At 41.6% G+C, this 144,179-nt stretch overlaps 4 protein-coding genes across 7 annotated transcripts in view; 1 reads left to right on the plus strand and 3 right to left on the minus strand.

The window, feature by feature from the left end:
* Positions 1-2,318: 2,318 nt before the first annotated feature.
* On the minus strand, positions 2,319-29,558 carry dedd1 (death effector domain-containing 1). Of its 3 annotated transcripts, none has more exons than XM_061674339.1 (6): positions 29,501-29,558; positions 23,295-23,792; positions 21,834-21,962; positions 19,021-19,146; positions 6,290-6,379; positions 2,319-4,467 (listed from the first exon to the last, which is right to left on the minus strand). In XM_061674339.1, the coding sequence occupies exons 2-6, from the start codon at positions 23,755-23,757 to the stop codon at positions 4,070-4,072; spliced, it is 1,206 nt and encodes a 401-aa protein (XP_061530323.1). In that variant the 5' UTR covers positions 23,758-23,792; positions 29,501-29,558; the 3' UTR covers positions 2,319-4,069. The 3 variants fall into 3 exon arrangements, with proteins under 3 accessions (XP_061530323.1, XP_061530322.1, XP_061530324.1); XM_061674338.1 differs by having other exon boundaries at positions 29,305-29,545; XM_061674340.1 differs by lacking the exon at positions 6,290-6,379 and having other exon boundaries at positions 29,305-29,545.
* A 476-nt stretch (positions 29,559-30,034) lies between these two features.
* On the plus strand, positions 30,035-34,275 carry rabac1 (Rab acceptor 1 (prenylated)). The gene is made up of 6 exons (XM_061674341.1): positions 30,035-30,143; positions 30,593-30,732; positions 31,071-31,283; positions 31,577-31,674; positions 32,812-32,913; positions 32,997-34,275. Exons 2-6 carry the CDS (start codon positions 30,614-30,616, stop codon positions 33,083-33,085), a joined length of 621 nt encoding a protein of 206 aa, XP_061530325.1. The 5' UTR covers positions 30,035-30,143; positions 30,593-30,613; the 3' UTR covers positions 33,086-34,275.
* Positions 34,276-38,315: 4,040 nt separating this feature from the next.
* atp1a3b (ATPase Na+/K+ transporting subunit alpha 3b) lies at positions 38,316-87,569 on the minus strand. Of its 2 annotated transcripts, none has more exons than XM_061674343.1 (22): positions 87,074-87,569; positions 56,062-56,148; positions 55,510-55,569; positions 54,385-54,588; positions 54,197-54,310; positions 53,977-54,111; positions 53,770-53,887; positions 51,157-51,425; positions 49,733-49,931; positions 48,273-48,517; positions 47,998-48,190; positions 45,858-46,033; positions 45,638-45,774; positions 45,413-45,563; positions 43,990-44,158; positions 43,767-43,921; positions 41,896-42,019; positions 41,661-41,806; positions 40,746-40,876; positions 40,560-40,661; positions 40,235-40,326; positions 38,316-39,434 (listed from the first exon to the last, which is right to left on the minus strand). In XM_061674343.1, exons 1-22 carry the CDS (start codon positions 87,077-87,079, stop codon positions 39,406-39,408), a joined length of 3,042 nt encoding a protein of 1,013 aa, XP_061530327.1. In that variant the 5' UTR covers positions 87,080-87,569; the 3' UTR covers positions 38,316-39,405. The 2 variants fall into 2 exon arrangements, with proteins under 2 accessions (XP_061530327.1, XP_061530326.1); XM_061674342.1 differs by having other exon boundaries at positions 56,062-56,187.
* Positions 87,570-113,418: 25,849 nt separating this feature from the next.
* si:ch73-22o12.1 (nectin-2) overlaps positions 113,419-144,179 on the minus strand; it is a 151,981-nt gene continuing 121,220 nt past the window's right edge. Inside the window, exons 7-10 of the mRNA XM_061675635.1 lie at positions 115,202-115,337; positions 115,064-115,121; positions 114,850-114,930; positions 113,419-114,172 (exon numbers count right to left, since the gene is read on the minus strand). Coding sequence (XP_061531619.1) covers positions 113,960-114,172; positions 114,850-114,930; positions 115,064-115,121; positions 115,202-115,337 — 488 coding nt within the window. The 3' untranslated portion in view covers positions 113,419-113,959. The remainder of the gene's footprint in view (positions 114,173-114,849; positions 114,931-115,063; positions 115,122-115,201; positions 115,338-144,179) is intronic.

Below are 144,179 nucleotides of genomic sequence, written 5' to 3' on the forward strand. Positions count from 1 at the left end.
TGGCAGGGTCTGCACCCGAAACTGTAACGTGGGTCCCCGTCCTACGGGCTCACCATCTATGGAAGGGGCCAAAGGGGTCTGGTGCAGTGTGAACTGGGCGGTGGCCGAAGGCAGGGAACTTAGCAGTATGATCCCAAGGTACAGAAGGTGGCTCTAGGGATCTGGAACGTCACCTCTCTGACAGGGAAGAAGGCAGTGTGTGTGTGTGTGTGTGTGTGTGTGTGTGTGTGTGTGTGTGCGCGCGCGTGTGTGTGTGTGTGTGTGAGGTCGAGATGTTCTGACGAGACATAGTCGGGCTCGCCTCCATACACAGCTTGGGCTCTGGTACCAGTCCTCTCATTGGATTCACTTCCACTCTGGAGGCGCCGAGCAGGTGTCCATCCATCAATCCTTCCATTTTCTGAGCCGCTTATCCTCACAAGGGTCGCGGGCGTGCCGGAGCCTATCCCAGCTATCATCGGGCAGGAGGCGGGGTACACCCTGAACTGGTTGCCTGTCAATCGCAGGGCACACATTAACAAACAACCATTCGCACTTACATTCACATCTCAGGGCAATTTAGAGACTTCAATTAACCTACCATGCATGTTTTTGGGATGTGGGAGGAAACCGGAGTGCCCCAAGAAAACTCACGCAGGTACGGTGAGAACATGCAAACTCCACACAGGCGGGGCTGGGGATTGAACCCCAGTCCTCATAACTGTGAGGCAGACGCTCGAACCAGTCACTCACCGTGCCGCCCCGAGCAGCTGTGTGTATTATTATTGCCCCGTGGCTTGGCGCCTGTTCACGTCGGTGGACGAGAGGGTAGCCTCCATCCGCCTTCGGGTGGGGGAGGGTGTGTCCTGATTGTTGTTTTGTGCTTATGCACCAAACAGCAGTTCAGATTACCCACCGGCGGTGCTAGAGTATTTTCTAGAGTATTTATGTTAAGAAGAAATTGTACTTTTACTCCTTTAAAATAATCAACATGTTCGCTACTTTCATTTATCAATAATTGCGTGCGCAATCTATTTTTAGACTTTCATTTCCGACTTTAGCATCGGGCGTCGTTGCTCCAATCCACCATTAGCACTGCGATGTTTGACTCAAACTCCCCAATCAAATGACACAAAAAAGTCACATGTCCGAACACAGTCTTCTATTGGGCTGAGCAGGCCAATCAAAGTGAGTCGTGATAGCTGCGCGCAACTCGTGTTTACATTACTGCCTATGAAAAACAACAGCTTTAACATGCAGGGTAGTTTTGTCACTGCCCACCGTTGGTTGTTTCAGCCCACTTCTAACTTGAGAAAGCACCTTGCAGTAAGTTGCAAATGTTTTGGCTGTGCATATGGCTACATTAACACTATTTTATGGCCACAAGTAACTGTAAAACATGCCTCTTGTTCTCCCTCTCGCACAAACACACACACTACAAATGAATCTTGTCAGGAAACAGCTTTTTCATTCAGTTATTTGAGTGGATAAAGCAAATGTTTCTGTAAGGCCCTATGCATGTTGTTTTTTTTCCACTTAAAACAACCAGATTTGTTTTAATTTAAACTTTATTTAACTAGGTAAAGGGCCAGTTAAAACAGGACATCCCTTTTGCAATGGCGAGCTGACCAGAAACCAGCAAGTTAAACGTCAAGTCCAAGTCAATCAAATTAAAGTTTATTGCAGTTGTTTATTTTCACCTCCCCTCTCAATAAATCATTCGAGTTGTACAAATTCTAGGTCACAATGGTGGAAAAAGTTTTCAAATGATTTCTCTTGGTCAAAATTCTTTTACAACTCAAAAACCTGGCATTTGAAAAGGCGTGTGTATACTTTTTATATCCTGAGCAGCCTTGTTCCTGTTTTTGTAATCTGCCTGGTAAGCCTACAGTATTGTGCTGTTTAAACAAGTGGAAACAATAGTATAAGACAATTTCTTGGAGCCAAATTTGCCTTAATTTGTTATTTAAGTTTATGTCTTCGATTAAGTGATATTGTTCAGCAATATCTGCATTTGCACATTCATATATTACTTAGTTATTTTATTTGACATTCATGCTCTGATTAAAAAAAATCAAATTACTCAGTGCTTGAGTACCGTAGTTTCCCCCCCTCAAGAGTAGTTTCTTACTCGTAAGTAATTTGGAGGATTACTTTTACTTGTCATACAGTATTATTCTTAAGCAACAGTACTCTTACTTGAGTACAATATTACTACTCAATTACTCTCTTTGGTATTCGCAGAATCGCAGCAGGACCCTGTCCCTATTCCCCCTGCGCTATAGCTGGGGATTACTCTATGGCTTTTTAAACTTTTAATAAGACCACACGTAAACAGCTTTAGGGCAATCACACCTTTATTTTATTTTCTTTAGTATTCACCCATAATATATTGGTTTCCTAATATAGTTAACCACAAAATGATGACATTACTTTTTTTTTTTTTTTTTTTTTAAACACAAAGTTCAAAGTTTTTTTTTATCATTTACTAAAGAAACAAACCAAAAGCTCTTTTTTTCGGGGCCTGCAGAGTACAGCCCTTCAGACCAGCCCAGTGTACTTTTTGTAGTGGTTTTTTATATAAGAGCATGGGGGCTTATTGATCGTCTTTTTCGAGTGAAGTCCTGGCATTAGTTCCAGCAGGGTGACCAGACAGCACTCCGTCAAAGACACTCAATTGGGGATGATTGCAGCCCGGATGTGCGCGCTTTGGATTTTGATCTCCCGAACATCCCTTGTATTGACCGACACTGTTATGTCCTGTACCTGTTTTACTTGCTGAGGGAAGCACTAGAAGCCCCACACACATCCACGCATCTTGAATTATCATCCCGGCTGCTGTGATGACTTGTCCACAGTCTGCTGAAGCTGGAAGCTAATCACTGATGTCATCTACTGCTGACCACTGACCAGAGCAATCACAAACTGCAAGGTTATCTTCTTGGGACAATCCGGGATTCGTCTGCTTATCTTAAGAGGGCACTTTGTGTGGGAGAGGTTCACCAAAGACGCAAAGATCACTTTTTGCCTTCTCTACTTGCCTCGGTTTTCCACTTCGAACATATTATAGTACACGTTGACAAAGTTTCACCTGCAAGGAAACTGAGGACAGCATGCAAACAGAGCGCTACAGCAAATTAGAGACTATGGATAGTTACGCTGAGCAGAGCTAAGGACGAGCTTCTCAAGTGTCAAAAAGCAAAGAAAAAAAAATTCCTTATATTTATCTCGATTTTCCACAGTAGGCAGACAAACCTCAGCCGTAAGGAGACTTTGGGTAACAAGAAAGCAAAGTGGAGACTGGAGTATGACACCGCAATGTCCAGAGATAAATAAAGTCCAACAGTTAAGATGCAAAAATAACTTTTTCCCCATTATAGTGGCCTTGGTTTTTCTGCTTCTAATTCGACAAATTTTATCCGAAAGGTGACTGTAGACCGTACGAAAACTGAGTGCTATAGCATAATAGAGACTGTGATGTAGGCAACCTGAGCTAAGGGCAAAGTTCTCCAGAGTTGGGTCCCAAAGATTTCTTGTACTAGCATCAGTTTTCCACTTCAAAAGTATTACAATTAAAAAGACAAATTGAGAAATGAAATGAGACTGCGATGCAAGGAAACAGAGCGCCGAAGCAGAGCGAAATTCTCCAGAGACAGGGCAATCAATATTTTTCTTTGTCACAAACGTGAATAACAAAAATGTCTTGCTTATGAATTTGTTAGGACTTACACCCTCTTGACAAACATTTTGAATGAATCATTTGAGAATTTCAAGTAGCACATGTGAAACACTAACTGAATTTGTTTCAATTATGACATATATTATGTGGGGCTTACCACCGTGTTCTCTGTTGGTCCTGCTCTGCCTCGTCCCAACATGTCCTCTTTCATTCTGCTGTCCCATAAAGTAGCACCTTGACGTGAATTCAAACATAACTCAAAAGTATTCATTGTCTCAACTAAAAATCCAAGGTTCAAGGCTTGCCATAAACGAGTGGTGCTTGCTGCCATTCTGTGGCCACTTGAGGTATTAAATGAAAGAAAAAAACCTGCCAAGTGCAATCTCATAGCATTAAGTCCACCTACATCCCTCAATGATTGTTTTTGTGCCCACCAGTAGATGACAACAGCATTCTTCCGGCCCTCAAGACCCGCCGGCCTTCCTCGTAGTCGTCCTGGTCCACACTGATGAGTAGCCGGACGCCCTCGGAGCCGGCCGCCACCCTCAGAGATTCGGTGATGAAGACCCCCTTGAGGGCCTCCAGCAGCGCCCCGCTCAGGTAGTCTACCCAGAAGGCTTCCAAGTTAGCCAGCTCGGTGAACTTGATGTCGCACATGATGGCGCCCAGGTCTCGGGCGTGCAGCAGCGAGTCGGCCTGGCTGAAGAGCTCAAACTGGCGCTCCAGAGGCTGCCGTTTGTCTGATGACACGCCGTTACGCAGCGCAGACTCGTGCTCCAGGTATTCGGCCCGGACCCTCAGGCGGACATCTGAGAGTGGGTGATGGTGGGAGAGTACACATCCAGTGATAGGGATAGCATAGGGAAGGGAATAGGGGGAGGGGGGGGAAAAAAACATGGAAAACAGTCAAAAATGTCATACTAATGGAGATTTTACACTGCACGGTACCAGCTTGGCTTGGCTCAGCTTTTCTCACTATGTATGAAGACCAGACCCTGCGAAAAACACACCGTATCACTTCGAACAAGACATGCTACCAAACAACAACTATGGAGAATTATGTGACTGGGCAAAGGAGACATTTGAGCCAGAGTCCTTCGGTTGCAACATGCTGGTCTTTTGGTGACTCGGAGAGCTTGAGAGAAGTCTGCAGGCTCGAGGCCATTTTGTATTTGGGCTCCACTATTCTGGAAGGCCCTACACGCGTATATTAGAGCTGCTACCTCAGAAGAAATTTTCAAATCGCGACTTAAAACTTATTTTTACACTTTGACCTTTAGTCAAAGTACACGTAGGCCTGTTTTACTGCCGCTTCTCCTGCTCGCAGATGGGGTTAAGTGGCGATGACAAGAGTCTGAGACAAGATCTGTCGTGGACCACTTCTCCCAAGATGTTGGTGAGGAGGATTCTGCTTTGACCGACCAAGCTAGGTCTTGAGGTGGAACCACTTCCATCTCTTTAAATTCTCTTATGCGGTCCTCACATTGTACAGCACTTGCTCGATTGGGGGGTTTAGATCAGGTGATGTTGTCCATCTTTGTCAACCGTGGGCCTATGAAGCCATTTGAGACTCTTTTGTGGTTAAGGGGTATACAAATAAACCTGACTTGACTTTAGCCACAAGGACACCTATGGCAGAAAAACAAAACAAAAAACAGGCTGCTGCAGAAAAATAGTTACTGTGGCACAAGACACAGCCACCGTGTTTATTTTGGGCATTTCCATAGACTCTTTCACAGACGTCATTAAACTGGCACATCTCAGTCATAAAGAGACAGGACCCAGAATTTTTCCGGTTGTGCATTCACTCAAAACACAGAAAAGCTCCCATTGGAGTTTGGACAATAAAATCTAGGAATTGCTTTCAACAGAACAGGATGGGTGAAGTGAGCATTCTAAATTGTAAATTGAATAGTTTATTTCAGACTAAAATGAGTAGTTTAACCGCATAAATTTCAATTTAAAAAAAGCTGTAAAAATTGGAGCGTTCTAAAGCCTTTGAACAGCAGTGTACAATATAATGTACAGTACTTGTGGGGCAGGGAACAATTGATTTCAACACAACAGGGTGGGAGAAGTGAGTGTTAAATTTAACATCCTGTGGTTCGCATCCCCAGCTGGCTACCACAAATTGTACCTGATTTTCAAAGTGGGTAAGCGTCAAGAGAGAGCAGAGCCAAGTAGGTAACGTGCAGTGAAAAACGGATGCCTTAATTGATGAATCACACACCACCAATCACATAAAAGGGACTGAAGAGCAGTTTCTCAAAAAGGAGCTTGTGGCCGAGTAAGACGAGCACTAACTGGACTGGAACGTACACATTGTCATTCTTTATTGAGCTTTTGCTAAAAGCAGCACAAACGTTGCCAAGAACCCCAAAAAAATGATGGTCAGGTAGAGAAAAGTGGCCATTTTAGTGAATTGGGAATGATAAATACTGCTGCCATGGAACCGGTTGACTTGTACATTGTGTCAGCTGCACATTCAGCAAAATTCCCAATGGAAGCTGTGACGCCCAGGAAGTCTGTGCTTTATTTTTTGGTTCCGGCTCAAGTGTTAAGCGATGAATTTGCTGTAACAGGATTGGCGGTCATGCAACAGCACAGCGAGGAAGATCAGAGGATACATACTGTACTGAGCACGAGCACCGCTGAGAGAGCGTCCCCCCGTGTCACTATTCCAGAACTGGGAAGTGGAAACCGGCTGCTTGACGACTTTGGCTGCAACAGAAACTCATCTAGCCCCCTCAAAAGCTCTCTTTAGTGTGGAACAACAGTACTGATGGAATCTTTTTCCACCAGAAACATAACTCATGAATATGCCATCCTCTACACTTATTACAGTGAAAAATTTTACAACATATTCAAATGCTTGGGAGGAGAAACATCTTTAATTGAGTCCAGTTAATCATTCTTCTCCTATTGAAAGTTCAAAGTCAACACAAGTGGTATTTGTCTGCATTGGGCTGCAGAGAGCTGTAGTGGGGCCAAGTTTGCAAAATGCCAACATTAGAAAGGCAAAATGTTCAATTAAGGCATTGATTCTCGCATCTCATAACATTTGCTAAAGAGCAACGTGTTTTAACGAGAGCTTTAACTCGGCTGACGGGAAAAAAAAACAAATTCAGTGCGCTCACAGTGTAATTAATCAGAATGAGGGTGGGATGTTTCCTACAAAACATGACAGGAACTTTGCATTGAGATACATTCAGTTACATAGTTTTCATACTGCATTTTCAGTATTCATTACCATTTGATCTGGTCAAGGTTTACCATTGTGATGGATTGGAGGCACAGGTAGCAACAAATGTTAAAACTACCTACGAGCGATTTTAAATGAGTTGTTACACAAAATAAACATCACGTTTACAGGTAAAATAGTCATAAAAACAATGAGAAGGAAGTGTTTTACCGTACGTGCCACCCCTAAGGATGTGAGGTTTTTAGGAAGACCTGGATAAAATGTTGTTAGGGCAAAAGAATGTTATAAAAGAGTGCACCCACTTTCAAAGTGATTCATTTAATGGCTACTTGAACACACCATCGAAGACAACATCATGAAAACCTATGGATGCATTATGAGGGTAACACTAAAATGCACAGTACAATGGAACCTCTAAAGTCAAACACAATCCATTCCAGGATGGTGTTGACCACTTTTCCCATTGGAATTAAGGGCCATTCCAACGAATCGGTGCCATTTGCTTGTTGTAACTCTAAATCTGGTAATACATACACATATTGAAATGATATCAAATATAAATATATATATATAATTGTCTATATCTCTGGCAACTTCCAACAAATACAAGAAATATAGCCACATTGCATTTATGCTAATGTTGACACAAAGCACATTAAAGTGATTCAACAAGAACTTGTACCTATAAAAAAAAAAATAATAATTTACATAACAGAACTGCTGAGATTAACATTCCCAGTAATAGCTGCAAATATAAACAAAGAAAAATAAACGAGTGAACTCACTTTTGGCCTTCCGATGGCCAGCAGAGGATCTGTATGATGTAGCTTCCTGAGGACCATGTGAATTGTGGAATATTCAAAGTTTTTCAGAGGGTAAAAGACTGAGTAAAAACCCACAGACATGACGGGTCAAAGTGTGAATTTAAGCAAAATTGTTTTATTTAAAGAAAATAAAAGTAAAGTCACGAATGGTGTGGTGGTGCAGTCCCCTGACTTCGGTGCAGGCAGTGTGGGTTCAGTTACCACTAAGAGACTGTGTGAATGTGATTGCGAGTGGTTGTCTGTGTCTATATATGCCCTGTGACTGACTGGCGACCAATTCAGGGTGTAGTCTGCCTTTCGTCCGAAGTCAGCTTGGATAGGCTCCAGCATCCCATGACCCTGAACAGGATAAGCGGTATAGAGAATGGACGGATGGTAAAATTGGGATAAGGATTAACACAAATATGTATTTAAAAATAAATTAACAAAAATAATAATTCTAAAGGATTTCAATTATTACATTTCATGGTAAATTCTCATTTTTGGAAGCATGGATGGACAAATGCCATTTTCCAGTGTTCAAGGTAGTTTTACCTTATCTTTTAAATTGTATTTATGAAATATGCAACCAGATTTATGGGCAGGACACCGCTTAATTTATATATATATAAAAAAGGTATTTTTACAGTTTATCATGCAATTATACATTTTATTTCCTGGGAACACAGATGGCACCGATTTGGTTTGATGACCCATAATCAATTGTAGAGTCAAACTGTCATTAAACAAAACCAAATGTTTTAAGTAACGTTTTAAAAATGTAATTCAAGTGTTGATTAATTGCTGGGTCAACTTTATCGATGTCACATTTAAGTGTAAAAATAACTCAATCACTGTCAATAGCAAAACATGGGGGAAAAAAAATCTTTGACACTTAACGCACGTCAACACAGGCGTACTTCACAGAAGTTCCATTCTAACAGCTGCTCTTATAAATAAGCAAAATACAAAAAGAACAAAAACAAAGAAAAAGCAGAATGTACGCAGATTTAAAGATCTTTGAAATTTAAAGAGCTGCCCCCCAAATTTTGAAATTTGCGCAACGGCAGGGAAATTGACTTTAAAGGTTCCTCTGAATATTTAACAGAATGATTTACTTGGACACTACATCAGTGTTGCTTTTGATATTTTAAACACCATAGTCCTATCTAGCAGATCTGACACACACATTTGTGAATGCCATTTGGTAAAAAGAGGTTTTTATGTTATTGGCACATAAGATATCTTCCACCCTTCACTTCTTGGGAGCATATGCAGAGAAAGCCTAGTTTACTGATTCACAGTGACAAGATGGCGACCATGTGGACATCAAAGAAAAATTATGAATAAAGAAATGTTAAGGGTTCCACTTTTGGCTCGTTACACTAGATCGCTTTATTCTTCATACATAGACATTTTCTCACTTGAAAACACCACTTGACTAACTCAATATCTTGGCTATGGGGGGGGAAAAAAAAAAGTTCAAGTACCCATTTACAAGGAGTCGCTTGGCCGGCAGAACATCAACTTAATCGATCCTCATTTCTGCTCAATGACTGACCAAGAGAGTCAAAAGACAAAAAGAAACATTAAGCGTTCTCCCTCTGACTGTGTGTGAGGATACAGTTTTGTTGGTCTGTTTAGAACTGCGAACACAGAAAGGAGAGAAAGACAGAGACAAGTGGGTTGGACATGTGTCGACTGGGTGGTTTTGTAGCACAATAATCAGGCGTTAAACATTAATGCTCTTATGTTGGATGGCATTGGACAGGCGTACCTAAGGTTGGCACCTAAGACAGTAGGTGATGTTAGAGACAACGTCCATTTCAAGGAGTCATGGCAGTCACAAGCACAATTTAGCATCACAAAAACATACAATGGGAGGAAAAAGTATGTGAACCCTTAGTAATTTCTTACATTTCTGCATAAATTGGTTGTGGTCTGATCCTCATCTAAATCACAAGAATTAACAAGCAGTCTGATTAAACCATTACCACACAAACAGTTGTGTTTTCATATTTTTATTGAAAATAAGCATTCACAGGATAGGGAGAAAAAAGTAACTGAACCTCTCTGCTGCAGATTCTCCACAACCTAATTCAGAGTCAGGTGTGAGCCAACCTGGAGTCCAATCAACAAAATTTGTGGCATCAAGCTGCTAAAGACACACCAGTTTACAATTGTCTCGTCAAGCATTGCCTGATGTATACCATGCCTTGCTCAAAAGAGCTCTTAGAAGACCTACGGTTAAGAATTTTTTTACTAAGCTGGAAAAGGTAAAAGTATCCCTCGTATCCCTCAAGGTTTTGAGGTTCATCAGTCCATGGTTAGACAAATTGTCTATAAATGGAAAGTTCAGGACTGTTGCTCCTGAAAAGATGACCCCAAGAGCACAGCGCACAATGAGGTTACAAAAAACACTGTCAGCTGAAGACTTCCAGATATCACTGGCACATGCCAACATCTCTGTTGACATGAAAAACATTGAATATTAATGGGTTGATGGGAAAACACAAAGGAGGAAGTCATTACAGTCTAAAACAAACATTGTTGCATGTTTGAAGTTTGCTAAAGAGCACTGGGATGTTCCACAGTGCTGCAATATTTTGTGGACTGGTGAAACTAAAGTTGAATTTTCTGGGAGGAGCTCACAATGCCACCTGTGGAAGAAAATTGCCACAGCACACCGACATCAAAACCTTATCCCAACTGTGACAATTGGTGGAGGGGACATCATGGCATGGTGCTTTGCTACCTCAAGGCATGGGCGGCTTGCTATCATCACTGGTCCAACAGTTAAAACTCAAGACGGATTGGTATCGCAACAAGACCATGATCCAAAAACACAGGCAAACCAAGAATAGAATGGCTAAAGAAAATACATGTTCTGCATTGGCCCAGTCAGAGTCCTGACCTCTACCTGATTGAGATGCTGTGGCATGACCTCAAGAGAGCTATTCACACCAGACATCCCAGGAATCTTGCTTAACAACAGCAGTTCCGTAAAGACTAATGGTCCAAAATCCATCCTGATCTGCAACTATAAAAATGTTTACTTCCTGCCAAGGGAAGGGTCAACCAGTTATTAAAGCCAAGGGCTCACTTAATCTAGTCACTGATGATGTGTAGTGGTACAGTCGCCTGACTTAGGTGCAGGCAGCGCTGTGTACAGTTCACACTCCGTGACGGTGTGAATGTGAGTCTGAGTCAACCCTGAACAGAATAAGCGGTGCAGAGAACAGGATGGATGGCTCACTTACTTTTTCCTCCCTGTGCTGTGAATGTGTACATGTTATGAAAACGATTGTTTGTGTGGCGTTAGTTTAAGCAGATTTTTTATTATTGTGATTGAGATGAAGATCAGACTACATTTTATGATCAATTATGCAGACATTTTTAAAATTCCAAAGGGTTCACATACTTTATCCTTCGAGTGTACAATCGAGCACGAGAAGTCTTTTCCGAGACCAGCGAACTTAAGGCCAGATAGTTGGATAATTTTCCGAACTTCCTGCTGGCGTAAAGGTTAAACAGTTTAATTGACATTCTTTGATATTACAGTCCTCACTAAATAGCACCTATCAAAAGAATAACTGCAGCTTAATTAGAAGATTGAACTTCTAATTAAGATGTACTTCAGGTCAGAAAGCAACACAATAGAGGTACCTTGTAATTGAACATTGATGGCTTGTTTTATCCAATTAAAAAAAACAATTTTTTTCACGACATCCCTAATCTATATCCTTGTTTGTCGTCTTGTCTGCATCAATTTAGAAGATAGAGACTGCGGTGAGTGTTATTCAGATTTACAAAACTATATACTTTGACTTGCCATTTGGATATCAGATGCAGCCTTTGTAGGCAGCAAATTGACCCAAACTACTTACTGGTTTCCGCCCTGTAGTATCAAGTCTATTACACTTTCATTCAATAGCTTGAATTCAAAACATTACTTTGGTTAGCTGAAAGGAAATGAGTTTCTTTCAAATAGTGTATTCCCTAAAATAGTGACCGCCACTCTAATAAAACCCATGTCTAAATGAAACGCTCTCAAAACGGACAAATATTTTTAACTCGTCACGAAATGAAAAAGCTGGTAATTACCTTAGTTCCCAGACACAATCGTTCAGCACATTTTAACGCAGTTGCTCATGAAAACAGCAGCACATACCAAGGCACGCCAAACAGTCTCTAAGATTGTGTTCCTGGCAGCTATTACTATTTAAAGATGCTGTAAAGTGAAAATAAATTTGACACACCAGAGAGAAGTGGTATTAACAACCGTGCCCAATTTGAATGATTAAAAAAATAAATAGTCAAGTATATAAAATGAGGCTTCAAAATGTTATCGTCACTCAAATGCTGTGAGCGTGTCCGCTCAATGCGCTGAAACAATACCCTGTTCAACTACTAATTCAAGAACCATTTCTACTATTTGAAAAATGGAGGATATTTTATCTTTTTTCTTATGCCTAAACATCCCTACATGTTTAAGCCGTAAAGATATGCGTCCGCATAAAGCTTCCGGTGGCTGGAATGTACCCCAACCAAGTCGTCGCAGGGCTTTCCACGGCGCAACGATAGGCCCTAGCCACCAGCTAGCTTGTAAGCTAACTGCGGTTTCTCTTGGCTGGCGGCCAAGCAGTAGGCTTGTCCGCGGAGGAGATCTCTTCCTCGCTTAGGAATATAAAGAAATACACAGAGCTGTTCTGTTGTAGCATCCAGGGTAGATGCATTTTATGGGTGTAGGCATCACTAGGTAGCTAACTGCACGCTGCAGTGGTAGAAATTGGCCAACAATAACCAGGTAACTCACAAACTGATGCAAACGAAGGTTCTTATGTACCCCTTTGATAGAGTGGAGTCATGCCAGATGCTCAAGTGTGTCACTTGGCGCTGTTTCAGCCACACCAAATATATACATATATATATATATATACATACATATACATACATACATATACACACATATATATATATATATATATACACACACACATATATATAAATAAATATACACACATATATATATACACATATATATACACACACACACATATATATATATACACATATATATACACATATATATATACACACACATATATATATTATATATATATATATATATATATATATATAAAGAACATTGGAAAACTGAAACAGTTTAATGCTCTATCTTCACAGATGAGTACTACAAAATTCTTAGTCTTTGTATGTTTTCAGCAATTATCTTCAAAGACAAGATTTTTATTTAGAAACAAATCTCTGAATTCACTTTACAGGGTCTTTAATGAAAAAAGCATTACAATTAAAGGCTCAGCCCTCATAAACATCTTAAGGCTTCTTTATACTCGCACGGGCAGTGACCACGCTGACGCCACTGCGGCTGTCCCGCACGCAGTTTGCCTTTATACTCGAGCGCAACCCACGCACGTAGTTTTGAAAATGTACTGTAGTTCACCTCCAAGTTGGGTGGTGGCGCTACGGCTGGTAGTGGCTAGGACTCCACAGGGTGGAGTTTCCTCAGCATTTTATGGCCAATTCCGGTGGACGTTTTTACTTTCCTTTCAGTAACAAGGAACAAAGCAACAATGGCGACCCTGGAATAGTGTCTGCTAGAACAAATGGACCTAGATGACCAGTTGATATGTTTAATTATGGTGCAAAATCGATCGAGAAGGCGGCGGCGTAGATGGTATGTAGAACCAAGGCGCATACTGAGTATGTCCTCACAGCATGTGACTAAAATGGACCAATCACGAGAGATGATCTGAACAATTTTTGCCGTGTGCGCGTCAAGCTGCGCAGAGGGGCCGCGCGGGCCAATTCGTCGGTCACGTGATGCAATGCGGGTGTTGTCAGCCGCGTGAGCGAGGGAGTATAAAGAGGCCTTTAGTAGATAGTAGATTCCTGGTGTCTTCTGCAGTTGAGTAAATACAGTGGGTATGGAAAGCATTTTAAATGTTTCACTCTTTGTTATATTGAAGCCATTTGCTAAAATCATTCAATGTTTCCCCCCTCCCCCTCAATGTACACACAGCACCCCATATTGACAGAAAAAAACCGAATTGTTGAAATTTTTGCAGATTAAAAAAGAGAAACTGAAATATCACGCAGCAATAAGTATTCAGACCCTTTGCTCAGTATTTAGTAGAAGCAGCCTTTTGAGCTAATACAGCCATGAGTCATTTTGGGAATGATTCAACAAGTTTTTCACACCTGGATTTGGGGATCCTCTGCCATTCCTCCTTGCAGATCCTCTCCAGTTCTGTCAGGTTGGATGGTGAAAGTTGGTGGGCAGCCATTTTCAGGTCTTTCCAGAGATGCTCAATTGGGTTTTAGTCAGGGCTCTTGCTGGGCCATTCAAGAACAGTCCATTATTTTAGCTGTGTGCTCTTGTTGGAAGGTGAACCTTCGGCCCAGTCTGAGTTCCTGAGCACTCTGGAGAAGGAAGAAACCAGATTTTTTTTTTGTAACCTTTGCCAGATCTGTGCCTTGCCACAATTCTGTCTCTGAGCTCTTCAGGCAGTTCCTTTGACCTCATGATTCTCATTTGGTCTGACACGCACTGTTAGCTGTAAGGTCTTATATAGACAGGTGTGAGACTTTACTAATCAAGTCCAATCAGTATAATCAAACACAGCCGGACTCCAACTAAGGTGTCGAACCCTCTCAAGCATGATCAGAAGAAATGGAAAGCACCAGTTAAATATATGAGTGTCATAGCAAAGGGTCTGAATACTTATGGCTGTGTGATATCAGTTTATTTTTTAATAAATCTGCTAAAATTTCAACAATTCCATTTCTTTCTGTCAATATGGGTTGCTGTGTGACCATTGAGGGGAGAAAATGTGTTTCTAGCAAATGGCTGCAATACAACAGTGAACTATTTAAGGAGGTGTGAATACTTTCCTTCTCCACTGTAAATACCTCTAGCCACGATGCGAGGAAATACTGTGCGTGTACAAGGTGTGTTGACTACTCAGTTTAATAAGAAACCTACTAGTAGGAAGGAATTCCACAATCTACTAATTACATTTGAATAATAAAATGATTTTCAGAGTTTCCCTGAAAACTGGCTTTATGGATTTATTCAAGGCTTATTGTGGACAAGCTGAAACCAACAATCAGCAGGATATGTTGCGTACAGGACATTCCAAAGCAAAAGGGGTTGGGGAATGAGCAGCTATGTCATGACAAACAAGCGTCCACACCCCTTGTGTTACCACAGAGGGAGACCCTCTTTTACCTTCGGCATGGGCCCACACTTGAGAGAGCGCGCATGACTGCCATGCACATGGACTGTTTTTTGTTTTGTTTTGTTTTGTTCCTCAGTCTGCCTCCCTGAGTCCATCATCCTTTGTGCCTCAGCACTAATGAGCCACAATCTTGAGCAAACCTGCTGGAATCAAATGGGCAGTCAAGACAGCAGCAGCAACATGTTCACAGTCATAGGATTATCACTCATGCCCTGGCTTGTACCAAAACGCATCAGGCTTTTGTCAAAAGATGAATATCGAGATGGGAAATGGTGGAAATTGACAAAGCAAACTTTCAGACACAGTTCAAGTCTGTGAGGTTAACGAGGAGTTAAATTCTGGTTATAGAGCAGCTTTGCAGAAAAAGGATGTTGATCATACCAGTGCTCCTTTATTTTTCTTTGAAAATATTTGGGCTATTGCAGTCAGCTTGCGTGCGGATGAAGCTGAAGGAAGGTTGCATCACGAGACGAATGAAAGAGTTGGAAGAGATTTTAACAGGAAGCTTTTTTCGTTGCGCTGAATTTTCTATTACAAAACAAAGCAGGGTACACACACAAAGATTATCTGGCCAACTTTGAGCCAGATTCCCTAGCAGTCAGCAAATGTCCAATTATGTGATGTCGCTAAAGATTATCCTGTATGTTAAGTCGATGGGTGTAAAGGTAAGCACAAAAGTGCAGTATGGTACATACCTTGGTTTTAAGGAGACTATTCATTTCACAATTGGTACAGTAAGGGGAAGCCTTCACTATGGCTCCACTTCACATTGAGAGGTCCGTGATTATTTGCAAAAAATGCAAATGCCCACCAAGCAAAACCCGCTGCTGTGGTGGGCCCACAACGAGAACAAGTTTCCCCCATTTGGCCAAGCTGTGCAAACGTTACCTGGCTGTTCCAAGGGCAAGCACACCTGAGCGAGAGAAGTTCTCTTTCTGGCTGGAAATACCATGACATGAAAGCGTGCGAGCCATGTCCATGCTCCTGTGTTCTAACGTGGATGTTCTCTGTGTAAGAGCTGTCCATTGTCAGAGAATACAGATTATTGCAACACATTTCCTCCTCATACTGAAAAAATATCAATGACGTCATCAGTGACTAGTCGACATCAAGTCATTGACTCTACTGTCATTGCATTAGTGTTGACTTGAAACAAATCTGAAGTCATGCAACACCAAATATTGACTAATGACTGTTTACCATACACTAAAATAAGGTGAACATACTGTTGTGTGGGGCAGAGGGTCTCTCACAATTTAAAACATCTTTTTGTGTGTACCATACTTAAGGGAGTCACTAGAGCCTTTAACACACACTCTGATGATTGGAATGATTGTGCTGGTCCTTGTTTGGTAATGCCCCCGTTTTTTTACCCTGTCTGTCTACAACAAATATTGACGAGCTGCTTGTCAGGTTGGTAGGAATCCATTTGGAAGCTCTTGTTGAAAGCTTCCAACAGAAACATTAATAAGTCAGCCATGACTTACATTTATTAAAAGGCCACGTTTTTAGCTTTGCAGCTTGTTGACTCCAAAATGAAAAATCTGTCCAAAGAGTGTGGCACGAGCTCCATATCTTTACTTTTTTGATGGTGACAAAAGTGAGCAGCAGGCAACCTACCGCTATGATCGACTACGGCGGCTGAACATGGAAGAAAAGGTGAAGGGGGAAAGAGTGGGATGAAGAGCAGACATTAAATACAGTGCTGTGAAAAAGTATTGGCCCCCTTCTTAAATTCTTATATTTTTGCATAGTTTCCCCACTTTAATGTTTAAGATCATCAAACAGACGTAAATATCAGACAAATGTAACCCGAGTGAACTTAAAATGCTATTTTTAAATGATTATTTCATTTATTAAGAAAATAAAAAAACAATTATTTAAGGTTACCTGGCCCTGTGTGAAAAAGTAATGGCCCCCCTAAACCGAATAACTGGTTGGGCCAGCCTCTGCAGCAACAACTGAAATCAAGCGTTTTCTATAACTTGCAATTATTCTGTCACATCTCTGTGGAGATATTTTGGCTCACTCTTCCTTGTAGAATTGTTTAAATTCAGAAAAAAAATGGAGTGCTTTCGAGAATGAACAGCCTTTTTAAGGACATGCCACTGCATTTCAATCGGAGTCAAGTCTGGACTTTGACTAGGCCACGCCAAAACCTTCATTTTGTTCTTTAAAAGCCATTCAGAAGTTGTCTTGCTGGTGTGTTTTGTTTTCTTCCTTATTGTTGTGTCATGAACACTGACCTTAACTGAGGCAAGGGAAGCCTTCAGTTCTTTAGAAGTTGTCCTGTGTTCCTTTGTGGCCTCCTGGATGAGTCAATTGCTATTCTCTTGGGGTAATCCTTGTAGGCCATACACTCCTGGGAAGGTTCACCACTGTTCCATATTTTCTCCATGTGAGGATAATGGCTCTCACAGTGGTTCGCTGGAATCCTAACGCTTTAGAAATGGCTTTTGTAACCCTTTCCAGACTGATACATGTCAATTACTTTATTTCTTGACTTTTCTGGAATGTCTTAGGATCATGTCATTTTATTGCAGCTTTTTTAGATCTTTTGTTTGACTTGATTTTGTTGGGACAGATTTTGTTTCAGCGATTTCTTGATTCAGCAGGTCTGGAGGTAATCAGGCTTGGGTATGATCAGTGAAAATTAACCAACAACTGTGATTAGCCACAATTCGTTCATGATTTCACAAGGTGGTAATTACTTTTTAACACAGGGACAGGTAACGGAATATTTTTTTTCCCAATAAATGAAATATTTAAAAACAGCATTTTAAGTTCAATTGGGTTATATTTTGCTATTTAAATTTTTCTTGATGATCTTAAACAAAGTGGGGAAAATATGGAAAAATATAGGCATTTGAGACAGGGGCCAATACTTTTTCACGGCACTGTACACATTTAGATGAAGCCGGATAGATTCAAACTAGGGATGGGCATTGGGTTACATTTTCTTCATCGTCATGGGGAACACTCAGAATCCATTAATAGTTTTTTTTTTTTAATATATGACACTCTTTAAATTTTCTGAACTCCTATTTCCATGTCAGTATTGTATTACGAGGAATGAAGTAGCCCAAAAGAATTGTGCCATATTGTGGAACTGAAATGAAACAGTATGAAATTTCATATCCCAATTAGTATGACCAAACTTATCACTGTTACTCTGTATTGTCACGATGACAAAAATCACAGATAGCATACCTTCAATTTTATCACGGTTTATCTGGAAACCGTTTCATCCCTTGTGTGGAGTCCTGGTTGCACTCAACCATTGCACTACATTATCCCTCCTTTATGCTTCAACACATGATTAATCATCAACTGTTTGACGGCATCCTTAACAATCAATTAGTATGCCCATCCCTAATCCAAGTAGATTTTTGTGGAGTTAAATGACATGCAGAACAGATGATTATACTGAACTACAGGGTAAATTAACATGATAATTCAATTTTAAAATAGTATTAGTATTTCCAGTGTAGCACATTTGAGAGTTAGATTAGATTTGTTCAAGATGTAAACGTGGATTTAAGTGCAGAGAGCTCAACTGGAAAACATACTGGAAAGGGCCCCAGGGTTTTCCTGCAGATTTTAAAGCTGGTCTTTTAGACTGGACTGGGAGCTCAAAATGGACCCTCTAGCACTGTCAAACTCTGAATTTCATTGCAGTTTTGAGAATATTGACAGTTGGCTGGAAGAATCCCTCAACTAACATTCAAATAATGGGTTCCATTTGAATGTTAAATCATAGTGTACATCCAAGTTTCAACCTGCTTTGGACGCATGCCAAATCATGAAGGGTTAAAAAGCAACACTTAACGATTGTGTTTAAACGTCCTGTACCTTACAAGCATTGTGTGTTAAAGAAATTTTGTTTACTTGTTATGCAAAAGTTTGATATGCTTCATCATAGCAGCAGCAAAACAAAGTGAGGACAGAGCATGGAAAAAGCAAAAAATTAAAAATAAGTAAATAAATAAAGCAGGGAATTTTGTTTCCGAGAAAGTGGGTGGCATAATTTTAGGAAGCAACACATGATCGTCTAGAAGAGGGGCTATTATTTGTGAAGGAACATGCTGTTCTTACTGCAGGATGCTTTCTGTGGCAGTGCTAGTGGCAGCCTTTTGGCCTTCTTAGGCTTGCGACTCCAGCCATTCCCCCTCTTCCTTCTTCGCTTCCTCATGGACGGTCCACGCACAATTGGATCAGACCCTGAGAGAGAGTACAAATTAAATCAGTTAACATAGTGTCACGATGAGGACAAAGGTATTGGGACCCTTAGCGACATGACTTATTAGTTTTCGAGATACAAGCCGCCATTCAGATGGTTTTATGCTTTGACTTGCAAGCAAAAATTTGAGATACGTACGCTCTATTGTGGCAGTGAACTAACTCACTTCACAACAAGCAGCAGTTTGGCAGATTGCGCACAATTCTTCAAAGAAGAGGATTCAAGCTGTTTAATCACTGCCAACCTTCCCAGTTAACCTGGATATTTGACTTCTAAAGCCGTCAATGGCAATGAATATGTTAATAACACTCCTAGTTGAACTTTACTGTCAAATTAAACAATTAAAAAAAATTACACGTTGTGTATTTTAAAAAAACAACAACCTTGCCTTAAATCCGCTGGCTTAATGTTAACACAATGGGAAATGCTATAAAAGGACAAATAGCGGTGTATTGCGGTTATAATCTTTAAGCAACAGATATTTCAATGCAAACAGTAGAGTAACATGACAACAGAAAATATACCAACACTCAGGATCATATATTCTTTATATTCTGCGAATAATGACTAATACTACTGCGGATTACTGAGGAGCCGAGAAATCTCTATGTACAGTGTATTTGCATGTGTGGATTACACTGGCCCCAGGTGGCCAGGGCACACATCAGAAGGTGCGGCCCACTAAATTTAAGCAAAAAACATGAATAACCATTACATTTTTTTAGATTCTATTTAATTACATCATTTAATTACACTATACGTTTTTATAAATTACAATATAGTGCCTTACTTTGCTAGTTAAAAAATACATTACATTTATGTTGTGTTTTTTGGGACGCTGGAATGAAGTAAGGACACTTCCATTTATTTCAATGGAGAACGATGATTTGAGATACGAGTGTTTTGAGTTACAAGCGTGGTCATAGAATTAATTAAACTTTTATCTCAAGGCACCACTTTAGACCAAAATGCAATATGAGCTGTAATTTTAGATGTACTTGAAAACATGTCAATGTACCTGGGCTTTAACTAATGTAAGTTGCACACCTTTTTGTGTTTATTTTGCAAGTTGCCTTTGCATGCTGTTCAATTCACTTTGTTTTACTACTTACTTAAATGTGACTATGCCATAAAGCCCATATTAATGCAACTTGTCTAATGCAAGTTACAATTGTTTTACATTTTCTTTAAAGAGCAACTTGGATTTTGTGTAATATACCTGGGCTTGAACTGGAAGCAAAATTTAAATTATTGCAATTTGCACTACTTTGTTCTATTGGTTTTGTAAAAGATGTTTGTGAAATGTATCCAGTAAAAGTTCCGTACATTGACTGCAATGACCTTTGCGTTCTGATTCCTCGCTAGCATCACTGTCTTTATTATTCTATAATATTCACTGAGCAAAATCAATATTAAAATGGCAAAAAAGTAGTATTGTATTACACTGAAGGGCCATCTTCTTCTTGCTGTTAATTAGGCTGCATCTCTTCCAGTAGACCTCAGTGCTGCCCAGCATGTTGCAGTACAATGTGGTACTACACTGAAGGCGTGCAACTCTATATTTGGCCTCACCTGTACACAGGTTTCAGGGTATATGACTTGTTTTTCATGCATTATCAGGTGCTTACAACATTTTCTACTGGTTGAGAGAGGAATCAGTCACTACAGTAGATTGATTTAGGATGGACTATTTTACTGTTGGAAGGTTTTTAATTACCGTAACATCTATGCTCATTTCTGTTAGGCTGTCTTTGGCATCTGGCCTTACTGTATGTGTTAGTACCAGGCTAGCAGACTTTTGATAGGTTAAATTATATGGTTTGGTTGAACATTTTAGTGTTTGAACAATTTAAATTTTAAATTTTTGATTCCCTGTAGTTGCACAGTAAACTACAGAAGTGGCAAACGAATGAACAGCTTGAGGCGACATGGTGGACGACTGGTTAGCACATCCGCATCACAGTTCTGAGGACCGGGGTTCAAATCCTGTGTGGAGTTTGTATCTTCTCCTCGTGCCTGTGTGTGTTTTCTCCGGGTTCTCCGGTTTCCTCCCACATCCCCAAAACATGCAGGGTAGGTTACTTGAAGACATCTAAATTACCCGTAGGTGTGAATGTGAGTACGAATGGTTGTTCGTTTCTATGTGCCCTTGCGATTGTCTGGCGACCAGTTCAGGGTGTACCCCGCCTCTCGCCCGAAGATAGCTGGGATAGGCTCCAGCACCCTAGTGCACCCGCGACCCTAGTGAGGATAAGCGGAATGGAAGAGGAATGAATTAACAGCTTGAAGCAAGCACACATCGCCACTTATTTGGAGAATTGTGAGTGAGGAAATACTTTACAATTCGTGTTTTAATGAGTTTAAGTGTTTAAAGTGTGTAGGAGGGGGGAAAACTATCAAAAAAAGTTTTTTTATATGGTCTCTCTACATTGTGGATGTTCACCTATCACAGGTGGGTCTAGAACATATCCCTCGTGATAAACTGGGGTTCATTGTACACACTGAATTAATGTTTGGTGTGGAGTGTTGTTGCTCCTCACTTCCCCACAGAACAGTCACATAATTGCGGCATAATAACAGGTTACGATGACAATGTACTGTAAATATGCGTAGGTCAGCCTATTGGGTTCCTGGAAGGTTAATTCTACCCTTGCGGGAGAAGTCATACCTGTTCTCACACGGTACGTGAGGGAAGGAAGAGGCATTTCTGCTTGTGTATAGGAGGTCCTCAGGCCAGATGTGTATGACAACTGGCTGTGTTCTACCCCGTATTTCTTGCCAGTCCTTTCTGGAGACACTGCAATGTCATGAACATAAATGAGGATTACTACAACAGGTGGGAAAACACAGTCTGAGACAATAAATCAACACCTCCCTCAAATAAATCCATTTGACAGAATTGTTCACACACAGACATTATCTAGTTAACTAGTGAGTCCATTTGGACTCTGTTGCTAATCAAAACAACAGCACCTACCCAGATGCATCTCTCAGGTAAATAGAAGTGTGGAGTTTTACCAAATGTTGACAACAATTTCCCTGTGCAGTATTAAAGATAATCTCATGCCACGTGGTGAAGGTATTTTTAATCACAACTGTGCTGTCCTTGAGAATGTCTGTCCATGTTTATGATTCACGGTGCGATGCGACTCATTTGTTTCGCCCTGTGCAAACGATTTTTTGACTTAATAGTCCTTTTTATGTTTTAAATGCCCCTATTTTCACTTTCTAAAACTGTAATATACCCAACATTGTTTAATATTAGTTAGGGCTGGGTAGTGTCAAGAACCTCAGGATTCGATTCGGTATTGATTGACTCAGTGAGTAGAAATACAAATAGAGTACTTGTTGAAACGTTAACATTTAATTCTTAAGCAATACTGTAAAAAAAAAATCTGAAAATAAAAATATGCACAATAATAATAAAAAAAATTGTGCATATGGATTACAAAAGTAAAAAAACATGACAGTTCTGTATGAACACTGAAAAAGTAAAGTGCATATTAATTGAATGTAAATATCTGGTTTAAACTATGTGGAAGTGTACTCGACTTAGAGATGGCTTTGCGAGTCTTCCCCACATGCGCATGTACACAAGCACTCCAGTTGCATTTTTCTTAAATCAAATCATCTGTAAGCCACCCCCCCCCCCCCCCCCCGACCCCCCACAACCCTCTCGCTATGACTCTTTAGGGTCCGCTCGCTTGTTATTTAGGCAGCTTAACCTTAACCACACGTTCACCCCCTGGCGGTTAGCTGACTACTGCTTGAGAAAGTGCTTTATTAGATATGCAGCAGAACCTACATTTTAAATATGGTCGACGATCAGGTTAATTGAATTATGGCAGCCAAATCGTGATCATGATTAAAATTCGACTAATCATACAGCCCGAGCTGATTAATACCGCCTCGCTGTAGGCCATGAGTGCGGAGGACACACACAGCATGTGAGACGGGGAATGGCTTGATTTTTCACGATTTTGAAGCGTCATTTTATATTCATGACAAGGTTTTCAATCATTTAAATTGGCAGGATTGTTACCAGGGCAGAATTTTTTGTTATTCGCAGAAGAGCTCACTCCCCATCCTTACTGTATTTTTGGTGGTGCTATTAGAATTAAGCACTCACCCGTTCTCCTCTTCTTGTGGGACACAAGAGGCAGAAGGTCGTGTCGGGTGAGGACTCTGAGGAGCTTCAGAAGCGGATCCAGGTTGCCTTCACTGATGTACCCTCGTCTCTCCAGTTCCAGCAGCAACTCCAGGCCATTCCTGGGCTTGCACCAGGCAACCGTGGGCTGTGGGGAGCCTTGTGACTGCAAGCGCCTCCATGCCGCCAGTAGCTTAGGACTCGGGGCCTCACCAGTGTCGGGCGGGTCTTCCTCGTTGGGTTGCACCGTCCAGCTGGCTGGGTCCAAGGGGTGAACAGAGGCGCAGGTTTCACTCACGAGGAAGGAGAGCACGTCGACGTCAGTGTCCGTCAGCTGAGAGCCGACGACTTCAAAGACCTCATGGAGGGACAGCATCCCATAAAAACCGAGGCACTCTGTTTCATCCCAGTAAAGTGACTGTTTCAGCACAGAGCCGGCGGCCATGGCGACGTCACCCAGCCCCCTTTATACTTTATAACCTGTGTTAAGAGAATTAGGGCGGAAAATATAACGACAACAAAAACCCAACTTTATATCGACAATGCCCAGTTTGGAGCATTTGACACCAGTAGCTTGTGGTTTATGGTAAAAACGCAGTGCACAAGCCTGCCAATGGACTCAAGTAATGCATCCATTCATTTTCTACATTACCACTTACACTAGTATTTGTGGGAAATAGGGACCAAGCCCGACAGCGAATAATGAAAAACTATTAATAATTGACACCTCCCACCCCCACTAATTTTTTAATAGTTAAATCATAAATATACCAGAAACGACAATCCCAAAACAGTTTGACATAATTTTGAAACCCCGTTTACAATATTACCCTTAAAAATAAACGGCTTACAGATGATTTTATTTGGGAAAAAAGCACCAGGAGTGCAATTGAAGACTTTCAGTAATTACCACGAACAACCCAGGCTAAAAATAGCTCCTCCCTGACGTACAGAGCTTGTTTCTCAGGCGAGATGTATATCACTTCAACATACTTCCTTGACACCAAATCCTGTTTAGACGCCTTAGGCAGCATCTTGTGGTAATCATCCGCGACACTGCGGTTCTTGCTTCACGGTCCCGCGACAGTGGGGCAAAATAAGTATTTAGTCAGTCACCAATTGTGCAAGTTCTCCCACTTAAAAAGATGAGACATGCCTGTAATTTTCATCTTTGGTATACCACACCTGAGAAACAAAATGCAGAGAAAAAGAAAGAAAATGCAGAAAATCACTGTCTGGTTTTTAAAGAATATTAGCAAATGATGGTGGAAAATAAGTATTTGGTCACTAACAAAAGTTCATCTCAATACTTTGTTATATACCCTTTGTTGGCAATGACAGCGGTCAAACGTTTTCTGTAAGTCTTCACAAGGTGAAGACTTACAATACCAGCAACAGTGTCACACACTGTTGCTGGTATTTTGGCCCAGTGATGTTTTGGGGCTGTCGTTGGGCAACTCAGACTTTCAACTCCCTCCCAACATTTTCTACAGGGTTGAGATCTTGAGACTGGCAAGGCCACTCCAGGAACCTGAAATGCTTCTTACGAAGCCACTCCTTCGTTGCCCAGGCGGTGTGTTTGGGATCATTGTCATGCTGAAAGACCCAGCCACGTTTCATCTTCAATGCCCTTGCTGATGGAAGGAGGTTTTCACTCAAAATCTCACGATACATGGCCCCATTCATTCTTTCCGTTACACGGATCAGTCGTCCTGGTCCCTTTGCAGAAAAACAGCCCCAGAGCATGATGTTTCCACCCCCATGCTTCACAGTAGGTATGGTGTTCTTTGGATGCAACTCAGCATTCTTTTTTCTCCAGACACAAGTTGAGTTTTTACCAAAAAGTTCTATTTTAGTTTAATCTGACCATATGAGATTCTCCCAATCCTCTTCTGGATCATCCAAATGCTCTCTAGCAAACTTCAGATGGGCCTGGACATGTACTAGCTTAAGCAGGGAGACGCATCTGGCACTGCAGGATTTGAGTGCCTGGCAGCGTAGTGTGTTACCGATGGTAGCCTTTGTTACTTTCGTCCCAGCTCTCTGCAGGTCATTCACAAGGTCCCCCCCTGTGTGGTTCTGGGATTTTTGCTCACTGTTCCTTTTCTTTTTTTTTTTTTCTTTCGTGGCGCCCCAGGTCTACAATTTTGTTTCTGGTGTCCTTTGACAGCTCTTTGGTCTTGGCCATAGTGGAGTTTGGAGTGTGACAGTTTGAGGTTGTGGACAGGTATTTTTTGTACTGATAACGAGTTCAAACAGGTGCCATTAATAGAGGTAACGAATGGAGGACAGAGGAGCCTCTTGAAGAAGTTACAGGTCTGTGAGAGCCAGAAATCTTGCTTGTTTGTAGGTCACCAAATTCTTATTTTCCACCATAATTTGCTAATAAATTATTTAAAAATTAGAATGTGATTTTCTGGATTTTTTTCCCCCTCATTTTGTCTCTCCTCAGTGAGGTATACCTATGATGAAAATTACGGGCCTTATCTTTTTAAGTTGGAGAACTTTCACAATTGGTGGCTGACTAAATACTTTTTTGCCCCACTATACATTACAAAAATGGATTACAGATGTTACACGTATCTTTAATCTTTTATACTGTTTGTACAATATTTTTGTGTTATCCATTGCTCTTGCTCAATATATTATGAGTTTACAGTGGGTACGGAAGGTTTTCAGACCCCCTTAAATTTTTCACTGTTATATTGCAGCCATTTGTTAAAATCATTTAAGTTAATTTTTTCCTTCATTAATGTACACTCAGCACTCCATATTGACTGAAAAACAAACTTAACGGTTGAAATTTTTGCTGATTTTATATATCACACAGCCATAAGTATTCAGACCCTTTGCTGTGACACTCATATTTAACTCGGCTGCTGTCCATTTCTTCTGATCATCCTTGAGATGGTTCTACACCTTCATTGGAGTCCAGCTGTGTTTGATTATACTGATTAGGAAAGCCACACACCAGTCTATACAAGACCTTTCAGTTCACAGTGCATGTCAGAGCAAATGAGAATTATGACATCGAAGGAACTGCCTGGAGACCTCAGAGACAGACTTGTGGCAAGGCACAGCTCTGGCCAAGGTTACAAAAACATTTCTGCTGCACTTAAGGTTCCTACGAGCACAGTGGCCTCCATAATCCTGGGATGTAAGACGTTTGGGACGATCAGAACCCTTCCTAGAGCTGGCCATTAGGCCAGACTGAGCAATTGGTGGAGAAGACACTTGGTGAGAGAGGTAAAGAAGAACCCAAAGATCACTGTGGCTGAGCTCCAGAGATGCAGTCGGGAGATTGGAGAAAGTTCTAGAAAGTCAACCATCACTGAAGCCCTCCACCAGTCGGGGCTTTATGGCAGATTAGCTCGACGGAAGAGTCTCCTCAGGGCAAGACACATGAAAGCCCGCATGGAGTTTGCTAAAAAAAACAAAACCTGAAGGACTCCAAGATGGTGGAAAATATGATTCGCTGGTCCGATGAGACCAAGATAGAAATTAAATGTTAAAGTTTCAACTCCATGACTGTTCTTGAATGGCCCAGCAAGAGCCCCAACTAAAACCCAATTGAGCATCTCTGGAAAGACCTGAAAATGGCTGCCCACCAACGTTCACCATGCAACCTGACAGAAATGGAGAGGATCTGCAAGGAGGAATGACAGATGATCCCAAAATCCAGGTGTGAAAAACTTGTTGCATCATTCCCAAAAAGACTCATGGCTGTATTATAGCTCAAAAGCTTCTACTCAATACTGAGCAAAGGGTCTGAATACTTATGGCTAGTTAACTTTCCCTAAAATGTCCCAGTTGTTGAATCTACAAAGAAAAAGCTGTTCGGCCACCGGCTCGCTGTGTCGTGAGCGGTGCGTCGGGTGTTACTGCAACAATGAAAATTTATCAAGTACGGGAAAAAAAGTCTTGTGTCCATTGTATTTATGAAACGATAAATCTCCCCTACTGTTCTTCATGTTTTACTAGACTTTACACCGATCTGATCGGCTTGATCGGTATCGGCCAATAATTAGCATTTTATGCTGATTGGCTTTAATGTCATAATTCGTCGATCCGATCATCGGCGCCGCAAAAGACATTTACTCCGCATCACCGTTGTATAGAGTATATTTGAATGCAAAAGCTAGTTTATTTTTAGCCTCGTCACGTGTCTTTTGAAGTTATTTACGATCACTGGGCTTTGTCAAATCAAACTCGACTGGATACATTCGTTACCACGGCTACGACAACAACAATGGATTGCGTGTGTGTATTGTGTTGGTCAAAAAAGAACAAAATGGGGGAAAATGTGTGGTGGTGGTGGTCACCGGTGCGTGGGAGAAGACGTTCGTTCAAGGACTGCTTGAGGTATGTTCACGTACTCTTAATACGATACGGCTCACAAGCAGCCAACAAAACGTTATGTAGCCTCGCAAGCACTAATGGTTGTACGTAAACATGCCAGCGTTCTGTCGAACCAGGTTCGAAGGTTTCGGTGTGTGTGAAGTAATTTAATTACAATAAAGTAATTTAATTAGAGTAAGTTAGCACCCATTATTTCTGTCACGTTGTAATGTTGGTTTGACCTGACTGATTAGTATACATGACCTGACGAGAGAATATTTTTTAAGATACTCAGTATAGAGTACACAAGTATATACAGTAAATGAAGCCATCAGACATGCAAACACCAAAGGTTTGAAAAAGGTGACAGACCAAAGAAAAAAAAAAGCCACACTTTCGTTAGTACTCATAATTAAAAGAGACACTCCGCATCCCGCAGCATTATTGATATGTTAGTAAAGTAGACTAACGTTAAGCTCATTTATTTGCGTTATGTTAACTTCTGTCTCCTGGGTCACGCCGTCATAATGGGCAGAGAGAAAGGTCTGTGTTACAACGAATGGGTGCTCGCCTTGCCTTTTTCCTCTCTTTTCTCAATTCAGCGTCACATTTTACAACCACTCTCTGCCCGCTCATCAATCGAATGCTTCAATTCCGTGTACACGCGTCGGTGACATAAGCACATTGTGTCACATACGCCACTGCCTGCTTCCGTCTTCGCAAACCTCTCCGCAGTAAACTTGATTTGCAGTTTTGCTTTAATATGTTTTATTCATGCGCAAAATGCAAATTCTGACCTGCAAACTGCGATGCGAGACCGCTTAGTTGGAGCCTTGCACATACATAGATAAGCAATGTTGTGTGTCAGCGGACGCTCATTCGCAAAACTTTTTGCGTCGCTCATCATTTTTGTGCATCAGGGATGCGGGATGCACATCAAACGAGATCCCTGAGCTAGTAAAAGATTCCACAGAGAAGAAAAAAAACATCAATAAGGGAATTTGTGAATATTGAACTGCGAATACGCATGGAATTACTGTATATCGCAAAAAGCTTATCAATCTCTAGCTGGGGATTTAGCTGTACCTTAGGTTGAGCAGCTAGCCACCACCATCTGATCAGCTGTTTAACTTCCTAAAAGAATAAACTGTACAACTCAATTGAAAAAAATTAATATTTTTTGAGGGGGAAGCTAAAATAAACAACTGAGATAATGCTTACAACTATAGATGCGGCTGAGTTCAGAATTAACCAATCACATTCGAACTCATGTTCAAAGGTAGTCAGTGCACACCTGCCACCGTTTAAAGTGTCTGATTAACCCCAAATATAGCGAAGCTGTTTCCTGATATTTTTTTGTCGTCGTATCTTGCAGCACAAGTCATGGTCCGCAGAGAAGCGGTAGTAAACCGACTAGCAAAAACTGCGACATCAGCCAATCCTTTAAAAAATAAAAATCAATCAATCAATCATAAAATAAAATGTTAAAAAAGTAACAAAAATTCCCAGCGCTGACAAATGACACCAAACCTGTGAGTGACACAAAAACATTCCCATGAATACATTTTTGACTGTCGTACGTTTTCTCACTCGTACACCAGAAATGACTAACAACTCAACATTTATCGAGTACATATCTCAATGTTATGCTTACAGAGCGTAGCTTGAGTTCCACTTGCACGGGATAATGAAACTGGTGAAAGCTAGCGTCGCGCTGAACGGGACTTCGTTAGAAGGCGCTTGATTCAATAAGTTCAAAGTTTATGGCTCACGAAGCTGTATACATTAAACTGCCATTACGTTTAAAAGGCGATATTTACGGAGACAGTGGAGCAAAATAACTAACCAACCTGGTTATATGCCTGTCAACTTCCTGGACGAACACTAACGTTAAGAAACTGGCCAATCACAGCTCGAGTTATCGTGAGACCCGTCGCCTCTATTCGCTGGTTTAGTGTCAGCTTTTTTTTCACTGTCTCCCAACAGTTAAGGCGGGGAGAGGAAGCGGCAGCTGACCTCGGGTCGGTTATTGAAATAGGTTTTTTTCCGCCGGAGAGGCGTGCTCAGAGACCTCGCAACAATGTTGCTGATCTGGTATCAGATTTTTATTCATCGTCTTGTCAAAGTACAAAAATGAGGGTCGAACAAACAGCTGATCTCAAGTCGGTTATGTGAACTATGCTTAAGATGAGACGAAGATGAGTTTTATTTCATGTCTCCTTTGCAGTAAATCCAAAGAAAAACGCCATAACTGATTTCAGGTCGGTGATTTAAAAATCATTGTTTCAGCTATTCTATATTGCCGGTCTGGTGTCATATTTTATTATCGCCGCATTATCACAATTAAGCGGAAGTAACACCATACTAGCTGATCTCAGATCTGGTATTAGCGGTGGTTGTGTTGGGAGGTTTGCCAACTTGCATGTGGAAAAAAACAACAACCACGCGTCACTTCCGTCAACAGCCGGAGGCAGCACGGACCACTTCGATTGTGTAAGTGTTTTTGTGATAATAACTCCTTTAAAGCACGCTTTAGGTCTATTTTTTAGGGTGAAACTCTAGCGAAATTGACGCGTGTCGCGCTGTCGTCTCATGAGCCATAGCCGTATTTAAACCAACGGAGCTAGCTTAGTAATGCTACAAGTGTTCGAAACGCGCACCGTGCCGTCATTTGACGACTGCATTGTGACTTTAAATGTTGATTTGTGACGTGTCAGTGTTGCCTCGCCCGTGGTTGACTCATATTGGAGAGGGGGGGGGGGAATCCGCTTTTGCCACTCTTCGCCAACTACAAGCACAATTTGACAATATGCTGACCCTATACTTACATTTTCAGACAGCGTCAAACTGAGCATTACCATCTTTGCAAAGTCACTTATTTTTTTTTTTGGGGGGGGGGGGGTATGCAGATATTGTCAATTGTTACTCATTCCTCCTTTTAGGCCTTAAATAAGACTTGTTAGATGCAAGTTCCAAAGGGTGAGAACTGTCAGGTGGACATGGAGAGCAAAGCTGGGGATGTTTTCGGTGCTGAGGATGCTCATCCGACGGGCACGGGCGGTACAGCTGCAATCCTCGCCAAGTAAGACATACATTATCATCACCTTAAATGCTTGATTATTAATTGTACTGCATAAGCGTCAATCTCAAAGAATCCACATTTGGCCTTGCGTGATCTTTTTTCTTTTTTTTTTTCTTTTTTTTTGCGGCTCGCAAAAGTGTGCCACATTTTTTGTCATGACTTCCACTCCAAAGTAACCCTAAAAATGATAAGATTTTATACAATACAGTGCTAATTTTCTTTATTAAAAATGGTATATTGACTCACGAGGTTCGTCGTGGAACGAATTCAATTCGAAAGACAAGGTATCACAGTATTTGTATACCAAAATACATTTTCCATAATGTCCCCCGTTCCAGGCTGGGCTTCCCCAAAGGCTTTTCAGCCAGCGTGGCCAAAGAGTGGCTGGACCGGCGCCGCGCGTCCATCCGGCCGTGGGCCAGTTTCGCCGACCAGCGCAAGTTCTCCAAACCGCGCAACTTCGGCGAGATGTGCCAGCGTGTGGTGAAGAACATGGACACGTACAACAGCAACTACACTTTCATCTTCCTCGGACTCATCCTCTACTGCATGTAAGCGCCGTAATAACGGCACATGAAATTTTCTCGGCCTGCCTTTTATTTCTATTGTGCAAACAGGTGACGGAAATCATGAATAACAAGGAGGAACAATCTCATTCATTTCAGTAGGCCTATTCATGCCATGTACAATTTTGGACTCTGGGTCGTTTCCAGACGTTCAGTTTATTTCTATTATCCCATCTGCGACTGAGCTTGGTCTGAAAATTTTTAATTACATTTTGTTGTGATTATTTCTGTTGTGCAAGGTGGTGGTGGTTATCATATATTCTTTCATTTGCCTTTAGAATCAGCTCGCCGATGTTACTGATTGCTTTGGCTGTGTTCGTCGGTGCCTTCTACATCATCCGCCTTAAATCACTGGAGTCCAAGCTGATGATCCTTGGTAAGTACACATTGCATCTGCTTATGATGTACTGTGGTACCTCGGCTGATGTTATTTTTATTTTTTTTTTGTCTTGAGTTGCGAACAATAATGTGATTTATGAGCGCGAGATGGCGGCAGCTAATTTCACCACAAGCAGCAGTTAGGCACATTCTTCAAAAATTGCCACTGCCACTTGAAGTTTAGTGTAAAATAAAACATACAACAAAGAGCATAACATGTTGTGTATTTAGCCAAAAAACAACTTTGTCTACCAAAAGTCCATTAGCTAAATGCTAACACACGATGCAAACCCCTATAAATGGGCTAACAAAATTAGCATCGATGTCACAGTGTTTTAACTCTTTTGAACACAAACGTTGCAGCAACACACCATTACCCGAAAAGCATAATAATAGAAAGGTAATTTGAAATCGTTTTTGGACAACAAGAAAAAAAAACTACAACAAATGAAATAATCAGGAAGAGTCCAATTGCCTTGACTCAATCTTAAGAATTCATCAATTGTTGTGACCTGGATGACTGAAAATATATATAAAGAAAAAAAAGAAGATTTTTAGCAAGCAGATAGTTTTTTTTTCTTCAACTGATATTGTGGTAGTAAATTAAAAATGACTTGCATAATCGACAGTCAAAAATTACTTTGGCTATTATGCAAAAAAAATGTAGACAGACAATATAACAACACTCACAGGCATACAGTTATTCATCCTCTGCGAAGACGAACTAATAGTACTGCAGTTTACTAAGCTTCAGTCTTTTTTGGTTTATACCTATGCATGTATTATATTGCCACCAGAAGGATCAGCACAATGCCCACTGAATTATCATGATGCACAAACTAGTTTATTCTTTACATTCTTTTTAATTATGTTATTACTGCAAAGTACAATACTGTAGGTTGCCATTTTCATTATTATTAAACACGTTGCAAAAAAATGTGGTTGGTGTTTTTGGGGGGCTGGAACAGATTAATGCCATTTGCATTAATTTCAGTAGGGGAAGAGCATTTGTAATAATTTTGAGTTTCGAGAGTGGTCACAGAACGCATTCAACTCATAAATCAAGGCACCACTGTACATGCATATTTTCTTTGTACTATTCTGCGTTGAATCTTTAGTATTTTATTTTTTACAGGCAAGGAGTTGACTGTGCCACACCAGATGAGTCTGGCTGGAGCCATCTCCTTACCCATCTTCTGGTTGGCTGGAGCAGGAGCCGCCGTCTTTTGGGTTCTGGGTGAGTCAACCTATATTGACAAATAAATATAGTACGGTAATATGGCAAATATAATCTATCCGTTTTCTTTCTCCCCCACTTAGGAGCGACTTTGTTCGTGATTGGCAGTCACGCCGCATTCCGAGAACTGGAAACCTCTGACATGGAGGAGCTGCTCATGGAGCCTGTGTGATACACACTAACTTGCTTGCAATACGTACCTGTTATTGATGTATAATTGAAATAATGTGGTGTATTCAAGCACATGATCACGGAATGGCAAATTTGACTTATTTTATACACTGACGCCTCTTATGTTATTGTATTGTATTGATTCAACTCTGAAACCTACAAAAGTGCAATTTAAAAGCTTTGACCACATTCAATTCTATATTGATCCTGCACAATAATTTTTTTGCTATTCTTGTTGAGCTTGTCCAATTCTAAACCATTTGGGCTATATGCTGTCATGTTATCAGTGTTGGGTAATGAATAACTTGCAACAAAGTGACATCATTTAATGACAAAATGTATCTCATTGTAATGCATTACATTACTGGCAGAAAATGTGTCAATTATAATTGCTTTTTGAAATTTCTGTTATAACAATTTTAGTTACATTTGCTGCAAAAGCTTGGATTTAACTTCCTCTTTCTAAAGCTGCCGCTTGTGATGGGCCCCGTTCTGGTCATGTGCCATTGCTGTAGTCTCAAACACAACATTGTTTATGAAATATGACCTCGACGCACTACCTTGTGGTGCAATCTATTAGTTTATCTGAAATTTTGAAAAGGTTACATCAGATTAGACTCACAATATATAGTTAAAAGACCAAAGTCAATGTTTTGACTTTTATGTGGAACAGTAATGCCATCGCTTTTTTTGGTTGTCATATGAAGCACTATCTTAATTGCGCACATTTGTCATTAGATCAACATGGTATCATGTTTTCCACATGCTGTGCAGATAGTGCAACAAACATATTTTATCATTTATTTGCTTTTCATCATGTTTTCTTATCAGTTTATTATTTGTATAAAGAACAAATATATGACTAATTTGAAAATAAGGATCTTTGGTTTTAATCCACTTTTTTAGAGGAAAAATCCAAGAGTCCTCTTTCTGCATTCATTCAAAATTAAGAAAAGTAATCATTGTAATCGAGTGTAATTCGTTATTACTTTGAGAAAGTCATTGAAATTGTTACACTGCTATCACATTTTCAACAGGATAACGTGTAATTGTAACCAACTACATTTCCAAAGTAATCTGTGTTACATATTCAACATTTGATATTTTTATTGGGTCAATTCAGCTTTGTCATAAAGTTCTGGCAATGTGACCAAAAAAAACCAAAAAACAATAAAACATTTTTTCTTCTCAGATTATTGTGGATTTTCCTGTTCTCTTCCTGAACCACGACGTACAGTAGTGATGGGATGATTATAGCTCAAGGAGTGTGTCGGCACTGTATTGACACTGTGTTGGTCACTGAATAGTGACCCCTGCAGTAGTTCTAAAATCATTGCAGGTAAAATAAATGAAAATAAGATGGAAAAGTTTACATGCTGCAAACCCAACATCAGCCTGTGAAATATTTATTCGCTAGTCCTTTACTTAACATATAATCTCATCATTGTATAATTACTCATTTACTTACAATACTACTGCTGAGTTGTTTTTGAGAAGAGTTTAAAATTTGCTTAAAACCTTGTGTAAATGCTAAAATGAGTTGGTTTGTAAAATACAGCAAATTTGTCAAATACAATTCAGTTAACATTTTTAACGTATGGAATTTTGTTAATTTAAGTGATCAATCATACAAAATAAAAGACTCAAAATTGATTCATTTATGCATTTTTATTGAGGAACAAAAGTCTTCGAAGTGTCTTTGCTCCAAGGCGATTGGTTACCTCCTCTTCGACACCAGTTCCCCCTGCCTTAGAAAAAACCCTTTCACAGGGTACAGACGAAGATGGTGAGCATAGAAATTTAAGTGCGGGTTGCTAAGTTTCAGGAGCTCCCTGAATCCCTCATTTTTAACAATGGTGAGTGGCTGACAGTCTTTGATGACCATGGCCTCATCCACTGCTTGCTTGTTAGGAACTGCAAGCCAACAGGAAATGTTTTTTTTTTTTTTAAGGACTAATTTTTACAAACAATATTACAGAGGCACACAAAGCCTTTTGTGTGTAATAAACTATTTTCGAAAGGTAAATTTTTGTGTGATAATTTCAACATACCTGGGGTACTCACATGAGCATCTGCCAATTCTTCATTGCCTTGCCGAGCTCTAGAATGCCTCAGCATTGATGAAGTGTAAGTGTAAGATAGCTTTGTGGAGCAGAGCTGACACGTCGCCTACAATAAAATAAAAAGTGAATTTATCTGAAAACAATTCAAACCTCTTACTAGAAAAGAGTACAAACATATTTCATTAAAAAACTAACAGTAAGCAATGCCCAAAGGGGAAAATGATTTACCTTATTTGGCGTCAAAAGATGAACATTTCTTCATGGACTGATCCATGAGGTGAGGGCAAGCAAAACTCCATCCAACAAATCAGCAACGTGTCGACACAGTTTGTTTCCTTACAAACACAGTTTGGCGCGGCACTTCCAACCGACACACTTCTTGTATTGGTCACATGATTTGTTGCATTTTTTCTTAAAGCGATACACGCACCAATACGGGGTTTCACTCTTGTGCACTCGGCACAGTGCTGACGCACCAGTTTTGTTCAAACCATCACTAACATACAGTACATAAACACGAAAATTGAGTGAAACTTTAACCCTGATGACATGGAGTGTGCTATTACTTTTCTAAGCAATCTGGCATATAGGGGCATATTAAGGGCCAAAGTTTGACATCCCATTTCCAAAGTCTGATGGACATGAAATTTCTCACACAGGTTCGCCTTTAAAAAGAAACGCAGTTCAACCATGCTTAGCTGCCTGATGTTTTAAAAAAAGAAAGAAAACAAATCTTAATTTATTTTCCATGACAAGAATGATGGCAAACATTCACGATTTCTCCAGAATGTTGTAGTTATCCTAGCAACTAGGACCTCGTGTTTTCTTCTGTCATTTATTTTCTACCCACTCCCCCGTCCAACCCACAACACACACACGTGAGGTCACGCCAGTCTATGTGCTGTACAAAAAAATATCTCGCATCCATAGATGTCCACCTAGAACCACTGACTACCAAAGCACAGTAATGTGTGATTAACTTGAAATTTTACACAAACACGCGCCTAATAAATGTCCAAAACAGCCTCCGGATAACGCGCCACATCACAATAATGACGTGGAATTTTCTATAGCAAAAATGATGTGTTGCGGAGGTATGTGAGTTTTGTGTCTCTTCAGTCTCTAGTTGTCATTTTCTCCATGTTTGCAGTGGGAAAGGGATATTTTCTCATATCTTCCATCTATAGCTCTTGACTCCAAATGTGCCATAACCACCGCCCGTCTTATGACCCGAGTGACCCGTGCTTTCAGAGGACCACCTCGCTCAGGTTACCATGGTGATGACCTTGAAGGCCCCGCCTCCCTCCATGTGTGTCTCACACACACGCACACTGGTTTGTACACTGCAGTAAAGGCGAGCGATCGATATTCTATTAAATGGAGTGCGGTGGATGGTGTGGGAGGGGGAGAGGCAGGTGGGGCGTGTGGGGGTGAGTGTAGTCGCACTGCAGTGAGACACAAGAGGTGTTTGGATGCTTGTCAAATGTTCTCATCTTTAAAACGTCAGTGGGATGAGCGGTAGGGTTGATTTGAATCATGTGAGCCTTTGCTCAATTATGCTGGGCCAAACGCAAACGTGATGCACTATCCAGTGTTGGAGGTCACACTCGACGGCAGCCCATCCTTGCCACATCTTTCAAAAATGGCTTGAAACGTCACAGTAGACATTGGCATGATTTCATCTACATTGGTAGCGTGACTTTTGAATTGGTTTCATGACAGCTCATAATTTGTTTGTGTATTATGAGCTGCCGTTTGACTTTTTTTTTTTTTTTTTTTCCTTCTTCTTACTGTGACGTGCCAGCAAAATTTGGAGAGATGAGCACTGTATGTGAACTCAGCGTACTTCCCAACAAGCAGCAATTTGGCAAATAGTGAACATTTCTTCATAAAAGAGGCTTCAAGCTGTCTCATGCCACTCAATTTAACACATGGGTTAGCATTATGCTAGCGGGCTTTAAGGCCAAGATATGTGGTTGTTTTAAATACACAATGCAAAATTCCTTCATTTTATGTTTAATTTGATCGTTAACTTTAACTGGTCAATATTAGCTTGAAGCCTCTTTTTATTTAAATTGTTCACGATTTGCCAAAGTGCTGCTTATTGGGAAGTGAGTTGAATTGAGGTCACTGCCAGCATGCAGCGCTAATAGCAGCTACTGTAAAAATTACTAAGGTCAACGGTGGTATAACACCAGGTTACATAAAAAGATCATTTTTTATTAGGCTGTGTTCATGTTCACAAAAATATTTGTTACAATTGATTGATAAATTCATAAAAAATAATTCACAAAATAATGTAAACATTTAAGTGCATCTTAAAATGTATTATTAAATACTGTAAATGTGTTCTCAAATAATTTAGTTAATATTTTTAAAGTGCATTATGAAATACTGCATACTTTATAAATGGCCTAGAATGGGTTGAGGATATTGATATAAAATAATTTCTTTATATTTACAATTGTTTTTAAATTTGTTAATAAATAACATCAAATATTGTTTTAATATAATTTTGAATAATATTGTAGTTTATTTTGTAAACCAGTGGTAGAACCAGTTGAGAATATCAGTTATTTAACAAAAAACATTTTATATATCAGCATCTTTCCTTGAATCATAACTGAAATGCACATTTTTATATTACTTTAATTATTTTATGACAACCAGTTCAACACAATTTTATTAGTTCAACACAAACATACAAAGTTATTTTTGTAAATAGCAGAGCCGTGTGACTTCTCCCATTCACTAGTTCCTTATTAAATAATACTTTTTTAAAAATGTAAAGGCGGCACCGTGGCCGACTGGTTCGAGCGTCAGCCTCACAGTTCCGAGGACTGGGGTACAATCCCCGGCCCCGCCTGAGTGGAGTTTGCATGTTCTCCGTTTTCTCCGGTTTCCTCCCACATCCCAAAAACATGCATAAATTGGAGACTCTAAATTGCCCGTAGGTGTGACAGTGAGTGCGAATGGTTGTTTGTTTGTATGTATGTGCCATGCGATTGGCTGGCAACCAGTTCAGGGTGTACCCCGCCTCCTGCCCGATGTTAGCTGGAATAGGCTCCAGTACGCCCGCGACCCTACTCAGGAGAAGCGGCTCAGAAAATGGATGGATGGATGGTAAAAATATAAAATGACAAAGAAAGAGCCGCAGTCAGGAGGAGGTTGTATTAAATGTTTCTAGATGTTTTATTGGTGTTGCTTTCCTTTATTTGACACGCGTTCTTACCAGTACACTTCGTTTGTATTCTCTTAATTGTCTTGAACGTCAACCTTGAAGCCGCCAGCCTGAGACGCATACATGCACACACACGTGGACCATCATCATCTTCATCCTCACACATCATAAAGCCCACACACTTACTCGAGTGGTGTCCATTTTGAAACACAACGGGGCCCAAAAGAACAGGGAAAAAACGGCTTCTTTTCTTCGTATATATATTTTTTTTCCCTTATTGTATGGGTGTCATTTTAAATTCAGTATAGAATTATATAGAGTTCCTAGAGCACACAGAAAGATTGTTGATGTAAGGGGGGGTGTGAGTAATAACAACAATGCTGTCACACAGTGTACACAAACGAGACAAAACAGTTGGGGGGAGAGATACCAGAGGGGGGATGTGGGATGCCTTGGTGTGCCCCCCACACCACCGTTAAAAAAAAAAATCCCCCAAAAATCTGTAAATCAGTCCCCCTACCTGACATCTTAAAAGAAAGAAAGACAACAACAACACTGTGGTGCAGGTGGGAGTCAGTCAGTGTGATGGCTATTTGTGTGTGTGAGGGGGGGATGGAGGGGATGGGGAAAGGGCGGGTGAGGGGTGGGTGGGGGCAGCAGTGTGGCCCTTTTTCAGCCGAGTCGGCTCCTTGGAATCTACATAAGACAATATGCAGCTGCCGTTTGGTAGATATTATTATTATTATTATACGGGTTTATGTACACAGCAGTGAAAGAACACATGCAAAGACTATCATATGGGAAGAACCGGTGAAGGGGGGAGAGGGAGAGAGTGTGGGGGAGGGAGTGGATGTAGAAAGTTGTAAAGGTGATTTTGCTGTTTTGAATCTTTGGGGCAGTTGGGATGAAAATTGCTTCGAAGCGTTTCTTTTTTTTGTCTTCAATGGGGGAGCGGGAGGCAAAGGGGGGAGTAGGAGGGACGGTAAATTGAAGAAGATGAGGGATGAAGGGGAGGGGGAGGGGGTTTGGAAGGGGGAGAGGGGCGAGGGTGATGAGCAACAAGATGCTCTCCGACGATCAATAATACGTCTCCTTCTCCACCCAACCTGCACGACAGGAAACAAGGACACGTTTTGCTGTTATTTCACCACCAGCTGGGTCGACTCACAATCAAATAAAAATACAAAAAAAAAATAATAATAATAAATTACAATAAAAAATAAATAAGATACAATAAAGGGAAAAATGAGTGAATAATTTAGTATAAAAATTCTATATATTTTTAAAGTGACTTAATTATTGAAATTAAAAGAATAGAATCAAGCAATAGGTAAAAAAATAAAAAAAATAAGTAAAAATGGAAATTTAAATAAAAACAATCAAAAATCTATAAATTGCAATTATACCAAAATTTAAAAAACAAAATATGTCATTAAAAACTAAAACAATACAAATAAATAAAATACATTTTAAAAAATGGTGAAAGACTTCTTTCAAAGTAAAATAAAAAACTAAGTCAAAATAAAATCTAAATAAATACAAATAGAATACAAAGAAAGTGAAAAATGTAAGTATAAATTTAAGTAGAAAATTAAACTATGAAAAAAATGAAAATAAAATAGACTAAAACATTTAATAACGTGAGTAAAATATGAATTAAAATAATTATTTATCAAAATACGAGTAATATAAAAGATATTTTTTTCAATGTAAAAAAATACATTTATAAAATGAAATTGACTCAAAAAGTACATGACATCCCCAAAATGAAAAAGTGAAATACACATTAAAACAACATTAAAAATATATTTTATAAATGGTAAAAAAAATAAATAGTAAGTTAAAAGTACACTACACAAAATAAAGCTTAAAATGTAACCTGATTATACTGTAAAATTAAACTGACCTCCAGGGTTCCGGCGGATGAGGAGCTTTCGAATTTCATCATAAACGAAGATGAGGAAACTGTAAGGGAATGCGCAGAACCACCAGGAAGGCCTGCACACAACACACATACACAAGCTTATCATTTACATGGCAACAGCCACACGTCATGTCCACCTTGTAAAGGTTGAGCCAATTGAGCCACTGAGAACGAAAGTGGGCTTCGAACTGCATTGTTGTCATTTTGCAGGAGAGTGACTTCAAGTTTTATAGCTTCGCTCTCGTCATTAGTGGCTCAAGTGATCTCAGTGGCTGACTGGTGAGGAAAGAGAATAGCAAACTCTCACTTGAGAGGATACATCCTGAGGGCCACATCCATGCCCGGGCAGTAGGACAGGAAGGCAGCCAGGGCCGTCTCTTCAAACAGGCCAAAGATCAAGATCTTGTTCCTGGTGGGATCAATGGTGAGAGGACAGTTTTAAAGAGGAACCCACCATGTACAGGCGTACTGTACTCTACTGTAGTGTACTGACTTCATGCCCTGCTGGAAGACTGAGTTGCGTCTGGTCTTGCAGATGATAACGTCGGCCCACTGCACCACCACGATACTGACGAAGAAGGCCGTGTGGCACGTGAACTCCACAATCTTCCTCTGCTCGTACGTCTGAGGGCAAACGCGGGAAGCGAGTCAGCAAAAGCCACCACGTCCACACACCTGACACGTTCACAGAAGAGCATGGATCGAACACTTTACGTGACGACAAAGGAAAAAGAAGAGGACGAAACCCTGCAACGCTAACAAACATGGCCCAGGTGACGGCCGTATTGTTTTCATTATAGTTGAACAAAAACATGCATGCTAGATTAATTGAAGACTCTAAATTGCCCATAGGTGTGAATGGTTGTTTGTTTGTATATGGCCTGCGATTGGCTACCGACCAGTTCAGACTCTGGGCAAGAAGCGGGGTACACCCTGAAGTGGTTGCCAGCCAACCGCAGGCCATATATAAACAAACAACCATTCACACTCACATTCACACCTATGGGCAATATAGAGTCTTCAATTAACCTACCATGCATGTTGTTGGGATGTGGGAGGAGGCCGGTGTACCTGGAGAAAACCCATACAGGCAAGAGGACAACAAGCTAACTCCACATAGGAGAGGCCGGATTTGAACCCGGGTGAGACAGATGTGCGAACCAGTCGTCCACCGTGCCCCTCTCAGTGTTGGTGTATTTTTAAAATTCTAATATTGCATTTCAGTCCGATATTTTGTGTAATTTCTTAAAGCATTATTGCACTGGCCATCAATCGATTGTGCAAGTGTACCTAATGTATGACAGTCCTTTAAACAAATTCCTGATGTATTTATTTTGGCAATTTGTTCATAATACTGATATGAAATGTTCATATGGTGCCACGTTTACTTCTGAAGAAGACTCTGTACCCATTGTTGTCCGTAGCTGTCCTCTAAGTCGTTGCAGGCGCGGTCGTCCCAGTCCAGGCGAATGCCCACCAGTCGACTGGGCAGGAAGCCATTTTCTGCCAAGATGACAAAGTAGGCGAAGAAGCCGCCCAGGGCCTGGATCATACCTGAGGAAAACACAAACAAAACAAGGCCGTCATGCTCACTCTTTCACACAGAGAACCTGCTAAATGCGCGAGAAAGGGGCTCGACCCACCAATTTGTCCGTAGGCGATGCTGATGAGGCGCTCATTCACCAACTTGTCCCTGAATGGGTTCCTGGGCTGACGCTTCATGATGTCGCTCTCCGCCGCTTCGTAGGCCAGCGAGATAGCGGGCACCTGGGAGCACATTAGCAGTTAGCCTGACAGAGTAGGTAATTAGTTCGGAAATACATCAATTTTAGTTGAGGGGCCACATTCACACCAATTGGAACTGAAGTGGGACAGACCAGTATATTTGGCCTAATAAATGATAAATAACAACAATTCCAAATTTTTAATTTTTTGGGTGCAAATAATGAGGGTTAGGTACATTTTGAAATTCCCCCATTTATTCATCAGTATCTTATTGCAATTCTTTTTGCAAATCCTATGAGCAATCTGAAATTTCTTAAACATTATTGTCATTTCAACAATATTATGAATCAGTTTTTTCATTTCCACGTGTAGGGTTGGGGATCAAGTATCGAGAATCAATTGGAAGTGGGATGAACATCAAGAGTAACTCTCATTGTGAATCTTGCTCTCTCTTTGACTTTGGAAGAAGTATTTTTATTTTAATGTATTTATTATTTTTATTTCATTTTATTTTATTTATTTTTATTTTGTTCTCACAGGTAAGGGACACTGACTTGCGTTCTAGCACCATGCCTAGTCGGTAAACAAACAAAAGACAAACTATTGAAGTTGCCCTTCCCTAAAAAGAAATCATTTGAGTTGTTCATGTTTCATTTAAAAAGTAATTCTCTCTCTTCCTTTATAAGCAAAACTTAAGCAGTGTTTTGCATTATGTTCTCTCACTGTACAGAATGAAAACCAAACAAAGCCTTAAAACCAAGGTAGTGAACCGTGATTTGTTTTTTAAGTTACATATTTTCATTTAATATTTTAGTATTTTTCATCAAATCATTTTGCCTTTTTTGTAGAGGTGCAACAATTAATCAATTCAACGAAAACTATTGTGGTAATTGATTAATCGTTTAAGAGAATTTAACTCAAAATAGTCCAAATCCTCGGAATTTCAGCCTCTCAACAGTAAATATTCCCAGATTTTTGTAGTCCTCCATGAAAGCAGACTGATTATCTTTGCGCTCAATCAAAATAAGACATTTGCAAACATCTGCTTTTACTTTGGAAAACACCGATAAACATTTTTTCCTATTTTCTGAAATGTTATCCACCAAACCGGTAACTGAATCATAATCATTTTATGTTTGTGCATTATGTGCAGTCAATTTGAAATAATGTCCTATTTTTGAATAAAAGGATAGAACTTAAAAACATTTTTTTCTCCGATTCATCCCTCAATCAAAAAAAGAATTATCGACAGCAATCGTTAGTTATAGCCCTATATGTTTCATTTAATATTTTTTAATATAATAAAATGTCAGTAGGTGTAAATGTGAATGTGAATGATCGTTTGTCCATATGTGCCCCGTGATTTGCTGGCGACCACTTCAGTGTGTACCCGGCCTCTCACCCAAAGTCAGCTGGGATAGGCTCCAGGTCACACGCGACCCTAGTGAGGATAAGCGGTACAGAAAATGGATGGGTAGATGGCATTATGGTTAGATGAAGTGTACTTACAGTACCTTCAAACTCTGGCACTAATTAATCCAAATCTAATTGATGTCAATGGGAAATTCAATTTTGAAAGTCCTAATGGAAGTTCATTTTAGGCTTTACACGATCAGGATTTTTGGTGCCGATCACCAATCAGCGAGTTAAAAAAAACGATAACCGATCAAAACCGATCATCGGCGAATTATTATCAGCATAAAATGCTAATTATTGGCTGATACTGATCAAGCCGATCAGATTGGTGTAAAGTCTAGTTCATTTGTGGTAAAAGGCAGTAGGTGCTCACCATGTCAGTTCCCAGGTCAATGCAAAGGATGGTGATGGTGCCCAGTGGCAGGGGGATGTTGACGATGATGAACAGGAGGAAGGGCGTGATCTCTGGAATGTTGCTGGTCAGCGTGTAGGCGATGGACTTCTTCAGGTTATCAAAGATCAAGCGACCTGAAAATGTAATAGTAGCAATAATTAAGTACATGAGGAAATAACTGATGCTGAATTCTGACGGACACCTTCTTCCACTCCAGTGACGATGGAGGCGAAGTTGTCATCCAGCAAGATCATGTCTGCGGCTTGTTTGGACACGTCTGAGCCGGAGATTCCCATGGCGACGCCGATGTCGGCCTTCTTCAGGGCAGGAGAGTCGTTCACGCCGTCGCCTGTCACAGCCACAATGGCACCCTGGCAGAGCACAGAGAGATGTAGTGATGAGGGCTTATTCAATAGACCACTAGCGCCATCTGTTGGCCTTTTAAGGTACTACAGGAAGTCAGATCAAGTCAAATTGATCCATTTTCTGTACCACTTCTCCTCACAAAGGTCGCAGGCATGCTGGAGCCTATCCCAGCTATCTTCGGGTGAGAGGTGGGGTACACCCTGAACTGGTCGGCAGCCAATCGCAGGCCACATGTAAACAAACAACCGCCTCTCGCCCGAAGGCAGCTGGGATAGGCGCCACCACACCTGCGACCGTAGTGAGGATAAGCGGTTCAGAAAATGGATGGATGGATGGATGGATTCTCAAAGGGCTGCACAGGCCTACAGTTGACAAAGATCAAGGACATCCCCTGATCTCAAACCATCAATCGGACAAGGAAAAACTCAAAACCCAATTTGGAGAAAAAAAGAAGAATACTTGAGAAGGGACCACAGATGGAGGGATCCCCCCTCCTGGATGAACAGGCCGCAATGGATGTCGAGTGGGCAACATTTATCACATAACCCTATAATTAATTAACTCATTCATCGCCAGGCCTCCATGTTAACATGGATATTTGAATTCAACAACTGTCAATGGCAGTGATTAATTAACCCTCTGGACTCTACAGCTGGCCATTTGTCGACTTTGTTTCCTTTTCTTGAACTTTTTAAGCTTTTGTTAATGCATGTGAAGTTTCATTCCCAACGGTGGGGATTTCTGTCTGATTTTGTCATTTCCAACTTCAGCTCTTTAAATATATGTATCAATACACTGTTTCTATCAAATGTATCCTTTTGAAACCCATTGGAACTACATTTTTAAATTGCTTGTCATTTACTGTTTTGAATCATAGAATTTGGGTAAAATGTATTTCATTACAGACTCAACACATTTTTTGTTGTTGTTTTCTACCAGATTACATCATTTATCCATTTTTGGTCAGGGGCGCAATTTGATATAGTATTATTTATTTCCGAAAGAGGCATTAAATGGCTTAGTGCGCACTAATGGCGCATGAACGACGCAAGTGCCGATAACTCCTGCTTACCGTGGAGAAAAATTACATTTTATTTTAAGAAATTGAAGCTCCCGCTGCTGCTGTAGAAAGACTCTACTATAAGAATCATGAGAGCGAAAAGTGGCACTGAGAATATATAAATCTTTCATTTTTGTTGTTTGTTGTTTTACCACCTGTGCATTGCGCAAATGAAATATGCATGTGCAATAAAATATACCTGTCTCTGGCAGCCCTCTACAATGATCAGTTTCTGCTGAGGGGAGGTTCTGGCAAAGACAATCTCAGTGTGGTTCCTCAAGATGTCGTCCATCTGATCTTGAGAGAGATCCTTCAGGTCCGTGCCATGGATAACGCAAGCCTTGGCATCCCTAACAAAAAGAGAGAAGCAGTGTTAAGGGTCTTTCAAATACCTTAATGGAGCGTTTGCAAAGGAGAGACGTACCTGGGGTTGACTTGGCTGACGGGGATGTTGAGACGAGCTGCGATGTCCTCCACCGTCTCGTTGCCTTCAGAGATGATGCCCACTCCCTTGGCAATGGCCTTGGCTGTGATTGGATGATCTCCAGTGACCATAATGACCTAAAATAATAAAGAGAAAGATGCTATCAAGCAACTCGTGTGACCGAGGAAGGAGAGTCTGGTTGTTCTCGAAGAGGCTCTACCTTGATCCCGGCAGATCGACACTTGCCCACGGCGTCAGGCACAGCTGCGCGGGGAGGGTCAATCATGGACATGAGGCCAACGAAGCAAAGGTTGTCCGTCTGGAAGTTGACGTCATCCGTGTCGAAGGCGAAGCCCTTTGGGTACTGGTCCTCTGGCAACATTACGTGGCAAAAACCTGCAGGGTAAAGAGAATGGTAGTCATTAAAAACTGTATAAATAGATTTCTGAGGAATTTACTTACAAAAAGACTGTTAAAATGCTGCATAATGCAAATGATTATGAACTCATTTACCGCAGTCAGTCCCAAGTCCTGCCCAATAAAAAAAGAAGCGCTTTGCTGCCATCCTGTGGCATTTACAGACAATTATAAAACTTTGGTTCAGGTGGCCACAAAATGCAGATTTTTGCAATTTGTGGGGGAACGCTTTCCCCTAAATGTTTCATCGGTAAGGTAAGTTATAATTAAACTGCTGTCTTTTGAATGAGAGGAAAATGTCATAAAGTAAACTAGATTTCCAGTCTTTGTACTTGTAGTTACTGTAATTACAGTGATGAGGTTCCAATCAGATATGTTCAGCGCCACAGACCCTACGCCAAAGGTTCCTGGATATCACAAAACCGATCGGAAGTTGCACAGCCGTGTTTTGAGCTAGAGCCCATAAAGCAGGGGTGTCAAACTCAAATTGACGGTGGGCCAAAATTAAAAATTGGGACAACGTCCCGGGCCAAACTCAATTTTAATGAAAAATCACTGTGATGTGCATGTTTCCCTTCTCTCCAGAAATGTAGCATTCAAGTTTATCATATGACAACAAACTTAAATTTTGCTTAAACAGTGAATCTGGAATAAAGTAACTTTAATATTATAAACACGAGAAATCAAATTTGCGATAAAAGACATCACTGGTATTTGTTTGTTGTTTTGTATTTAAATAGATAACATGAATTCTTGTCTCTCCATCTTCTATATATCTATCTCCAACTACCTTTCTTTTTGATGTAAATCTTTTTTCAAAGGCCAACAACAAAACAATCCAAAAAAATAAGAATGTCCTTCAATAAAAATGCAAACTTCACACTATTAACAGTCCCTACCTAGGAGTTGATAAAGGGCATTAAAAAAAAAAACATTAATTCAATTATGTTATAGTCTTTGTTACAGCCACATTGCTGCGCACATGACAAACAGGTCTGTCTTTTACTTTAGTGAACAGACAATCTGCCTCCCACCTGTCTTGGAAGTTAACCGTTTTCCATCTTTTGTTTGGCCATTTTTGGGAAGTATAAATTTGCTCGAGGAGACTGGTAGCATAGTTGCTAACGACTGCAACAGAAAGGGAAGGGGCGCTCGCCGGTCTCGACTGATGGGCCAACACACTAGCAAAGCATTCTGGGATTTGTAATATTAGTGGCGCATGTGCTATAAACTGGCGGGCCAACTCTAATACACATTTGATATGGTCTTGCGGGCTAAATATAATTACATCGTGTGCCAAATTTGGCCCCCGGGCCCGAGTTTGACATATATGCCATAAAGTATTGACTACGTGAAAAAGATCGATTTTCAGATGTGATTCAAACACCAGAAAAATAAGTGAAGATCACTCCCCAGTTGGAATTCATGCACATTTCTTGCCTTAATGCCTCGGGGGGGAAAATGCTTTTATTGAGAGGATACAGCGAAATCTCCATGAGAAAAGACTGACAACGACAAGAAATCGACGACATGCATCGGCTGCTGCCGTGCGCAAAACAAGGAAAACCACATCATGTCTGCTATCAATAGAAAGCTTGGGGTTCTCTGCAGCTGTGGATTGAATTCAAATGTATATCATTACACGTATGAACAAACAAGAGGCGGTAATACAGTCCCTCGTGGTGTAAACAAAACATTGTTGCTTGGCTAACGCGGAAACTCCACTTCCGATCTTTAAACGGACATATCTTCACCAAATGTTACTCGATTACCACAATCTATACGGTACATCATTGGAAAACATTTTCATGCCTTTTTAGAAAATGTATATAGCTCAAAACAAGGCCGTACGAGAGGATCACAAATATGGTTAACGTTATCTTTATCTGACTATGAGTGGATGAAATAAACAGTGACGCATCATTCCCGGTCTACATCCTTACCCAACACTCTCTCTCCCAGTCCTCCCAGCTCCATGTAGGCGTTTTGGAAGGCCTCTTTCATCTCCTCATCCATGGGCTGCTCTTTACCCTGCATCAGGATGGTGGAGCAGCGATCCAGGATCCTCTCGGGGGCTCCCTTCATCACCAGCAAATAGCGGTTGTCGTTGGGGTCCTCCGTCTCGTGCACGGAGAGCTAAACCACAACAACAGAAGGGATCGTTTTGATGAGAGGCTTACTTTTAAGTGTGGACCTACTGTCTTTAGTCATGACTTACTTGGTATTTGTTGGTGGAGTTGAAGGGGATCTCGGCCACCTTCTTGTTCCTCTCCCGCATCATCCTGACCGAGCCGCAGGACAGCTCGATGCACTTGAGCAGGGCCGACTCGGAGGCGTCGCCTGCCACGTCGCGCTTGAGGATGGCCACCGAGTCCTGTCCCGCCTTGAACTGAGCACGGTTGCACAGAGCGGCGACGCGGGCCAGAGACTGCCATGTCACTGAGCTTTTGTCAAATGATGCGCCTGGAGGGAGAGAAAAGAAATTACTACGTGAGTGAGAATGGTTTTTGTTATATGTGCCCTGAGATTCGCTAGCAACCAGTTCAGGGTGTCCCCCGCCTCTCGCGAAAAGTCAGCTGGGATAAAGAAAGTGCTATAGAAAATGGATGGATGTATGATTTTAAAAAAATATATTAATATATTTATAAAGTGTATTGACTTTCTGATGCTTGGAATAAAACAAAAAAAAAAACGAATTAATTCTAACACCAAAAAGCAGCAAAAAAACATGTCACCTAGGAATCAAAAGTAGACAAAACGCTTTTTTAAAAAAAAAAATTGTTAAAACCTTTTTGTCTGGACAGTTGCTTCGACTAAAAAAAATATAGATTTCTTTTTTAACTTACCACAATCTTGAATAAAATCCAATACATAAATACCTCATATAAATTGGTTGGATTTATTTTTTTGGGGGGGACGGTTTCAACATTTTAGAGTACATCAGTGGTTGATTTCATTTAACACTTGTGACAGTTAATGTTTAAAATGAGAACTGTTTTTTTTAACAAAATTGTAAACTATCCTTATACCGGAACAATGAAAAGTCTGCACACCCCTGATCAAATGCCATGTTTTTGTAATTTAAAACAAAAAGAACAAGGTAACTAATTCCAAAACGTTTTTTTTTACAATTAACGTGCCCTATAACCTGTAAAACCTGAGAAAAAAATGAAATATATTTTTGAGGGGAAGTAAAAGTAAACAACTGAGATAATGTAATGGCACAAGGGTGTTCAGAATTAACCACTCAAATTCAAACTCATGTTAGTGGGAGTCAGCACTGATTAACCCTAAATAAAGTTCAGATGTTTGACTAAGCAGGAGTGTGTAGATTTTATATTTACTGTACTTTTATGACAATTAATAATTGTTAAATGTTACTTTACACATTGTCTGAAGAGTTAATTTTGAGTCAGTAGACACTGGAATGACTTATTCCAGATATAATTGATCCCAATGGGAAATTTTGGATTGAAAGTTTCCATCCATCCATTTTCTGCACTGTTGATCCTCACTAGGGTCATATGTATGCTGAAGCATATCCCAGCTAACTGCAGGCAGGAGGCGGGGTCCACCCTGAACTGGTTGCCAGCCAGGTTTAAAGTTGCCGGGTTTAAAGTTGACCAGCGTAATTGCACATTTGCATCTGTAACCACCTTTGACCGTCTCCTCACTCACCAGACTGGTCCTCTGTGGTGTCAGCCTCGTGGATCTGGTTGTCGAACCACATATGAGCCACGGTCATCCTGTTCTGGGTCAGTGTGCCTGTCTTGTCGGAGCAGATGGTGGAGGTGGAGCCCAGTGTCTCCACAGCCTCCAAGTTCTTCACCAGGCAGTTCTTCTTCGCCATCCGCTTGGCAGTCAGGGTCAGACAGACCTGGACACATAGCATGTTAAAATTAAGGGTTGGGCATCGAGAATCAAGAACCTATTGGAACCGGGACTAACATTCCAGTTCTCCCGGAATCATTCAAATTTAAAAATTCAGTTTCAATGCCTACAGTCCGCCGACTCCGAAGAAGAAAGTCGTGAAAACCAACAAAGAAGAACGCGCACGAAGAAGTGCTTGTGCCTAACGGCAGCAGCGAACAAAAGTGTGCCTTAACTTTGTTAAAATAAATGACAAATCGCCTCTGTGCTACGCATGGAATAAGATTATATTGTGCAAAGGAGGCTTTCACCATGTGTAGAAGTCTGATGTGCTCCCTCCTGCTCAGAGCCTAAGCCTGCACCGTGCGGAACTTCAGTCAAGTCAAATTGGGTGAGAGAAACAATAAAATACGTCTGCCAGCATTGAGGCAGCTAATTTAAACGGTGGGTTGCACTTTTGCACTGATGTTTTTTAGCGTTTATTTTAGTTTTCAAACCAACGTAAGAGCCGATGACAGAAAAAATAAGCTTAACATTGAGCTAAAACGTCACCAAAGGTCAAAGTAGCAACTTTACATCACAATGAATTGGGACAAAATTCACATAAACGTTGTCACACAGTATCACAAACACTAAGCTTGTGCCTCATCGGTGGGTAGGTAAAGGAATCAACGTTTTATAGTATTTCGTTCCATTCATTACTCTTTTTCTTGCCATCTAGGTTTACTTTTGTTTTCAAAATTCGCCGGTGTCATGTGAAGTTACTTTTCATGCCAAAATGCTGAGTTATGGTGCGTACCCTTCAATAAAAAAAAAAAAAAAAGCTACATGCTTAAAACAGGATGTCAAGTTAAAACTTACACACATAATCCATTTGATGTGATAAAACAGTCGCAATTAACTATTTTAACAATGCTATATTTACCTTTTCCACACACATTGACTTTTAGTTCATAGGTTTGATATTGATACTGGTTATAAAGAACCCCAAGTCAAATGTTTATTTTAGTCTATGCTGCGGGCTGCTAAGAAAACAGATGTTCATAATTTGGACACCCTTTAAACCATGCAAACTTTTTTGACCCAGCCCCCTAAAAGAATCTGAATCTAGAATCGTTTGGAATGAAAAGGAAGAACCGGAATCAGGACCAGAATCGCTCAAATTCAAACGATGTCCAACCCTAGTTAAAATGGTCTCTTATGCGTATCAAAGCAGACTTAAATGCACTCACAGTGACAGTGGCCAGCAGGCCTTCAGGCACGTTGGCGACAATGATACCGATGAGGAAGATGACAGCCTCCAGCCAAGAGTAGCCCAGGATGAGGGCCAGGACGAAGAAGGTGACACCCAAGAAGACGGCCACGCCGGTAATGATTTGGATGAAGTGCTCAATCTCCTTGGCGATGGGGGTCTTGCCCGTCTCCAGGCCGGAGGTCAGGGTAGCGATGCGACCCATGACTGTGCGGTCTCCAGTGCAGATTACGATGCCACGCGCTGTGCCTGGTTTTGGCAGAGGAGTAGAGCACACGGTTATTTTACGTAAGTCTTACGTTTACAAGGCCGTTTTAACTTTGTGCTTGATTTGTTGGTATGGCCATACCAGCATAAAGCCAAATAATCCTGTTTTAAAATAGTACATATGTGCAGTAATATGACAGGAATAGAGCAGAATGCAATGTCAGAAGACCAAGGCCATCCTTTCTGACAGCATCCATCACCTTTACAGTAGACTTTAAACCGATCCGATCAGCCTGATCGGTAGCGGCCGATAATTAGCATTTTATGCTGATCAGTTTTTATGAACTTGTCAACTCAAACGCAACCGGATACACTCGTTACCATGGTGACGACATTGCGACGCATGTATGATAAAAATAAAATGGGGAAAAACATGTGCCGGTGGTCACCGGTGCTTGGGAGATTACATTCATTTAAGGCTTGTTTGAGGTATGTTCACGTACTTTTAATACGATACCGCTCGCAAGCAGGCAACATAATGTTATGTAGCCTAGCAAGCTAGTGCTAGCACTAAAGATGGTGGCATTCTGTTGAATTATGCTCTCAAGTTTTCGGGGTGTGTGAAGTAATTTAATTCCAATAAAGTAATTCAACTACAGTAAGTTAGCTTCCATTATATCTGTCATGTTGTAATGTTGGTTTGACCAGTCTGATTAGAATACATGACCTGACTTGAGCAGTAATTTCCAACCTTTATGGAGCGAAGGCACATATTTCACAATTGGAAAATCTCACGGCACACCAATAAACAAAAATGTCACAAAAAGTAGATACACTTTAATTACTGTATATACTTCCTGCCATCTAATAGAAGAGCATTTATTTGTTCTGTCTGTCACTATGCCTCACTGGCATAAATAGAGGAACAAAGATATATTATTTCTTGTAAATGAATAATTTTTTGAGCAGTTAAGTAAAATTTTATAATTTCCTACGGCACACCTGAAGATTGGTCATGGCAGACTAATGTGCCACGGCACACTGGTTGGGAATCACTGGACTAGAAAAGATACTTAGTATACAGTATACAAGTATATACAGTAAATGAAAAAGTCATTTAAATAGACACATTGCTCCATCTTGTTATCGGATCGGTGATCGGTAATCGTTTTTTTAAACTCGCTGATCGGCCTAAAAAATCCTGATCATTTAAAGGCTACTTTACAGCGAGTTACAGCTTTCGCTTTGTGGTACAGATTGACCCCTATCAGGAGCAATCGGTTCAGAAACTCCATCCCCACTGCTACAGTAAATGCAGGTGAGCAGGCAGAGGACACACACTCACTCAACAACTATTTCATAAACTCTATGTTTCCATTTTTTTGTTTTTATCTACGAATATATATAATGATGGTGTTCACCGTTGCTTCCGATAGGGTAGGGATGCAGCGATACTGATACCAGTATCGGTATTGGGTGTCCATGCTGTACGTCAGCACTTGTCCTCGGAAAAATGCTCTGATACTACAACACCAATACCACTTTATCTGCCCGAGATATACCTTAGAGACAGATGGAGTCAGGGTCATGAAAACTGGGTGATGTTTTGGAGATTTAATTTACACTCTTATGTCACCAATGTCACTATTGTGCAGAACGATTTTTGCAAACGAGGAGCTAGTTTACAAAAGCAGTCAGTGTCGCCAGGTTACTTTATCTCATTCGATTATTTGACAGTTAAATTGTAAATAATAAAACATACATATGCTCGTAAAATAAATTATTGTATTTCTTAATTTAAAAAATAACTATAAATACATTTGAAATAATCAAATTAAATGAATTATCTTATTATTAAAACAATCTATTTTACATAAAATGGAAAACAATGGTGAAATAAACAATTGGTTTATATTTTGTTAAATAATTGGTCAATTATAATGATATCAATTATATTTGATTATAATTATGATCAAAGTAATCAGAAATACATTAAAATGTGCATTAATTATTATTTTATTATTAAAAGAAATAATTTTACATGCACATTTAAAATGTTTTTGTTTTTCACCACATCTATAATTGACCTGGCAAATCTGTTTAAAAGAAATCTAATGTGGCTGATGAGCAAAAGTTAGACCAGCCCCTCTCTGGTCTAAGTAAACAAGTAACTACATTTATTCACAGAATACAAGTACAAAGTCTCATTTTAGAACAGAGGTGAGGAACCCATGGCCTTTGTGCCCTATATGGCTAGTAACAGCATTTGATGCACCCCGCCATGCAATTCTCTAAGCTGAACTGTTAAATGGGCCAAAACAGGACCCTGGTATCTGTTTTTTGAAAAAAGTATGCTACGTCACATGATTGACAACCACCAACAAACCTTCCACGCAGTTGGTGGAGAAGAAGGCCACATTTCGGGTCTCCAACGGATTGTCATGGGTACAGTCGGGTGACCTGCTCTGAGGCTCTGATTCGCCTGTTAGGGAGGAGTTATCCACCTGTTTAGGTGAAAGAGGTAAAGAACATTCTGAGTTTGTTCAGTCTTGTTTTACGACATCGCTGCAGTCCAAAAGCTGTGTGTCTCTACCTTGCAGCCATGTGCTGATACCACTCGGATGTCGGCGGGGATCCTGTCTCCTCCCTTCACTTCGATCAGATCTCCGCCCACCACTTCTTCTGCATTAATCTGTACTTTCTCGCCCTCTCGGATCACCAGTGCTTGCTGTAATGAATAGTTGAAAAATACATTATGAATCTCTCGTTAAGACAAAAAATAACAACTACAATAATGACTTGTGGGACATTACCTGGGGCACCATGTTCTTGAAAGACTCCATGATTTTGGAGCTCTTGGCTTCTTGGAAATACGAGAAGCAACCGGTAATGACGACGACGGCTGTGAGCACGATACCTAGGTACAACTACACAAACAAATCACACATGTTAGGCTATGAGGAGATGTGAGACAGTAGATGTCATGTAACGCGCAACTCACGTTGTCTCCGGCGGGGTCGTCTTCGGTGGCGGCCTGGATGGCGTAGGCTAGGAAGCAGAGGATGGCGCCGATCCACAACAGGATGGAGAAACCGCCGAAGAGTTGGCGACAGAACTTGACCCACTCTGGGGTGGTAGGAGGCGGGGTGAGTGCGTTGGGGCCATCTCTGAGCAGAAACTCTGCTGCCTTGGCATTGGTCAGCCCCTGGAGGGGTTCACAGCCAAAAAGACAGCCTAAGTTACATTGCATAGTATTGCCTTTTTCCATCAATGATTGGGTATGTTGGCTAACTATTTGGCAATAATTAATGACTTGGAGACAGTTAATCAAGCCTTACATTAAAGTAAGTATTATTAAGCCGTGTATTAGCAGTTTATAATGTTTTAATGTGGTGAATGCTGTAAATAACTTTTTTTGCTGCTCTACAGTCATGTCAGCTCACTATTTGTTCATCACAGTTCAAGCACAAGGGATGGGTTTCCAAGTAATTTCTGATTACTACTAAAATAATGAGCCAACATTTAGCTCGACTGCTTTTCCCTTTTTTTTCAGGCTTACCACTTGACAATATGCCCCCCTTTTGCTTAAATTCACCAAATAGTGAGCATTCACTTTCACTGACTGTATTTTTGGGATCACGAGGCAGCTGCTACGTCAGTAAGAAAACCTTGTGCACTGCACTCTCTTCTTGATGGAAAAAAATTATAATGGTAACTTTTTTCGCTTCTTTGAGTTTATTGCAGTGAATAAATGCCTAAATGAATAATTGCCGAAGTCATTTTTAACTTACTGTCACGATAACAATAAACAAATACCAATGTGGTTGCTAAAAATAGTTTTTTCTGTGTAGCTTCTCAGTCTTCCAGGTCACGATAATCCACAAAGGTTAAATCGAGGCAGCTTGACTCTTCTTGTTTGCTGAATTTGTTGTGCTGCTTCTTGTTTTCAGAAAACGTTTAAAAACGAATTAGGCAATTAGGCTAAGGTTAGCTTAGGCTAACTAATTGCCTATATGCAATTCTTAAATAAATATAACCTCAAGGAAACTGTTTTGCACAATTTATCATTGTGAAACTGAAGTACCATGACGTTATCTACTGGACAAGTATGACAAACATAATATACCTGGACAATGTCCGTCTGGAATTTCCTGCATACCTCCTCTACGGACATCTTGTGTTCTGTCTGAAAAAATAAAATAGAAAAAAAAATAAAAAAAATTAAATCAATAAATAAAAAAAAAAATAGTAAAATGATAACACATACACACGTTTAAACTGTCTTGCCTAAAGGTTGTGCATGCAAAGAAAACTATGATATGTGTGTGTGTATATATGTTTTTTCCCCCTATATTAACATAGGGAATTGCTCTTGATTCCAACCAGGGACTTTTAAGGAAGCCCTTGGACTTGTTCAAGATAGATATGGACTCCATGCATGCAGTTCACCTGAGAAACAAAGCGTATCATGGCAGCCAGGTGAGTCTGCGATGCGGCATCAAAGTGGCGACTTCCTGATAGCAAGTCTTACCAGCAAAGAAATACTGTTTTTTTTCCCCAATGTGTATGACTTAGACTTTCATTCTCTTCCCACAGTGTCAATGTTGGACGTGACAGACTTAATTAACTTTGAGGACAGAAGAAACAAAGTTTAGTAGGAACAGGTTTTATTACTCACAATGGGCACTTCCTTCTTCAGGTCATCCATGTCCTTGGTTCCCGTCGCCCCCCCTTTCTTCTTCTTGGGGGATCGGTCATCTTTGTCCTGTGTGGTGGCAACGCGGTAACTGTCTGACCGGCCATACTACAGACATACACATATGTTTTATGCATGCCTTACAACTAGGGGTGTACAAAATAGCAGCTTGTGTCCCTTTGGTCTTGGGGGCGGGGAGTGGGTGGGATCATATTATCACTCATAGAAGGGTATGTTTGGAGAGTTGACGACATCAGTACATAATAGATAGAGATGGGCATAATGATCCTTTGTAATGAATTTATTGTTGCTTAACGGTGTCTGGAAGCAAATGAGCCGAAATGGAAGGGACCATTTGGCTGCACTGTTGATTTAGTTTCAGCAACTTTGCTGTCTGAACAAGGACAACCCTAACCCCTAACCCTAAGGGAAGTTGAGCTCATCCAGGCAGCATTATTCTACTCAATATATATCACTAACGTATCTAAACTGAATTCATTTGAAATTAAATGTAGTTTACTGCCCATCCCTAGCGCATAATGTACCCTTGTAAGGCCTTGAGAAGCAGCTTTCTAAAGTCAGAGTGAACATTTTCCCTCCCTTGTGATGAAAGTCAGCATTCTGCTCCATTCTAAGATGTCTCTGAAAGATTATCCTGATGATTTCCTCTCCATTCTGCTTGGAAAACAATCAGGGTCGACAATCATTAATGTTAAACTTGTTCAATATTCACCATCACAGGTCACTCACCACAATAGGAATGACAACGAGAAGAGTTTGCAACTGCAATGTAGTTACCACATAAGCTAATACTTGGCCTAGCTTCTTCTATTTCTTTTTCTAGTGTTCCCCCGCTATACCACGTTTTTAATGCAGATGCCGACTTACTGCCGGCAATGTGGACCAAACTCTGACACCGGTTGTACAGGGACCGAACAGCCTGTATCAGGGGGTTCGGGACCCCATACTCCTGAAGCACCCCCCACAGGACTCCCCCAGGGACTCGGTCGAACACCTTCTCCAAGTCCACAAAACACATGTAGACTGGTTGAGCGAACTCTCATGCACCCTCAAAGTCCCTGCCGAGGGTGTAGAGCTGTTCCACGGCCAGGACGAAAACCACACTGCTCCTCCTGAATCTGAGATTCGACTTCCCGACGGACCCTCATCTCCAGCACCCCGGAATAGACCTTACCAGGGAGGCTGAGGAGTGTGATCCCCCTGTAGTTGGAACACAACCTCCGGTCCCCTTTCTTAAAAAGGGGGACCACCACCCCAGTATGGCAATCCAGAGGCACTGTCCCTGATGTCCACACGATGTTGCAGAGGCATGTCAACCAGTAATAGCCTCACAACATCTTGAGCCTTTAGGAACTCTGGGCTAATCTCATCCACCCCCGCCCGGAGCCTTGCCACCGAGGAGCTTTTTAACCACCTCGGTGACCTCAACGCCAGAGATAGGAGAGCCCGCCTCAGAGAACCCAGACTCTGCTTCCTCATGGGAAGGCGTGTCGGTGGAATTGAGGAGTTCTTCGAAGTATTCTCCCCACTGACTCACAACGTCCCGAGTTGAGGTCAGCAGTGCTATGCACAGTGTTGATGGTGCACTGCTTCCCCCTCATGAGACGCTAGATGGTGAACCAGAATTTCCTCGAAGCCATCTGGAAGTCTTTTGCCATGGCCTCACCAAACTCCTCCCATGCCAGAGTTTTTGCTTCAGCGACCACCAAAGCTGCATTCCGTTTGGCCAGCCGGTACCCATCAGCTGCATCAGGAGTCCCACAGGCCAAAAAGGCCCGATAGGACTCCTTCTTCAGCTTGACGGCATCCCTCACCGTTGGTGTCCACCAACGGGTTCAGGGATTGCCGCCATGGCAGGCACTGACCACTTTACGGCCACAGCTCCGGTCGGCCGCCTCAGCAATGGAGGCGCGGAAGATGGTCCACTCGGACTCAATGTCCACCGCCTCCCCCAGAACATGAGCAAACTTCTGTCGAAGGTGGGAGTTGAAACTCCTTCTGACATGGGATTCTGCCAGACGTTCCCAGCAGACCCTGACGATACGTTTGGGCCTGCCACGTTGGACCGGCATCTTCCCCCACCATCGGAGCCCACTCACCACCAGGTGGTGATCAGTTGACAGCTCCGCCCCTCTCTTCACCAGAGTGTCCAAGACATGCGGCCACAAGTCCGATGACACAACCGCAAAGTCGATCATCGAACTGCGACCCAGGGTGTCTTGGTGCCAAGTGCACACGTGGACACCCTTATGCTTGAACATGGTGTTCGTTATGGACAATCCATGATGAGCACAGAAGTCCAATAACAGAACACCACTCGGGTTCTAACCAGGGGGCGCCGTTCCTCCCAATGACGCCCTTCCACGTCTCACTGTCATTGCCCATGTGAGCATTGAAGATGCACATGCACCAATACCACATATTACAGACCGAGTACAAGTACTAACATTGGAGTAATTAAGTATAGATACTTGATAATGCCATTACGCCTTGAAATTGTGAATTTCGTGAGATAGGAGCCAGGACACTCGGACCCTACTGAGGATAAGCGGTACAGAAAATGGATGGATAGAGGTTTCTTTTTTTTTCAACAGATAGAATTTGAACAGAAGTCATGGAAAATAGCGACAACCAAGTATTTAAGGATACAACTAATGTTAAATTTATGTTAAGAAGGGTTTTGGTGAAAAATAATTTAATGCCTGTAAAAAGTGAAAAGAAATTGCAATTTTGATAGTCTACAGATTTTTTTAAATGAAAAGAACAAATCAATTTAGCAAATTAATATTGCAAGAAACGAAGTATGAAAAAAAAAAAAAAAAATGCCGGATCTTGCCCCTGTGTCTTGAGTTTGACACCTGTGCCTTAATGTATAATTTGCATGGATACTGAGTATGGTACTGAGTACAGTCGCACAGTGTCGACACATCCCTGTTTATTAAGCGATAAGTTTTAATCTTTTTTGTTTTATTACAGTATACTTACTGGAATGTCCTAGCAAGTGGGAAAGGAGAACCACAGTCGCCGATGCACTTTTCAACCGTTTATTGTTTGAACGCCAGGTGAACAGTAAAGACTATATTCAGAAGCTGCTGTCCGCCACAGCTCTTACCCAGACACTCTTGCCGATGTCACACGCCACTTGACTTGGCCCTCTTAAAGGCACATGTATGTTCAACGAGTACGGTAGGCTGTGGCTCAGTAGGTAGAGCAGGTCGTCCAGTGACCGAAGTGTAACTGGTTCGAATCCCGGCTACGACTGTCTGCATGTCGATCCGTCCTTGGGCAAGACATTGAACCCTAATTTGCTCCCAGCAGAGCCTTGCATGGCACCAGTCGCCCATTGGTTTATGAATGTGTGTGTGAGTGGGTGAATGTTAGGCTTTGTAAAGCGCTTTGGGCACTGTGATGGTGTAGATTAAGTGCACTTTTTTCCTTGCATTTTGTGTGGTTGCTCACATTTTAAGTCTATTAGGATGTTAAAAATGTGTGTGTACTAGCGGTGCAATGTTTAATCGATTAATTGACAACTAATCGATTATCAAATTAATCGATAATGTTTGATAACTGATTGTTTAGAGACATTGTTTAACTTAAAACTGTCAAAATCCTCAGAATTTAAGCCAAAATGTTTTTTAAATCTGATTCATCGATAAAAAAAAACGACAGATTATACATCCATCCATTTCCCATACTGCTTATCCTCACTTGGGCTGCGGGTGTGCTGGAACCCATCCCAGCTGACTCCGGTCGAGAGGTGGGGCACACCCTAAAATGGTCACCAGCCAATCGCAGGGCACATAAAGACAAACAACCATTCACACTCACACCTATGGGCAATTTAGACGATTTCTTCTCCTAACAGCAGATAATTGCAATGAATTTGCTTGTTACTTGAGTGAAAAAATACAATCCTTCCGGTTAATAATCAGCCGAAATCAGCAAAATTATAAAATTTATGTTACATCTGAAGTCACCTTGGGAAAACTATTACCATGTCAGAAATTGATACAGTTGACCAAAAACTGTAGAGAAAACAGTTTAGCAGCTGAAACCATCAACAAACTGTCTTGACTCAATACCATCTGACTTTTTCAAAAGTATTGCAAAGTCTGTGCTAGCAAATAATCAATTGCTCACTTCAGTCAGACGAGTTTCCTAAAGCTTAAAGTAGCTGCCATTATGCCTCTTCTAAAAATTGAATGTTGGATGCATCCATGTTGGCAAGCTATAGACCTATCTCAAATCTCCCTTTCATAGCCAAGATTGTCGAGAAAGTTATTTTTAATCAACAAAGCAATTTCTTGAACTTAAATAGACTTTTTGACACATTTGAATCAGATTTCCAAACCCATGACAGTCAAACGTCACAGTCACAGTCTGACAATGTGCTAAATAATGTAAGGTTGAATACTGACCTCAGTGTGACCCTAGATCTCAGTGTGGCTTTGAGTACAGTAGATCATAATATACTGTTGAACAGGTTGGAAACGTGAGTAGGACTAAATGGAACAGTCCTTAAATGGTTCAGGTCCTACCCGGGAGGAAAGGAGAAATTTCATAACCATTGGAAGTGTTCAATCTCATCAAATGGCAATGACTTATGGGGTCCATCAAGGGTCAGTTGTGGGACCCCCTCCTGTTCAGCCCGATATGCTACCCTTGGGTCAAATTCTTTAGAACCTTAATGTTGACTGTCACAGCTATGCAGATGACACACAGTTATATCTAGTAGTGTCTGCAGATGACTACAGTTCCATTGAGGTGTTATGTCACTGTCTAAAACAAAAAATAACTGGATGAGCCTAAACTTTCTTCAATTAAACCACAACAAAACTGAGATAATTGTTTTGGGCAGTAAATAAAAGAGGATTGCTGTTAGTAAATACCTGGAGTCAGTCTCTTTAAAAACCAAAGACCAAGTCCGAAACCTTGGTGTTCTGATAAGATTGTGATCTGGCTTTCAACAGTCATATCAAATCAATTACTAAAACAGCCTTCTACCATCTGAAGAACAAATCCAGAGTGAAGGCTTGGATGTGGCAAGCAAACCAGGAGAAGCTCATCCATGCTTTTATCTCAAATAGACTTGACTACTGTAATGGTCTTCTGACTGGACTCCCCAAAAAGAGCATTAAACAGATGCAGCTCCTTCAGAATGCTGCAGCTCGGTTCTGACCGGAACAAAGAAGTCAGAACATCCATCCATCCATCCATCCATTTTCTGTACCGCTTTTCCTCACTAGGGTCGCGGGCGTGCCGGAGCCCATCCCAGCTATTTTTCTGCGAGAGGCGGGGTAAACCCTGAACTGGTCGCCAGCCAATCGCAGGGCACACACAAACAAACAACTATTCACACACCTACAGGGAATTTAGAGTCTTCAATCAACCTACCACGCATGTTTTTGGGATGTGGGAGGAAACCGGAGTGCTCGGAGAAAACCCACGCAGGCACGGGGAGAACATGCGTTAAACTCCACATAGGGTAGGTCAGATTTAAACCTGGGTCCTCAAAACTGTGAGGCAGTTGTGGTAACCAGTCATCCAATGTGCCGCCCATTCACAGATTAATTGATTATTAAAATAATCATTGGTTTCAGCCCTCGTGTGTACCCAACTTTACACAATGAGTGTCCATTAGACTGAGAAAGACAGTGGCATTAATCAGACAGTAGTATCATCACAGACAACACCCTGGTACATTAAGCATGCACTTGAGGTCTGAAGTGTTTGATCACTTGTGATCAAATAGGCCAGCCTGGACACATTGGAACATGTGGATCTTTCATCAGCGTAAATTAGTTTAACTCACACATCACAAGTACACTTTCCGCCAGCTTTGCTGCAGTGCCGCTTCATTTGCTCCTTCCCTCACTTCTGTTGCTGAAGTAGATGTGAGCGGCCTATTAATAAAAGGTGTTTTTTTTACGGTGCTGCACTTTATCATCTTGCGCCATGTGTAAGGCCTATCATTGGTGTGACCAAGGCGCTGTGTCGATGGAAAGGTCCCTCATCGAAAGGGAGGTATTTTGTTGAGACTGGAGCCGCCATTTGGTGGCCAATCAATACAGACTGATTACTCAAAGTGTGACATGCACTGACAGCAATAATCTTTGGTTTTGTGAGCAGAGGATGAGGTCAAGAGTTCAGAAGTTGGAGACAGTGGTACTGTATCAAAGTTCAACCTAGTGTTATAACACTTTGAAAATGGTCTTGGCCTCGAGACCACATTTTGAAGGTTTTGGTGTCATGGTCTGTGTTTTGGTTTGTGTTTAGTTTAGTTTCATGTTTTCCTGTGTTCCATGTTGTTCCTGTCGTGTGCTCATTTAGTTATTGTGTCCACCTGCTCGAATGTCGTGCCTACGTGGCGGCCATGTAGGGGCGGTCATGACGTTGCGTGAATTTGCAAGTACATTAATGTCCATGGCTGTAGAGGTGCCTACGTGGTGACAAAGTATTGGAATGGCAAGATCAATTCCTTTGTTTTTGTTGTATCCTGAAGAATTTTGGGTTTCAGATCAAAAGATGAATATGAGGCAAAGGTTCAGAATTCCAGCTCTTATTTCAAGGTATTTACATCTAGATGTGTTAAACAACTCAGGACAGAACCTTTTGTTTGAAACCACCCACTTTACAAGTGATCAAAAGTATTGGAACAGACATTATTAAATTAACTTAACGTGAATAACATTTAATATTTGGTGGCATAACCCTTACTTGCTATAACTGCATCAAGCCTGCGACCCATTGACTTCACCAGACTGTTGCATTCTTTATTTGAAATGCTTTTACTGCAGCCTCTTTCAGTTCTTGTTTGTTTCTGGTGGTTTCTCCTTTCAGTCTCCTCTTCAGGAGGTAAAATGCATGCTCTATTGTCTTAAGGTCCGGTGATTGACCTGGCCAGTCTAGGACCTTCCACTTTTCCCCCCTTCTGAAGCCCTTTGTTTTGTTGGCAGTGTGTTTTGAGTTATTGTCTTGTGGCATGATGAAGCTTCTCCCAATTGTTTGGATGTATTTTTCTGGAAATTGCCAGACAAAATGGTTTTGTAGAATTCAGAAGTCATTCTGCTGCTACCATCATGAATTACATCATCAATAAAGACTAGTGAGCCTGTTCCAGAAGCAGCCATTCCAGTCCAAGCGATGACATTACCTCCACCATGCTTCACAGATGAGCTTGTGTGTTTTGGATCATCAGAAGATCCTCTCTTTCTCCATACTTTCATCTTGGTCTCATCACGCCATAAAACTTTGTCCCAAAACTTTTGTGGCTCATCTCTGTGCTTCTTTGCAAAATCCAATCTGGCCTTCCAATTCTTTTTTGGTTTGCATCTTGTGATATGACCTGTATATTTCTTCTCTTGAAGTCCTTCAGCCCTGTCCTGTGGAGGTTGGCAGTGATGTTACTGACTGTTGTCTTTTAAGTGTTTCTTCAAAGCTCTCACAATGTTTCTGTTATCAACTGCTATTGATACATTTGGCCGACCTGTTCAATGTCTGTTGCTCAGTACACCGGTAGTTTCGTTTTCAGGACATTCCAAATTGTTGTATAGTTTACTAAATAAATACAGTGACAAAGTCACGAAGCCGCTCGCTTCGTCTCATGCCATAGCTCCGCTTCGGTTGTCATGGTAAGCTATACTCGGCATTTGCATGAACCAGAACTGCACCCCCCCCCCCCCCCCCACCCACCAAAATGGTATGATTTAAACAGGTGTGTGACAAATGGATAAAATGTGTGCTGTACCTCTCACTCCTTCGTGTATTTTGACCGAGGAATGTCAGAGACGTTTTATCAAGACACCTATAACTATTTTAAATTGTGAAAAAATGTGAATGTGAGTGTGAATGGTTGTTTGTTTATACAAATTACCCCGCCTCTCGCCCGAAGATAGCTGGGATAGATTCCAGCACACCCGCGACCCTAGTGAGGATAAGCGGGACAGAAAGTGGATGCATGGATGTTTCTTTTCAGACAATTTGGGACCACTTTATTCCAAATAAAATTTATTTGCAGTTCTAAACGTCGACCAAATCTAAGCTAGACCAGCATCATGGAATGGAATAAGTGCCTATAAAACTACAAAGCAAATTGGCTAATCACAAATTAGTTGTGCATGTATTAACTAGCTCTTTTTCTCTACACTGATCCAGACTTGTAATACGCAAGGACACAATAGTTGAGGCACCCGTCCAAAACCACGGCAAAACACAAACACACACACACACACCTGCTGAATTAGACATGACAAATATTAGCCTCTTGCGTCACCGGCTAAACTGTGTGAGGACACTCGTGTAAAATCTAGTCTATACATAGAAGACCTGTCTTTCTAGTTTAGTTGACGTTTGAAGTAAAAAAACGATTGGCGAGAAGTGTTGCTCGACCCAAACAAGCAAATCCTTTGTTGGAGTATGTCAAGTGAAGAGAGCAGTGTGACGTATATGCAAGCATACTTGAAAAAAGCACACATAAAACCTGAGACCTATTACTGTCCTGAACAAACCTCTGGGTTCAGCAAGACCAGACAGGCCTTGCTTGGGAGGTAGGAGAGCAGAGTGATGCAATGGAAAGGTACCTGCATCTTTTTGGTCTGTTTGTATACAGATCTGTTATCACGTAATCAAAAAGTGGATGAATTACATTTTTACCTTTTATTCAGGTGCGATAAAGGTTCAACTACTGCCTGACACCTTACAGATGACTGCCAGCTAAATTATAGATAGTTCCTTTGATAATATAATTAGAATGACATACAGTAGAAAACAGATCTTTGCCAAGGATTTGCCCAACATGAATGCATAATGAATGCGCCGTTCAGCACATTAATCGCAGTTTTTTTCTTCGATTATATTTTTATGATGAGAAGTCAAAAATGAAATCACGATTAAATTTCAATTAATCGCCCCACGCTACTGTACAGTAAGTAAATAAAGGTTTTATAATGATGAGGTTTGAGGACCAGATTAATTCACTCAACAACTTAGAAAAGGTTGAGCTGGAGGTTCCACTGCAATTGCCAAATATGGTTCCTTGAGTTGGTAGATGCATCTACAGTCAAGTGTGTGACATAGTAGCTATAGTAGAGTGAGTGGAATGTGAGGCTGGCTGGTGACAGACAGGAGAACACACATGCAATAGGAGACATTAGTGGGAGGTGAGAAGTCGGGCCAGATAAAGAGTGAAACAAAGCAGGTGGCACTGTGGTTTGTTATCTCCCCACGGCTTCTAATTAGATAGTGACCACAATCTTTGTCCACTAGCTGTGTCAGCCTCTGACCTGCACTGAACCCACTCCAAATGATTGCATAATGCACGTATGGTATGCGTGTGTGTGCATGGCATGAGAATGAGTTGTTTTGTGAGGAGTCACCCTCCACTCTGTGTGTGTGTGTGTGTGATATTGTTTTGACAGTGTGTTGAGGACATGAGAGTGACTGTGGCTTCCTGTGATCAGGTGTGCGCGCTTGGGACTCCAGCATTGATGGCCGCAGGCAGAAGCATACCAGACTCTCTGCCCACAAAACACACCCAGCTAGCTCGTAAGACTTGAAAAATCCTTGTGTGTACCGGGCCTAAATGGCACTCCTAACCCGAACTCCAACCCAAAACCTAAATCTAACCCCAATACCATGTGAATCCCGGTATTCTGCACCAAGTTCAGTCAACTCAGCGCAGCTATACAACGAGTGAAAACATGTTTTACTCCGTAAGTGTTTATAACCACAGCTACTCCACTCGTCACTCTTTTCATTTAGTTTTGAGCAGATATTCGCAGAACTGCCACGAATGGAGTCGGTCAACTGTTTGATCAGTGCGGACCACCTCAGATCATGATCATATTCCCTGATTTGCACATTTAAAATCAGAGGAGTAAATTCCCCTTTAAACTAAGGCCCGCCAGACACCCACTCGTAGTGACTTGGCTGAACGCGACTGAAATGGGCATCACAGAAAAATGTGTACCTAATGTTGAGTCCTGTGACTGTAATATCTTTCCAATGTATGTCCAGTCGTTTGTGGGTTACTTTTTTTTTTTTTTTGGTTAAATCAGATTTCAGATTATATGTGTTGCCATATCAATTTAATCTGCCTAGGGCCTTCAATGCTGTAAATGCTAACCCATTTCACATACACACAATAGTAATGGCTGGTTCTTTTTTTAACCAATCTGAACCAATCAGATTTCAGATTCACCACTCACTGCCTTCGCGAAAGGTCAGAGTCATCTCAGCATTTTTCCATCCTCTGATTAGATGATCAGAGCTACTCAAGTGGAATTCATAATTAATGCAGGTGACTGAGTGAAAGAGGAAGAATGTCGGACATGATTAAAAATTCATTTTCAAGGCGGACTTTTAAAAACAAACTGGACATTGTGAGGACAATGCTGTAGCTGGCTGGTTTGTTTCTGGCTGGCTTGTTTCAAATTTGATTGGCCACGTACACATCGGCAACAACTACCTAGCTAGTTTGCATGTTCTCCCCGTGCCTGCGTGGGTTTTCTCCGGGCACTCTGGCTTCCTCCCACTTCCCAAAAACATGCATGGTAGGTTAATTGAAGACTCTAAATTGCCTGTAGGTGTGAATGTGAGTGCGAATGGTTGTTTGTTTATATGTGCCCTGCGATTGGCTGGCAACCAGTTCAGGCCCGCCTCCTGCCCGACGATAGCTGGGATAGGCTCCAGCACTCCCGTGACCCTTGTGAGGATAAGTGGCTCAGAAAATGGTTGGATGGATGGATTGATGGTGAGATTTTTTTCGTGTTATTAGATTAATAATGATTGTGACCTTCTATACTATAAGTCTAGAGATTGGTGTTGCTGCTTTATTTGCCAAGTATGTCCAAAAACACACAAGGAATTTGTCTCCGGTAGTTGGAGCCGCTCTAGTACGACAACAGTAAATTTACAGAAAACACTTTGGAGACAGAAATACATTGACAAAAAAAAAAACAGTCACTGAGCAGTAAAGGGTTGCTAGTTATCTGGTAATGCCGGTACATGTTTTAAAATGTATTTATTATTTATTTTTTTTGACAATTGACAATCCTCTAGCACTTAGAGCAGTTCGAATGACTAATATTGCAATAGTCCGGCGCAATGACCATTGTGCAAAGGGCGCCGAGACTTCAAGGAGTGTATGCGGTTTACAGTGACGAGTATGTTTTTATGGAACATAAAAAGTTCCATGGCTACGATGTTGCATGGAGAGTGTTTGCCAATTGCCAATGTCGACAGGACATCGGCATTTAATATAAAATGATCACATGACGTCTGAACAATTAAACATGTGCCGCCAGTGTAGTCTCTTCATATGGCTTTAAATATGTGACCTTTATTCATTCATATCAGATTACCTTTATTCATTCATAATTTTTTTGATTGTACTGTAATGTTTTCTATTTGACCCATTCACCAGACCATTTAGCTTCTTACAGGATGGCTTCATTGACAATTTAAACTTTAAGAAACAGGTTAAACCTTTAAAGGTTTACCTACGTTTCTCTCTTTACTAATTATAGTATTCGTCCACAAGTATGCAAAAGGCCTCTGTCTCTCTGTAATGCCATGCATAGTTGTAGTTCTGTCATGAACGGAACAGAGGATAGGACCCAAAAATGCACGACTCCAAAGCAAATGGACAGTTCCAAAAAGAGAGGTTTAATATACGGGCAGGTCGGTACACAGACAGGCAATCCAAAAAAAAGGCAACAGTATCCAAAAACGTGAGGCACAAAGGCGAGGTCGATAATCGGAACAGGGTCTAGTCTTACTGTGTGTCTTTGACGTGGAAACAAGGAATGCTGGAACGCGACGACAAGGTATTAGTCGTCGCGACAATTAGTCACGGCATCAACTTTGCAAGGGTCCATTGTAATTTCACCTGCAGCCAGCACGAACCCCAGAAAAGAAACGGACACCTTGTAGAACTCACATTTCTCAGCCTTGACATATAGTTCATTCCGCAGTAACTGCTGCAACACAGAGCGGACATGAATGATGTGAGTCTCCTCATCCGGGGAGAAAATCAAAATATCGTCCAACTATACAAAAACATACACATTCAACATGTCACGCAGGACATCATTGACAAAGTTCCGGAACACAGCTGGAGCGTTAGTTAGTCCAAAAGGCATCACCAAATACTCGTAATGTCCCGCTGGTGTGTTAAATGCTGTTTTCCATTCACCCCCCTTCCTTACCCTGATCAGATGATATGCATTTCTTCAGTCTAGTATGGTGAAAACCTTGGCTCCCTCCAGGAACTCAAAGGCGGTGGAGATGAGAGGAAGAGGGTACCTGTTTTTCACCATTATGTCGTTGAGACCCCGGTAATCGATACAGGGTCGCAGAGTCTTGTCCTTCTTGTCCACAAAGAAAAATTCGTCACACGCAGGGGATGAATATGGGCGAAAAATCCCGGCTGCCAGTGATTCATCCACATACTCCTTCATAGCCTGTAGTCTTCCGGTCCTGAAAGAGAGAATAACCTCCCTCGTGGGGGTGTGGTTCCAGGCAGCAAGTCAACAGCACAGTCATAAGGTCTGTGGGGTGGAAGGGATTTAGCCTTGGACTTGGAAAAAATGTCTTTAATATCCTGGTAACGGGTGGGGACTTGAGATAAGTAAGGATCCCCAGATAGGGTCTGTGGATTGTCATTTGAAACATAGCCCTGAACATCACATGGAGGCTTGAAACGGTTCTGGCCGCAATTGCTGCCCCATGACATAACCTGCCCAGAGGACCAGTCAATGTGGGGGTTATGTAAATTCAACCATTGGTTCTCTAAAATAAGGTCATGATTCATGGCATCAAAAACCTTAAAACTAATGCGTTCCGAATGAGAATCAGGAAATGTCAATGTGAGTGTTTTGGTGCGGTGAGTGATCTTGCCCATAAAACTGCCATCTGCAGCATAGGTGTTTTATTTGAAAGGTTCGAAGGTGCATACGTCTAATGAGGAGGGAGTTGAGTAAGTTTGCGTCAGATCCAGAGTCAATTAATACAGGTGTATGAATTTCATGATCAGTAGAGCATAGTGTCACTTTAGGAAGAACCCGGGAAGGGTCTTCCTTAATGAAATTCAGACTCACCTCTACCGTGCCCTTGTTACCGGCACCGGCAACTTTGACGTGATAGTTGCTCACGGAATGACCCAACTGCCCGCAGTAGAAGCACCGCCCTTCCCTCAGCCGGCGATGACGTTCCTCAGGGGAGAGACGGAACCTGTCCAGTTGCATGGGTTCATCCTTGGTGACGCTAGCCAGTGGATTGAGACCAGAAACAGGCGATCTGCCTTGGTTTGGCTGGTCACCGAGGCTCCTCCTCCAAGTGCACGGTGACGCAGCCCTGCGCCGAACTCCGTCCAGCTCGCAATCCAAAAGCCTCTTTGATGTTTACCGCGAGAGCGATGATAGTGTCCAAGTCGGTTGGCAGATCTAGCGGGACCAAATGATCTTTGACGGCGGGGGATAGTCCTTGAAAAAAATGCATCGAGCAGTGCCCTGTTATTCCACTGACTCTCAGCTGCTAGAATGCGAAACTCAATCGCGTAATCTGACATCCTGCGCTTGCCTTGTTGTAAGGTGACAAGGGAGCGAGCTGCCTCACGATCTGGTGTAGAAAACTGAAAGATTTGCTCCATAGTCTTTACGAAAAAAGCCCACGAATGACACGCAGCGGAATTGCGGCTCCATTCAGCAGCACCCCACGCCTCCGCACGACCAGTCAGGTGGGAAATGACAAAAGCAATCTTTGCCCGCTCGGTGGGGAAGGCAGCTGGTTGCAGCTCAAAGTGGAGTTCGCACTGAGTGATGAACGGCTTAATGTTCCCAGAATCTCCAGAAAACCTCTCCGGTCGAGAGAGCTGTGGGCAGACAGCAGTGGAGGTGGCTGCATGGTAACTGCTTCACATGGAAATGTTGGTACCGTGGCGGTATCGTGTGTTGTGCCAACTGGTTCCTTCTTTTGAATAATTTTCATAAGAACTTCAAACTGTGAGGCCACCTGTCTCATCATATTGTCTTGATGTTCTGATAGTCCCTCTAGATGAAGGTGGAGGGCAGCAAGCTGCGCATCCTGCTTCGAGAGGCGTTGACCCTGCGCTTTAAGGGCTTTGCGCACAAGGTCTGAGTCTGCTGGGTCCATGTAATGGCCAGTTTGTTCTGTCATGACCGGAACAGAGGATAGGACCCAAAAATGCACGACTCCAAAACAAATGGACAGTTGCAAAAAGATATACGGGCAGAGGTCGGTAGACAGGCAGGCAATCCAAAAAAAGGCAACAGTATCCAAAAACATGAGGCAAAAAGGCGAGGTCGATAATCGGAACAGGGTCTAGTCTTACTGTGTGTCTTTGACGTGGAAACAAGGAATGCTGGAACGCGACAACAAGGTACAACGAACTGGCGACGAGAAAGAATGAGACACGAGGTTAAATGCAAGGGGTAATTAGGGTGAACGAGGCACAGGTGGTGAAGATGCTCTCAGGAGTATGTGTGTATGAAACAGGGGGAAGACAAAAACCGGAACACACACCCATGACAAGTGCAGTTTAAAATATTATTTTGCGACGTGATAGTGGTAGTATCAAGAGGTGGATATTGTGTATACAGGTATGGCTTGGCAGTGGCCAGCTGGATCCTGCTTCATACCCGGAATGCAAATTTTGTTGTGAAAGCTCATGTTATACAACATGGCATTTTTGATTGGTCATTACTTGGCCTGTGAAAGAAAATTGGCTAACTCAGCTAAGTCAACCAGAAAAAATGGTTGACGCAAACATTTTTGCCTCGGTGGAATAAAAAGTATTAATAAAAGCATATTTGCGCCGCCCAGAACCAATTAGTGCAGCCCGGAACCATATGGCCAGTGTCCATGTTTGCCCCACGGGCATTTGTTGCAGACGGACGCACTGCTGGGGCAGTGGAAAAGCATTGCCATAATAGACGAATACACTAATACATATGCAACGTACATATAACATGATGTATGAGTGATATGAATGGTAGTTAGCGGAATTCTTTTTTTTTTTTTTTACCTAAAATGGCAATCACTAGCGGGCTAATGTTAATCGCAAATACTAACCGTTTAGCAAAGGCTGATTTTGTTGTCTCAAATTTTGCACAAAGTTTATACCATACCCTCAGAGGATCCCAATATATGCAGTTTAATGATAGTAGTCCAGCCCTCATAAACAAGAATAAAATGGAAGCTAGTAGTTAAAAATTTTTTGGGCAATTTAATATTTTTTTTTACATTTGGGCGGGTTAATGATAGAAACCCAGCCCTCACAAACATAAGAATAAAATGGAAGCTAGTAGTGAAAAAAAAAATATATTTTGGAATTTAAGTTTTTAAAAACATTTTGGGGAGGGGGTGGGGGGGCGATTACTCGAGTACTCGACAAAATCTCTATAGGATAATCGATTCTATGAAGATTTTATCGTGACAGCCCTAGCTGTTAGATTTACGAATTCATAAAGCTGTTACACCTGTGATACGAAAACTAGTGGCCAACGGTCAGCCGCTCATGAAAACTAGTTGCAGAACACTGCACACTATGCAACAGTTCAGTCGCGTTTGGCCTTATCATTCGGTGTGTGGTGGGCATGACCCTCCCTAAGACTACCCCATTTCAACGCAAAGCATAAAGAAAAGGCTATCATAACATCCCTTCACCATCCATTATCTGAGCCGCTTATCCTCACAAGGGTCGCGGGAGTGCTTGAGCCTATCCCAACTACAAACGGGCAGGAGGCTGGGTACACCCTGAACTGGTTGCCAGGCAATCGCAGGTCACGTATAAACAAAACAACCATTCGCACTCACATTCACACCTACGGGCAATTTAGAATCTTTAATTAACCTACCATGCATGTTTTTGGGATGTCGGAGGAAACCGGAGTGCCCTGAGAAAACCCATGCAGGCACGGGGAGAACATTCAAACTCCACACAGGCGGGGCCGGGGATTGAACCCCTGTCCTCAGAACTGTGAGGCAGACGCCCTAACCAGTCGTCACCGTGCCGCGCTATCCTAACATTAGAAGTGAATTTTGGCTGTTAAACCGACACCACGGAATACCCTTACCCACCAGCATCAATCTACCTCTTTTATAGTTCTGCTAACAGCCCCTTTCACAATGCCTGTTTTCCCATGTCGCAGTTAAACAAATTTAAGACCCATCCACTATCTGGTAGTGTCAGAGCCGGCCGTATCACAGGCAGGAAACGGGAGAGTGACGTTTCAACACACTCACTCTTACCACCCTGTTGTGTTCAAAGCAATTGCTGCTGTTCAACAACAATTTTATACGTCACACCAAACGCTGGCGGTGAAGTTATGAAGCATCTTTAAAGGTATACAATTGCCAGGCTGATTTCACGCCCCAAACCCCGTCAGTGCTAATTTATACTGAATAGGCTGTATCGAACAGAATGGAAAAAAAGTGACTTTACAGTGAACAGTTGTACCTTGACTTGCAAGTTTAAATTATTCTGTGACCAAGTTCGTAATTCCATTCAATCGGATATCAAATCAGTTTTGCCCACTGAAATGAATTGAAATGGCAGTAATCCATTCCAGCCCCCCAAAATCCACCACAATTTATTTTTTTAATTAAGATGTAAAAAAATAATCTGCCTTCATACACTGTATTTACTGCACGTTCTCTAGTGTTCATGTATTGGACGTGTGCCTTTCAGGGGCGTGGCCTCGTCAATGACGTAAGGAGCTTGAATCAGTCGGGTTGGCAGGTCAGTTTTCTTATTTTGTATTTGTCCCGTTCGTTAAACTACTCAAAGAGCATCCGCGACCGGCTGTAGTTCTCCTTGCCCATATGCGAGGGCATTACAGTACCTTGATTGCTACATTTTCTTTTCACTTCACTCGAGAGGCAGCATATCTGAAGCTTGCTCTTAAACTAGGGCTGGACGATATATTTTTTCTAGCATGTCATAACGATGTATGTGTGCGCAATAGTCATATCGCAGGGTCTGCTGCGATGTCGAATCAACTGTAATTGACCAGCAGAAGGACCTGTTTGGACATGCTCAAAGAATGTACACTTGCTGCATTTACTATTTTGCTCTTCAGAATGAGGCAGGCACGCTGAACCTATGTGAGAGCACGAGGTGCGGTAAGGGACACTGTGTGAATGGGAATGAATGTGTTCTTTTGTAATACAGTGCATCATTGTAAAAACGGATTACTAGGAAAAATATTATTTCTGTCACAATACTTTAGTTAAAACAGTACGATCACATGGTGATAATATGGAATTTATTTTGTTTTGTAATATAAGAATAGACATTATTTTATTGATATTGTCAGCCAGAGCTGCGAGGACAACTTTTTCCTCATATTTTTGAGATTGTAGCGTGAAAGCTGCAGCTGGCTACTAGTGTGGACTGAATGAGCGGCAACAATGAAGTAATAATAACAATGGGTAATAGCCCATCAGCAACATGTAGTTAAAAAAAATAAATTAAAAAAAGCACTCGTTTGTTTTTGGACTGGTGAACCTAGTTCAAAATTTTGAATAATGAACTATGAATAGAACAGGGTCATTTTTGGAACGATGAACTGAACTTTGAACTTGTTTGTGTAGAAAATTAAGTTTCCCAACACTGATCCTGTATTATTTCACATTGCAATATATATCGCAGGTTTAAAAAAAATGGCAATGTATATATATATTTTTTTCGTGCAACCCTACTCTTGACTAAAATTTTGGCTGGCAACACAAAGCAAAAGATTGACCAAGCGATGGCTCGTACCTCGAAAAGCTCAAGTACGGGCACCGTAAATCAAAGTATTACTGTATTTTTGAATGACATCAAATTAGATGTGTGTGTCCAGGTGCTGTGCACGTCTCTGAATAATGTAATGAGGCTCTGTGTTGTTCCAAAGAGGAAACAGAGACCTGTGTCTGGGATTACAGAGGGTCCTGCAGAAAAAAACAGATATATGGACAGACACACAGCTCTGACATAGGGCAAAGGCTCCATGTGCCTCTATGGGTACCTTAAGCTAATTACTCACAACCCCATTACCTGTTGACTTGAAAAACTGGCTTGAAATACCAATAAGTCAGTGCTGCAGGTCTTGCTGTTGCTCGGTTTGCACAGGCTGACATTTTGTGAGAGTAGCCATGGTGACCGATGCCACGGCTACGAGGGTCCTCTGATGGGATACGGGAAAAGTAACAATTCTGCATTCTGCATTCCCTGCTTGTATGAGACATATGTTTGAGTGGATGTGAGTCATTGTGACGCCTATACTGACTGTGGCGGCAGCGGCACGCATTGCGGCACAAAGCGAAAGCAACAGACAGAGAGCAAAAGAGAGACAAAGATAAGACGTCACTTTTAAATCTGTTGTGCAAAATGTGCCGAGACAAGCCAGTGACTTCACTACACTACACTGCACGCAAGAGCGACATCAACAGAGATCATCATCACAACTGCATTCGTTCCACTTTTAACTTTGCGGCATAACATGCCTGAAACAGGAAGGGCACACAATGACGCTTTTCATGTAGAATCTCAGTGAGGAAGTACAGTAACTGTGGAGAGAAGGGAACAGCACCTCACTTGCGTGTGTTTGTGGTTATGTGTGGTTTGTTTGCTTCTACTTGAATTAAATCAATATGCACTGACCAAGTGACATGCACACTGCACGCTTGTTCTTTTTAATCACAATGAGAATAGGGGCTTTGACTACCTTGGATTGGAGTGAACATTTACAATATTGTTTTATATTACAGCGGACTTACAAATTTAGTTTGTTTAGTGACCAAGGTCGTAACTCAATTTACTCATATATCAAATCAATTTTCCCCAATGAAATTAATTAAAATGCCACTAATCCGTTCCAGTCCCTCAAAAAACATCACAATTTGTTTGCTATGTTTTTGAGGAAAAGAAAATAGCACTGTATTGTATAGAAACAAAATTAAACATAATAAAAGAGAATGTAAAGAAATAAATTTGTTTTATTAAGTGTAATTACGCTATGTAATGTAGTATTTGTGTTTTGGATGGTTGCATTTCAATCAATCAATCACTTGTAGTTAAGCTTGTTGGACACTGAGGTTGCCTTCTTTTACAATAACGATGAGCAAACAAAAAATAACAGCAAAAACTAGGACAGCAAACGAAAGACATTAGCTAAATCAAAAAATACAGAGAGCAGACAAAATGGCTAAGGGAGGAGAGGGAAGACAATTTCATAGAACATTGCAGGGAATTCCAGGACATAGGGGCACTAACACTAAAAGCAGGTAAACCAATATTGGTATAAGTTTGAGGGGTTGTGAAAAGAAGCAACTCATTGGAACAGGTTTGGTAAACACAACATGCCAATCGAGCAAGTTGGCGATATACAAGGGCTGTTTACCAAAGGGCTTAAGTTTAAGAGCTGTGGCTTAATGCGTCGTTCAGTGTAAGAGTCTAGTGTGAGTTGTGGCCTACAGCAGCTTTTTGCGAAAGTTCCCATTTTGTGTTTGACTCTTTGTCCCATTCAGTATATGGCTGAATATGCTTCTGCGACAATGGCTCTCCTTGTCCACATGTGAGGGCATTATAGTTACCTTAATTGTGCCATTGGTTTTCTTACTTCACTCGGGCGTATCTGAAGCTTGCTTGTCGCACAAATTTTGGCTCGCAACACAAAGCAAAAAATAAATAAATTTTAAAAATAATCTACCAAGTGAAGGCTTCTACCTTCAAGTAAATACTAAATTGGGGCACTCATAAGTAAAGGTACAACTGTATTTTTAACAGGATGGGAACATTTCATTGAATAACTCCTTTTTCGAATTCTGTCATATGGAGCAGAATAATCCTGCCCAGGAGATGCGGGTGAGACTAATAACTTTCCATTGCTGGTGTCACGTCATCTGTATTTAGATACTACTGTAGTTGCAAGTGAATCCATGTTCCTCAGCTTGCTTTAGGCATGTTGTGTGCTCCACGATTCTTTGATTAATCGACATCTAATTCCACACAGTTATCTGCCTTCTCAACTGAGGTAGTCAAGGCTCGAAATATTTTTCTTTTTCTCTAAGGAGCAGTTTTGCTAATCATTTTTTCACTTGAGGAGCAACTTTCTAATTTTGAGGAGCAATTTTTCGCAGGTTAATCGCACAGGGACCTGAAGCAAGGGTTTTGGAAAACAACAAAAACACGACAACGTAATGGGGGAACTGCAGCTATCAAATATTTTAGTAATTGATTATCATCCCAAACCCTCTTCTGTTTGGGGACATAACAGATTTTACCTGTTATTCCTCTTTGACCACAATTGCCACCTTTTTCACCTACACGACTCAAAGTGTAGCCACTTACAGATCAGGTGGTTGTATATGTCACACGGTGACTAGATTAAGCAAACCTTTTAAGTACCCTGTATGTAAGAAACGTCAGTCTTGGTAAATTTCATTAATTTCATTACGACGATTAGGAACCCTCATTATAAAAACAGGCCCCTCTGAGTCGAACAAATGATCAAATAAAAGTAAAGTCTTTGCTATTTTGTTTTGTTTTCAAATTTAATTGAAGAATTGAAGACGTTTGTCTGCTACAAGGAGTAACAGACAAACTTCTTGCTCACAGTAAGATTTTGCAAGTATCATATCTCGAGTCACTGTAAATCGAAACTGTGGCATGCCATGGTCATGCTCTACCTCCTCAAAAAAATGGTGCGACCAAATCATGTGCTGGTCGCAGCAGTGCTACCAAATCATGTGCTGGTCGCACCAGTGCTACCAAATCATGTGCTGGTCGCACCAGTGCTACCAAATCATGTGCTGGTCGCACCAGTGCTACCAAATCATGTGCTGGTCGCACCAGTGCTACCAAATCATGTGCTGGTCGCACCAGTGCTACTAGTGGAAAAGATAGTGAAGAGCCCTGTGTGGAAGAGAATTTCTCCATCTGGTGATCCTGTTAGTTTGTGTGTGTGTGTGTGTGTGTGTGTGTGTGTGTGTGTGTGTGTGTGTGTGTGTGTCTGTGTATGCGTGCATTCGTGTGTGATGTCATTGCATGCGTGCAGAGATGTGTGACCTTGCAAGGGTATCGGGCCATCTGCTGTTCCTTGCAGCAGGAGAGCATGCCCTCTGGGACATAGTGGGGGGGGGCTCGAAGGGGCGGCGGGTTTAGCGGTTGGGATTAGTGATACACTGGATTAGCCCACTTTTACGCGGGCAAACAAACACATATTTTCAATACCGTTATACAGTCACTAACAAACTCGTAATTAGGATAGGATAGGAACGTGTGGCATTTTCTCGTAAAATTAAATTGTCTAGTTGATAGTTAATCAAGTGCATTGGACAGCAAGGTAGCCTAGTTGTTAGCACGTCTCCCTCCTCTTAGATTAATTGAATTTAATTCATTCTATCACCCATATTGTATTTGGCATTAAGACCTTTTCCTACATTTTATTTCCTGTTGGTTATTGTTACACTTTCCCTACTTGCCTTTTGCGGAGGCATACAAATCAAAGAAAAAGCAAATTGCTGCCTTTTAGATAATCACTTAGCTGAAGATTTGCCCATGTCACACATGACGTCCCATCTTTTTTGGAACGTGTTGCAGCCATCAAATTCTAGTTCATGATTATTTGCTAAAAACAATCAAGTTTCTCAGTTTGAACATTAAATATCTTGTCTTTGTAATGTATTCTATTAAATATAGGTTGAACATGATTTGCAAATCATTGTATTCCGTTTGTATTTTTATTTAACACAACGTCCCAACTTCATTGGAATTGGGGTTGTATTTCAACATCAAACAGCTTTTCAGTAGTAAAGCTACTTTCATGGTCACGGTGATAGCAAAGTAGCGTTCCCCCAGGAGTTGGAAACATTGAATGCGACGTCACATTACGCACCTTATATATATATATATATACACATCCATCCATCCATCCATCCATTTTCTGAGCCGCTTCTCCTCACAAGGGTCGCGGGCGTGCTGGAGCCTATCCCAGCTATCATCGGGCAGGAGGCGGGGTACACTCTGAACTGGTTGCCAGCCAATTGCAGGGCACATACAAACAAACAACCATTTGCATGCACAGTCACACCTACGGGCAATTTAAAGTCTTCAATTAATGCATGTTTTTGGGATGTGGGAGGAAACCAGAGTGCCCGGAAAAAACCCACGCAGGCACGGGGAGAACATGCAAACTCCAGACAGGCGGGGCCGGGGATTGAACCCGGGTCCTCAGAACTGTGAGGCTGACGCTCTAACCAGTCGTCCACTGTGTGTGTGTGTGTGTGTGTGTGTGTGTATATATATATATATATATATTTTATTTTTATTTTTATTTTTTTTACAGTGCCATACAGCAACAATGCTCAGGGTTAAGTGGTCTTTTACTGTACATGTTTGAAAATAAGGTGAGACAAATGTTATTTTATAGAATTGGGTTAAGTCAAGTCAAGGTTCTTTATGATTAGCACATGTGTAAATGTTAACCATCACATTTTCTCTGCACCGAATCGAATCGAGAATCATATTGCGCCCAAACTGAATTGAATCGTTCCGCCAGTAAAGATATCGTTTTTCAATCGAATCGTTACCTGTGTATCTAGATATGTATCGAATCGGCCACGTGCCAGAAATTCCCAACCCTAACGAAAACCAGCACCCATTTATTTTTTTCCCCCTCTCTTACTTACTGTTTGGACAATTCTTAATAGCCTCAGTAAGAAAGTGACAGTAAGAAAGTGGAAAATATGCAAGTCTTCACTCAAACTACCACGCATGTTTTTTGGGGACGTGGGACGAAATCTGTGTGCCCGGAGAAAACCCACCCAGGTACAGGGAGAACATGCAAACTCCACAGGCAGAACCAGAATTTGAATCCCTGTACCCAGAACTGTGAGGCAGATATGCTAAGCAGCCATTTGCTAAAATCATTAAGTTCTTTTTTTTTTCATCATTAATGTACACACAGCACCCCATATTGACAGAAAAAAACAGAATTGTTGAAAGTTTTGCGGATTTATTAAAAAAGAAAAACTGAACTATGAAACAGCCGTAAGTAGTCACCCTTTGCTGTGACAAAGGGTGACTACTATTTAAAGTGAGCCGCGATTGAAATGACAAATACAATGGAACCTCGGAATTCGAACATAATTCGTTCCTGTGACGTGTTAGAAGTCCGATTTGTTCGACCTCAGGAACCTTTTTTCCCAGAGGAAATAATGTAAATGAGTTGAATCCGTTCCCAACCTCCAAATACAGTAAATTCCTATTTTAATTCCTATTTATGTAAAAACATGTACACCCTGTATTTAAACAATACAAAAATGCATATTAATCGTAAACATAATAATTGTAAAATTTAAATCAACTTAAATTTGTATCATTTACATTTTTGGTTGCGGTGTGATGGCATAAGTGGATGGATGTGGAGGGAGGGAAGGAGGAAGGGTTACTCTTGAGAAGGGGAGCCACCCTCCATGATTTGACTGGGTAATTCTCCTCCTGGGCTTTTTTCCCTTCTCTGTCTCTTTACTTCAACCGGATCTCTCTCTGAAGTAGCTTTCCTTCCCTCTTTGAGAAAAATGCTTTGTAATGCTAGTCACTCCTTTGGCAACACTAGATGCCTTGATTGCATCTTTGTTCTTTAGGATAGTCGAAATTGTCGACTTAGCCATACGATACTGGTTAGCAAGATCCGTAACACGCACACCATTTTCATAATTAGCGATGATCTCCTTCCTAAAATCCACTGTGGTCCGCACCACTTTCCTTTTTTATTTGCTGTTGGTAGCACTGCTGTCTTTCTCTGGGCCCATGGCTAAGAAAATTGTACTGGAAAAACAAAAAAACTAATCTTGAGAAGCACTCGCAAACGTGATGAGAGTGTTCACGCTATGACTGTCTGACTCGAAATGGGCAGTGGCTCGTCTCGGCTACCGTCCCGGGTGCGTTTGGCATCGCTCGGCTTGACTCGGCTACCCGTTCAACGTGCGTTTGGCTTTGCTTGGGTGTTCAGGCTGTGAGAATCTGGTCGAACTCGGACACATTTTTTACTCAGATTTTTTTGGTCGAAGTCCGATTTGTACGAGTCACGAGTCGTTCGAGTTCCACTGTACATTTAATTTTACGACTACTGATCTCTACTACGGAAATACAGTGGTATATATTTATAATTTATTTCTGAGTTAAAAAAAACGATTTTGTTTAGACACAGTCGCCGCCCAGCACGGTGGATGACTGGTTAGAGCATCAGCCTCACAGTTCTGAGGACCCGGGTTCAATCCCCGGCCCCGACTGTGTGGAGTTTGCATGTTCTCCCCGTGCCTGTGTGGGTTTTCTCCGGGCACTCCGGTTTCCTCCCACATCCCAAAAACATGCATTAATTGGAGACTCTAAATTGCCCGTAGGCATGACTGTGAGTGCGAATGGTTGTCTGTTTGTATGTGCCCTGCGATTGGCTGGCAACCAGTTCAGGGTGTACCCCGCCTCCTGCCCGATGACAGCTGGGATAGGCTCCAGCACGACCGCGACCCTAGTGAGGTGAAGCGGCTCAGAAAATGGATGGATGGACAGTCGCCGCCATGTTTTAGCGTGCGCAAAGAATTCTGGGAATGATGACGTAGAATGGCTGTTGTAAAATTTTTCCTTGCTGCTCTCTGCAGAGCTAAGCGAGCCACTTGCGAACAAGTTTTATCATCAGTGAAAAGCGTTAAAAATCCCATACTGCGCCCTTTTGGGATGCAATTTCCAATCAGGATGGAATGCAAAAAATTAGGTAAGCATTCACAGCGTTCCCAAAGATAGAAAGTTGAGGAAACGGTGGGAGGATGCGGTCAAAAGAGTTGAGCAGCCAAAACATTCGCGGCTGTGTTCTCTTCACTTCAGTCCAGATTTTTTCTTTTCATTTTTTCTTCATAAGGAGCCTAAATGGCCGCAAGTGACAAGCGAAAGCCAAGCAAAAAGACGCGAAAGACAGGAGGCGCTGGCCACGTAGCTTGATCAGCCCACTTTAGCAGTAACTACAAATACACCACTGAATATAACCAACTCGAGTTTCTTCACACCCGTCATCTTCATCCTCATTTCTTGTGTCTTCCTCACTCTTCTCATTTCCCTGATCACAATCTGGCTGGAACTGAAATGGCTGAACATCGTTCATCGCTGCCAGGGGCTGCTCTTGTGGCTACTGCTAAAAACTCCAGGCGTCACTACCCAGAATGCACTGTGACAAAAATACAATGGCGGCCTATGTTGAAATTTTGTTTTGTAAAAATATATGCCTGGAAATTATTACCGAAAGTTGTATCTTATAGTTACGTTACTCAAGTCAAAAGAGATCATATACCAAATGTTTCTTCCATCCATCTGTCTATTTCTTCTGATCATCCTTTAGATGGTTCTACACCTTCATTGGAGTCCAGTTGTGTTTGATTATACTGATTGGACTTGATTAAGAAAGCCAGACACCCGTCTATATAAGACGTTACAGCTCACAGTGGATGTCAGAGCAAATGAGAATTATGAGGTCAAAGGAACTACCTGAAGAGCTCAGAGACAGAATTCAGAGCAATCGGGGGAGAAGAGCCTTGGCGAGAGAGGTAAAGAAGAACCCAAAGATCACTGTGGCTGAGCTCCAGAGATGCAGTCGGGAGATGGGAGAAAGTTCTAGAAAGTCAACCATCACTGCAGCCCTCCACCAGTCGGGGGTTTGTGGCAAAGTGGCCCGACGGAAGCCTCTTCTCAGTGCAAGACATGAAAACCCGCATGAAGTTTGCTAAAAAAAAAAAAAATGTTTAACACCTGAAGGACTCCAAGATGGTGAGAAATAAGATTCTCTGGTCTGATGAGACCAAGATATAACTTTTTGGCCTTAATTCTAAGCGGAATGTGTGGAGAAAACCAGTTACTGCTCATCACCTGTCCAACACAGTCCCAACAGTGAAGCATGGTGGTGGCAGCATCCTTCTGTGGGGGTGTTTTTCAGCTGCAGTGACAGGACGACTGGTTGCAATCAAAGGAAAGATGAATGCGGCCAAGTACAGGGATATATATCCTGGACGAAAACCTTCTCCCGAGTACTCAGGACTTCAGACTGGGCCGAAGGTTCACCTTCCAACAAGACAAGGACCCTAAGCACTCAGCTAAAATAACGACGGAGTGGCTTCAGAACAACTCTGTGACTGTTCTTGAATGGCCCAGCCAGAGCCCTGACTTAAACTCTATTAAGCAAGCCTGTGTGTGTGTGTGTGTGTGTGTGTGTGTGGAGAGACCTGAAAATGGCTGTCCACCGACGTTCACCATCCAACATGACAGAACTGGAGAGGCAGAGGATTCCCAAATCCAGGTGTGAAAAACTTATCACATCATTCCCAAAAAAACCCATGGCTGTATGAGCTCAAAAGGGTGCTTTTACTAAATATTGAGCAAAGGCTCTGGATACTTATGGCTGTGTGATAGTTCAGATTTCTTTTTTACTAAATCTGTAAAAATGTCAACAATTCCATTTTTTTCCATCAATATGGGGTGCTCTGTGTACATGGAGGAAAAAAAATTACTTAAATGATTTTAGCAAATGGCTGCATTATCACAAAGAGTGAAAATTTTAAGGGGGTCTGAATACTTTCCGTACCCACTGTAGCTCTCCAAGTACCACTATTATGACCAACATTAAAATATATTAGCGTAGTAGGCCTAAGTGTTCATCGAAAACGTAAGTAAAAGTGCATTACCTCTCAAAAGTTTGTGGACACTTCTGCATTCAATAGCATGAGAAAGTGTTTCAAACCTTGACTGACAGTCTATATTTATTAATATTTTTGTAATTTGTAGGCCACTGCAACTGATAGACAAACAGGATGAAGCAAGTACTTTTTTCCTGTATTGAATTTTCGTGGTGGGCGACTGGTTAGCAGGTACTCAAAAAGTTACAGGAGTTACAGGTACTCAAAAAAGTGTGTTTTTGACAGCCAAGTATTGCGGTAATTTTCTAGTCGGCTACCGGTATAGCATGCAATCTTACACTAGAACTACCAAAATGCCTGCCGATATAGTTGTCCTACTCTTGTCCAAAAATGTGATGCGTAGTGAAAGGCTGTAGTAAAAAAAAAATGTATTAGTCAAAGAAAGTGGTTCTACTAGTGTGCCCTAGTCGTTCTACAAGTGTGCTGAATTGTCTTTATAGTGATGACAAAGAGCGCAATAGTACATAGACCTTAAGATGAATATCATAGATATAGAAACAAATGATCAAATGGCTTTCCATAGGCTAAGCCTTAGTCGCTTGGGGAGGCTTTGTGACGCACCTAGTCTTCAAACACATTCAAACATTTAGCATGCAAACATCTCCAGGCCAACACCTCAAATCAGTCATGTCCTTGTTGTCACGCAACGTAGGTTTACTAACACGTTCTCGAGGTAGCCACTGTTTCCATGCCTCACGTTAAAGTAAAGCTTTACAAAACGAAACAAGACAGCGCTGACCTTTACATTTAATTAGCATTACATAAACTATCACAGAGCACTGTTAGCATGGAAACTAGCAGCATTTATTTTTGCTCACTGTCTTTCAGTAGAGGACAGTGCCCTAAAGTGCAACGATATTGTTTGATCAGAGACCCTCACGAGGCTTGGAGACAACAGGGCCTTGACTTTAACTAACCGCCATGCCACAGGGTCCAAAGAACCTGGATGTAGTCTTAACTGTGTGACCATACTCAAATTGCAGAAGTCATGAATTGGCAGACTCTGGTCCAGATCTAAACCCTGAAGACTTCCTGGACAGATTTACAGCATATGAGATTATACATTTTTATAATTTTATAACATTGTGCTCTGCTAGTGTCTGCTGCTTAGTCACCAGGGAGCAGTATTACACAAACAGATACAAATGAAGACTTTCACAACTATGTGACTTAGTAAACTGCAGAAGTCGTTTTCTCCTTAGGATAAATAATATATGCCTGTGAGTATTGTTATATTGTCTGCTACATGTGTTCCTGCACTTTTTGTGTTCAAATAGCTGTTACTTAAATTTTTATAACATGATGCCAATTTGTTAGCCCATCTATGGCATTTTGCATTCTGTGTTAGCATTAAGTTAGTGGATGTTAGGGACTGGACTTTAAGGGAAAGTTATGTGGTTGTTTTAAACACACAACATGTAATTTCTTGGTTTTAGGTTTAGTTTGACAGTAAACTTCAACTAGACATGACAGACAGCTTGAAGCTTTTCTTCTGACTGCTTGTTGTGATATGAGTTGTATTCGCTGCCACCATCTAGCGATTGTACTTCCAAATTTTGCTCAAAAGACATGGTCTTAAATGACAACTATCTTTGTGTGCGCACATTGACAACTCTCATTTGCATGTGTGGGAGTATTTAGTTCAGCAGTACAGTACTACAACTCTGGAGTAAACCGTAGAACCCTGTAAAGGTCTTGGCATTAACTCATACACATGTAATGGTGCCTAATGGTTTTGTAATTTAAACTGTAGCTTTGGTCTGTACTTAACTCTCATTTGCAACCAATGGCTTTTGTGTGTGGGTGTATTTAGTTTAGTAGTACAGTGCGCTATAGAAAATATTGATTCTGAAAGGAAATTCAAGGTTTTCTAATGAATCTGTTGTAGCGTACTCATTTATGCTGCTCACTGTGGTTATTGGATGTATTTTTCTTATTTTCAGCCACTTGAGGATGCTTTATTTTAGATTGTATAAGCTCTTTATTTAGGTTTTAATTGAACAGCACTGGCCTATCGGTTTGGTCCAGTGCGGCAGGTGCAGTAGGGAGGGACGTGCACCACTCTGCACCAAAGCGAGGGCTGGGCCTCTGCAGAGGCTGCACGCATCCATCTCTTAAACGAGCACCCACTTCCACGAACGCACATGGTGGCGCTCTTCACTGGGGGCTGAGGGGCTCAACATTCTTTTGAAGCCATTATGACCTTTTGTCAAAGGCTGCAACACCACCACTTCTACCTTCATCACTTAAATCCACAATTTCTGCCTCATCCAGAGACCAAACCCTATGAAGATCATCCACCTGACCCCCTTCCCCATCCCATCTGTCCTCCCTGATTACCCAGCCCCCACAATGCACTGCAATGAGGAAACAAAAGCCATAGTAATGTGAGCACAAGGGTCATTATCCTGTAACAGGATATACAGCAGGGCAGCCCCTCCCCAGCCACCTCGTATAAATCCCTCTCGCTACACCTGCACTTGTGTCCTTCCTCTCTCGCCGTCCATCCCACCGCCCTCCTTCGAACATCCATGTCAGAAATGTGAAGGTGAAAAGCACTCCCAGCATGCAGCGGTGGGAAAAAAAAAGCAGAATTGACCCTTCTTTTTTTTTTTTGACACGTGCTTAAATGAACGCTCCGGCCTATCGCGGCTCTGAGCTGGGAATTTCCACAAGCAAGGCCCCGCCCCCGCTTTGACGCAGAAAGCACGTTGCATGCGATGTGCTCCCTACGGCCTTGGGAAAAGGACAGCTGGCGCACCACATTCGCCAATGACACTAATCCACACCACCCAATGCGGGGAAATGCATACTCCCCTCTATAATGTCTATTCAATGTTTAATCTATAACCTAATCTATAATGTCCATCGTTTCTTCCTCACTACATCTATCCCTTGCTTGACCGGATTTTACTCCACCAAGAAGCCGGTTTTAAACCCACGAACCCCCCATTTGACGCAGCGGCCCATCACCTCCCTCTGCAGGGACACTGCAACATGCAAGGGGGGGACCCGTCGACTCCCTGCTGTCACTGCAATGACGCCTGTCTTCTTCTGGAGTGCAGCGTCACGCCATTGCACTGCATCCCGAATTGATGCAGTGGTACTCACCCCCCCCCCCCCACGCCCCCACACACACGCGCACACGTTGCGCAATAGTTCGCATCTGAGTTTATTTACATACGCCGTGGCTGATTTTTTTTTGCCTGTGGTGTTTTTCTCTGCAAATCACACGAGCCTAACAGGACCCATCTTTTTTTTTTTTTAAATCCTCACTATGTGTGCATGTAGTGGGGGTAAATATTCTTCACTTCTGGCGATTAGCACATCTCTGTTATGTCACAAATTAAAGGGGAAATAAGCTGGTGAGGCGCTTATTCCCAGTAACCGCATTATGACGCATGGGTCACCGAGGGGTGCCGGGGGATGAAACAGCATGGGGTTTGAGTGAGCTCGGTGTGGGGCTTGAGAAGGAGGTGGGTGGGTGGAGGGCAGGACTGAGTGATGGGTGTGTGGGTGGCATGGAGAAAAGGGGTACAAGATGGAGGTCATGGCGATAAAGCCTTTCATGTCCTCTAGTACTCCTAACACCACTCTTTTTACTTGAAATAAGGGGTAAAAACATGACTGAAACATGTTCCCACACCCTATCCCCCGTTAAGCTAACCTAAGATGGCTGGCAAGGTTACTGGCAAAAGTGAGGCCTATGATGAGACACACAGAGGACACTGGGCCTTAGCCTTCTTTGGGACTTTGAGCAACACTTTCCATCATTTAAATGGTAACCGCCCGTTCGTGTGCGTGTGTGTGTGTGTCTGTGAGTCGGCAAAAGCTAATCATAATAGTAACACCGCAAACCGCCATTTGAGGGGAACAAAGCTCGAGTGAAAATCGCAAAGATGAGAGTGAAAGCATCATGGTGGCTTCGATTGCTTTTGTCGCAGTGTGGCTGGAGGGAGTTCCGCATTACAGTCAATGTCACTCAGCCATACATAGGACTTCCACTCAGGGAAAAAATGAAATGACATCACGTTTCTTATGGACTTCTAAGCCCCTCCACACACACACAGGCTTTCTTCTTCACACACACACTCCTCACCACCTCCCGGTTTTATGTCTGGAGGTGGTGTGGCAGACTATCCCTCGCTTCTCAGGCCGTTTCTGGTGCGCGTTAATACGGGTTGGGGGGGAGGGGGGGGGTCGGGGTGTTAACGGACTGAAGAATGCTTACCCCCATGTTGGCGCAGTCACTCTTGTCCTCTTCGCAGGTGATGCACGGCTTGAGAGGTGTGCCCTCTCAGATGGAACGGCGTTACAACGTCTTGTGGTGAACAGGAAGGGGGGGGAGGGGAGGAGGAGGGTTGATAGATAAAATGGTGGTACGACACGTCTTCAAGGGGGAATGCAATAGAGGCTTAAGGTGAATGCGTCACCGAAAAGGTTGCCCTTCCGTAACTGGTTCACGCGAATTAAGCTTGGCGAGAAAAAAAAACAGTCTACGACCACGCCAGTCGCGGTTTGCGTGCCTTGTTTTAAAAGAAACGTCGCGGTCTCAAGCGGAGCATCACGCGGGGATGTATCACTCGCCTGAAAGGACCGGCGTCACTAACTCGCGAGCCCCACCACTCCCCTGTTGTGCGCTGGTATCCCTACGCGACCCGGTAACAGCGGTAATAGCTTGACGGAGTACCCCTCTCGCGCCGCACCACTCCGCCTGTGAAAGAAGCGCCGCCCTGAGCGAATGGCTAAAAAGTCGGCTTGCTGATTTACATACCTCCCACCCATCACCACCACCGTCACCAATGAGCTACGCACTTTCTTCCAGTGCTCGGTCCGCTGTCCAATCGAGACACTGAGCGTCTTTTCGCTGACCACCAATGGGCGTCAACGTTGTCTTTGCGCCGGCGAATTGGGGGCGAGCTTGGCCCCTCCCGCTTTACTGCAGAATTCAGCGGCCAGCTAGCCGAACCGCTATTTGTAGACAGCGCAAGGTTTTAAGTAGAAACATGACGAGAAAAGGTTATTTGCAGTTGTTGAGCTTTTAAGTTTTTGTTCTCTTGTTGCATGACAAGCAGCAGTTGTGTTCTATTTGGCATGTCCATGTGTCAACCGGTGAGACACTAAGCCCGTTTGTGTGTGTGTGTGCGTGTTACGGATGCATCAGTGCACTTTAGCAGCAGCAGGAGAGGCTCACTATGCAGAGTCAGCATTTACGTATAAATTATTCATTGCTGTAGTGTAGGAACCTATTTCCTACAATCCACTTTTTATAACGTCATACATTCATGAAATCGAATACGATGCACCGATGGGAATTTTTTTGTTAACTTTCATATTTTTGTTAAGTAATCTCTACGGCGGCAGCGGTTAGCACATCTGCCCAAAGGTTCTGAGGCTGAGAGTTCAAATCTGTGCTCTGACCTCCCTGTGTCAAGTTCACACGTTCTCCCCATGGCTTCTGTGGGGTTTCTGCAGTTACTCCTGCTTCCTCCCAAAAACATGCCGGGTAGCGTCATCGAGGACTCGAAATGATCCGCATCGTCGCCTCGAGTCCCTTAAAAACGTCAATAGACAGACCGTTGTCTACTCCAAGCTTAAAAAATGTACTTTTATAAATTTAAAATATTGTTAACGTTGTACCTCTTGTTAGGTTACTATCTATAGTGCTTGGAAGCTTTGATTTGCCTCAAGGACATTCAAGGATACATATGCATTTTATTTATAATTTAAAACAGTTCCCAGGTGTTTTAATAGTATGTCTGACATACCCTATTTGTTGCGTCGCTGAAATTAGTTGGTTAGAGAGGGCGGCCCTGTCTCTTGCAAGTAAGTTAATGGACACACCATCCCATATATTGCTGGGCCAAAGGCAAGCAAGCAGATTCAATACAGCCCAGAGTGTTGGGGGAAAAGGGTGAGTCTGTAAAGACAATAACAATGTTTTCACTTGTTGAGGCAACAGTTGATAGACTATCCTGTGTGGTACATGGACATATAACCAAATGCAAATATGATAGACTGTACCGTAAATTGTTGCATTAAACATTTTAGAGTGAAAGTTAAAAACAAAAACTGAGATAATGTTGTTACACAAGTGTGTGCACACCCTCTTATAAGGAGGATGTAGCTGTGTTCAGAATTAACCAATCAGATTCAAACTGATGTTAAATGGCCCCTCCTTGAGCCGTCACCTTATGGTGGTGGAGGGGTTTGTGTGTCCCAGTGATCCTAGAAGCTAAATTGTCTTGGGCTTTATCCCTCTGACAGGGTAACTGATGGCAAACAGGACCTACGTGAGGGACCAGACAAAGCACGGCTTAAATTAATCCTTATGATGATTAACATAAATGGACATCAGTTTCCCTTGCCCGGACGCGAGTCACCCTGTGGAACCAGGCCTGGAGGTGGGACTCAAAGGCGAGCACCTGGTGGTGCACCCATGGGGCCTGGCTGGGCACAGCCCAAAAGGGTAACTTGGGTACCACTTCCTATGGGCTCACCACCTGTGGGAGGGGCCATAGGGGTCGGGTGCAGTGTGAGCTGGGTGGTGGCCGAAGGTAGGGACCTTGGCGAGCCAATCCCCCGCTACAGAACCTGGCTGTAGGAAAGTGGAATGTCACCTCTCTGGCAGAGAAAGAGCCCGAGCTGGTGTGTGACTTTAAAAAGTTCCAACTAGATATAGTCGGGCTCGCCTCCACACACAGCTTGGGCTCAGGTATCAGTCCTCTCGAGAGGGGCTGAACACTTCCACTCTGGAGTTGCCCACGGTGAGAGGCGCCCAGCAGCTGCGGGTATACATATTGCCCACCGTCTCGGCGCCTGTACATTGGGGTTCACCCCAGTGGACGAGATGGTAGCCTCCCTCCACCTTCGGGTGGGGGGGACGGGTCCCGACTGTTGTTTGTGCCTATGCAACAAACAGCAGTTCAGAGTAGCCACCCTTTTTGGAGTCCTTGGAGGGGGTGCTTAAGAGTGCTCCCACCGGGGACCCCATTGTTCTGCTGGGGTACTTCAACGCTCACCTGGACAATGACAGTGAAACCTGGAAGGGTGTGATTGGGAGGACGCGAGTGGTGTTCTGTTATTGGATTGTCCATAATGAACAACATGTTCAAGCATAAGGTTGTCCATACGTGCAACTAATCACCACCTGGTGGTGTGTTAGCTCCGATGGCGGGGGAAGATGCCGGTCCGACCTGGCAGGCCCAGACGTATTGTGAGGGTCTGCTGGGAACGTCAGGCAGAATCCCTTGTCAAATGGAGTTTCAACTCACATCCCGGGGGAGGCGGGGGACATTGAGCCCGAGGTGACCATGTTCCACGCCTCCATAGCTGAGGCGGCCGACCGGAGCTGTGGCTGTGAGGTGGCAATCCCCTGAACATATTGGTGGGCACCAGCGGTAAGGGATGCCATCAAGCTAAAGAAGGAGTCCTATCGGGCATTTTTGGCCTGTGGGACTCCTGAGGCAGCTGATGGGTACTGGCTGGCCAAGCGGAATGCAGCTTTGGTGGTCGCTGAGGGAAAAACTCGGGCATGGGAGGGGTTCAGTGAGGTCATTGAGAACGACTTCCGGACAGCTTTGAGTAAATTCTGGTCCACCATCCGGTGTCTCTGGAGGGGGAAGCAGTGCACCTCGCTGCTGACCTCGACTCGGGACGTTGTGAGTCGGTGGGGAGAATACTTTGAAGACCTCCACAATTCCACCGACACGCCTTCCCATGAGGAAGCAGAGTCTGGGGTCTCTGAGGCGGGCTCTTCTATCTCTAGGGTTGAGGTCACTGAGGTGGTTAAAAAGCTCCTCGGTGGCAAGGTGGATGAGATTCACCCGACTTTCCTAAAGGCTCTGGATGTTGTGGGCTGTCTTGGTTGACACGCCTCTGCAATATCGCATCGACATCGCGGACAGTGCCTCTGGATTGGCAGACAGGGGTGGTGGTCCCTCTTTTTAAGAATGGGGACTGGAGAGTGTGTTCCAACTACATGGGGATCACACTCCTCCGCCTCCCTGGTAAGATCTAGCTGAACTACATTTGGGGTTAATCAAGAGACACTTTAAATGGTGGCAGATGTCTGCTGACTCTCATTTAACACGAGTTTGAATGTGATTTGTTAATTCTGAACACAGCCACATCCTCGTTATGAGCATGTGCACACTCGTGCACCCACATTATCTAATTTTTCCTTTCCCGCTTCGATTTTTACCTTCTCTCTTGAACATATTTCGTTAAATTGAGTCGTACAGGTTACAGTTCATACTAATGGTTGAAAAGGTTTCTGCAATGATTTAGCTTGTTCTCTGCTGGTGTTTGAACGGGGGTGTGTAGACTTATATCCACTGTACCTTGGCTGTATAAAGTTGGGAAACATTGTACGAGAGCACCATGCTGCCCTATGAAACGTCCTTTTTCCCAACAATTGGATCAAATCCTCGATCAAATCTTCTCCACCCATGCTGTCAGGAGAGCTCAACAGCAAAGGTAGCTTTTGGGCACACCTTATTTTGCATCTCGCAAGTTGACGCATGCAAAGAGAAAAACAAAAAACGCCAACCAAGCGTGCCGAATTTGATATGAACGTCATTTTATGTAACCGTGCCACAGTATCAGCAGAAGGCGACCCTTATGCAGCAACCATGAGTCACGTTTCCTCCCCGCTGCGTTTCTTTCCCAAGTGAGGGGAGGAAGAGACAGCAGTGCATAGAGACTCCAACCATGCACTGCTAATTTGCAAGGGAAAAGCAGAGCCTGTTCTCACACAAGGCCCCAGAGCGACGCGCTAACACGCTGCTGTGGTTTGACATGCTTAAAGGGGACTTGACGCTAATGGACTTATTTCCAATCTCGTTGCAAAATAGCTGCCGCTGCCTATCCTTTCATAACCTCATCCATCATCCATCCCATCTCGTTGCATCTATTCCTTCGCATGCTTTCTGGAGGAGTAAGAGTTGTGGGAGGGGGGAAAAAAAATCCCCCAATTCTTGGTCACCACGGCAACAGATGTCTGATGACCATGTCTGAGGCTTATTCTGCTGAGTCAGAAATTGAAGAATGGGGTAGGGGGTGGGGTTGCTGTTTCCTATTTTGACGCTGTGGTATGCTCATCACTTCAAAGTACCTATAGTTTAATACCCCTGGTACAGTATATACCATACCCGTATGGATAACTTGGCATAACCAACAGATAAATTGCTGCACACAAAATATTTGCCCTCTTGCATCAAGTTATATCGTAAATGTACTAACAAAATCACGTTTAAGCACTCACTAGCTTTGTTCTACTTTTATGTATTTGGTTAAAACAACACAGTAACAAAAAGCATTCTCAATACTTGTATGTCATCGCTGTCAGGAGGAATCCTCGCATCTCCAGAATCACTACTTCACAGGAAATGCCATCTTGCTGGAGTTATCAAACATCGCATGTTCAAGTTAGTTGGGATACCTTATCATATACCATTGCACACTATCACAAAATCAAGTTCAATCACGAATTCAACACGCTAAGAAATCTTTAATTTATTATGCTACCATTGAGTAAACTGATAGAATTCCGTGCTAGCCCCAGAAATCAAATCAAAGCCTGTGCTCACGCCAACCCTGGCTGGACCAGACAAAAATACTTCATAAAGGAAAACAACTTCTTAACCTTTCTAACAAAACAGGCTTACTTAAATGTACCTCAGATGACTATTTTCACTCATTGTTGTTGAAAAAACATCCAGACTTTCAATCTTGAGCCAACGTAATGTCGCACGAGTTTTATGACACATCTCAGACGATTCAAGTGTTCACGAGAGGTAATAGATTTATTCTCATGTAATTTTCAACTTTTTAAATCGGTGAATAATGCGTAACAATAAAAGACGATGTGGGGAGTGAGTACTAGTATCGATTTTAAATATAAATATATGTAATATATTTAATAAAAAAATATGAAACTCACCATATTTGGACAGTGGCGATGTGTTTGTCCAGCTTAGACTGAAGAATGTTTTAAAGCAAGAAGATGGGGGTTTTTTGGCTGGCCCAAGACACAACACATTCGCCTCAAATCATTCTTGTAACTAACAACCAAGACACAACGCATTTGGCACGAATCATTCTTGCAACTGACAACATTAAAAATTCTCTTAAATAAGGCCATGGACGGGGAATATCTTCCTTCAGCGAACATGATGAGTCATCATCGTTAATGCTTCTCTGGTTCACGTTCCTCCATGTTGCTGCTGTCCCTGTTTTTCCTGCCTCATAAGACCCCAATATCTCAAGCTGTCAATTACGAGATCAACTGACTTTGACCAACTTGATTTTACCCCTCTCAATGTACATCGATATATTTTTTTTTTACCTAATGTCGTCATCCACGGAGGTTGAAAAATGTAACAAAGGTATTTTTACACAGTAAGGAGGAGAATGTTTTCCAATGTACAGTAGGTGTGACAAATTTACATGTATCCACACGACACGCACACGCTGAGAAAAAAGAAAGCCATGGAGCATTTTTGGGAACGTATGTGACGTGAGGCATGAGTCAGCTGTGGATGAATGCCAAAATGTCACAAGGTCTCAGTGTCATCCACCACAGGCTCGTAGTGAGTTCTGTATTTAGAAACAAAGATTGAGTATGCTCTACAGCAGGGCTGTACAAAATATGACGGTTCTTAAATCCAGCATTTATATGATCAAGAGCCCCACAATATTTGTTGCAGGAATTTAGCCGTTGTTTTTCCTTAGAATGTATTCCCATAAATATTTTCACAAAAAGGAATTCCCCCCCCCCCCCCCCCCCCCCCCCCGAGATATTTTCCACTGATTATCACAATACAGTAATCTTCCAACTAGTATTCCCAGTTTACAAAGCCGCAGAAAACGCGCACCAAATGTGGCAGAACGTGAGAAAACTTGAAAGGATGAAGAAAGTATGTGTTTCCTGTCCCACTCCAGACCGCCTCCAACTTTTGATACACCATATTACGTACTCTCCCATTTTGTTGCGCTCACCCAGTTTTACTAAATTTCTCATCAGCACGGTGATTGCCGTAGCAAATTATTTGATAGTTTCAAAATCTGGCTTGCCATCCGTGCCAATCGTGGCCTGTCACGTTTGTCCATTCAGTCAAGTTTTTCATACGAGTTGTTTGGTTTTGCAGGGAAATGCAACATAGAATGATGGTGTGATTGGCATTCTGCTAGTTGGCATGGCTCTATTTATGTCTTGATCTGTGTTTTTGTCGACTTTTTTTTGACTGAGGATAGTTTTTTTTCCCCATGTTATGTCATGTTTTCCCTGCGTCCCCCTTTCATTTCATCTCTACTTGTTAGGTTTTCGTTCCCACCTGTTTTCGTCAGCCTTACTCCTTGTGTCTACCAATCAGCTTCCTCCAGCCACTCACGTCTTTTCCAGGTGTGCCTCTTTGTCTCATCAGTTTGCTTGTATTAGGTTCCCATGTTTGTTTCAGTCTATTGATTCATTGTTGTTGTCACAAATCACGCTCCCCGAGTGATGTCATGTTTCCTGTCATGGTAAATTTATTCCCTGTTTGTTCGTTACTTGAAATCATTTTTCTTTTTACTTTGTTCATTGAGTATTTTGAGTTTTCCATTTGCCTTTTTTTGCGCTTTTGTAAATAAATACCCATTTATGATATTACTCTTGCTTCTGGGTCCAGCTCTTGTCTACACTGCACACAACCAAATTTATGTCTAAATGGAAGTTGCAGGCTTTTATGCTTGAACTTGCATTTCGATTCTTCAATGAATCTAACATGGATGTTTTTGGAATGTGGGAGAAAACCCACATAACCATGGGGAGAACATGCAGACCCCCGCACCATACAGTAGGCTTGAGCCGAGATTCAAACTCTGAATCCCAGAACCTCTCACCCCCTTGTACAGGCAATTCTTTTGATACATTTCCTGCATTGGACCTATGTAAGAAGCTGAATGCCATACTACAAACAGTACTACTGGTTTGCCATTCATTTAAAAACAAACCAGCACCAACATGCCAAAAAAGAAGCTTGTCCACACTTGCACGTTGAATACTTTTGATTGGAAATAGGCGTTTGTATGCAGGAGTCATCTGCGTGCAGTTGGCTAATCCGCTTTTAGAAACGTCTGACATAATCTGTGCCCCACTCACAGGGTCGGCAGCGGGAAGAAGGGCGGAGGAAACGGGGGGTGGGAGAGAGGGCAAAACATGGACTCAGGATCACTGGGAATGAATGATGGAGAGGCAGATGTTAAGGAGGATTGGTGTAAAGAGGAAGAGGGAGGGATGGAAAAATGACAGAGATGAAGGAGTGAGTCAATTGGGTGGTGATGGAAAATTCCTTTGGGTGTTAGCATGGAGGAAAGATAAGAAAGCACGATATGACTGTGACAGTGCTTACAGTCATGTAAGTATGATCAGGCCAATGGAATCCAGACTTGAAATTGACCATGTCGCATATATACATATTAAAAAGCAAGGGAGCTGGAAAGAGGACACCTTGAATCAGCACAAAAGGTGCTATTTTTTTTTTTTTACTGTGTCATCAGAAAATCTGCATCTACAGCATGAGGTACACCGGGACAGTCTAATGGCTTTCAATACACGAGTTGTATTAAAAGCAGAGTTCCAGTTGAGGAGAAACAGAATGATAATTTCATGTCACGATTATAGTGACCAAAAGAAAACAGATCCGATCAAAAATATCTAAAAAATACACAAATCATAGAAAAAACACAAAACATGTAAAAGGTCAGAAAATACTCAAATAGAGTATAAGGAAAAAAATTAAATCACAAATATGTAAAAAATTGGAAGAATAAGACAAAATACTTTTATGAAAGAAAGCACAATAATCAAATGCAAATAACTTAATTTAAAAGTTCAGTTTTTAAATTACATTATTTAAAGTTTTAAAAATACAAATACATTAGAAAATAATACAAAATGCTAAGACAAAATATAAGAAAAAGTGTTAAAAATAAAAACTTGATAAAGGCATACAAAAATATTACAAAAAATAAAAAAGTATTTAAAAAAATCCAATAAAATAAGAAGAAAATAAAAAATATATTATGAAAAAAATACTGTACAATGTTATTTAAAACATTAGATACAAATATAAAAATAGGAAAAAAGAAAAAGTATTAGTAAGCTACTATTTTAAAAAGAAATACTACAACATATTTGACTAAAGTCATAAAATAATTGTGATATTATGAAAACAAAGTTGTGATTTTACGAGAATCAACTCACTTTTGCGCACATTTTATGACTATTGTTGAAAAATCACACCTTTTTTTTTCTCATACTTTGACTCTTTTCCCTCTCATTTATACTCCTCATGTAGTACTTTCCCAAGTTAGTAAACCTTGAAGTAAATATGGGTAATTTGTTAAAGCAAAACCCACAACTAATTTAAGCGTTGAGAATTCCAGCTCAACTCTGAGATTTTATTGGATTTGGGACAAAACGTTGTTACTTTTCAAAGTCACTGAACCTGACTCTCCCGCTGCTCTGTAAATGAGGTTACTAGGATGAGGGCAAAATAGCTTTCCACTGCTATTATTACTCAGCAGATTAGCACTGGTGCACTTCAAACCTATTAGGGGAGCATTAGAGCAACCCTTTTTTTTTTTGTCTGGTGTGAATGTCAATCCTCTCTTCGTCTTGTGTAGTAGCATGTGGCTACATTTGGAGTTGAGGGTTCATTGTGTGGCTGAGCTGCTTTGAGGCTGTTTGCTTTGCAGGTCTGCTGCGCTTGTAGTGTGTCGTGATCACTTATCACGAAGCAAAATGACACTGCAGCCTGTCTGGAAGCATGTCTCCAGAGTTTCTTTCACCCCTTTCCTCCCTGCAAATGCAAGCATCTTTTGTCAAGGTGGTAAGTGAGCTTGCCACGCAGAGTGCAGCTAGGGGTCCAAACACCAAGAATCGTCTCCGTGTAACTACAACAATAATCATATTACAAAAAAATGTAGGTCACTGATGGTGTAGCGGTACACTCGCCTGACTTTGGTGCGGGCAGCGTGGGTTCAGTTCCCACTCCGTGACGGTGCAAATGTGAGTGCGAATGGTTGTTCGTGTCTATATGTGCCCTGCGACTGACTGGCGACCAGCTCAGGGTGTAGTCCGCTTTTCGCCTGAAGTCAGTTGGGATAGGCTCCAGCGCCCCGCGACCCTAACCAGGATAAGCGGTGTTGAAAATGGATGGATGGACGGACAAGAAATTTATGAAAAGGAACAAAAGCAATATATATATAATACTAAATATCAGCCCACAAAATATTGTGAGGAAAATAACATGAGAATACTAGTTAAAAAAAGTGAACATGAAAAATAGACAAATAATAGAAACACATAAAATTATGACAGACAATATTAGCAAAATAGAAAAATTCGAAAGTAATGTAAAATGAAAACATCTAATATTAGACAAAAATTACAAAAATATCAAATACAGTATAAAACATCGCTGTCACCTGCACACTATTTCTTCTGATGAAAAGCCCCCAAACTGATTTTGTTACCAGTTTATAACACTACACAAGTGTGTGTGCGTGTGTACAGTAGCTACTGCTGGAGGAGTGACGGCTGTGCTGGTGCAGTGCTGGCCATGTGCTCAATGCTAATGCATGCGAGGAAGCGGCCCTTTAATACCTGTCATCCAATCACGCAACGGGGGGATGCTGGGAGCTGGCTGTCCTTGGGAATAACCTTGCAGGGAAGCAGGGAAGGAGGGAGGGCCTAGTGGATGGAGAGGAGAGAGGGTGGCAGGGATAACAAAAGAGAACAACAAAGAGGTTAAAAAAAAGTAGTGTAATTGATACAAAGTCACGTATAGCAGACATGCGGCTCAGATGCAAGCGACGCATGAATGAGAGCGAGATCATTGTTGATGCTAAGAGGATTTCAAATTCAGCCGCATCATTGAGCTTCACCGCACTTCACTGTCTGTTCCCTCTGCCGTTGCAGACGTCATTGCATACAGATTAAAGCACTCACTCTTTCAAACACTGCAGAAACATTTGTCAGTAACCAAAATGAGATAAGGGCTATAATGTAGCACAAAGTCAATCCAAATAATGATATATGCTTGATTCATTTGCCATATGGGAGTCGCAATGTTGCACTCCACACCTGTCACAGATATGAAGCAAGAACAACAGCGACAATGTTACACGCTTATATTTGTGATTTTTTTTGAGAAAATGTTATATAGTTTAAAAAAAAAAAATAAAGTCTAAATAACAAGGAAATACAGTTTGAATGCTACTAAGCTGTAAAATGTAGAGCTAGACGGGTATGTTTTTCCAGGGCCAATATCGATTATATGAAGTCCTGGAGGCTGATAAGTACCGATATTTGGAGCCGATATTCATTTGCAGTAAAAGTGAAAATTTTGGTGCACAAATTTGGAATACAATACAAATGTCAACACTTCATTTAAATGTCTTTAAGCATATGTTTATTGATCAGCTTTTCAGATTTGCAACATGTATTTTTTTTTAAAAATCTCATACAATAGACATCTTTGTTTTAAAATTCAAACAAATTTTGCATGGAGCTACAAAGGTCAACCGAATGTTTTATAAAGTAAATGAAAACTTAAATAAATAGCGCGAAGGTTTTCTACAGCAAATCAAGTTTTCCTAACTGGAATGAAGAGGTGTGTAGAGTAGCCAAATATTGTACTAAAGTAAGAGTACTGTTACATTAGAATAATATAACTCAAGTAAAAGTAAAAAGTAGTCATCCAAATATTTACTTAAGAGAGAGAAAATACTCAATGAAAAAACTACTCAAGAGTAACGTGAGTAACTTCTGATTTTCTCTTTTTTAAAATTGTATTTATTATATTTTTTTTTTAATCAGAGCACGAACATCAAATAAAAAAATAAAATAAAAACAATATATGGGAGTCGACACACACCTGCCACCATTTCAATTTTTAACTGCCCAAAAACCAACAACACATACATTGGGTCCTACAGAAACATTATTTGCTTTATTCGCTGAAATGACTTCATGAAGTAGCTGTTTGCAGAACAGACTTAGTGATTGTGTGTGCGTGTGTGACACCATAGGGATAATTTGGCAATATCCGCTGCCGAAACAACAATAGAAACATCTGCAACTTACCGCAAGATGTTTTCTCAAGTTAGAAGTCGGCTGAAATATCCAAGTTTGGGCGGTCACAATTTAAGAGCTGCATGACAAAGCTGTCGTTTTGTGGAGTCTGTAAAATAAACACAGTCATTCGGCTGTCCCCCCCAAAATGAGTCATTTTGATTGGCTCGCGAAGGCCACGTACGCGGTCATGTGACTGCCTTGTGTCGTATGCAGCCTTGCTCGCACATTACTTTTCAGGTCTGCCCATACATTATCAATAGGATTTAGATGAGGGCTTTGTGATGGCCACTCCAAAACATTGATTTTGTTATCCTTAAGCCACTTTGTAACCAGTTGGGCAGTATGCTTCGGTCATTATCCATTCGGAATACCCATTTACGGCCCAGTTTTAACTTCCTCACTGATGTCTTGTGATGATATTTCAGTAGTTCCACATAATGTTCTTGATGCTATGATGCCATCTATTTTGTGAAGTGTACCAAGTATCCTAGTGTAGCAAATGAACCTCACAACAGGATCCTGCAAACCCTGTATTTCAAAGTTGGGAGCGTGTTCTCAGGTTTGCAAGCATCCTTCTTTTTCCTCCTCGCGTAACAATGCTCTATATGGCTAAACGGCTAATTTGAGTTCTGTGTTACTCTGTTTTTAATAGAAATACTTGAAAGGAAAATAGCACCAATTTCCTGGATGTTGTGCGCACTGTTCCACTTGCCCCAAATGCAGAAAAAAAGCCATATTACAAGAAAAATCAGGGCTCAGGACTGAGACCAAATTGTGTATTTGCATATGCGACCTTTTTTCAGCTTGTGCGATAAAAAAATGTCATCTTGTAGCATTTGCGAGAGTGCATGTTTTAATGGTTGAATGTCACGACAAGAGAGAGCGGTCGACAGAGAGAGAGAGAGAGAGAGAGAGTGCTGCTACCGATCAATCATTGTTATGAATGCCATTTGAGTTAAAAGCGACCCGCTGCATTATGATTGGCTGCCTGCTGCAACATAATTGACAGCTTTTTCCAGATAGAACACGCTATTATCAACAGCAACGTCGCGTAGATGCGCAGCACATATGCCGCCACAACGTACGCCGCACCGCATACTGTACCTATATTGACACTGGCCTGCTATTTATTCATTTTAAATGACAAGTGTGAGCTATCAATTCATCTGGACTACTGGTGAGCAAGCTAGCTTGCTCCCACCTACGTATATTGTAAAGTCCGGAAAACTGGTAAACTCCTCCTGCCGCAAGTCACCAACAGCTTTTCTTTTTACACACAACATGATCACCATCGATGCTGATACATTTGTCACTGGAATAAAACCAAAAATAAAGTTGTATTACAAGCATAAATGTGCAGGTGTAGCAACATAGCTCAGTAGTGTTGCTCGAATTCTTTTTGCTGCTCAAGTCAGATTATTGGTGGTCACCTGTTGCCGGAAAGAATTTGCAGGGCTCAATTAAACTAAACCACTGACGAGGAAAAGAAACTGTGTATTTGTACCAATACATTTTCACCATTTAATGACTATTCTGTGCTAAATATGAATCCATATTGCTACATTGGATGTATATGTTGGATGAGTTATAAGGTCATCTCCATAAAGGAAACATATATCCTTGGGCAAATATGGAGGGCGCTGCCTCGTCATGGCCACGCGTGTCAAAAGACCCTGGAGAGTGAAGGTCGCCATGTCGACGACAAGACCCTTTGACCTGCTCCCTATTCAGTTCACTCCTCAACACATTACTCGTGTTACACATCAGAACAAACACACACACACACACACACACACCATGTATAAGTACAGTATGGACACACACCAATCACCACATTAGGCACACAACTGCACATCTCATAACATTCAATGTGAGAGCTGTTTAATTGGGGGAAAAAATTGGACTGTATTACACAGGAAAGTGTTTCTTATATTCTGCTTACCTTGGTAGGGGGCTTTACATCAGGTACACACATTTATTGAAAGGAACTGGATTTATGTATTTATTTATTTTTTACTTGGATAGTATTTTATTTAAATGGATATGAATTTATTTGTTTACTATTGTATTTTTGTCATTTATTTATTTATTTCTTTTATTTCATTTCGATTGCATTTTACTGTCTTTTATTTTTGTTGGTGAAATAGTGTAGAATTGCACTGCATTATACTGGAAGGTGTTCTAACATTTTGGCGACATGAAAGGGGCAAAAAATTAAAAGTACCTCTCTCAGTAAGATGTCGGGCAGACGTAATTATTACTGTAATTATTACAGTTGTAATAATAAACAATTTGATGGAGCATTGTTATCTTTGTAAAGCAATTTTTAATACAGCTCGTAATTGTCTGTGTACGTGTACCTAATGAAGCGTCCAATGAGTGTTTATGGCCACAAATGGCTGGCCCAAAATAGTTGATAAAAACAAAGTATGACTAAAGACTACTATTTCGTATTTCTAAGTGAAGCCAGTCCATTTGTCTTGTCAAGGCTGGGCTTTTCCTTTTTAATATTCATTGGATTATTTCCAGAAGCCCAACAAGTGGGAGTACGTTTACATCTTGAATGTCGGCCACAAATTAGGCCGCCCACCGCATGTCTGCTCCAGTTTCTTCTTACTGCTAACAAGTGCACACAAATGCATCTGGCGTAAAAGTGCTTATTCGTAAAACATCAATAATGACTAAAACAAGAAATTAATGTGCCTGCTTCAAACTGTTTCTTTGTCACATTTGAAGTTTACAGTAACACTGACAGACCAAAGAGCATTAAATATTGTATATTTAAACACCAACAGGTTCAAGCAAACCATATAATTTCATTTTACGAACGTCTACTATCTTAATGCTGACATATAATGTGAAACGCCATAGACGGGCTAATGGAAATTAGCGTCGAGGTCACAGTAATTATAAACCTTCAAACAACTGCTACTTTAACACAAAGCCAGCAGCAACAAACACTGATTTTTAAGTGATCATTTTTTATGGGTTTGTACAGCACTGTATACAGGCAAGTCCAAATTTAGAGTCGCGTGCCTTCAGTGTGGTATCAATGTTGTGCCGCAACATGGCAGACAGCACTGAGGTTTACTGGAAGAGATGCACCATAATCAAGAGCAGCAAGAAGAGGCAGAGAGGTTCCCCACCTTACTCCTACTGAATTCAGAAATAGTCGTCGTTCCTGTATGCCTCTGAGTTTTTTCGTAGGCTCTGTTTGTGTGTGTGTGTTGCTGCTCCATGCGTGGTAAAAAGTAGCAGTTGCTTGAAGGTTCATAATTATAGTGATACCTCAGTTTTCGTGATTAATCTCTTTCCAAAAAATCGGAATTGTAAGAAAAACTAAAGCAAAATTACCCTCAAGAAATCATGCAAATCCAATTAATCGCTTCCAGACATCATTAAAAATGAACAAAATCCACATTTGATAGAGAATACATATAGTTTTACGTACAGGAAACAATTTACAAATGGAATGGATAAATGAACTTTTAACATTATTTTTACCCTCACAGAATTGTTGGCATACAGGAGATGGTGACGGAGGAGCCTGCTTTCAAATTTGCAAAAAGTTCTTGTCTGAATTCTGCCGTGTAGGGCTGGTATTCGGAGCTTTCTTTGGCCCCGTACGTGGTATTCTCAAAAAGCATTGTAATTGTATTGTAATTTTGTAGCTTAGCACCCAGAGGTAACATGAATGCATTCCCAGGGTGATGCTTATTCAACAATCACAAAACCAGATTGAGTCACAAATGTATGTGATGCTTTGTGCGGACGCTCGAGTCTGAGGAAATCCGTGGCCGAGTCACGCGAGTTTGGTACGGACCACTTTCATTTGTACGGAAATGGAGCTGATTTACAAAACTGGAATAACATTTTGATGAAAATAATCGTCAAAAAAAATAATCGTACAAAAACTAGCCTTATGAAAACTGAGGTTTGACTGTAGCATAACATCTATGGTAATTGCCGTTAGCCTGTCTATAGTGTTTCACATCATATGGTAGCATTAAGCTAGTGAACTAGTGTTAGATGAAATTATATGGTTTGGTTGAACATTTTGGTGCTTATATATAGTGTTGGCAGCATGGTGGCCGACAGGTTAGAACATCTGCCCCACAGTTCTCAGGTCCCGGGTTCAAATTTGGCCTTCCTGTGTGGAGTTTGTATGTTCTCCCCATGCCTGCCTGGGTTTTCTCAGAGTACTCCGGTTACCTCCCACATTCCAAAAACATGCAAGGTAGGTAAAGTGAATACTCTAAATTGCCTGTCGGTGTGAATGATTGTGTGTTTGTGCCCTATGATTGGCGACCAGTTTAGGGTGTACCCCGCCACTCGCCCAAAGTCACCTGGGATAGACTGACACAGCCGTGACCCTAGTGAAGATAAGCGGTTCAGAGAATGGATGGATACACAATATTTCATTCTTTTTATGCGTCGCTTTTACAGTAAACTTCCCCTGTGAGAGACAAATAACAGCTTGAAGCAAGCACGCTTGCCTCTTATTTGGAGAGCTCTACGAACAAGTGTGGGAAGGAATACTCAATATGTTTATGTGTGTCTAAATGATTTTAAAGCTTTTGGGAGGGGTAAAACTAAAAACCAGCGATATTGTTTTCACCTATTGAGGGTGGGTTTGGAACATATCCTCCATCATAAATTCAGTTCACTGTAATAAATGCCCAATGCTGTCATACAGTCTATGAAGTCTTGTGACTTGGCACTTTTCGAGTATCACTTGAGCTTGTGTCCTCTCTTGGTTCCTTTCCTCTTTCCTCTCCTTTCCTTAAGACTCTATTTTTAGCTCGCGCTCGACGTCTTTCGGCCCACATATAAGCGTATTCCTTACATGCACAACGCACATCTTGTGCTCTGTGTGAAGCGATGAGTAAGGTGGAGGCGATGATGAGCCCTGAGACTAACGGCTGATTGGCTAATCCACACCCACCACCGCTGTCCTCTGAGCCATCCCGTGATGCTCAGAGGAAGGAGAGCTCCCAAGGTTATATATGCCTAGACATGGATGGGAGAGTTGACAAGCAATGTGCACATACCCAGATTTATCCTCGACAAAGCCTGGGGAGGAGGAGATTGTCACATTTGAAGTGTGACATACATGCTACAGCACTACATAAGAGGTCATCTGGTAAAGAGGTCATCTGGTAGCGTCACAAGAGCGAGGTGACTGACACGCAAGGACACATCACATGGCCCCAAACACATCACGCACAACTGATGTGACGAATTAGTTAATTTATTTCTATTTGATCATTTCCCAGTATATATTATAAAATTCCATTTTTTCTTTTTTACTATTTATTTCTAATGATTTTTAAAAATTTGTATTTACAGGTATCCCACCCCTTAAAACCGTATGTACTTTTAAATATATGATGTATTTATTTCTATTTTTAATATTTATTTTATTGATATTGATTATCTATAGATTTTGTTCATGTTTTAGATGTTATGTTTTGATTGCTTGCTCAGAGAGCACTTAAGCTGAATGGAGAAGCACTAAAATTATTTACTTTTTTATTAAAGTTTATTTTATTTTATTTTATTTTGAAATAATGAAGTTGGCATGTGAATGTAATGTTCATATTTTTGATGATTTTATTCATTATTTTTCCAGAATTAGAACTGCTTAGCATTAAAAATTACATAAGATTATTTGTTTACATATCACGGTGGACTCAAAAAAGGTATTTAAATTATTATTCTTACTGTATTTAAATGATTTTTATTTATTTTTTTGTACTACACTGCATTTAATGATTTTATATCTATTTTATTATTGTATAGTCTTTGGACTGATGACTTGCACATCATTCTATTTACAAACATTTAATTGCATTTTCTAAACAGAAAATAGTAATAATAATCAATATAGTTAATACATACGGCAATATTAAAATAAGGAATGTTTCAAAATACTATTTGTAACACATTAATTACCACGCTTTTTGCTATGCAATTTTCCCTGACCTTTCCTTTTTTTGCCATATTGGAGAGCAAAGCAGCACATACTGTAATTGCATGTCGGCTCCCCAGATAACCCACAATGCAGCAGTACAAGACTGCGGCGTCCAGCTGTTCACGGCCGCTGTATTAGCCACATTATATTGCCCGGGGACATACACAGTGGCTGAGCTCAATTAGGATTAAGTTGTGGCATATTAAAATAGACCTGTGGAGTCCGCCCACGTCAAAAGGTTAATCTCAATCTGCGTGACACAGAATCAGGAGGAGTTTTATAATTACTAGGGATGCTATTTTGTCCTTGGACCATTTCCTGTGTGGACATGTGGACTTCTAATAATAATCCAATGTGAGCCATAGGAATACAGAAATTAAGCCTTTCCTGTCTTAAAATAAGTGGGAAAGCATTCATACTACTGCATTCAACTGCAGTCCTCACCTTCACCTACTAACTAACATACCAACGTAACAACTAAAACACTACCTGCCACCTACCTACAACTACCCTTTTATGTACCTATCTGCCGGTAACTAATTTATTACGTCGAAAACTACGTCAAACGAACTACTCAAACTACTTAAACGACAAACTGCCGATCTAACTACCTCACAAACAACTACCGACAGTCCCTACTTATTTTATTACCTACCAAAACAACTCGTGTGCCTAGCTACTTAACCAACCAAATGACTACCCAGATATACATCTATATAAATACATACCTAACCAACCAACCAATCACCTACCTATCAAATCAACCAAATACTAATCTACTTACTGTATCTACCTGCCTGCTTCCTACTTGTGTGTAGCACTTTAAATGGAAATATGACAATCCCTCCTAACTAATTAGCTAAACAACTAAACTACAATTTACTTAAAGAATAACAAACTAAATACACAACTACCTACTTACCTAACTACTTTCTCCAGCAATGACCTACCTACTGAACCAACCAACTACCTTTCAAATGTATTGGCAAATTTGTCAAAAACAACCATGTAATGGTCCTGGTAACAGAACCTACCTACCGACCTACCTACCGACCTACCAAATGTAATGGCAAAATTGTCAAAAACAACCATGTTATGGTACTGGTAATGCTACCTACCAACCTACTTACAATCCTACCGACCAACTGACCAACCTACCTATCAAATGTAATGGCAAAATTGTCAAAAACAACCATGTAATGGTACTGGTAATGCTACCTACCTACAAACCTACCTGGCTACCTACCTACCTTCCTACCGACCGACTGACCAACCTACCTTCCTAGCTACCCACACCTACCTACCATCCTACCTAAATACCTACCTAACCAACAAAACACCTACCTATTTTCCTACCAAAACAAAATAAGTACAGTATATACCCAAACAACTAACCAACTACAGTACCAAACAGCCAAGCCATATTCCTCTTTATTTACCTACACAATTACTAACTACCCTTTTACTCATCTACCCACCAAACTATCTAGCTGAACAACTACCTTCCTACCTAGCTAAACAACTATCGGCCTTCTTACTTACCTACCTGTAATCATTACACTGTGCTTGTAGAAGTGCACTGCATCATGCTGACAGCTACATTTCGGGTGATGTCGCTAAAAGAGGTAAGTAACGTGGGAAATCCTGTTGTGGCCTTTGCGTATATAGCCCAGGTCATTTAAAGGCCTTTCATTTAGCTGGAGTCAATGTGGATTTTACAGCTGTAACGAGTCCTCTAACCAATCGTGAGTGTATAAGCAGAATTACCTCATTAAAGTGAGTAGCTTTATGGCATAAATAAGCGCAAACAAGTTAAAAACAAAATAAAAGAAATCAAGGCTTGTGTGCTCCAGTAAGAGGGCTGACACCATTAATCTGTTTTTTCTTCTTCCCCTTTCACCGTGTTGTTAGTCAAGCATTTCCTGGGAGCCAGTGGAACGTATTCGTGTGTGTGTGTGTGTGTGTGTGTGTAAGGGTGATTCGACACGTTTGCACTTGTGCCCGGAAATGTGATACAGGATTCAAATGCAAGGTGTGACAACGACGATGACGATGATGATGAGGGAGCGAGCCAAGAAAAAAATAACAATGACATAATGTGCCAAATAAATAGAGATATCAAGTTGAGGAAGGAAGGGTTCACTGTCAATAAACATCTTGATGACTGCTTTAATGTGTTTTGGCTGAGCGAGGAACTAAACACTCAAAGGGAACCACAAGGCAGGTATGAAACGAGGCAACTGGAGCTTTTCTCATCAAAAATTCATCATTTCAAACCCTCCGTCAATGTTACTGCTCTCAGCAAACATAAGTACTGGAAAGAAAGGGTAAACACGCATACTGTACATAGCTACAAAATGTATGGAAAGTTGATATATTCAAAAACGTGTTACAGACACTATACTATATTATACTACTACACAATACTAAAATGCTTCATAAAATTCTGTAAAAAAAATTGAGATACAGGTTTTTGTTGGACAGTGACACTCGATATAGACCTATATTATTTTTTTAATCTGATAAACAAAAAATTCAAACAAGTTCAAAATTCAAAATTATATAATAAATACAGTACACATCATACAGTATTATCTATATACTACATTTAATAATATATTCCTTCGTCCGGGATCAAATCTCTGAAATTTGAAAAAAAAAAAAAAAAAAATGCCGGATGACTTATCTAAAAAAAATGTTTAAAATCTATATAAAAATATACTAATGCGAACTGCAACTTGTAAAATTTGTGATTTTGGAACAGCCACAGACAGACACCAAACCCCAACCCCCGGAAAGACCCGTTTTTGGCCATTTTTTCTGTGTGAAAGATTTCTTTGCATTTCCGATCCTATTTTTTTTTTTTTTTTAGTTTTTGCTTTGTCTTTAGAAACTTGAAAAATGTTTGCTTTTGCGAGAGCTGCAGAAGTGACGAAATTCCAGAAAATTGACCCTCTGGAAGAGTGCTTTCATTTCCATTTCTCGGTCCGCCTCGGCCCCATGGTTTGTGTGTGTGGTTTCTGGCACTCCTACACCTAAAAGTATTTTTTTAAGCATGTGAACAATAAGTGATTTTTGCAAAAGCCTACAACCTGACATAAATGCCAAAAAAACTCCATCTGATTGTTTTTTTTTCTTCCCATTTTCAGGTCCTCCCATGGCCCCTGGTGTGGGTGCATACCTGTAAGGTTCCCTGGTGCTCCTGGACAAAAGATGTTTTTATACTGCCTTGGGCCATGTAAAGTCCTGTAGGCCTAATATTGAATAACACGGTGGTAACATGATCGAATCACTATTTGTGCTGTGTCTTCTCTTCTTAATGATCTGCTGCTTCATGACAATAACGCTCAAGTTTGAGAGACACTGTCAGACACGTACTCATTTACAATATGCTCATTATTGGGGTTGTGGTTTGCACTCGTTTGCTGCGCCCTCTTTTTATTTGATCAGCTGATCCCTCTTTTCACTCCTCTCCTGACTCACACTCTCCCTTCCCCCCAGTGCGAGGGGATCGTCTTGACAGCGTCACTCACCACGTTGCTGGCGCTCGTTCCTCTGCCGTCCTCTTGTTCTCCTCGCGCACATTGCATCCTTCTGGCCTGGTGTTTGCACAAATAATTGAGACGTGATGAACCAGGGAGTGAAAAAAAAAAAAGGGAAAAAGAGCTTTGATATATATTTTTTTAGGTTATCACATTTATAGCAGAACACAATGTTTAGACATACCACTGTTAGCACAGGGAAAAAGTATTGAACACATGAAGAAAGGGAGGTGCAAAAAGGCATGGAAAGCCAAGACAACACCTAAAATCGATCAATAATCGGAGTTTCAAAAAGACCTGGAATTAGCAGTTACTGTTGTCACAAGGAAAACAGTAATGCACTCCGCCGCCATGGCCTGTATGCACGCTCATCACGCAAGACCCCATTGCTGGAAAAAAAAAAGCATGTCAAAGCTCGTTTAAAGTTTGCTGAACGACATTTACACAAGCCCGTTAAATACTGGGAGAATATAGTCTGGTCGGATGAGAGCAAAATTTAACGGTTTGGTTGCCATAATACACACCATGTTTGGAGGAAAAACGGCACTGCACATCGCCTTAAAAACACATTACCAACAGTGAAGTTTGGAGGTGGGAACATGATGGTGTGGGGCTGCTTTTCAGCAAATGTTACAGGTAAACGTCACATTATTGAAGGAAGGATGATGAATGGGCAAATGTATCGAGACATTCTTGAGAAAAATCTGGGTGGACATTTCAGCAGGATAATGATCCAAATCATACTGCCAAGGAAACTCTCAATTTGTTTCAAAGAAAAAAAATCAAGCTGCTAGAATGGCCCAACCAATCACCTGACTTGAATCCAATCGAACATCTATGGAAATAACTGAAACTCAAGGTCCATAAAAGAAGCCCACGGAACCTTTTGAAGACCGCTTGTGTGGAGGAATGGGCCAAAATCACACCAGAGCAATGCATGAGACTAGTCTTGAAGCTGTCATTGCAAACATTGACAACTACTCACTGTATGCACTTTAAAACCTTAGGCGCTAGCTGACTAACAATACTGTCGCTAACAGCTGAAAACTCAAGGTAAAAGGAGACTAACCTCAAGGCGTTTTTACCTCCACAAAGCACAAATGTGTGTATGACTCACTCAGCTAAGGAAGACTGATTTGATATCGCCTCAGCTAACTTCATATATCCAGACAGACAGCCTACTGTATTTGTCCAACTTATATTATATTGAAAAGGTTGTCAGTTTGGCATTTCCTGTGTAATATTGTTTGTTTCGTGTTCAGCTAAAGAGCTGTTATCATCGCAGTTAGCCTACCTTTGGCCTGTTGTTCACTTTTTCACTTCGTTACACTATTCGGCCTACTTCGATCACACATAGAACAACCGTCGGCTGGTATAGAGCTAAAGCACCCCAAAACACTACTAAAAGCAATACAAAGTAATATAAGATAACATTTTAAAAAAGGACAAATTTAAAGCATCAACAGCTAACTGCTCTTTTAACACCAAGAGGGGAGAGAATTGATGTGAGTAGGCTAGCTAACGTTAGCTAAAACCTGCTGAGACCCATGGTTAATTATGTAATGGCTTGTTTTAAATATGATTTCCAAAATTCTTTATTTTAGCAGAGCAATATACTTTTGTTTCAGCAGGAAGTTGTTGCAGCTAAGTTAAAAGCGGCTATAACCGCCAGTAAGCTCGGGGCCAGCTTGTGGTACGCTACTTTTTCACGTTACACCCAGAGCAGGTTCCCTTCCCTGACCATACCAGTTGTTTTTTTTTTTGCTATCTCTGAGTAACTTTTAATCAATTTCTCTCACTTCTAATCTGTTGCAGAGTTTCTTTGACTTTCGAGTGCACCGACTTACAACTTCGCCGAGTAACGATCTGTTGCTCTGTCGATTATTATTATTCTTTTTTGCCGCTAGATGGCTGCAGCGGACCTCACGACATCTGTGCATCTCACTCACAATTTGAGGTACAAGTAAAGTGAGTTTCGAGCTCGGTCGTGGAATGACTTATACTCGTAAATCAACGTACCACTGTATCTGACATAGCAAGGCCATATTGAGTAGTCGCCCTTAAACATTCCACTAGGTTCTGATAAAACTGCTACTTAACCAATGACAACTTTGTAGCTCTTAAAATAGATGTCCAAGGTCATTGGCAGGGTCCCAGGCTTTATCACGCTCAAGTAGGCCTGCACTTATAAACGTGTACACGTGTGCGTACTCACCAACCACGCTAGCAGCACGCAGCCAAACATGCTCATCATGGTCATACACATGATGATGGTTCCATCAGGTGTGCTTCCACATTGTTGTTTCTTTGTTTGTCCATTCGCACTGGTGGAGTTCACCCACTAATTCTCCGACCACCTTCTTTCCAGGAAGTCTTTCCACCCTCCCCCGTGTTCAGCCGGGTTCTCTCAATCCTCGCCTTCTTCTCTTCTGCCTCTATTTTTAACCGGCTTAGAAGCGCAGAAGCGAGCCGACGTTTATTCTCGGCCTTCGCTGGTTACCTGCCTCGCGATTCACAGTCAGTTAATCTTATCATGCTGCGCAATGTAATTGCCTGGATTTTTCTGGAGAAACGCAAAACATACGGCTGCAAGCAGTCTAAAGTTCTTACGGTTGCTTCGAGCCGGTTTCCTTCGCCATTCACCCGCGGAAGTGGTTAGACCTGTTTCGCCAAATGCAGAATTGGGTTGCGCTTATGCCGGGTGTGCAGTGGCGTTCGGTCCCTATCCTGCTAAAGTAGCGGGGGATTACTGTAGTTGTATTTTACATTCACCTATAAACTGTCCATATATGTTTTAACTCATTAATATTACAAAGAGGAAGAAAAAGAAAAAAAATCTAAATACTTCAAGGCAATGAAAATTCATTCGGATTAAGCATTTTGATGATGCATGTACCTTAGCTATGAAAAAAGTATCAGTATCTGCATTGTTATTTATATCGATATTTGCGATACTGGCCCTGTAGTTACTTTGGTATCTGATCTATACCAAATGTTGCTTCATCACATATTAACTGTGAGAAAAAATTATTATACATCCTTATATCGATATTTTTCCCCACCCCTAACATGTGAAATGAATTGAAAAAAATTGCCACTTCAATGCAAAATGTCCAATGTCCTTTTTGCTTTCCGACATGGCTTCTCGAGATATTTTCATGCGTCTCAGGATTGATGGTGCCTCTTGCATTTTATATTGACCGGGGAAACTGATTCCCAGAGATAATAATGATTGATACGAGCCGTCACTGGGTCGATTTTTTTAATTACATTTTTTTTTGCTGCTGCGTGTTGTGACCGGCGGACGACTGGTGAGCACATCTGCCTCACAGTTCTGAGGACCGGCGTTCAAATCCCAGCCTCCCCTGTGTGTTCTCCCTGTGCTGTACTGTAATGCCCTTGCATGTGAGGAAGGAGCGCCGCAGTCGCCAATGCACTTTCACCAAGAACACTCGCAAGGAGCTGCCGTAGGCCACAACTCACACCCAGACGCTCACGCTTGAACCAAGCGGCCAACCTGACTCTCGACCTTGATGTCGCTAATTTAGCCGCGCCCCTAACTGAAGAAGCGCAGACTTTGAAATTCAATACCGAACTTTAATTCCATTGGACTGGGCTCAGCAATATTAATATCGGATGCTCATGTATCACTACTATACTGAGAGAACTACTAAACATCGATCTTTTGTCCTTTTATTTTTTTCCCCGTAGGTACACGTGACCAAGAGCCTTTGCAAGATAAGCCTATTTGGCGCACTCAGTCTCCAGGCAGAAAATGAATCACGATGGTCTAAAATTGGCAGTTTTTTCATGTCACTGGAGGATGTGCAGCTTAAGATAGAAATAGATGAGTCAGACGAGATTTAGGTGCTTTTCATTGGACAGCAACCATTTTCAGCTTTTGAGCAGAGAGCCCATGATAGAAAAGGAAAGACATCTGCTGTCCTTTTGTGTTTGATGTCTTAACTCACATTTCAAAGTGGCACTGTTCATAAATATTGAAAACGCGGAACATTATTTGTTCAGTGTTAGGTTTTCTTCCTAAAACAAAGCTCCAAAACCGCCTTAGTTTTAAATCCATACTGCCATCGGCTGGAGAAATGCTGGAATTACAGCTAGGTCCAAAAGGATTTGGACCATGACAAGCCTCTTAGTGATTTAGCCTTTACAAACCACCACGACAGATTTGAAATACACCAACCAACGTATAATTGAAGTTAATACTTTCAGCTTTAAAAAATATGGCATTTAATATTTAGGAATTATAGTCATTTCATGCAGAGTATCAACGATATTTGGAAAATGTGATAGAAATCACAGTTCATAAAATGTTCAATATTCGGCAATGGCTCAACTGATATTAACCCAATAGAGTATGCAGCACACGGAGGCAGCAAAAAGGCACAAACAAGACTACAAACATGAATTTTGACATTAAACATACTGCAGAGAGTAACTCAAGACTTTTTGAAGCCAAACTAAAGGAATCTTCAATGGCCATCTCAGTCCCCTGATATCAACCCCACAGAGCACGTAGCAGCAAGAGCTACAAACAGGCAGTAAGTTAAGAAGTGGCAAAGCATTTCCAAGAAGGAAATGCAGAATGCAGAGGAACAGGTCGTAAAAAATAACCTTGGGTAACTAGCCACATGCTGCTTCATCAACACATCATTATCTGCACACACACAGCAGCATGCACTGGTAAATTTCCATTAATACAGAATGTTATATTTACTATTCTATTAAATAAATTTGGTATTTTGCATATTATGACTGTCATTCGTCAATTGTAAATGACATTTGTGAAACCTCTAAATTTACAAGTTGAAATTGTTCACGTCTTTATCTTTCATTATAAATCCATCAGGGTGAAAGAATATTTCTGCACAAAAAAAGCATGGCAAACTTTTCAAAACTATTTATTGAATCAACAAAAACTGAATGAGTAGCAATCAATAGTCATTTTTTTCTTAAAAAATACGATTTCACAACATGATCAACATTGGCACAAAAGCACTCGAGATAGAAGGAAAAAAATCCTTTGAATAATTGACCTGTTTAATGAGTGCAGTAGCAGGCTCTGACTTCCAGAAAAATTAATCCTTCACTGCAGAAGCACAAATTGTATCAGATTTAATTTGGTAATCCAGAATTACCGTGTAATCCATGTCATCATGATACTAAAACAAAATAGTTATGTCCTAGAAAAAAAAGTAACAGATACCATTGTGAAATAAAATGGTAAACTAAATTAGTTTCATTCAATACGATGTAACAAGTTATTTACGACATGTACAGTTAAAATATCCTCGAACGCACCCCCGAAAAATGAAGATTTTGTACTTTTGCTGGCTCAAAGTGGTAAAATTGACAGAAAAAGCTGGCAAATTTCACATTCTCAATTCACGGCACACGCGCGCGCACACACACACGCACACACATACACACACACACTTCTGTACAGTGGAGCATGTCCGTTTACACGAACATGGCGGGAGACACAAAGCTGTCCCCGCGGCCGACGTGGGTACCCTGACCATTCTCATGGGACTTGTTCCTGCTGTGCTCGTAGAACGGCGGCGCTTCGTTGTTGCCGGGGTCGTCCCACCCGGAGGGAGCGGCGGCGTAGTAGTGCACCCGTGGCCCCTCGCCGCCGTTGTTGTCACCGTCGTCATCATAAGCATCCAGGTCCTGCAAGGGGGAGGTAAAGCTGTCATTATGGAACAAGAACAAGTTGGAGACTTGATTAAAAAAAAAAAAAAAAAAAAAAAGAATGTAATTAAGCAGTGGAACAGTTTGCACATCTGTCTCACAGTTTTTAAGTTCTGGGTTCGAATCTCAGCTATGGCCTTCCTGTGTGGGGTTTGTGTGTTCTCCACATGCTTGAGTGGGTTTTCCCCGGGTACTCGGGCTTCCTCCCACATTCAAAACATGCATGTTTGGTTCATTTCATTGAAGACTAAACTCTCCTCTTGTGTTAATGTGAATGGTTGTTCAGTGATTCCGCGGATTTAGACAATTTTAAGTTAAACAAGGTCTCTAAACAATTAATCGATTATCAAAATTACTTGTCGGTTAATTTGATAATCAATTATTTGGTGCACCTCTAAAACACGTTAATTGAAACATTAGTCACCCATGTTACTTTAAAAACCTAATTGCTATTTACAAAGTCCAACTTTTGAAAATTGCCAATTGGCCCACGAGGTGAAACACTAAATCTTTAATCGTTCAACCCCTAATGTAAAATGACTACTTTTTTTTTTTTTTCTTCAAACGGTGTTCGGATTATGAAGGGATCCTTGGTAACATTTCTCCCCTGTAGTTCTACAAGTCCTGTATTCGATTTATTAGAGTGTTATTCTCACTGTGACTGGCTCTGCATCCTGGGTTCTGTAGTACTGGCTATCGATGAGGCGTTCTTCGGCCGCGGGGGCGTGATTGGTCACCTGCCGCACACCACACACAAACATTTTGTAAACAATGTTCCTCCATCTAAGTTTCGTTTCATTAAATTTGAATGTATTACACTGATTGTAATCCCTCAAGACACAATTCAACTAGTTCCTGCCAGAGACTCACCGGCTTCACGGCAGTGTTGTTCTTCTTGGGCGGCGGGGGCTTGTGCTTGGGGGGGCCTCTGGAAAACAACACCACGTTTTCTAAGCGAGTCCCCAAAACACAAGGTCGCCTACGTGACGTACTACGCAAAGCACTCACTCTCCGTTGAGCTTGTTGGCGCGATGTTTGCGGTACATGGCGACGGCCGTGCCGATGATGGCCACGATGAGGATGACGCCGATGATGGCGCCGATGATGCTGCCTGTGGTGGCGCCTTTCTCGGGAAGACGCGTGCCTGAGGAATGGGAAAAGAATGGATGTACTTTTTAGCCGTCGACTGACTGCCTTTCCAGTCATCTTTTTTTGTGCGTCTACCCATGATAGACATGTCTGGCAAATTCCATGTTACAAAGTCAAACCGTATTCGGGGGCTGAATTTTGAAACTCAACTAGTCAAAACGTTTAGTGTCACCAAGTCCTCAAACTTCTCTACCAAGCTCTGCTCACATGCAATGCTGAAAACTCAAATGTAGGGGTGCAACTATTCTAATAATCAATTCACTTTTTTTTTTAATTGTTGAATCTGATTAAAAGAAAAACATTTTTGAATTTTCTTCCCTCCATTAAAAAAAAACACACAGGACATTATTTTAAAATTGAAAAAGTGCAGAAAATGCAAACATAAATTGATGATGATTCAGTTAATGGTTTGGTCCGTAGCATGTCAGAAAATAGGCAAAAATGTTGATTGTGTTCCAAAGTAAAAGCAGAGGTTTGTAAATGTGTTCTTTTGATTAAACGCAAATATAATAAGTCTGCTGTCATGGAGGACTATCGAAATCTGTTCACCTTTGAGAGGCTAAAATTCAGAGGATTCGCTTCCTCCTCGCTCGGGTGAATGGCGACGGGGACCGTGACATAACACCAATATAACAAGATGTCACCACAGAGCCACCAAAGATGACAATAACCCATGTTTAGGCTTTGTTCATGTTTACCTATGTCATATTTGTATAAATACATGATATACTCTACATGTATTTAACTTTTGTCCGAAGACACTTGTCATAAAGAAAACACAATTTATAATAATCAAAAACTACGACATCATGACACACACATACAAGTGTTCTCACTCATACAGACATGCCCAGTATATAGCAATATAGTGATGTCATTATACTGTAGTCTTCCCAGGAGGATTATGCTAATGAGGTGGTTAAAGGGCAGAGAAGATGTGAAGATGACTTGATTGAGAACAAATTGTGTTCCAGCTAATTGGACAGGTCATGATTTAGTGTTTTTGTGCCCGTCTAATTACATTTCTCTTCAAACAATACACATCATCTACTAAAAGCGTGTTTCCTGTGTCGCACATTCAAAAGTGTCTTCGCATGCTGTGCTCTTAACATATATTTATGGACCTCAATAAGTATGAGTAGAACACATTTTGCATGATCTCATTTACTGTCATGCAAAATATATTTACATAACTTTCTGGGGAAAAACAACATCACATGATGTCCTCATACCATCGTATCATATCATAAAAGTCCTCATTGTGAGACAAATAAAGGCTTATTCTCTTCTATTAGTCTTCACTGTCGAGAGCTTCGCCTTTTGGCTTAGCTCCTTCTTTACCAGAACGGACCGATACTGCAGACGCTGCACCGATCCGCCTGTCGATCTCCCGTTCCATTCTTCCCTCACTCGTGAACAAGACCCCGAGATACTTGAAGTCCCCCACTTAGGGCAGGATCTCATCCCCGACCCGGAGACGGCACGCCACCCTTTTCCGACTGAGGACCACGGTCTCAGATTTGGAGGTGCTGATTCTCATCCCAGCCGCTTCGGACTCGGCTGCGAACCGCTCCAGTGAGAATTGGAGATCACGGATTGATGAAGCGAACAGAACCACATCTGCAAAAAGCAGAGATGCAATTCTGAGGCCACCAAACCGGACCCCCTCTACGTCTCAGCTGCGCCTAGAAATTCTGTCCATAAAAGTTATGAACAGAATCGGTGACAAAGGGCAGCCTTGGCGGAGTCCAACCCTCACCGGAAACGAGTCCGACTTACTGCCGGCAATGCGGACCAAACTCTGACACCGGTCATACGGGGACCGAACAGCACGTATCAGGGACTCCCCGAGGGACACGGTCGAACGCCTTCTCCAAGTCCACAAAACACATGTAGACTGGTTGGGCGAACTCCCATGCACCCTCAAGGACCCTGCCGAGGGTGTAGCGCTGGTCCACTGTTCCATGGCCAGGACGAAAACCACACTGCTCCTCCTGCTCCAGAGGGGGGCCCCGGCGACCCGCGTCCGGGCAAGGGAAAACGTCTTCCTGAATTGTTTGTCATCATAAGGGTCTTTGGAGCTGTGCTTTGTCTGATCCCTCACCAAGGACCTGTTTGCCATGGGTGACCCTGCCAGGGGCATAAAGCCCCAGACAACTTAGCTCCTAGGATCATTGGGACACACAAACTCCTCCACCACGATAAGGTGACAGCTCAAGGAGGTGGTAAACTAACTATTGTAATATATAAAATAATACACATCCATCGTTTATTCTTTCTCCTCATCGGGTTGTGGTGGGTGAACTGAAGCTGATGATGACGTACACTATTTATTTTACAACAATCTGTCTAACAACAATATGTACAAAAATATTTGCTGGTATAACCATTTGATTAATTAAAAATAACAAGATATGAAAAATAAGTAACTGAACAAGTAGATAAGCTAATTATAAATATGTATTACTACGGATCTGACGATCATTTGTGAAAATGAAATGACAAAAATAATGAAACAATCATTTTAAACTTCATACGTTATGTTTTTTTTTTTTTTTTTTTTTTTTTAAACTTCATACGTTGTTATGCGCCGGCACGGTGGGGGACTGGTTAGCACACCCGCCTCACAGTTCGGGGGACCGGGGTTCAAATCCCGGCTCCGCCTGTGTGGCGTTTGCATTTTCTCCCCGTGCCTGCGTGGGTTTTCTCCGGGCTCTCCGGTTTCCTCCCACATCCCAAAAACAACAACAATCTATCTAATACTAAAAACAAAACCACTAAAGACAAAATAAAGTGTATTACGAAAATGGCAATTTACATTTATGTGTTGAATTTTCTTTATTTTTATTACGGTAGTATGGAATTTTGAAACCTAATAATACCGCATCAGATCATCACTTGTGTTGGTATACAAAATGAAAATGATGAAGATCAAATATTACATTTAAAAAATATAATCTATCCTAATTTGCTCTCACTCGCTGCTTTAAATTAAGTTTTTTTTTCCCTTCTAAAGGCAAAAGTCCTATTGGGAAAGTATCATTTATATAAAGTAAAGATATTTTTTTCGCCCTCAACAATTTGCATGCGAGCTTTCACGTCCCCTGACGTAATCATCTGTAATGACAACCGTCATCCACATGGTGGCGCTGTGCCTCCTCAAACACACCCCAAACGCGCACTTCGCCTCAGTGTGCAGTGTTTGTTATGTCAGTGTGACCGCTCCTCATTGCAAGAATTGTCTTTGTCATCAGGACACCCGTCGTCCTCCATTTTGAACCCACTGCAAAAAAGGTCCCATTTCGCGGCCGCCCCTTTATCTCAACAGGCATCATTATATGGCCCCCAGTGGCCATTGTGACTCAGCGGGAAGGAGGCCGACACACTCCCGCCTCTTTGAGAACCTCTGCCAGGGAATCCTGGAGGGAGGGGAACGGGACCCAGGAGAGGGAGGCCAATTTAAAGCATGCAGGTGCAGCACGTCAACGTGACCCGAGCGCGCCCCCCACTCTATTCCATAATGGAATAACCACGCAATGCACTGGCACACATACACTACATCGGTTACCTGATCTCTCTCTCTCTCTCTCTCTCTCTCTCTCACACCCACACCCACCCACCCACCCACACACACACACACGCGCAACTTCACTGCACGATAACTAGAAAATGCAATTTCCCTCAGAAATACTTTATGGAATAATGTATCTGTAAATGCTAGGAGATGCTACCGACCGAGCCAAAATGAATTCATGACTATAAATCTCGATTTTTCCATCACAAAATATCACAATCTGCATTCCGCTATTCAGAATTCTGCCACGAAATAGTAGAAAACTTCGGCGGCTTGGAAGACGTTGTGACAAGACCGCGGAGTGGGTTTGAATTTTTTGGGGTTTTTTTGTCAACACTTATTAAATGCAAATTATTATAATTATAGTTGTGCCTTGTGATAAGAGTTGAATTTGTTCCGTGACAACGGTCGCAATTCAAAACACACAAATTACAAATTTGTGTGTTTCCCCAATGGAATGAATAGAAATGCCATCAATCCATGCAAGGCCCCCCCCCCCCCAAAAAAAAAAAACACTTTTATGTAGTGTTTTTTTTATTAATAAAAATAGCACTCTGTAATATTGTACTGTAAGAAAGAGAGTAATGATCAAATTAACTAGAACGTAAAGAAAAGAGTTTTTGCCACATTTTTTGCCGCCCGATGGACATCATTAGTGGATGCGCGTGGGCATTGTGTTTTTTGATTAATAAATTCCATTTGTCGATCTAATTTATTGTCCAGTCAGCAAACGTTTGAGAGGAAGATGAATGGACGCAGCATTCTGTTGGGGCTAGCTTTTTAGCTTAGCTGTAAATTACGACTCCAATTACCCCACCTCCGCTTGCTGCTCTGTTGGTTTACTAGGCTAAGACAGCTACTTCGTAGGCCAGGGGGGCTTGCAGACCACTGCGCTCCGAAGATATGTAAATACTCGGGAGTGTCGTAGTTAGGAACTCATAGTCACTGGATGGTCGTGATTTCAGCAAGTGCCGGCGAGCATATGCTAATTTATTGTGGATATTAACTATTTTTGGAGTCATAGGGGAAGAATTTTGGTAAAAATATCCATGACGGTCATAAGCAGCTGCTGCCGACCAGCACCTTGCTGCATGAGCTGGCTCTTGTTATCGGTTCAGTTTGAAAATTTTTATATCGGACCTATCGTGTGTTTTGCCTTTTTTTCCCCCCCAATATCGGTACCAATAGTTATCATGCATCGCTAATAGTCTAACGTACAATTGCAAGGAACTTAGTGATTTCATTATCTATGGTCCATGATATCATTAAAAGATTCCGTGAATCTGGAGAAATCTATGCACGTAAGCGGCAAGGCTAAAAACCAACAATGGATGCCTGTGACCTTTGATCCTTCAGGCGGCACTGCATTAAAAACCAGCATAAAGGATACTTCCACGTGGGCTCAGGAACATTTCAGAAAACCACAGTCAATTAACACAATTTGTCGCTTCATCTACAAATACAAGTTAAAACTCTACTATGCAAAGTGAAAGCCATATACTGTGGATAAACAACACCTACAAATACCACTGGCTTCTCTGGGCCTGAGCTCATCTGACTTGGAAAGTGTAAAAGTGTGCTGTAATCTGACGAGTCCACATTTCAAAATCATGCATGTCGTGTGCTCTGGGCCAAAGAGGAAAAGGACCATCCAGATTGTTATCAGTGCAAAGTTCAAAAGTCAGCATCTGTGATGCTATGAGGGTGTGTGAGTTCTCATGGCATGGGTAACTTTCACATCTGTGGAGGCAACATGAATGCTGAGCGGTACATACAGGTTTTGGAGCAACATTTGCTGCCATCCAAGCAACGTCTTTTCAGGGATGTCCCTGCTTATTTCAGCAAGACAATGCCAAGCCACATTCTGCACGTGTCACATAGTAAAAGAGTTAGAGTACTAGATTGGCTCATTGAAAATGTGTGGCACATTATGAAGAGTAAAACAAGACAACGGAGACCCCGGACTGTTCAACAACTGAAGTTGTACATAAAACAAAGAATGGGAAAGAATTCCACCCCACAAAGCTTCAACAATTTGTATCCTCAATCCAAACGCTTATTAAGTTACCATCACATTATTATTAATGTGATGGTAACCCATTGGTAAACATGCCCCTGTCTCAGCTTTTTGGAAAATGCTGCAGACATCAAATTCAAAATGAGTGAATATTTGCAACAACAAAAAAAAATAAATAATAATAATAGATTTTTTTTTAAACTCCAAAATGTATCACTTTTAAACATTCAATATCTTGTGTTTGTAGTGTATTCAATTCAATTGAATATACAGGACATATATATTTCTAATTCATTTTCTTCTGTTTGTATATCATGATCTGTGCCATGCAGTTAGTTTCCTTTTGGCGCTTGGGTGGAGCTTTGTGCCTCGCCTTGCCCTCTCTCTCTTCAGCAATCACCTACTCGCCCGTGCACCTGTTCTCAATCAGCACTCATCACTGCCTGCACATAAGTCTGTCTGATCCAGGGACTCAGCGGTAGAGTATTCGCACTTGTTTGTGGTACACAGGCCGACTCTCAAACCTACTCGTGTTTGTAAGTTGATTACCTGGCTAGCCGGACTTGTACTTATCCTCTTGTGTTCCAGTATTCCTTCCGTGTCTCTCGCTTCACTATATATATATATAGTGAATATATATATATATTCACTATATATATATATATATATATATATATATATATATATATACACACACATATATATATATATATATATATACACACACATATATATATATATATATATATATATATATATATATATATATATATATATATACACACACATATATATATATATATATATATATATATATATCTCGCTTCACTATATATATATATAGTGAATATATATATATATATATGTGTGTGTGTGTCCGTGTGTCCATATCCCCTGGAGAAAACTCCACCAGCTGCCACTGCATAATAGGGAGCTCCTGTGTTGTATTGGATCATGGCCACTGGCTCTGACATATTTACACAAACACGCAGCTCAGACGAGAGCCCTTTGACACTCTATTGTTCCTGCCCCGGCAAACAAAAAACCCAACTCACCCTCCCAACATGCATGCGCATATGCATATTTAATGGGTAGAAAGAAAATGAAGTGCATCCCAGCGAAGAAGGAGAAGGCAGCAGCACTCTGACTGAATCAAGTGGTGTTTGTGGAAGTGAAAAGGTCACTGATGCTCCTTTGGGCGGATCAATGTGAGGAGCGGCCTGTTAGTTACACATGTATACCTTCCTATCCGTCCTCTACGCCCTGACCCGTCACTCAAACATACACCAGCGCTTTCTCATGGGGCCCAGAGGAGGTGGTGGTGGTGGTGATGAATCAGATGATTCTGATTCTGATGGGAGTGATGTTGGGAAGAAGTAGAGGAGGCGGAGATGAGCCTGGATGCTTAGCTGCAAGTGTCAGAAATGATAGCAGATCCACTTGAGCAAGTTGAAAATGGTGCCAGGCTATTTGATGCATTGATGTCAAGGAATACTTAAACTTTTATAACCTCCAGCATTCGATGAGGTCATGTTCATTTTTCTCTCTCTCTCAGGATCTCTCGATCCAATAACTGGTTTCACAGTAAATCTATAATACAAACCAACTGACTGACTGTATGACACAGCACCTAACCAACAAGCAATGTATAAACCCAGAAAACAACTGACGAGATGTCAAACCAACAACATGATTGACCTTCTGACAAACCAACTGAGCAAGCACGCAACCAACCTATATAATTTAAACTTCCTGCCCACAAGCTAAATCTGCCCTTGCACGCAAATTATATCTGGTCTGCAGAACCATTTGATAAATACGGTAGAACTAGCTCACAAAGCAAGCATATTTGTAACACTTTCTTTATGTTTTAAACATGTACACGAGGTAGCATAATGCTGCAGGGGACCAGTGTCATTAGCACTAACATTTGAACTCAGGGTGCCAGATTTACCTCTAACAAAAGCAGCAATAAACTGCACATGACTAGAAACAACAACACTGTCACTATTACACCATGCCTGTACAAATTAATACAATAAAAAGGCACGACACTGACAAACGTGATAATTTTAACTACAGCAAAGCATTCTGGGAACCACCTCCTTCTCTGATTCTCTACGCCACAATAACGTTTTTAATGGCACCAAGTGAAGCGTTGATGACACACAAACTACAGATCCTGGTGCAATAGGTGCCTTGCCAAACGAAAGGCTACCCGCGATCATTCCATGGCTTCGTCTACGTGCGGCTTGAGTGCTGTGTACCTTTGGTAGCACAAACTAGCTGGCAGCTGGATTTCCCACCATGCCTAGCGGCATATTGTAAATAGTTAACTGACCAACCAACAAAAATACCAACTAGCCAACTAACCGATTGCCCATCCAACTAACCAACGACACACCAAATGAAGAACCGAGTGATGGATCAACCAACTGACCGATTGACAAACGAACTGACCGGATGAAAAAACAGCCACTTGAGCAACGGGTCGACCAGATAATTAACTGAATGAATGATCAGCCAGTTGACCAACTAGCCAACAAAACAACCAACTGAAAATCAAATTGACTGATTGATCAAACCTCAAACCAAGCAAACAATTGACAAATTAACCAATTTATTGTCTGAGGAAAGATGTCCAGTTGCCTTCAATTCAACATTTGTGGCTCACCGTGACCTGGATGACTAAAATCCTACACAGACTCGATCTCTGAAGATCGCTGGTGAAATCTATCCATTTTCCATAGCGTTTATCCTCACTTGGGTCGCGGGGGTAACTGAGCCTATCCCATCTTAACAAGTCGCCGGCCAATTGCAGGGGACATTCACACCTACAAGCAATTTAGAGTTGCTGGTAAAATGAGATATGGATTACTATGAGATGAGTCTGGCTTTTTCCATGAGCGTTAACATTATTTCTATATTATTTTGTACTTTACTTGCACTCTATTCATAAACGACAGTATGAGAGTGGACAGATTTGTTGGATGACCTCAAAGTTGGAGCGAGGATGGAACACTCAGCCTGAGAGGTAGTCATTGATAGACGAGTCAAGCAGAGCCGTCGGGGGGTCTGGAAAGTGGAGTTCTGGAGAATGACGTGTGTTTGGGCGAGTGGAGGGTGATGCAGAGGCAAGCCAGATGAAGACCGTGATTAAGAGGCTGGCTCCAGATAAGCACAGAGGGATTTCTCCCCCCTCACAGTTGCTTGTGCGCTTGCTTTGACTGCTCACACACCCCAAGGCAGGAAAATCAGGAAGTGGCAAGACAAAGATCTGCCATTCCTGCTCAAACCCTCACTTCCCATGACTACTCAGCAGGATTACGGTAAACACGCCCAGCTAGCCTGTACAGGACGGACTTTCGTTATCCCCCGACCGTCCCGTCATCATCCCGCTGTAATTTGGGATTCCGCTTGTTCGGCGGGTTAATACAACGGCACAAATCTGTGCAGTCTCTCCGTGTATCTCTTATCTGCAGTGCCTAACGAATGGAGATAAGCCTGTTTTTATTACCCTGCCCGACCTCCTCCACATATACAAAAAAGTTAGCGCTCTAAAATTGTCATTCCTTCCACACTCACTGCACATCCATCGCAGAAAACTTCCAGCTAGATAATGTGGCTGCTTTTGGCTGAAGGGATTAGGTGCTTGATGGGGGAAAAAAAACAATCCCACTGTAGCCAAGATCAATTCCTAATGGGTTGGCTTGACTTTTTAAAAGAGACAGTCGGGCAAAAAAAAACATCCCCAAAAGCCTCTGGTGACCTATGGGATCGGGCCGGACGAGGCCAAGCCGATGCGGCCATGTGGCGGTGACACTGTAGGATTGTTCGGCCTCGTGTAAATCCCTTCCATGAGTCTTCCTCCACGCAGCGTGCTAGTCAATAACACGATGAGCGTCTGTTTAATTATATAGACCAGCTGCGTTTGATCATCACCAACACCATTAATGTGCAAGACGAAGCAAACATTTGCATGATTTCATATTCTCTTTCAAAAACCTCCTCCTTTTTCTTCAGAAATGTACATCCAAGCAAACTTTTCTCAAAGAGACATGACTGAGTTCTATCTTTTTGTTTCTAACCCTTAAGTCATTTAAATACCCCTCAAGATGATAACTGTTATCTTCCAAAACTGCGGCAAAAAAACAGTTCATCTTTTAAAAGTATTTCACCCTGAAATATACATATCAAATTAAATTAGTGTGTGAACATCAAAGAGGAAAGACCTGGGATGCTGGACATGAAAGACTTTTTTTTAAATGCATACACACCATTATCAAACATCAATCTTTTTATTTCAGTAGCGAGACACCTGTGCAGAATATGGTACAAGGTGTGAGATGTTGCTTCATGCTTTGACTATGGAAAGTAGCACCATCTGGTGACAACGGTGTACTCCGGGGTTTTAAATGCTGTACAGTGGTGCCTTGAGATACGAGTGACATCTTTTACGCTTCTTTTCGAGATACGAGCCATTGTTAGGACCATTTTTTCTGGCTCAGATTTGCTAGTAAAAATTTGAGATACAGGCGCAGTGGCAGTCGCTCAACTCACTTCACAACAGGCAGCAGTTTGTAAGTTTGTGAACAATTTCTCAAAAAAGAGGCTTCAAGTTGTTTATTGCCACTTCCGGTTAAGGTTTACTGTCAAATTAAACATAAAACAAAGAGAATTACATGTGTATTCAAAACATCCAAATAACTTTGCCTTGAAGCCCGCTAGCGTAAGGCTAACACTTAATGGTACCTGCCATAGACAAGCTCACGAATAGCATCTACGTGGTGGTGTTATAGCAGTTTATACAAGGGCTATTTGGACACAAACAGTGGATCAATACATTTAGACAGATAATATAACAATACTCGCAGACATTTATTCTTTATCCTCTGCGATGAATGACCAATATTACCGCGACTTACTGAGCAATTGTGACCTCCTCACCAGAAGCTCACACCAGGAGCAGCACAATGTTCAGGGAATCAAAAAAGGTGGCAAAAACAGTTTAATTTCTTTACATTCCATTTAATTATGTCATTACTGTACGTATTCGGGAACAATATTAAAGAGTTCTATTTTTCGTATTGAAAACACATTACAAACATTTTTGTTGTATTTTGCGAGGAGACTGGAACGGATTAATGGCATTCCAAGTCATTTCAATGGGGATATTGAACGATTTGAGATATGACTGAGTTACGAGCATGGCCTCAGACCGAATGAACTCGTATCTCAAGGCACCACTGTTACTGATTAGTGAGTGGACTTGGAAGTTGAAGAGAAGTTGGACATGACAGAGACAGACATTTGGTTTTGACAGCATACCTGCGACCCTGAGGATAAGCGGTGTAGGAAATTGATGGATGGATACACTCCATTATCCAGCATTAATAGCGATGGACACAGCTCAATCAGTAGCAAGACGAATGTGCAGAAAACAGTAAACGGCATGAAAGGTTACTGCATGCTTTTGAATGGTGGAAAACTAGCACCATCTGATTGAAAAATAAAGCCAATATCAATAGCAACGCACACTTATCATGTTCAGTAGCGAGACAAGTTCGGAAAACAGTAAAAGGTTTGAAATGTTGCTACATGCGTTGAATGGGGGAAAGTAGCGCCATCTGGTGGACATATATACAAGTACAATGTTGAAAGCTTTTATCTTAAAGGATTGTATTTGTTGATGTTGAGGTCAACGTGGGATCAAAAATTGGATTTCCATTGGGACTTTTTGTCGGTAGGAATAAATGTGTCTGTTTTGCTGTAGCTTTGCCATTTTCGTCTAATTTAAGAAACACATTTCAATTCTCGTCTTTTAAAATCAATATCCTCCGACTAATTCAGCCTAAATTCATGTATGTAGGATCTTTTTTCTTCTTCCTCCCTCCACATTGAGAGACAGGCGTGCACGCGACCAGCACAGTGCCTGGAGATGAGATGAGATTAGGACAGAATAAATTGATGGCCTCTGAAGGAGATTAAGTCAAAGAACAGCGTGTGTAATCTCATTGCACACGAAAAGAAAACCTAGCCTTTGGATTGGGAGGTTAACTGGGCACAACCCTTTGCAAATCAATTGATGCCGAGGCCTCCTGTACGCCGCACCGCGAAGAATGCGGAATAATGAGCCGCATAAAAAAGCAGCACAGTGTGTTGAGCATATAGAACAATTTTAAAAAAGCAAGCGGAGGACATACACGAGCTACTGCATCGACAACAGCACACGTGACTACAAATTATTCACAATCAATTCATGTGCTGCAGTGCAGATAGCCTCACTCGCCTCACTTTGTTTTTACATTGTTACTTTGACAAAAGTATAGGCACACTGATGAAGTCGGACTGCTTTGAATGCGAGTCTGCTTCTCGTCTTAGTTGAAAGTGTCGCAGGTAAGCTAAAGAAGAACTTTGTTGTGAAGTGAATTGAGTCAGTGCCACCATACAGCGGCTGTATCTCAATTTTTCTTTTAGCAAGTCAAAAAATAAAACAAAAATAATAATAAATCAGCTGAATGACAGCTCGTATCTACAAAAACGAAGTCGGGTCATTCGTATCTCAAAGCATACTCCGATAAAGTAGGCTGACGCCATGCATGTTGGTCGTTAAACTGCAACACAACATTTTCTTTTGTGTACTGTAAGTTAGCCCTGTACAAAAAGGTGAAAAAGACGCAAAAAACAGGGTGGTCTATTTTTTTGATGAAACTTAAGTACAAAAAAAATAAATAAAAAAAAATTGAACCACATGAGTTACGCTGAAGTCTCAAAGTTTTCTATGACAGTGGTCTTTTTTTTGGTAGGAACTGTTGCCAGAGAAAGCCACAAAAGCCAAACAAAAAGCAAAACACACAGAGTTAATCATTTATGCTTGCTAAAAAGACATCAAGTGAGGTACACTGAGGTCTCAGGACATCGTTTAAGCCAGTGTTTGACGCTGGCTAAATTGAACACTAGTGAGATACAGTAAGGTATCACGACAAGTCTATGCCAGTGGTCCATCTTGTTGAAAAGCCACAAAAATCCAAAGAAAAGACTAAAAAAAATGTTAATCTGTTGATGCTGACTAAATTGATCTTGTGAGATAAAATGAGCTCTCTCAAGGACATGAAAGATTTGTAAGACAATGCCATCTTGCAGAAAGCCCCCCAAACACACAGACTTAAATACCCTGTAAAGTGAATCCAGATTTGTTTCTAAATACATTATATGTTTGAAGGTAAATGCTGAGTGCACTATGTAGTACTCAATTGTGGCACTATAGTGTTAAACTGTTTTTCCACCAGGTGGCACGGTGGACGACTGGTTAGCACATCTGCCTCACAGTTCTGAGGACTGGGGTTCAAATCCCAGCCCTGCCTGTGAGGAGTTTGCATGTTCTCCCTGTGCCTGCGTGGGTTTTCTCCGGGTACTCCGGTTTCCTCCCATAGCCCAAAAACATACGTGGTGGGTTGATTGAAGACTCTAAATTGCCCCAGGTGTGAATGTGTGCGCGGATGGTTGTTTGTTTATATGCGCCCCGCGATTGGCTGGCGACCAGTTCAGGGTGTACCCCGCCTCTCGCCCGATGGATGGATGTTTTTCACCATTGCATTTTGCAGATTTTTGTGTGTAGCTAAAATAGCATCCAGTGATGCACTTTGGAGTCTGGCATGAGTTGCCCCTCCCCCACGATGTAAAAACCTGAGCGCTTTCGTTTCCATCAGTGGTTATCCGGCGCAACTGCGACATGTAGTTAACTAGCTAGCTATGGCTAGATACAAAAAGACATCTTCAGATAGTCTGCTGGCGTGGCCACTAGAGTGCCTCGTAGTTGTCAGTGAGTGTGCGCATGTCATGCAGAGAAAGAAGAGTGAGGAGGGAGAGATTGTTTTCTTTTTTAAGTTCGACTTGACAGCCAGCATATGGACCGGGGCTGAGGGCCGGCGTGGCCGCTCTAGAGTGCCTCGTTGTCAGGTGTGTATGCGCGCACGTCATGGAGAGAAGGCGGAAGAGCAAGATAAAATTTGGGGACTGGGGCTTACGCTGGCCGGGCTGCTGTACCAATTGTAGCACTTAACGGGTGTTCAACTTGTGGGGTTCCACTGAATGTTATTATTATCCAAACAAACTCTTTATGTCATTATGATTCAATGCAAAATAAACCCCCCAAAAATGATTCGCCTCAAACAGCAGCACGTGTCCAGACTCATTTAAAGTGTGTGTGTGTTTGTGTATGAATGTGTGAGCTCAGTCACCCCAGTAATTCCTTATCAGCTGTGATTACAAGCATTTGAGCTTTCCATTCATTCGGCCAACCACATTGCTGTGCCCGGCCGGGCCTGCCTGCGTTACGGGGATGCGTGGGTGAACGGCAAAGTTGTGACATTTTTTTTTAAAAGCCGCGTGGTGGTAATGGGACAGAAACACTCTGTGTGGTGTGTTGTCTCAGCATGTTTGTGTGTGTGTCGCTGGGGAGACAGTGTGTTGCCTGCCACAGTGCATCAAAGCACACTTGGTTGCCTTGGGAGAAGGCGAGAACTCTCTCTCTTTCTCTGACAAGGTCGCCGAGTACCTCTGTCGCCGTCTGCCTGTCGATATTTACAGTCCACTTTACACGGCCATAAACGCAAAGCGAGAGTAAGAAAAAGAGAAAAAAAATGTGTGAGAGCAGTTGCATTAGCCAACTGTAGCCACCGAAGGACAAGAAGGATGCGTCGCAGTGCAAGGTTAGCACTCACGAAGTCTGCTCACCAAAGCAGCGAGAACTGTCCTCCCGTCAATGGAGCAATAAATTACCTCTATCCTGGATTCTAGTGCTAGAGTTGTGTTCAGGTTTTTACAGTATATTTGCTGCAATCCCCTCGCATGTGGGAAAGGAGAGCCACAGACGCCGATGCACTTTACAAGCTTTTATTGAATAGTGAAACACGATGAGTTAGAGATGGCGGGGATTCAAGTGAAATGACTCGACTCGAGTTGACTCGAGGTGCCGGTTTTATGACTTGCTTGCAAAATAGCTCAGAAAGACTTGACTTTGGCTTGAACTGCATGACTAGAAATGTCATCTTGCTTCGAGTTGGATAGCTGCATTTTAATAAGACAGTTTGCCTTTTTTTGCAAGTAAACATTTTGGGGGGTGGGGTCATTCGCGCCAACCTGGCAACACAGTCTGCATTATTGCGCACTTGCCAGTGTGCAATAATGTCCCCTGCATGAATAACGATGGAAGTAGCTCCAAAGATAATACAATTTGGATTCAAGAAATATGTTGTCGATGAAGTCTGCAATAAGAGGATGGCAACCTGCATGGTTTGCAACTCGCGGATTAAAGACAACAACAACGACGTCGAACTTCATCCGTCACAACGAAACTCACAAAGACAGGTAAGCTAATTTAACAGTTAAGCTCGCTGGTCAAACATTAAGTTTCATAGACTGGTTTGGGACGACTAAAAAGAAATATGCTGCGATTGTGAACTTTACAGTACAGCTAAGTAACGTAACTAGGGCTGGGACGCTTTATGATAATTGTCAGAACCTTTTCGTTTTGGTTCATAGGCATGCAAAAGTCTCACGTGGGCAATGACAGTGAGACCTGGAAGGGCGTGATTGGGAGGAACGGCCCACCCGATCAGAAACCCCGGCAGTGTCCACACGTGCACTTGGCACCAGGACACCCTAGGTCGCAGTGCGATGATCGACTTTGTGGTCGTGTCATCGGACTTGCGGCCGCGTGTCTTAAACACTCGGGTGAAGAGAGGGGCGGAGCTGTCAACTGATCACCACCTGGTGGTGAGTCGGCTCCGATGGAGGGGGAAGATGCCGGTCCGACGTGGCAGGCCCAAACGTATTGTGAGGGTCTGCTGGGAACGTCTTGCAGAATCCCCTGTCAGAAGGAGTTTCAACTCCCACCTCTGACAGAACTTTGCATTATATGTTATATGTTATTTTTGGGCTTAAAAGACAAGCCCTTTGCTAAAATTTTACTTAAAACATTATTTCTGTGGAATTTAAATGTTTCATGGCAGCACTAGGCTTGGTAAAACATTATGAAAAGCAGTACAGATGATGGAATACGTATGCAATAGGATTTGACTGACAACAAGACATAACTTCTCTGTACAGCCTTAAGGAGAAAAGATGAGAGAAGATTGATATATTCTTCAAGACGCAAACTCAGGAGGAGTTTAGTGCACACAAGAAAAAACTAAAGGAAATCTACACTGTCATAATGGCCCAAGGGTAGAAGTAATCCAAACAGCTGTGTTTATGTATTTTTGGACTAAGCCCCCCCCTAAAAAAAAACCAAAAAAACATCAGGATCAGGGATTGCTGCGTTCAATTGTGTTGAGTCAGAGATTGCATCCAGTTTAAAACCATTTGTCTGTCACCAATCTTTCCTTGTTTTTTCTGTGTGAGATCAAACAAAAGACAAAAGCTTCAAAACACCAATTTCTGCAGTTTGTCTTAACGTTACAAATCAAATTGACAAGGAAATCATGCAGAACGACCAGGACCACGTAGCTATTCTTTTTGGCGCCACGAAAAACATCTCATCACCTTAGCATTTTGGGAACAGGCCTACACAAACATTACTAGCAGGAGACACCATAGCTAACTTCATTATTTTAGCTTACTAGAACCACAGCAGGTAACTAAGCCGCATAACGTTATCATTTTAGCATTGAGCCTATACAAAAGGTGCAATAGTCAACCTTGTTAGCATAGCTTGCTACAATCAATGTTAGTAACTAGGTCACACAAAAGTTACAATTTTAGCAATAGGGAGATACAAATGTTGCAACCAGCACCACATAGCTGTCATTAGCCCAGTTTGCTAACGCTGGAGCTAATAATGAGGCCTTGTAATGTTAACATTTTACAAACAAGCTGATACAAATGTTGCAACCAGGAGTAAGTAACTAACCTCATTAGCTTAGCTCACTTCAACCACAGCTAGTAACGAGGCCGTGTAATATTAGCATTTTACCAATAGGCTGATATAAATATTGAAATCAGAGCACGTGGCTAGCCTTGTTAGCTCAGCCTGCTAAAACCGCACCAACTACTTGACCTTGTGATGTCGTGATGACTCTTCTACAGACATTGCAACTTAAACCACTTTGCAACCCCCCCCCCCCCACCGCACCACGTAGCCAGTGAGGAGCAGCTGCTGCGTTTACCTGCCCTCCCACCTCTGGCTAGAAGGAACTCTCACCTCATTAGCCGGCGGCACTCAGCCGAGCACAAACGCCACTGTCCTTCCTCGCATCGCCTGCCTCAATGGCGGCATGCTGTGCCGTAAGAGAGCCGCGGTCTATTCACCGGCATAATCATGTAATGGCCAATTAGGAGGTGGACATGTCCTCTTGCAGTTTTCCAACAGTTCTATCATATCATGCTTCAGCACAGTTAGCCCTCCTAAAGTGGTGGTTATCATTAGTAATGTCTACATTATGTGCCCATAAATGAGCAATCGTCCACCACTTATGACCGTGCTGGGGCCAGAGATGTCTACACACTGGTAACACAATCCAGATATTCACTGTCAAGTGTGTCCAAGCACAGTATGGATGGCCTAGAGTGAGTGTGCATGCTTTCAGACTTTGGAAGGCTTCACAGACATCCTTGTCATTCGTGCCTCTGCATGTTTACGTGCCTGTTTACTGTATTTAAAAAAATATATATGTTTACCATTTGTTCAATAAAGCGATTGAAAGAGCTCCAGTGGCTATTTCCATCCCCCCTCTATCCAAACCACCTGTTATGGATTACATTTTGTTCTAAAAAGCGGTGGTAGGCTATATTAAATTAGCTCATGATGTTTACCTAAATGTGCAGTTGAGTAAATTAAGACAGTTGTACTCTGGGGCACACGACACTTTAGCTTCTTTTATCAAGTGTGAAATGATCCCAAACTTATGACACTCTCATCTTTAAATCACTCTTTCCTCCTTGCTCTCGCTTATTGCAAAAAAAAAAAAAAAAAAAGAAAAAATGATAACCATAAAGTCCTGTGACATAGTGAACAATCCACAATATTAGTACTATTAAAAAAAATCTCTGATGCATTGAACCTGCAAAAAGTGAACCGCAATCTCGCAAGGGACGACTGTACTTGTTTAAGACCCACAGACATTGTTCTCATTGTGCCTGAGCACAGTTACATGCGCCATCACTTCATAACTCTTCTTCACAACATCGCATCAATTACATCATGCTTGAGGGCAGTACAGAAAGCTTTCACTGTAACCACCCAAGATATTTCGGTGTCAATTATGGCCAAACATGACAGTTGTACTGCACCATGCCTCAGCACAATCGCATCTATTAGATGATTGTGCTTGAGCGCAGCACAGAGCGCTTACAGTGGGCGAAGAATCTTAAGGAATTCAGCAGACAAGCATCAAGAGCTTAAATTTGAAAAAAATAAAAATATTTTTTGTTTTTAACGGCTCTATTGACATTCTGTCATTCGTCCCTAAGCACGCTTACCTGCCATCATGTCATAATAGCGAAAATTAATGCAATCATCCTGACAGTGGCTTTTTTCTTATTTCTAAAACACAAGGTTAATAATTGGAGGGGCAATCGGCCACATCAATTTTAGAACCACTCTCGCGCACAGCACTGGGTACTGACACCTAAAGTTTGAATCCTTTGACTTTAGTGCAGTGTGGCGTGTATGACGCATTCTGCTGCATTTTTGTCTGAGGTATCATATTACTCAGTTTTGTGGAATGCATCAACAGCTAGTCATTGTGTCTGAGGAAGAAGCTGGAGAGGAGAAGAGGACGTGAGAAAAATGTGTGGGAGGCAAAGCAATGGAAGAAGAAATAAAAAGTGCATGGTGAAGTCTCTTGACAGCATCAACTAATGAGCTCATTCAGTGGTGGGATGTACAGTACAAATACTTGGTTACTCTTGAAAAGATTTTTCACTATCTGTATTTTATTCATGTATTTATTTTTTGGACAACTTTATTTTTACTCCATACATTTTATAACGGATCCGTACTTTTGTAGTGTACTCTATACTTGTGCCAAGTTATTAAAATGGTTATTGCACATAATTTACAGTGTAGTGGTCCCTCGCATATTCGCTACTGACAGATTTACATACTAGTGTGATTTTATTTTTTTTAAACCTGAAAAAACAATTTTCCCCTCTCTTTTGGTACTCAGGCCAAAGCAAAGTTTAATCAGTAATTGTATTACAAAAAGGGAAAAGTTACAAATTTCTCTGTCTAATCAGAAAAAAAAACATAAGTAGGGTGTATGTTTTCAGTTGCTTGTTATCATTAGCCAATTTTTCACTTTTTGCTATCTCAGTTCACGTTAACGGGAGCACATTGTTTTAATAGCTTTAAAATCCAGTCAATAGTAGCTAGCTCCACAACTAGAGCAACGACTACATGCGCCGTCATATTTGTTTTCTTCCTCGTGTATTGGTAATGTACATAATTGACAGTAAACGTATTTCACTTTTATTTTATTTTTGTACTTTACTATATTTGAAAGTCTTTACTTTCTTTGACTTAAAGTATTTGATTGAGTACAGTGTTCCTTGCATTTCGTGATTTGCTATTCAGAAATTTATGATTTTTTGGGGGGGAACCTATTCTCATTAATTGCTGAAAAAAAATGCATGTATTCTCTGTTTTTGTGCTCAGGCAAAAGCCCAGTCCAATATAAAAGTATTCCTCTGGTGCCATTTTGAGGCATCTTTATTCTTTTTTTACACAATTATCCGGACTTCTACGTATGTACATAGCGCAAATACTTTTTATTTTGCTGTGTTGTTGTGTGTTTATCCTCTTTCTTTCTACCTGTGACCACGCTGAGAGTCCAAGTGGGGCACCGTGGGAAATAGGTCCTCGTCTACCCCCTTCCCGCTCGCTTTCATCAGGCGTATGATTAACGACAGGCCAAGCCATAATGGACGCGCCCACCACATTGGTTTCTCCAGGCAGCATTGGGAGACGTGGCAAAACGGGGCCGCGTTCAAACGCTCATTATAACAGATGTTTTCCTTCATTGCCATTAAGTGGCGCCGCAGTGCGTGGGCAGATGCAGTCACAATAGAACACAGGGGAGACGCTCACACTGTATCGGCGTAGCGATGTACGATGCTTTTCTCTTGTCACTGATTGGCTGGCTGCTCGGATCTGATGCGAGTTATGCACTTGCAAATGTGATTTAATACTCATTAGCGGAAAAAGATACAGTTGTGCCTTGAGATATGAGTAGGGTGTATGACCCGACTTATGACATTTGAGATACGAGCAATTTATGGGCTCATATTTTTGATTTTATTTGAGGGCAAAAATTTGAGACAGAAGCTCTGTATTATGGCAGTGAACTCGACTCTCGACTTCACAACAAGCAGCAGTCAAGCAGCTAGCAAACAATTTTCATATAACAAAAAAAGGCCTCAAGCTGTTTTTTTTTGCCGCTTCCAGTTGAATTTTATTGTAAAACTAAAACATAAAACAAAGAGACTTACACGTTGTGTATTCAAAACAACCAGATAGCTTTTCCTTAGAAAGTCCATTTAGCGGCCTCATGCTAACAAACACCATAGATGAGCTAACGAATAGCATTGATGTCACGTTGTTATAACTGTTGAAGCTACTGATATTTAACTCATTCACTGCCAGCCTTCCCAGTTAACATGGATATTTGACTTCTGAAGCCATCAATGGCAGTGAATGTGTCAACACAGTGAAAAAGAAACACATAGATAGACAATATAACAAAACTCACAGGCATAAATTTATCCTGTGCAAAAAATATCAATATTACTACGGCTTATTGAGAAGTGACTATGTGAACGTCTCTATTATACCGCTCAAGTTTTTGTATAGTGGGTGAGGGAAAACTCATGCCAGATGCCCAAATGCATCACTGGGCGCCGTTTTAGCCCCCCCCCCCAAAAGAAATCCTAAAAATTTAAATGGTGCAAAACCGTTAAATGCTACTGTACATCTCCCCAATTGAGTATTACGTATTTCTCAGACATTTTCAGCAATTATCTTCAAACGTTTGCAATGTATTTACAAACAAATCTCTGAATTCACTTCACAGTGGATTAAGTCAGGTAAGTCCTCACTGAGAACCCAGGTACCAAATTCACCGCCAACCATAGGAACTTAATTTCCACAACTAAACTTACACTAGTCGAAGACGCTTGAGGAAGTTAGGTGTCAAGGACTTAAATTTGAAAAATAAGACTTTTTAAAGATCCCTGGACGCTGTCATTTGTGCCAGAGCACATTTACATATGCCATCAAGTCATAATATAACACTACATCACAGCAACCTTCTGGACTTTGTAGGACGACCACAATTTTATGACCGCGCTTGAGCGCAGCACCGACTGCTTTCAAAGGTCAAGCAATCTTAAGGTAATCAGGTGTCAAACGTGCTATATCTTGTCAGTTGTATTGTAACGTGCTGCACTTTCCCTGACAAAGCAGGAGCTGCCTTACAAAGACGATATGTTTATTGTTGTGGTTGTATTTGTTTCTGTTTGGGGGGTTTAGCATCTTGTATTGGATGTCATTAGATGGAGTAGCTGGGAAGCGCGTGTTGGAGTTCATTCGAGTTGATTAAATAACTGCGGCGAGAATCCAACTCTTAAAGCTGGCATTAATATCTACCATTTAGGGCTGTTGGAGGGCCAGGATACACAAGTCCTGCCTTTGGCTACGCCATCAATAATCCCAAAACCTTTTTTTTAATGCCAGATGGGGGCCGCAAATGTTTGTCTAGTCAGGTTTCCCCGTGTGCTCTCGTAGACAACATCAGTGGATTCTCCCACCGCTCAGTTGGCCTCTTTGATGCCCAAGTGAGGGCTTACATCCTCCCCCAGCTGGGCCTCACACGGCATCGTCAGGAATTCAAAGCTCGAGGAACCCATGTTCATCATCCAGATACAGTAAGTGTCAGATATTTGAACACGAAATGGTGGAGGAACACATGTAGACATAATAGTCACAGGCATACTTCATATGAGTTATACTCTGCAAAGAATGACTTCTGAGAATGGCTTCCTCAAGACTGACCCGTCTTCATGTTTATCGGTGTTTTACTGTCCCCACCTCGCCAAGGCATGCACAGCAGAAGGAGCAGCACAATGTCCATTGAATTGAAGCAAAAGATGTGGCTAATTCTTTACCTGCTACTTAATTATATTGTTACTGTATGTTTTTATGAAATACAATAATATAGCGGGTTATTTTCTCGTTAAAAAAATTCTTGCTGGCTTCTTATGGGCGACTGAAACTGATTAATTGCATTTCCATTCATTTCAATGGGGAAAATATGATTCGGGATACAAGTGTTTTGAGTGTTACTCGTATCTCAAGGCACCACTGTTCTTGGTTTGGCTCATGGAAAAAAGGCCTCATTATCATCATCATGCCTGCCTTCCACCTTTTGCTCTTTTTACAATCAACAAATGCTTTTTTTTGTCCACATATCATTGCGACCGTATGTATATGTGTGTGTGTGTGTGTGTGTGTGTGTGTGCGTGCGTGCGCGCTCTGCAGTGGCGTGCCTAACCGTCTCTGACATATCTGTGCCTTTTCCAGGCGAATCAGGGCCGGTGCCAAAATGCCAAGAAATCAATGCAACAGACTTGTTTTCTCCTCCTTTCGCTTGCTCTCCAAATCCTGCCTTCTCCTTGTTGCCAAGCCCACTTTCGCTTTTTTTTGTGTCTTTCTTTCTCCCTACACTGCCCTGTGTTTCGCTTCCAGCCTTATTAAAAATGGAAGTGAGTATGTGTTGCATATTTAAAAAGGCTCGGCGGGTGGAGTTAAGCGGCCGCCGGTGTTTAGCATCTCCTCGGGGAGCTGCAATGAGCCCTTAAGCTGACTCCTCTGAGTGGAGCCTGACTGACTGCTGGGTGCACGCTAAACCTCTAATAATGACTTGTGTACACACACGCAACAGTAGGGAGAGTGCGCACGTTTATAGTGTGCATGTTTATTAGCAGTGGAGAAAAATATGGCAATATCATGACGTATTGTATGTTTATCTGTCATAGTATCCCAGCATTTAATATCAACACTGATATGTAGTCCATGTGAGGCAGTGTATTTGGTCTAAGTAATGAGCGCTCAATTTAGCCAGCATCACTTAACCCTTTGATGTGAATTCAGAGATTTGTATCTAAATACATAATACGTTTGAAGATAAGCGGCTCGGTGGACGACTGGTTAGCACATCTGCCTCACAGTTCTGAGGACCAGGGTTCAAATCCCGGCCCCGCCTGTGTGGAGTTTGCCTGTTCTCCCCGTGCATGCGCGGGTTTCCTCCCACATCCCAAAAACATGCGTGGTAGGTTGACTGGAAACTCTGAATTGCCCTTAGGTGTGAATGTGTGCGCGAATGGTTGTTTGTTTATATGTGCCCTGCGATTGGCTGGGAACCAGTTCAGGATGTACCCTGCCTCTTGCCCGAAGATAGCTGGGATAGGCTCCAGCATGCCCGCGACCCTTGTGAGGATAAAGCGGTACAGAAAATGGATGGATGCTTGAAGATAATCGCTGAAAATGTGCAAAGACTGAGGACTCATGGTGGTACTCATTTGTGCGTTAAACCTTTTCACCATTTCAGTTTTCTATTTGTTTTTTTTTGTGTGTGCGTGATTTAAAAGGGCCCTAAGCAAGTCGCCCGTCCCCCACTATATAACAAACTGCCCCTTCATTCGCACCAGCGGTTGTCCAGAACAATTACAAGGTGAAGTTAGCCAGCCTCACCGACACCCTAAAAATGCATCTATCCTTCGGATCGTCGACTGCCGTGGCCACTTTAGAACGCCTCGTTGTTTGCTGTGGGTGCCTGCACGTCACGGAGAAGGCACAAGAATTGGGGGGGATGACTAGGGCTTCTGGCTGGCGCATGGAGAAGGGATGTATTCCAGCCACCGGAGGCTTTAAGCGGATATATTTTCGTAGCTAACATTTGTTTAGGCATCGGAAAGATGCTCAACGAGGTGCCATCCATTTTCCCCAGATGTAGTAGAGGTACTGTATTTGATTTAGAGTAGACAGTGGAGCGGTGGAGTGGTTTCAGCACAGCACATTTTGTGGCCATGCCCAAAGTCTTGGTTTTTCACAATTTTGAAGCCTCATTTAATATATATATATATATATATATATATATATATATATATATATTTGTAGTCATTCAAATTCGGCAGGATTGTGACCAACACTTCTTTGTGGTGTGTCAAATTTACAAGACATTCATTTTCACTTAATCCAGGAACTCAGCTCACATAGGATACTTTCTAGCAGTATTTTGCTTTTTCGACCCCACACAATGACCACTGGCATAAATGACGTTACCAGACCTAAGCCATAGGGGACTAGAGCTCAATTTGGCCCACATCACTTAAGACAGCACCTCAGCATGTATCATGGAATACCTTCTCACAGTGTGTTTTGCTTTATCGACAAAAATAAATAAAGAAATACAAAAGGACCATTGGCATAGATAACATTACCAGACATTCGCCATACGTTACTGCACGGAAAAAAAATTGCTAAATCGTACACAGTGAATTTATTTCCAGTGACTCATTTTAAATAATTTTCTTGGCTTTTTCTAAATTTTCAGCAAGACAAAAAAACTTGTTTTAAGGGTCCTAGTTTAAGAATCTGATCAAGTCAATTCATATTAGTTCCATTGGCAGATGTTTTCACTTATTCTATTAATGTCTTGTTTTTAATATATATATATTTTTAAAACTTGTTTTGAGACTCATTTCCCCCCTGTGCAGAGCTCAATTTAGCCAGCATCACTTAAGACAACAGCTAAGCTCGCCTTTGAAGATACATTTTGGCATTGTATTTGACTTTTTACTTGGCTTTGTGTGTACATGTATTTGTGTGCAAGTGTGTTTGTGAGTCTGTCCCACTGAGCCCTTTCAGCTTGAGCACCAAGGTGTTCCTGTCATGACGCCTTTCATTCCAGCTCAGAATTTGGCTCCAATCTTGTCACAAGTGTCCTTCAGTGAAAACGGTATCGATTGCCCCCAATGCATTTACCAAGACTAAGCACGCGTGTTAAAGCCCCTGCCCGACCCCCAGACATGCAGCATGTTGCTGGAGAGGTGGAGAAGATTTGGCAATATTGTAAAATGCATGAAGGTGCTATTGCGGTGTGCGGAGAAATGAGATCAGTGGCCCCAGTGCATGAAGACACTTCATAGGATCTGATGTATTCATTATTGATGCCGCCGGGGTTCTACTAACGGTGTGTGACGCCGTTTGATGTGTGCATACAAGTGGCTTGATAAGCACTGACACGTGAGGGTTAAAACATAGATGTGCTTTTTTTTGTTTGCGTTGGTTGACTTCTGCATGCTTTTTTTGCTGTCTATTTTTTTCTGGTTCATGTGTATTTTTAAAGGGAGACAAGCAGTTTTCAGCTCTGTGTAGTCCAACAAAATCAATTCTGAAACACTAACAGATTTTCGAATTGTTCAGACTTTCCGTCTCTTCATACGTATTGTTGAGGCTGTTCCCTCTTTGACTACACCTCTAAGGTGCTTGAAAACAAACCTTAAAAGTGCTTGAATTGTACCTTTACAGTGGTGCCTTACGATACAAGTTTAATTCATTCCGTGACCACACTCGTAACTCAAAACCCGTGTATCTCAATTCACCTTTCCCCATTCAAATGAATGAAAACGCCATTAATCTGTTCCAGCCTCACCAAAAACCCAACAACTTTTTTGTAAGGTTTTCTTAATAGGTAAAATGGTATTGTCCAATAATGTACTTTATAAAAACGTGGTAATAGCATAATTAAAGAGAATGTAAAGAATTCAAAAGTTTGTGCATCATGATTCAGTTATCGTGTCTCCTTCTGGCATGTGTGCCTTAGCCACCTGGGGGCAGTATAATACGGAGACACATACAAAGAAGAGTTTCACACACTCTGTAAGATGCAGTAATATTATTCACTTTTTTGCAAAGATTAAAGAATATACGCCTGTGAGTATTGTTACATTGTCTGTCTACAAGTGTTGCTGCAATATGTGTGTTCAAATATCTGTTGTCTAAGGCATTCTAAAACCACCACATAGATGCCATTTGTTAGCCTGTCTATGGCATTTTGCATTGTTAGCATTAAACTAAGCGGACATTTTCTAAGGCAAAGCTATGCGTTTGTTTTAACTACACGTACTGTAATTCTCTTTGTTTCATGTTCAGTTTGACAGTAAACTGAACTGTGAGTGGTCACAAACAGCTTGAGGCCTCTTTTTCAAACAATTGTTCACAATCTTCCAAACCGCTGCTTGTTGTGACGTAAGTTGAGTTCACTGCCACCATGAAGCGCTTGTATCTCAAATATTTGCTCGCAAACCAAAGCAAAAACATTTTGCCAAATGACAGCTCTTAGCTGGGCCACTTGTATTTAGGGACAACTATATTTAGAATAGTAATGTGTTCCTTACATTATCCTAAAATGGAAAGATACACAAAACACACACTCTCTCTTTTCTCATTAGATAGGTGGCGTGTTTACTGCGCTTTGAGGAGTCGCGTGCTCAAAGCAAACGCGCACAAATGAAGCATTTCTCTTTACGACCCGGAATGTTAATCACCACGGAAACCTATTATCTGCACATCCTCCAGTTGTTTGCCTCTGCCTTTAAATGCTGACAAAACCTGCCAGGCTGCTTACTGGAGAGCAACCATAGAGAGCAGCTATTGTCTCATGCAAAGAGCGAAACAGGCGCGAGGCGCGGCAGATAAGAGGCGGCGGAGGCCTTGCTCGACTGCAGACATTTAAAATGACAATTGTTCACCAAAAAAAAAAAAAAAAAGGCGCTGTTGCTGAATTAATCTGCCAACAATGATGAAAGTGAAGAAGAGCGGCGGAGAGACCGTGAGTCTTCTCCCAGAATTTATAATGAAGACTTTCAAATGTGTACATAAAGCGTCACATATATATTGAACAAAAATATAAATGCAACACTTTTGTCTTTGCTCCCATTTTTCAAGAGCTAAACTCAAAAGAGCATAAACCTCTACGTACACAAAAGAAATCTCTCTCTCAAGTATTGTTCACAAATCGGTCTAAATCCGTGTTAGTGAGCACTTCTCCTTTGCCAAAGTAATCCACTAATGTCACAGGTGGGCCATATCAAGATGCAGATTTGACAGCATGATCATTGGACTGATGAGCCTCGACCACACAAGGACCCCACGCATGAAGAAGAAGAAAAATCAGGCATTTAATAATTTTGATCGTACTGTGTGTGGTGTGCTCTGATAATCTCAACTCCGAACACCACACGCAAAGAGTCTGTTCCACCGCTGATCTAGAACCCAGTCCTCCAAGACAAAAATCTCACGTGATCAAACGTGATCTAACAAAAACAAAGACAAAGAAACACTTGGGCCGATGCCTATCCCTGCTGATTTTGGGCAAGAGGTGGGGTACAACCTGGACTGGTGACCAGTCAGTCAGACATAGACAAACAAGCATCCACACTTCTGGTCAATTTGAGTCTCCAATGAAACCAACATGCATGTTTTTGGAATGGGTAGTACCTGGAGAAAACTGAGATTTGAACCCAGAACCTTAGAACAGTGAGGCAGACCTGTTATCCACTAGTGCATCACACTGCACATTCCCATCAAATCTAAATGCAGTTGCACACATCCCTTTGATCAAAATGCCAGCGGTATTCGAGTCCTCCTTTTATGTTTGCCATGTTTTGGGACGTTGGACAAGTGTTAAGCGTCACGCCGTGCGTTCGTAATGAACGACTGTGCGGGCGGGGGGAGTGCGGCATTAGCCATTCAGCGCTCGGCTCACCTGAATTAGGAAGGGAAAACGTGGAGGGGGAAAGAAAATCCATCAGCCTCATAGAGTCTTTGAGGAAAGTCACCTTAATGGAGGTGAGTGAGATAGAGAGAAAAATGTGCTAATGGATGACAATGACATTTTGACATTCACACCATTCAGCCACTGAGGAACAATGACCATCTGACAACTTCACTGACTTAAACAGTTCTACATCCATCCATCCATTTTCTGTACCGCTTATCCATATATGGATGTGGTGAAATGTTACGAGCAATTATTAACGGCAAAATACATTAAAAGCCATCAAATATTAACACACAACAGTATCGTCAGTAATCAGGCATCAACATGTCGATATCAAATATTATTGTATCAAGAATTTTCCACCTCCAGTTATTTTGCAATAAACCACGTCAAATGCATTTTTGTGGTTTTTGACCAGCGCCGAAGTGTGACATTTTAGCAGTCATCAACGGAGATAGGCACAGTGTGAAAAATATCGGCAGAATCGTGCAACCACTTCGCCAATATCTGCTAAAAGGGTGCGCCCACCACTCAACAGAGGTTGATGACGTTCCACGGCGAGATTTCTTAGAGGCACTTATTAGAAATAGGCATCGTGCTCGTACCCTTGTCGCTCAAAACGCGTTACGAGCAAGCGGCCACTCAATTTCATAACTGTAAACAAACAACGACCATTTTATGACAGCTATTTGGAATCATAGAAGGATCAATCAATTGCTTCAGAAGGAGTAGGAGACAATATTGACTTAGATTTTTAAGTGTCGGTCATATTTCCGTTCGAGCGACTTGGACAAAATAACAAAAACGGTCGACTATTTTGCGACATCGAGCACCCAGAACCATTTTCGGCTTCCATACGACCAGCATACGGCAGCATTTGAGCTTGCTTCGATCTCAAACTCGCTTTTCACCATTACTAGCAATGGTGAAAAGCGAGTTTGTATAGAATTCGATGGTTTCTTGTTTGATTCGTTGAAGAAGGAATGATTGGTGAATTTCGACCGTTTTCTATCGCTAGTGCACAGGCTGTTTTCTGTGTCTCCTGACTGCGCTGCTGACTCGCTGGTAATTAGGATGTGGTCACGATTACGCGCATACTTTAATCCTTATTCTTAAACTTGGATTCAGTTCCAATTATAAAGGCCTCCTGTCAAACGTTTTTAACTATCTTTGATCAAAACACATGATGCACTTTGTTGATTAAAATGTCGATGTTGTGCGGTGCACTGTGGCTTGTTACTGGTGCTTGTAACATGACATCGGCACTGGCAAAGACCGCCGGTGTCAAAATTACGCACAGGTCGAAATGGCTGTATTATCGTTTACTAACACTGACTTCTGTAGAGACATTCTGTTCAGAACTATGTGTTAACGTTTTGAAATCATAGTCTTGGTCAGTCACTG

Source organism: Phycodurus eques, chromosome 4, assembly GCF_024500275.1.
Source record: "Phycodurus eques isolate BA_2022a chromosome 4, UOR_Pequ_1.1, whole genome shotgun sequence".
NCBI lineage: Eukaryota > Metazoa > Chordata > Actinopteri > Syngnathiformes > Syngnathidae > Phycodurus > Phycodurus eques.

Bases quoted from the DNA above. Each gene is read 5' to 3' on its own strand.
- atp1a3b (XM_061674342.1), bottom strand. The intron at 51,426-53,769 runs GTTTGTTGGTGG...TGCCAAAACCAG, and splicing joins CTCCACCAACTGCGTGGAAG to GCACAGCGCGTGGCATCGTA. The intron at 40,877-41,660 runs GTACAGAGTCTT...GTTTGCCCTCAG, and splicing joins ACAGCTACGGACAACAATGG to ACGTACGAGCAGAGGAAGAT.
- dedd1 (XM_061674339.1), bottom strand. From the start codon at position 23,757: ATGGCCGCCGGCTCTGTGCTGAAACAGTCACTTTACTGGGATGAAACA. The intron at 21,963-23,294 runs GTGAGTGCTTAA...ATGACATTGCAG, and splicing joins CCACAAGAAGAGGAGAACGG to TGTCTCCAGAAAGGACTGGC. The intron at 19,147-21,833 runs GTATGACTTCTC...ACTCTCTCTCAG, and splicing joins CACGTACCGTGTGAGAACAG to GGTCTGATCCAATTGTGCGT.
- rabac1 (XM_061674341.1), top strand. From the start codon at position 30,614: ATGCAAGTTCCAAAGGGTGAGAACTGTCAGGTGGACATGGAGAGCAAA. The intron at 31,284-31,576 runs GTAAGCGCCGTA...ATTTGCCTTTAG, and splicing joins GGACTCATCCTCTACTGCAT to AATCAGCTCGCCGATGTTAC. The intron at 31,675-32,811 runs GTAAGTACACAT...TATTTTTTACAG, and splicing joins GTCCAAGCTGATGATCCTTG to GCAAGGAGTTGACTGTGCCA.